This window comes from Terrapene carolina, unplaced genomic scaffold (assembly GCF_002925995.2).
Source record: "Terrapene carolina triunguis isolate 2854851 unplaced genomic scaffold, T_m_triunguis-2.0 Scaffold68, whole genome shotgun sequence".
Classification (NCBI taxonomy): Eukaryota; Metazoa; Chordata; order Testudines; family Emydidae; genus Terrapene; species Terrapene triunguis.
This window is the reverse complement of record NW_020664419.1, coordinates 11,990,434-12,092,220: the sequence shown is the minus strand read 5'-3', so window position 1 is coordinate 12,092,220 and position 101,787 is coordinate 11,990,434. Positions and strand designations below refer to the sequence as shown.

The 101,787-nt window shown below is 43.7% G+C and overlaps 1 protein-coding gene across 2 annotated transcripts; it reads left to right on the top strand.

Moving 5' to 3' along the window:
* Window positions 1–39,578: 39,578 nt before the first annotated feature.
* GRM3 (glutamate metabotropic receptor 3) lies at window positions 39,579–96,063 on the top strand. 2 transcript variants are annotated; one of them, XM_026648932.1, is made up of 5 exons: window positions 39,579–40,076; window positions 56,059–56,914; window positions 81,435–82,501; window positions 87,608–87,782; window positions 95,990–96,063. In XM_026648932.1, exons 1-5 carry the CDS (start codon window positions 39,579–39,581, stop codon window positions 96,061–96,063), a joined length of 2,670 nt encoding a protein of 889 aa, XP_026504717.1. The 2 variants fall into 2 exon arrangements, with proteins under 2 accessions (XP_026504717.1, XP_026504718.1); XM_026648933.1 differs by lacking the exon at window positions 81,435–82,501 and having other exon boundaries at window positions 39,609–40,076; window positions 95,990–95,999.
* The last annotated feature ends 5,724 nt before the right edge of the window (window positions 96,064–101,787 follow it).

The following is a 101,787-nucleotide window of genomic DNA, read 5'->3' as shown; positions in this document are numbered from 1 at the left end:
ATGCATGCATCTGACGAAGTGAGTATTCACCCACGAAAGCTTATGCTTATGCTCCAAAACGTCTGTTAGTCTATAAGGTGCCACAGGACTCTGTCATTTTAACAGTGAGGGTGATCAACCAGTGAAGCAGCTCACCTAGGGATGTGGTGGATTCTCTATTCTCACATGAAGATTGGATGTCTTACTAAAAGATATGCTCTAGCCCAGTGGTTCTCAAACCCAGTTTGCCCCTTTTTCAGGGAAAGCCCCTGGCGGGCCGGTTTGTTTACCTGCCGCGTCCGCAGGTTCAGCCGATCGCAGCTCCCACTGGCCGCGGTTCGCCGCTCCAGGCCAATGGGTGCTGCGGGAAGGGCGGCCAGCACATCCCTCGGCCCGCGCCGCTTCCCGCAGCCCCCATTGACCTGGAGCGGCAAACCGCGGCCAATGGGAGCTGCGATCAGCTGATCCTGCAGACGCGGCAGGTAAACAAACCAGCCCGCCCAGGGCTTTCCCAGAAAAAGGGGTGGACTGGCTTTGAGAACCACTGCTCTAGCCCACCCACAAGTTATTGGGCTTGATGCAGAACTCACTGGGTGAAATTCTCCAGCATGTGTTGTTGTGCAGGTCAGATTAGATGATTGCAGTCGTGCCTTCTGGGCTTAAAATCTCTTAATCTTGTTTCAAATTAGACTGTAAGTGTTTTGGGGCAGGAACTATCTCTTGCTATCTGTACAGAGTCTTGTGACATGGAACCTCAATCCTGATCAGGGCCTTTGAGCCCTACTGCAGTATAAACAATAAATAATCATTCACCTCCCCCAATTCCAGTCAATGGCACGAGGAAGTAGATCTGCACCTGCAACTTTCCGGGCGGGTGCAAATTTTGCAGACACAAATGGTGTTCACAAAAAGGGAGACAGCCCTTCTGAAAACTGACCATAAACTCCTAGCACACGAGAGCAGCTCTAAACAGTACAGAAAAAGGGCTCCAGGCCATTTTCGCATTAACTTTAAACTGAGTACTTGTCTAATAAGTGGCCCAGCTTTTTTTTGGAAACTGATAAATGAGAATAGTGCATGTAGGGAGGAAGGATATCCAGCCAATAGCATACTAGCCTGGGTTATGGGTTCAATTCCTGTTCCACCTGACTCCCTGTGTGACCCAGGGCAAATTACTTAGGTGCCTAAGTACCTTTGAGGGTCTGGGCCTAACTCCCATTGCAATCAAAATACCAACTTCAGGATTACAATCTAAGCAAAGATGGTGGGGTTTTTATTAATCTAAGGAGCTGGGATGACATAACTCTTGTTACATTTCTGATGCTCTTCGGCCATACCTTCCTTTCCCATACAGTAAGCTCTCGAATCACTGTCGCATTATTGGTGACAGATAGTTATGAAATATACATTGCCATAAATACAAAAACTGCTGGTCACTGTATAGGGTGACCAGACAACAAGTGTGAGAAATTGGGACAGGGAGTGAGGGGCAATAGGAGTCTATATAAGAAAAAGACGCAAAAATCAGGACTGTCCCTATAAAATTGGGACATCTGGTCACCCTAATCCAATAATGGCTTCTGGTGTGGTGCTCCTCCAGCCTACATCCCAAATGCAAAATACTATTGATTTTTTAAAAATAGAGCTGTTGTTATTTTCTGCGGTTGGTACATTTCATACACACATCATAGACAAGTTGTCATAGAATCAAACATTCTGTTGATGAGCAACCAAGGCAATCCAATAGAACAAGGGGCCATAAATTTATGTCTATGCTTGAAAATGACAAGAGAAGAACAAAACAGAGAAAAACTTATGTTACATTAAATCTGGTACAAATGGAAACCACGGCGATAGTTGAACTTGATAGGCCACCTTCTCTTACTTATGCCACTGTAAGTAAGGAGTGTATTGTTATCATCCACATTTTAGCAATGAAGACAATGAGGCCCAGAGAGATTAAGTGATTTGCCCACCACAGAGAAAGTCTGCAGCAGAGCTAGGGATTGGACCTAGATTTCCTGAGCTCCAGTTCATAAAAATTATCCTATGCTGAGAGCATGAGGATCTGTTAGGTCAGCTCTGACCCTAACCCTTGTTTGACTAGCCAGTGGATGTCCCTGCAATAGGGGTTTTTTGGCGGCATAGAGCCACCATAGCAGTTGCCATGCTGCACCCTTCCTGGCCATTGGTGCAAGCAGAATGGCCGAGGAAAAGAGGCCCTGGTTAGGGACTCCATGCCCCCATTTGATCCCTGTTAGCCATTGCCAGCTGGCCTAGATTTATAGCAGGCACCATCATTGGACATAGACAACCCCAAGATTGGACAGGAAGGGGCACAAAAGTGGTTTAAAGCCACTTTTGACCTGCCCCATCCCCAGGCTTGTATCAAGCTCTCCACAGCTTGACTAGAGTCCTGGAGCCTGTGAAAGGGGTTGTTACCAGAGAGATTATTATGTTATCTACCAAAATGTAGGAAATGAACTATGGAAACCATAGGGAAGTATTAAAATTAATTCACCAACCTCCTTCCAATGAAATAAAGGCCTGATCAAAAGCCCACTGAGGTCAACAGGAAAGACTCTCAGAGACTTCAAAGAGCTTTGGATTAGGCCCATAGATTTTTAGAACTCTGAGAAGTCGCACGGTAAATGCTTTTGCACGGCATTCTGAAGGAAAAAGCTGTTCCATTTGGTTTACTCAGGAGAGACTTTGCCATCTGTTGTCATAGGAGACCAAAAAACGAGATTTTTTTAAAAGAGAGAAAAAAAATCACTATTCAATTTTTTCAATTTATGTATTTTATTCGTCTTAAAATGTTCCAGCACAGAGAGCATGTTTTGATGAAGGAATATCGTCAAAGCAACAGGCCCAATTGCTCTTAAGTTTCATGCCTTTTCAGTGTAAAGTAACCGAACAATTCTCTCATCACATCCCTAAGTGTTTCTGAGTAATGACTTTTTTTAAAATTCATGGTAGCATTTACTACCTACACACAGAGAGATAGCAGAATAATGATCAGCAAATGGTTATAATTTGATCTTGTTTTATTCTGCAGCTTGTCTGCCTTCATCCGTCCTCAGTTGTGAAGAAGTAACAGGTCCCCTCGGTCTCCAATGCAAATGTATGAGTCTATTATGAATGCATTGCAATGCTTTCATTTTCTATCCAAAGTAATGTCAATGATAAAAATAAACCCACTGATGGCTGTCACGCTGTGTGGAGTGGCTCACGACTGTGAGTGCCAACCTCAGGATAGATTGTCAAGAGACCCCAAACTGTTTGTAAGTTCTATCATTAGATTTCACCAACTCAGTAACAAGTATGAACTCCTAAAGCACTATAACAGTCTTACCATAGAGTCACAGAGAGTCCTGTTGGGCATTCCAGTCTATCTTGCCACCCAGGCAAGCTAGACTCAGTGATAGATGGTTGCTATACACCAAAGATCACAAAATATCCAGGTTGCTCCTAGTCCCAAGAGACCAGTCACTTACCGCACGTCAATTTGTACCCTAGATCTCACACCAGAGACAATGCTTGTAGCCAATGCTATAGTAAACTCTAGCTAAACTATCTAAAGCAGGCAAACATATATACATAAATGAGTTATAATCTATTGTTTCAGAGCTGACAGTACTACAACTCTGTCACCTTTGAATGTCTTTCAGGGCTAACCCAGGTTGACCCTGGGGATCTCTGCTTCTGTTTCCTAGCTCTGGCCCTCTGAACATCCAAACAGCAAAAGAAATGAAAAATTTTCTGGACAGGTATTTTTATTTCCTTCTTCCAGAACTCAAGCTGATAGGATGAGCCTCTTTATGGATCTAAGGGGCCAATTAACAAAGTCTTTGCATTGTGATGTCCCACTGACAGGCCTTCTTGATGGGGAGGAGATGATCCCTCCCGACTGGGTTTACAGTTTCAGAGCAAACATTTTTAGAGTTACAAAGCAAAAACGTAAACATTACCTTATAGCATGCAGTAAAGAAATTGGAAGTGAGATTAATGCATGCAGCCACTTACAAGCATTTCATAAAAGTCTGAACACATTGTTATAAATCCAATCCCCCTCTTAACCATACTCACACACAGGTGAAACAGACTGGTTTCCAGCAATGAATTTGTCAGTGCTCAGCTGAGCCCTAAAGCTTTGGCAAGAGCTGGCACCTGGTCTGCCAGAGCCACAATGGCTAGTTCCAAAACCTTTTCGGTCCATTTGTATAGTTAGCCTTTTGCAAATGGCCTTCTCATGCCTACACAGCTACAGTCGAGATCTGAACTTTATCAGTACATAAATTTAAGGAGCATCTTTCCCCTTTACAAAATGATCGGTGCAAAAGGTGGCGGCAGGGAGAGCATCTCATGAAACATTGAAATAACGTGTTGCAATTCTGCAGCTCTTTTATTTCAGAAACTCAAAGAGAATATTGAGAACAGTAGGAAAGCCACCAAACAGGATCATGTGAATAAGGTAGTAAAACATCCCACCTACCCTCCTCACTGTTAGCTGCCTCATGCAGAAAATATGTAATCAGCCCTAAAAAAAAACCCACTCATCTCACAGTAAGGGGGTATTACCGGTGCACACTCATTTGCTCTAGGTATTTGAATTCCTCGGGGTTTAGTGAAACTGTCAAAACCTTACAAGTGTGAATTCTGTTGTGTAAGTAAAATTAATGACTGCTTTGCTGCTTCCCATATTTTAAGGCTTTAAATGAGTCTTATTGCTAGGGGTTTTATCAAAATATAAATGTAAATCTGTCCGCATTTAAATTCTCAGAACTGATTGACCTCAAGACAGTATTTCAGACTGGTATTTATCTTGGTGTTGTAAAGCAAGCAAACTACTTTATCCAGGCACGAATCCCACATCACAATCTGCTTTAACTAACTAGGGAATAAGGCTCAAATGGAAAGATCCAGTCAAGCAAGTAAACATTGGAAAACAAACAGGAGCATTTGCATGCAGATGTATTATATTTATTCATACTTTGACCTCTTTTTCTAAGGGAGGGCACAGTATTCTGGGCATTGCTGTAATACAACTATTAAATAAATAAATGTGAATTATATGAATAATTGAAATTAACGCTCGCCAGAGCAGTGTTACCAAAAAGAAGCTTGCAAGTTAGATATAGCGACAGAGTGAGGGAGCTCAATCTCTTTAGTTTAACAAAGAGAAGGTTAAGGAGTGACTTGATCACAGTTTATAAGCATCTACATGGGGAACAATCATTTGATGTTGGGCTCTTCGGTCTAGAAGACTAATGTAAAACAAGATCCAATGGCTGGAAGTTGAAGCCAGAAAAATCCAGACTAGAAATAAGGCTAATTAATTAACCACTGGAACAATTTACCAATGGGTTGTGGTGGATTCTCCATCACTAGAAATTTTCGAAACAAGATTGGATATTTTTTCTAAAAGATATGCTCTAGCTCAAACAGGAATTAATTCAGGGAAGTTCTCTTGCCTGTGTTATGCGGGAGGTCAGACTAGATGATCACAATGATCCCTTCTGGCCTTGGAATTGATGAAGTTGGGTCCTCATTCAGGAAACAATTCCTATTCAGGAAAACACTTAAGCACTGGTTTAAATTTATGCTTACAGGCCCTCCTGAATAAGGGCCTTTAACTGCAAACTTTTTGCGGCAGGAACTGTGCCTTCCTCTGTATTTGGAAGGACACCAGCGTAGTTCGAGCAATGCCTCAAGCTATGGCCCTTTGGTGCCATGCAGTGAAGAGGAGTCAGAACTCCTCAACAACACTCTGTGGCCTGAATAATGGCAAAGCAGGAATTATGGCCTGTAGCTCATGGCCAATACGACGGACATGCCCCCAACAATTCCCACCTGAGCAACTCAGCAGAAGGGGTGTGACTCCATGGGAGCGCTAGGGAGTAGGCGGAATCATGGCTCCGTCCCCTATGTCTAACAGCAAACATACAGGATAATGTCCTCTCCCCTGCCACTGTAACCTTTGGGTGGGCTAGAGTTTACTTCGTCACCCCTCTGCTAGTGCTTAAACACATCTGTAGAAAAAGCACATGGAGACACAGAATCCGGTCACTGAGGATTTTCAGCAAGGATTGCACAGGGTCAATCTCCCCACAATCAAGTCAACAACAACAAAAAGGGATGAACTTAATTCTTAAGTACCAACTTTATAAAATCATATAATGATAAAGAAACATAAAGTCTCCAATTGGGACCCAGGCAGATTCTTTCTCCACTCCTGGGCTGTGGAATCACTCCATTAGCTAGTCAGCTAACTAACCAACAACCAGTGTTAAGTATATAAATGAAAAACCCTGTTATAAGAAAAATACAAATCCGAGAATAGCAAGCTATCCAAGACTTTCCCCATCATCACATTTAACTAAGAGCCAGTGAACCAGACTGGTTAAGACAACGTAACTACACTGGTTTGGCTAAAATCAAACAACATTCAAAGTATATGTAGCGAGGAGGCATGCTCTCCCTCCCTGATGGATGGGGAGAGAATCACGACTGCCCCCTGCTGGGCAGAACTGGGACACCCGTGACCAGAAGCAGAGGGGCGGGACAGGAATCGGAAATATAAAGGCAGGCCCTCCACCTCAGTTGAGGGTGTGCTGCCAGAGGAGCAGGATGTCCCCCCTAACCCCCCGGGAGCGGAGCATGCACCCAATGGAGGCCGCTACAGTGCCAGAGACCCGGAGGGACTGCCGGAGCTGCCAGACACCGGGGCCACCGAGGAGTTGTTGGGGCTGCCACTAACCCTTTACCGCAGCGAGACAAATGACAACCCCGAAACCCAGGCATCCCCTGACTGGGAATGTAGGAAGGAGCCCAGGGAAGCCGAATAGAGTTGAGCTGTGTTACTAACTGCAAGCTGGCCAGCATCTTGCGGCCAGATTTCCCCACTGACTCAGTGGCGGACCACTCTGCCACTGTTAGGGCCCTAGACTGGGATGCAGTGGAGCAGGTGGGCCTGTGTCCCCCTACCACTGCAACCCCACCCCTGGGGGTAGCAGCCTCCCCACCTTTAGGCCAGGAGGCTTGCATTGGTCTGATGCCCACCTGAGCATCATCAATGGCTATTAGCCAGGATGGGCAGGAATGGTGTCCCTAGCCTCTGTTTGCCAGAAGCTGGGAATGAGCGACGGGATGAATCACTTGATGATTACCTGTTCTGTTCATTCCCTCTGGGGCACCTAGCACTGGCCACTGTCAGAAGACAGGATACTGTTCTAGATGGACCTTTGGTCTGACCCAGTAGGGCCATTCTTATGTTCTTATGAGCGAGGATGCCAGATGGTTTTGCTGGCTCTCCCCCAGAGAGCTAATCTCCCCATGACTGCTGTGTTGCTCTGCCTGACGGCCGGCCAGAGCCCTTACCTGATTGCTGCCTTGCCCTGATTGAGGGCCCCAGGGCAGATAGACTGCCTACTGCTCTGCCTGACTGCAAGCCAAAGCCATTAACTGATTAGGATCCCGCCCTGATTGAAGGCACTGAGCCTATAGACTTACTGCTACCCTGCCCGACTGCAGGCCAGAAGCATTAACTGTATACTGCCCCCTCTGGCTGAGGGCTGGGGCTCACAGACCCTATTACTGCCCGGCCTGGACGGCAGGCTTGGGCCTATTGACTGTCAGCTAATTCCCCCCTGAACGGAGTTGCCCTTGGAGCATTGCAGCGAGAGGGCGTGGTCTCCCTCCCTGACGGACGGGGAGAGAACCGCAACCACCTTACAGGATACAATTAAAATGAAAGAAATTAGTTATAGGAAGGGGAAATCAGGAGGGAAAACTAACATTGCCAGGGCTTTCCTCTGTCGGAAGGTTAACAACAACATTAATCTGCTGCACAATGCTTCAGAGTTGGTGTGAAACCAGCCTGCTTTGTGCTCCTGTGAGTGAGCTTCTCCCAACCCATACAGGTCAGACCTCATTTTGCAAAGCAGCTGCCATGACTACTTGCCCTCAGTGGAGTCTCTGAGTCCAACTACAGAGAGCCTATTGAGCCTGGCCAGAACTACCACACCCAATTCCCCGAACTTCTGGGTGTGGAAAGCTAATGTGCAGATGCAGAGCAACAATGACCCAGACACAACTCATTCCTTCCCCATCCCCGTCCTCCAGTCTCTTAAAGAGGTACCTCCTTGTTAGACATGTGAGTTACTACACCAGTGCAACCAGAAAGCCTTTGAGTCATTATGCCGGTCTGAAGCACAATGCCACCTGCTGCTCTCCCTGGGGTGATGCCCAACACACTGCCCCTTATCTGATATCCATGCTAAGAGCACAACTTCTCCATAAATAACCAAACAACAATTATAAGAAAATACCGTCCCTGGGAAAAAATCTTACAGCCCATTCCTTGCAGGGCATAGCAAATGATTTTCGCTGTTAAGCATGAGGCTAATGGCAGCTTGAGTGAAATCCCATCACAGAACACTGGAGGGGGTAGGGGTTATATTTTGCACTCTGTGGGCCAAATCGCTGCTCTCAGCTGGAGTGATGCCACTGACATCAAGAAAATTACTCAGATTAACAACAGTTCAGGGGTGAACAAAATGTGCCCACAGTGAACAGAGGCAGATTAAGATTTATTGGAGCCCTGGGCACAAAGAACTTTGGGGCCTCCCACACCCCCTTTGCCATGGGGCCCTGCTCCTCCTCTTCCCCTGGAGGCCCCGCCCCCTGGCCAGGCCAGAAGCCAGAGCTGGTTCATGGTAAGAACCATGGGGAGCTTGGGCCACTGTGGGGAGCCCTGGACTCTCCACCTGCCCTGCGTAGCACACCCCAGGGAGTGGGGACACAGGCTGGTGGCTGCTCTTGCCCCCCCCTCCGTTCAGGGCACCCCACAGTGGCCCAGGCTCCCTAGGAGGCTCTTATCATGGCCCAGCTCTGTCTTCTGGCCTGGCCAGGGGGCGGGGCCTCAGGGGAAGAGAAGGAGAAAGAGGCAAGGCCACAGTTCTGGAGCCGATGCCCCCCCTGCCCCCCCCCACACACACACTTCTACCCAGATTCTGGCGCTCCTGCAGGGGCCTGCAAATTATCCGGGGGCCCTGGGCATGGGCCTCATGGGCCCATGTGTTAATCCACCACTGATGGAGAACAGTAATGTTCATAAGATGAGCTCAAAGCTCTTCACAAGACTTAGTTTCCATTGCTGGCTCTGCCACTGATTTGCTAACCTCAGACAGATCATTTAAACACTCCATGCGTCAGTTTATTACCTGTAAAATGGGAGTAATGGTACTTATCCACGTTGGTAAAGCTAAGAGATGTCTTTGGAGGAAAAGTACCATTGGCAGCAAATGCAACAGGGGGCTCTGAGTGAGGGTGCAACTCGACACAGCTCCTGCAGGAATTCTTACAGGAGGGAGGGGTACAACATTTTAGAGTAACTAGGGGAAAAGAAGGGTTATAGGTTTACCTCCCGGTTGTGTCTTGCCAATCCAGTGTGGGAAAAAATAGTTTTAGGAAGAAGATTGTTCCATTATGTAATGCTTGTTGTATGCAGTGAAGTACCGCTAATGCTCTATAGTAATGGCTTGTTTGACGCTGAATGTAACCAGCCAGCCCAGACACACCCATTGCCAGTTTTAAGCTGATGGCAACCTTATGCTACTTCACCCGCTCAGGAATCTTACTCCTCCAGCCAAGGATCAGCACATTAATCCAAGCAGCAGAACTAGGAGCTGAAGCTGGGTTCTCTGAAACAGCAGGTTTAACAGATGAAAGCAGCAAAGCTCCAAGCCTCCATGCTGGCCAGCTGCTGTGTTTTTAATTTCTTCTCTGTGGCTCCTGAAGGGCCTTATATAAAATGAAGCAAATTCTGAGATGTCCCACTGTCCCCGAAAAATCAATGGAGAAAGTCAACACCTTCCACCAAGACAAAAAAATCAAGGGCCAGATCATCATCTGGTATAAATCGGTGTTGTTCTACTACAGTCAAAGAAGCTACATCAGTTTATGCAAGCTGAGGATCTAGCACCAAATATTTACAATAAAGCGCTACCAACACTTTGGATTCCACCCTGTCCCTCCGGTGCACTTACATGTATCTTGTAAAGTTAGCTTGTGCACTTGTACACACGACTGGGGTTAATTTGGATATCTAGAGTATTATGGGATGGTGCCATGCACCACCCCTCACTTACTTCTTCGGTTGTGATTCAGTTGTAGAAAGTAACAAGTTCACAGCCTCAGTCCTGTGAGTAAAGTGTTATTTTTGCAGTCCCTTTAGAAAAACCTGTCTGTAAGCTCATTGTCCAGGACACTGAATGCAGTGATGGTGTGTCCACATATCTGGGGGCAGGAACCAATCCACTTTTACCTAGTCCCGGCACATTTGAATATATCCAATTTCACTATTCACTGGACTAGATCCATTGAAGGGACAATGGGCAGATTTTAATATTGTCACTTTACAAATTTTGGATTTGTGTGTGTCCTTCCCATCCCTTTCTAAACTACCATTCCATTTCCCTTAAGATCCTCAGATGAAAGATGCTAATTTACGTGCAAGGTATTGTTAGGCTTGCACGAGATAAACAGTATAACATAGCCAGAAGAAGAGACCAAAAAGTATCTGAATATGGACAAAGGGCCAAATTCATCAGCAGTGTAACTCTACTGATACCAATGAAATCCCTTTCACCAGTATTGAATTTGGCCCATGCATTGCACAAAGTCTGTATTTCTCATAGTCAGAATCCTAGTTAAATAGGGTCCATTCATACAAGCTCTTGTGGACTTCAGTGTGAGTTTTGTACAGTTAATGTCTGCAGGATCAAGCCCATAATGGGTCTAGTTCAATGCACCACTGAAGTCAATTGATGGCCTCCCATTAACTTCAATGGGCATTGGATAAACAATGAGCACAAATTCTTGACTTAGATTTTATATGCATAAGAGTTGCCTCCTGCAAATCTGATAGGCGGGGCTGACAGCACCACCTATTATTAAAGTTGCTCGATATTTCCCGTTACAGGATTCTTTATCAGTTGTTTGTAACTTTATCAAATTTTAACAGTTTGGGCTGAAATTTTTCATGCCAGGCGTCTGCCTGAGGCTGAATGTGTTTGAAAAGCTTCTGTCAAAATAGTGCAGCCATTTCAGAGAATGAGGTTTGGGGAAAATCATTGTTTTGCCATTAAAAAAAAATGATAGCAACCTTATCTTTGAACAGTGATGTTTTGGACCAGGGATCTGAAATTTGGCAGGGGAGTGACTTTTGTGTCAGGGATGGGCCTTTTGCCATCCCTATGCAAATCCATCCAGATCTGGCCAAGTTATATGCCTTTGAAAAATTGCAATGTGCACATGCCCGGTAGAGACTTCTGTGGTCTCTGAAGATTCTGTCCACACTGAGTATTCTCCACACCGTCACCGCTCCTGTGTGTTACCAGACTGTGCATGCAGCATCCCCACAGCCCAGGGCTGCAGAGGCAAATCCAAACTTTCTCTGTAATGGCTGCGCCTAGCTGCTCCAGGCCAGGGTGGTTTGGGCATTGGAACTGAGAGCAGGGAACCTGTCTCTCCTGTGCTCTCAATGACCCTCTTGCTGGTGCCCAAGCAATATGTAAGAAACCACCTGGCCTGAATGCAGGGGGGACAAGAACTGGATGGGTGGGAGGGGAGGAGAAGTAGACTGGGACAGAGTCTGATGACATTGGGATGGGGGTAAGTCTGGGACATATTGGTCAAGGTGACTGGGATTGGGAGCCTGGGGAGGAGAGGAGGAGGAGAGACTGGGAGTTGATGAGGGAAATTGGGTGGAAGAGGGGACTGGGAGCCACTTAGAGGTGGAGAACAGAGTCAGGGGGAGTCAGATTTGAGAAGGAGCTGGGGAAGAACTTGGACTGGATGGGCAAAGTGACTGGGTCAAGGAGCCAGGGAGGTGGAAGACTGTGTTAAGGATCCAGGAGTGATTTGGGGACGTTTGAGATTGGACAAAGGGGCTGGGGAGTCAGAGTAAGACTAAGAGGCAGTGAGAGGAGGGGAAACTGGGGTGGAAGCCAGCAGGGAGGGGAGAGACAGATCAAATGAGGAGCCAGGAACGGTGAACTGGGACTTGCTGGCAACAAGACTGAGAACAAGGATTCAGGGTGGGAAAAACTGGGATTGGCTGGGCAAGGAGACTGGAACTGGAAGTAGGTGGGAAGACTTGGAGAGAGGTGACTGGGATTCTGAGTGGGAGCCCAGATAGGGAGAGTAGGAGTGGCTACGCCAAGAGACTGGGACAAGACTGAGGAGTGGAGACTGTGACAAGGAGCCAGAGATGGAAAAGAGGACCGGGACAGAAACAGGTTGGATGGGATGGAGCAGGAAGCATCAAGCTTGGTGCAAATAGACAGAAGAGTCTGTGACCACTAGAACCACACTCCCCTCCAGAACCTGAAATGAAACCCAAAATTCTGGAGGGCTTGTCTAGCTGAACAATTAGTGTGCAGCAAACTGGAGTGTAAATCTATAGTGCCTTAGAGTGCCACGCACTAACTGTCCGTGTGGACCCTGATGCCACGCACTAAAGCTCCGAAGTGCACTTCTATCTATTCCACTCTGAAGTGCCTCATTTGTTCCATAATTGGAAGGTGCGTACCTATTGTAGAAACAGTGGGGGATGGCAGGCATGGGCCCACCCATCGTAAAAGGCCCTTCCCCATCATCTGAACGGGAGGGACCTGCAGACCCAGGCCAAAAATGAATTCTGGGGACGACAAATGAAAAAAACAGGGACGGGAATGAAGGCCATAGGGCAAAAATCAGATAAACAGAAGGGGACACCAAGCAGAGAGCCCCCAACAGTGCCCACTGCTCCTCAAAAGGCATCTAGAGAGTCAGTGAACACTCCCCAGAGGAACTCTGCTTGGAGGTGTGACTGTACCAGGGCACAGAAATAGGCCCAGTAGTCACAGAACAACCCCCCCCCACACACACCCTGGCTCAGCTTCCTATATTCTTGGGCTTGAATATATAAATTCCTATATAATGCTAAGAACTTTCAAAAAAAAGTCAGGTCCTATATTACTCAAATTGGACACCCAAAATGAGTGGACACTTTCATCTTAATCTCTCTGCCCCAATTCCCCATCTATAAAATAGGGATAATACCACCCCTTCACAGGGATGTTGTGAAGATAAATGTCTGTGAAGCACGTAGGTGCTATACTGATGAGCACCGTAGAAAAGCCCAGGAGGAAATTAATAGTTCTGTCTTCAGAGCAGGGTTTGAATAATGTGCAGTAAATAAGGGGACACACATTGAACAGGGACAAGTGAACAAATTATTGAATGATGGAGCACTAGCCATTCTCTGCACTGAACAGGGCAGGGGTCCTGTGGAAAAAAATTGTATGTGATCACGTAATTATAGGCTGTATCACAATACATATGCACAAGGGGGTGCAGTTCAGGTTTCACAGACAACCTGAATTCTAGCATTTCCTAACTTTTGAACCCTTGACATAGCAACATTAATGCTTCAACATTCTCTTAATGTAGATTTTTTGGTGTTATTTTATATATACACCTCTACCCCGATATAACGCTGTCCTCGGGAGCCAAAAAATCTTACCGCATTATAGGTGAAACCGCATTATATCGAACTTGCTTTGATCTGCCGGAGCATGCAGCCCCGCCCCCCTGGAGCGCTGCTTTACTGCGTTATATTCGAATTCGTGTTATATTGGGTCACGTTATATCGGGGTAGAGGTGTATATAAAATCGACAATAGGTATATATATATAGTGTCACTTTTGCAGCATACAGATTGCAGAAATAAACATCTAGCATATGAAATATACACACACACACGCACATACACACATATAAAACCAAACATCCTTAAATTTGAGCATCTAAACTGCTGAGAAATACTAACCCACTTGGTTCCCGTTGGACTAAGTGGAGCGTGCAGAAAACATAATGAAAGCATTTATCTTTCATGAATGCAAGCTTACGGACTGATAGATCAGTTGATATCTATGACTCCATTATGGACTTGTCATTGGACCCACCCAGAAGGCATTAAAGACCATATTTATGGCATTATAATTTTAACAAACCTTGCATGTTCCCGCTGAGCTCACTGGAACCCAGATTGTCTATAAGAGATGCTGTCATTTAGCAAATTTATGGGAACCAATTTGTCCAAAGAACCTGGTCACAAAGTGCATTTTCCTGTTAGTATCTATTGAGTAAGGTTTTAAGAGGAATAAGTCATCATGGTATGTGTGGCCATTAGCCATAAAAGAGAAGGAAATGTACTGTGGAGAAGAAGCACAACCTTAGGGCACATCTGTTTCAGGTTTGATAGAGAAAACAGCCCCAAACCAACAAATCAATGGCTCCAGAGTGAAGCCGAGCAAAGTATCCATCACAAGAATATAGTTGCAGGGTGCAAGTTCTCACTAAGTGGTATGGTATTGCTTCTGCTCCTGGACTGGATGGCTGTTATATTAATGACACAAATAGAAGCTGCTGTAATTGTAAGAATAATGTAACAAGGGGCCAGATCCGCAAATGCTGCAAAATCAGCATATCTCCATGTGTCCACGAGCAATTTACAAGGTACAGCCCCTATAAAAAATGTGCTACAGGATTCATCAGCAATGGACCAAACCACTACCGTTTTAGACAGTGATACCGCAGTGTCTGGGGTGGTAACTGTAGGACACTCATCTTTTCTGATTAGGGAATCTTCTTGTGCCATGTGCTGTAGGGGCAGGACTGCAGACACCACATCTCTCCTTTATGAGTAATGTCCCAACATTACCCTAGACTGTATCCAAAGGGCCATTCCAGGCCAAATGGGATTTGGGGAAATCTAGTGCAGGGGTTCTCAACCTTTCTCTTTCTGAGCCCCCCCTCCACCCGCCACGACATGCTATAAAAACTCCATAGCCCACCTGTGCCACAACAGCTGTTTTTCTGCATATAAAAGCCAGGGCCAGGGTTGAGCGGTAGCAAGCAGGGCAATTCCCCTGGGCCTCATGCCACAGGGGGCCACGCAAAGTTAAGTTGCTTAGAATTCAGCTTCAGCCCCAGGTGGCAAGGCTCAAGGTCCCAGGCTTCAGCCCTGCACGATAGTGCTTCATTTTTCTGCCCTGGGCCCCAGTGAGTCGAATGCCGGCCCTGCTTGGTGGACCACCTGAAACCTGCTCCTGGCCCCCCAGAGGGGCCCTAGATCCCTGGTTGAAAACTATTGATCTAGGGAAAATCCTGACCCCACTGAAGTCAATTTGTTGTTGACTTCAGTAAGGCCAAGATTTCACCTTTGAAATACCTCCTTTTTCTAAAGGCCCAGCTTGCAAGGAAGACAGACCCAGCCATTCAATAGCCCATGTTGATCAGAGAGGAACTGCTTGGATCAAGATGAAGCCCTATCCGCTGCTACTGATGTCTCAGCAGGGCACATCTCTATATTAAAGATGAAGATAGCTGCAATCTGACCCATTGTATGCAAATTAGGTGCAGCCCTTCGACTCTTAGCGCATTCCACAGCTGGGCAAAATGTGGGCATCTCTGTTTCCTCGCACTCTGCTGATGGTTTTAATGGGGGGAAGGGATAAAAAAATTGCCATTTGGATGCATTTTTCTTCAGAACCAGCTGTTCTCGCAGAACTACCTGGTGTCTTCTTGGCATATAGGTCACACAGTTCACCATTTCCTTTGTGTAACAGGAAAAGGCAGAGACTTTGGGCTGTATCGTGCTTTGCTCTGCTGAAATAAAGTGTGCAGATGCCCCTTGTACATTTGCAGTGGGGAATAAAGCCCTAAGGAAGACATTTCACCTGCCGTTACCACTCACACCATAGCCAAATTGTGCACGATAATCCTGTCAAAAAACTCACACGATCATTAAGCCTGAAGAGCTACGTGCTGCAGTTCTTGTCTCCTAAACAGCTTCCTGAGCCTTAAAGGTCTCGGATTTTGCTGCAGCTCATTTCCTGACTTAGAAGCCTAGCTAATTTCGAAGGCTCATTCCAGTTTCCTTGCAGCACTCCTCCACCCCTCCCTTTGTTATTTTCATTCCACGATTCCTTCAGGACATTCACTAACAAGTGAGGCTCATGCCGTTCGTCCCGCACCCCTCCCTTCGCCGGGACTCAGCGGTGGCTTTGCCACAAGCAAGAGGCAGTGCAGGAGCAGCCCAGGTACCAGCCTGTGGCTCTGGGAGTCACACTCTGGTCCCTGATTCCCCCATTGCTCCAAGGGAGCAGTCTGTGCCAGCCCAATATCTGGTGCAGGTACTTCACCTAGCCTGCCAGCTAACCTGTGCAGCCAGCATATTGGATGTGAGAGAACCAAGGCTCCACCCACTCCCTGCCTCTGCCTGCCCATCCCCCCCACATATTCACAGGAGGGGAGTCCAGAGAGACAAGGAAGAGGAGGAGAACCCTGCAGAGAATGCTGTCCCCCACAACATTACTATCCTCTGATACAGGCTGCAGTCAGAGGCGTATGCCACTTATTACTCTGCCTGGGAGCATAGCCAGGATCACAATCCAGCCCTCGGGCATTTTAAATTCCTAACCTACCACCGCATTTACATGCACCTTTATCTACTGACGGTTAACCCGCATGCTTAGGTCACTCTCCCATAGAAGAATCTGGGGCAGTCACTTACTAATGTTCATTGCACTCTTGGTGCAGAATGGACAGTTCTGGCGAAGTTTCTGTGAGCAATGTAAATACTGACAGACACAGACCTTCTGTCTGATCAGAGCTAGGGAGAGTTGTCAAAGACGACGCCTTGCCTTTGGTCCGGTTTTTGTTACCTGATATAACTGGCCACCCTCAGCCAACTTCTGAGTCCCCATAAAATTATTACTCGTGCATGCCAAGTTGATTGACACTTTTCACATTCAGTGTTGCAAATAAAGGTGCTTAACCTTTGAGGGGAATTAGAGCCCCAGCAACAACAAAAACACGTAGGCCACACCAAGGGAGCTGGAACAATTTGTGTAGTGGGGATGCTGAGAGCCATTGAACTAAACTGTAAACCCTGGATATGATGGAAACCACTTCAAGCCGTCCCCCTGCCCCCCAGCACCCCTAGCTCTAGCATCTATGGGCCACGCACAGAGTCCGCACTGTAAAACTCCAAACAGACAAGATGCAGCTCCAATCAGTACCTTTTGCATACATTTAACGTCACATTCTAAGGAGTAATAATGACCTACTACCTACGTAAGGTCCTTACTCGATTTTAACTCAGCCCTTATTCAGAAAAGTCTCCTGTTAGCTACAGTAATGGGGGGGGGTGGAGGGCAGAGTAAGGAGTTAGCAAGAACCTCAGGATTGGGCCCATTTGGTACAACTTTAATCCAAGCATCTGAAAACATATTACAAATTAAGGACCAGCATTTTAGCTGGTGTGGATGGGTGTTGCTCCACTGAAATCCATGGAGCAACACCCATTTACATCAGCTGCAAATCTAGAGAGTCTGAACTAATGTAGGTCCTGTGATTCCCATTTTACAGAGGGGGAAACTGAAGCACACAGAACTTAAGTGACCTATACGAGGTCATGCATCAGTCTCTGACAGAAATGGAATCCAGGCATCTGACACCAATGCCTGCTCCAACCACTAGGTCAAAGAGCATCAGAATGTTTGTACTTTGGGGAGCAGGTGGAGGGCTTCTTCCCTCCTAGGTCTACTGTCATCAACAGTGCACAGCCCAATAGTACTGATTTAAATGTGCAATTATTTCTAGCTCCCTGACCAAATTCATCTGCTCAGCGACAAAGTGATTTTTACAATTATTTGTATTGCGGGAGTGGTTCAGAGAACCTAGTCCTGGACCAGGACCCCATTGTGCTAGGAGCTGTGCAAACACACACCAAAAAGACAGTGCCTGGCCAAAAAAGCTTACACTCTAAACTTACCCCTCTTCTGTAAGGTCAGCAATTGCTTACTATTCTGGCACAGTGTTGTCCATAGGCACTGGCCTCTCCCAGCAGCTGCAGCATCCTTGTGCACCAGTTGTCTAGAAGGTTGCGTCTGGGCAGTAATTTCCCCAGTGGTTGCTTACAAGGTTTGTTCATGAGAGTCCTGTGGACAAAATGATTTCCCCTGAAATTCTTACCAAGGCTGTTACAACTTTGCTGTCCCCGAGAACTAAAGAAATGAATGGTAATAGAAATCATTTGCACCTGGCATTGTGAAGAGGAATCTGTTGGATAGGTTTGGGGAGACGTAATTTTCTCAATACCAGAGGCACTTTAGTTTATTCATGTTGGGCCTGATTCTGCTCTCACACCGGTGTAAATCTAGAGGAGTGCACTCCACTTAACACTGCTGTGCAATCCAAATTTGAACCTTTGCTTGAAGAGGTGTCTCAGACACATGCTCTGCTCCTTCTCACAGCCCTGCCTCTGCTCCCTCCATGCTGATCTTGCATATTGATACTCTTCAAGAGATGCCAGATCTGATTTAGGGCCTCTCCATCCCTTCCTGGCTTTTATTAGCAAAGAAACCTACAGCCTTTGCTGTCAGACCATGAATTATTCTGGTAGGGAGGGCATCAAGGATCAGAGTGTCAACCTGGGGAACTTAAATCTGCAAATGAGCTGCTATTGACTGTCACTACAGAGAAGAATAAAAAGAAATCTAAAGCCAGACTCGGCTGTTTCCTGGGATCTCTGAAATGAAGGAGCAGGTGGTTGAATCAATGGCTGCTCTGACACAACTAGACTCTGGTGACTAAGGCAATGGCTATTTCTAAGAAAGTGACCTTACGTACAACATTTCTGACTTTTTTTTTTTTGCTTTAATTTTTACTAAGTGGCTTGTATAAATTTCAAGTTAGAATGAGTTGTTGCCATAGTGATAGCCACTGAAAGCCAGGGAAGTTGGTGAGGGTCATAAAGGTGTGAGGTCTTGGCTTCTAGTGGTGGGAGCTCAATAGACAGCTTAATCCAGGTCTGAGGAGGGACATTCCAGGAGAACAGTGGAGGGGAAGTTAGGAGACTCAGCTGAGCACAAGGGGATTTGAAAGGGAGAGGCTTTCTGCTGAGGGCACTAGGTGTTGGCTCTGAGTCCAGCCTAGTGCTAAGAGCCAGACAAGAAGAGAAATCAAACTGGGTAGCTATTCACTTATCTGTTGTTTCATACAGATACAACATCTGCTTGTCTGACTTCATTGCTTTGTACAGGGCTTGCTTAATACTGTACATTGGAGTGTTTATTTGTGGGGAAATAACTCCTGTTCAGAAACAGGAAAAACGTATTTTTTTTTTAAGAACCAAGTCTCTAGTTGTAGAGAACAAAGCACCTTTCAGCAAACTGCTCATAGTGCCTGGTAGAGGGGCTGTAACTAATCAACACACTTCCGCCTGTAGGACTGACCTTCCAGGGTGTGGTACTGCCAAGGATAGACTTATGTAATGGGATCCCCCTTCCTCTGCCTATTGAACTTGGGACACCAGAGTGTGGGTGAATACCTGAATTATCTTCATTTCCTGCTAACCTAAAGTTTTCATATTTCTCTCATAAGGGCCCCTAGTGGCCTCTCTAAGCAGTGGCTTGAGCCAGCCACAACTAACACCCCACTGCTTTCCTCTTCTCTTGATTGCCCTTTGGCATCCAATGAGCAATGAGCATTCCCTGTTCATACAGAAGGTAACAGTGATGTGATGGTCCTGTGAGATACTGTGGTTTCCTGTCGCTTTTCCCCATAGGAACACCAGACATTTTGGCCAATGGCAGTGCGTTCCCTCGATCATATTTTGATACTGGCCTTTTTGAGGTGCTCTCTAGTTCACATCCACCAGGCTCACACTCCAAGGCTTGAACGGCTATTGCACTTTTCTTATTTTCCTCATTTGCCCGGCCATCTTGCTGCTAATTTATGTTCCTTGTTTAAAAAAAGAGACCCCAGTCATAAAGAAGTCAGAATGTAGTGTTCTTGCATCATTTGGATGCTCTTCATTACTTGCTGTCCTCTTGAACTTAAAGCCTGTCTTTCTCAAGGGACACTGGGATTTATAGAAGCACTTAGCATGGGTCTAACTCTGCTCCCATTGAGGTCAGTAGGTGCTTTGCCATTGACTTCAATAGGGGCAGAGTTAGGCCAACTCTGTGCATTTGTGAAAACCTTTTCCCTTTATGGAGTCAGTGGTCTGGACAGTAGCTCTGGCACTATTAAAACCCAGGGGAATCACCGAAATTTAAGATGGCAAAAACCTGTTCGATCGCATAGCCTACCACCATGCCAATGTAGTCATGCTCCCTTTAGTTTATCCTTTTGTGCTTTGTCGAGCCTACTTTCAAATGATTCCAGGTATGGATCTTCTGCCACCTCTTGGAAGTGGAAGGCATATTTACCCTCTACTGCTATTATTTTTACCTCTAGGCCTCAGCATTCTACCAAATATTTAGTAGTGTATACTACTATCTAAGGCGCTGAAATGGCCCTGATCACCCTAGGACCTAAACACCTCACAGTCTTTAATAATGTGTCCACACAACACATCTGTGACATAGGGAATTGCTAAGATCCCCATTCTGCAGATGGGGAACAGAGGCACGGAGTGACTTGCCCACCATTACTCAGACATCAGAGAATTGAAGCTAGGTCCTTCCACCCTAACCCCTGGGCCATCATTCTGCTAGTAGGCATTACTGCACTAATTATTTACAAATCACCAGCTATCCCTCAGCAACCACCACTGCTACATCATCTTCATGTAAACCAGGTCACCTCTCAAACAGCAGAACAAGCACAATGTTCTGTAATGACAGCACCTGGATAATCATGGTAGTAAGGCAGACTCAGAGCACCTCACTCATTCCCTAGAGTTTGTCTCCCTGTCCTTTAGGGTTACCTCAGGAACTACAGCTGCTTCACAGTATAGCTAGTGTGACGTTATACTCTATATTCTTCATAGAAATAGTGTTATGATATGAATATGGCATAACTAAGATATGTTTTATGTAAGGTCATGTGAGATATCATTGGAAAGGTTATGATTTACTGAATATGTTTATCTAATTTGTATGCATGTATCATTTCTGTATCTAAAATTAGGAATATTGACTTTGTAACAATTACAACTGTGTGTGTACTTGGGAAACAGCCACCAGACAGCAGGCCATCAGCCTTTGATGGGCCATTAGGAAGAAACAATAAAACTTTGAAGATACTAATCTTTCTCCTTCCTGAGAAGCTGGGATGTTGCTTTGACACTACAAGGTCAAGTGGTCCTGTCACCTGATACTAAACACCATCTTGGACTTCTAGTGATTTTCTACTAAAAGGAGGAGGAAGGTCAAGACTGGAAAACAAAAGGTTCCCGCCTTATGTAAATTCTATTTAAGGCTGGGGAGTAAGTTGATCTAGGTTCACTGTTCATTGAATCCCCACCCAGGATGATAGCTGGAAAGATCTGAGAAACAAAGAGACAGGGGGCGGAGGGTGGGAAGAGTTGAGCCCAGGCTGCAAAAGGGATCTGGTCTTTGAATATGGTGTCTGAAGATTTAAGCTGCAAGCATGGAAGCTAACCTTCAAGAATTTCTGCATCCTGCCCAAAAGCAACCTTTAGGGTGAGAAATTATTTCTTGAAACCAGTCTCTTTAAGATCTTAAGCTTAGTATGCGTGTTTTGTTTTATTTGCTAGGTAATCTGCTTTGTTCTGTTTGCTATCCCTTATAATCACTTAAAATATGCCTTTTGGAGTTAATAAACTTGTTTTTGCTTATTATAAAACCCAGTTTGTGCAATTTATAACTGGGGGGGGGGCAAGAAGTTGTGCATAGCTTCCTCCACATTGAGGAAGGATGCGAATTTATGATCTTATGTTTCTCTACAGCGGAAGACAATATTATTTTGGGTGTACTTTCCAGAGGGGATCTGCACTTGAGTACCTGGCAATTTCCTAGCTGATTCTTCCCATAGAAAGCTGCTTGCAGACTCTGTGTGATTCTACAGCTGGTGCGTCCCTGCCTGTGTGTGTGTGTTGCCAGAGGCCGGAGAGCCTGATTCAGTAAAACAGGGAGAGGGAGACCAGGCTAGTGGAGCAGGCAGGCTCAGTGAAACCCCAGTACAACAGGTGGCTTCCCGGACGGGGTGTCCAACCCGTCACAGCTAGCTCAAAACAGACAGCAGCATTTAGGAACACAGAATAGAATTCTCTATGAACTGCAGGTGGGGTTTTTTAAATACAGTACTTGCTTCATAGGACAACAGATTCTTTTTACCAGTGTGTGCATTGTTAAGAAATCAGTGCAGTGTGTGGAAATGTTATTACATAATTTTATGCCCTCTTTCAGCATATCTCTACACTATCACTAGTATTTTCTGGTTAGAGGATGAGATAGTCAGGACTCCGGGGATCTGTTTCTAGCTTGACCACTGACTCACTGTGTGATCTTAGGCAAGTCACTTAGGCCCAAATTTTCAAACGTGGATGCCTAAAATTAGATACTTAAAATTCATGCTGACACATCCAAGTTTGACAATTTTAGCTTAATCTTTCTGTGCCTCAGTTTATCTTATCAGTAAACCAGGCAAAATAATATTAAAATATGTCACAGGGCTGTTGCAAGGTTTTAATGAGTTAAGGTTTGTAAAGTGCTTTGACATGTAACTGTTCTTACTTTCTAGGCCAGTCCTGTAGCGTTGCTTGTTTCGCAGTCGATACTGTATTAGTGCTATCGCCTGCTTCTCAGAACAAGTTAAAAAAAATGTCAAGACAGGTATAGAAAATAGAGGATCTTGTTTTTAATCAACCTTCCAGGGTCCTTTTTTTTTTTTTTCAGTCAAAAAGATAATTCACACCTTCCTCAGATGAATGGGGAGGATAAAAACAAAGGGCCAGATCCCCAGCTAGTGTAAATCAGTATAACTCCATTCGTTTCAATAGCGCGAAAGCGATTTACACCAGCCGAGGATCTGGCCCAGTAATATGCTCTGTCATCTGCACAGTAACAACTAGTCCCAGTTTATAGGTGAGGGTAGCTTCTGTTTCCAGGAAAATTCTGTGCCATTAATGATTATAACATAAAAGCAGTAAGCACAATTCACAATTAATTATGTTTTATTAATGTTTTTCTAATACACGCCATAGCCCAGCAATCATGAGGCTGTTCAAGAGAGCTGTTCTAAAATCAGCTAATAGCAGAATGTAATTTGCAGCAGCTTCTGCTCACTTACAAAACACTTGCTCTGTTAATTGTGATTTCACACTCCACTGAAGGCTGGAGCCTTGAGGTAACATTCATGTGATGGAACAGTTACCAGTCTGTGGTTTGGTGTGGGAGCATTTATTATTATTTATTATTTTAGGAAAGGCTACAGTAGTTAATTTCATTTTTTTTTTAAATATTAAAAATAAACATAGCAGAGATAGGCCCCATAATCCGTTGTCGAACACTTTAATTCCTTCCTTTCCCCATGAACCTGAACAGGAAAAGTATGTCTCCTGGCTCTGGTCTCTTTCACTCACTCACCATTGTTACCAAGAACAATTATTAATATTAGCATATGCATTACAACAGAGTCATGGTCAGGGCCCTACTGTGCTAGGTCTGTGCAAGCAGAGAAACCATCCCTGCTCTGAATCTACACAGCTAAAGGGAGCAATGCTATGCCCATTTTACAGATGGGGAACTGAGATACAGAGGAAATTAAGACTAGGATTTTCAAATGTCTTCCAATGAGCATAAGAGATCAACCTTCCCTAGCCACTTTGGAAAATCCCAGCCTATGGATCTTGCCCAAGATCACACAGGGAGTCAAGGCCAAATTTAGAGCCAGGTGACTGCCTGAGGTTCTGTGCATGGGGGGCGCTGGGCTCAGGGTGCTGTAAGGTATTCAAAAGTTTGCCAAATGGGGGGCAGGGGAGACGCTCCTTGCCTGGGGTGACATTTGGTCTAGGGCTGGCGCTGCAGGGAGTCTGTGGCAGAGTCAGGAACTGAATCCAGGTCTCCTGCATGCCAAAGACACTGAGGAAAATTGCTCTCTGTTCATCTTCACCTACAATCTCATTTGGTAGCCCAGCCTTTCAATATATTGCTGCCAATCCCCATTTTCTGCATTAAACGCCTCAATTTCCCCATAAATGGCCATTCTTATTCTGACACTGTCATAACTATGAAGGGAAGGGTAACAGCTCTCTGTGTACAGAGACTCCAAATCCTTTTACCTGTAAAGGGTTAAGAGGCTCGGGTAACCTGGCTGACGCCTGACCCGAAGGACCAATAAGGAGACAAGATACTTTCAAATCTTGGGGGGGGAAAGGTTTGTGTGTGTGCTCTTTGTTTTAGGGGTGGTTCGCTCTGGGGACTGAGAGGGACCAGACATCAATCCAGGTTCTCCCCATCTTTCTAAACAAGTCTCTCCTATTTCAAACTAGTAAGTAAAAAGACAGCAAGGCGTCTTAGATTTACTTTGTTTTCTCAACTTGTAAATGTACCTTTTTACCAGAGTGTGTATCTTTGTTTGCTGTACTTTGAACCTAAGACAGAGGGGGGTCCTCTGAGCTCTTTAAGTTTGATTACCCTGTAAAGTATTCTCCATACTGATTTTACAGAGATGATTTTTACCTTTTTCTTTAATTAAAAGCCTTCTTTTTTAAGAACCAGATTGATTTCTCCTTGTTTTAAGATCCAAGGGGGTTTGGATCTGTATTCACCAGGAGTTGGTGAAAGGAGGGTGGAAGGAAGAAGGGGGGATGGTTAACTTCTCCTTGTTTTAAGATCCAAGGGGGTTTGGATCTGTGTTCACCAGGGAATTGGTGAAAGGTTTCTCAAGGCTTCCCAGGGAGGGAATTCTTGTGATGGTGGCAGCGGACCAAAGCTAAGCTGGTAGATAAGCTTAGAAGTTTTTATGCAGGCCCCTACATTTGAACCCTAAAGTTCAAAGTGGGGATCCAGCCTTGACAGACACTTTTCAGGGTTACCCAAACATTGCCACCTGCTTACAACATGAGCGCCTGGTCTGTGCCCAGCAGGGGAAACCGTCCCCAGCTACTGGCTGTTAGCCATATAGGGACTCCACTCCGGGCTCCACAAGCCCCGCTCTTTCTCCATGCAGGCTAGAAATTTACACCCCCCACTTTGTTACGGTCGACTGCCCAGTCTCTTATCTTCTGGACACCCACAATGCCTCTGTGGAAGCCGTGCACCCCAGTTCACCACTCTGCTTAGCACAAGGCACTTACACGCGTCTCTAGTAAAACCACGCTAAAGTTTATTTAACAGAGCTTGAGACAGAGCGTCACAAAAAAAGCAGATATAAGGGTTTGGAAACACAAGTAAAAGAAAATCCTAAAATGCATTCTGTAGCTTATACTTATTAACAACTTACTTTCCTGTCTAATAAGGTATTTCTTAACCAGGGTAAATCTTTATAGCACTTGTCCAGTTCAGAAAGCTGGGATCCAGCTTTCAGGAGCTAGAGCCTCTCCTCTGTAACAGATACAATCTGGTGCTCTCTCCTCTTCTCTTAGACAGTTACAGACTCTTGTTACTATCCCAGAAACTTTTCTTGGGGTTCTTTTGTCTTTGTAACTCCTCAAAGCTGCCGCTGATCCAGGCAGTAAACACAGGGCTGGCTGTACAGATGCCTATTGTTCTCAAAGTTAGCCCTGAGGCCCGCCTTGCCTCAGGTGACAAGTTGCACTTCAACAGTTTAGAAACCCAATATCCTACCTGTTACAGAACTAATATTATTTCCGGTACAAACATTACGCCGTAAGCCAGGAGCTGGGAGAGGAAGACAAGGGTGGATCACTCCAACTGCCCTGTTCTGTACACTCTCCCTGAAGCTCTGGTACCGGCCACTGTTGTAGACAGGATACTGGGCTAGATGGACAATTGGTCAGGCCCAGTATGGCCGTTCTGATGTTCTTAATAACCATGACAATCAGCTAGTTCTTACCTTTCATCAGGGACCACACACGACCCCTTTTGAAGACATATTGAGAAGACACAACACAAAGGCACTAGACCTACCTGGGTATGCCTGTGTCACACTTACATTTTTCCTCATCACCATTTTGTAAAGGAACTGCTCAGCCGACAAGAAACACATGCTACTTACAGGACTGAACAAATGGCTATAAACCGCCCATCAACAAGTCTAGGCTTGAAATGTAATGAAGGTTTCTAACCACCAGAGGAGCGAAGTTCTGGAACAGACTTCCAAGGGGAGAAGTGGGGCCAAAAAACCTAACTGGCTTCAATACTGAGCTTGATACATTTAGGGAGGGGATGGTATGATGAGCCTGCCTAAAATGGCATGTGGCCAATCTGTGACTGCTAGTAAGCAAACGTTCCCAATGCACAGAGGTGGGACACTAGATGGGGAGGGATCTGAGTTACTACACTGAATTCTTTCCCAAGTGTCTGGCTGGTGGGTCTTGCCCACATGCTCAGGTCCAACTGATCTCTGTATTTGGGGTCGGGGAAGGAATTTTCCCCTTCTGCAGCCTGGGACATGGGTCACTTGAGGGTTTAAATTAGTGTATATGGTGAATTCTCTGTAACTTGAAGCCTGTAAATCACGATTTGAGGACTTCAGTAGCTCAGCCAGAGGCTAGGGGTCTATTACAGGAGTCGGTGGGTGAGGTTCTGCAATGTGAAGGAGGACAGATTAGATGATCATGATGGTCCCTTCTGTCCTTAAAGTCCACAAGACTGAAGGCTCGGAACATGCTGCTTTATTCAACCACAGAACAGAGTGGGGGATGTGGAGGAGGGGTGGGAGAAAATTCCCACTGGCTAAACAGGAAGTAAGGGAGGAATGGAGATGGCTCCATCCCATAATACTCTGAGTAACCCAGTTAACCCCCCAATGACCACTTTACTTTAACCACAAGTCCATCCTCAGACAGAGCGGAGACATTGGATACCGCACTGCCATGGGTAGTTCCTCATCATCTACACGCAGGGCCTCTCATCTAATACTCTGGGCTCAAGACTCATCGCTCCTGAGCTGTATTGGGGTGAGAACAAGTAGTGGTGAGAGGCAGTCATTGGGGGCCTCCTTGCCTGTCAGGACAGAATCCTGCTACTCCAGGAGAGCGGCTGTAGTATCTGCTGCCCTAGCTGGTGTGTAGGGGACCGGCCTAGGCTCATGCACTGTCTTTTCTGGGGTAGTAAGCACTGCTGGAAACATCAGACAGCCCTCCCCGCTGCATTAGAGAACATGTAAAGGCAAATGTAATTACAGCTGCTGACTGCACAGGAGCAGTCTAGGAAAGGGACTTCCTGTATCCCTCCTATATGCACAGAGACAGCGATAATGTGGGCCTCTTGCTGTCACACCAGGGAGCTGTCTTGGCAGAGTAGTGGTGAAAGTGAAATGGGCAGATTCAAATGTCGCTATCTGGCAGAAGCCAAGGCTCTGCCCGCAGAGCAGCTGGGCTGTAGGGTGAACAGAAGTTCACAGCAAGCACGGGGCTCAAGAAGACCTCTGCAGATGCTCCAAAGAGCTGCCAAGTGATCACGAGCAAAGGAGTGGGATGGGGTTTACTAGGAAAAGACAGGAAGACACTTCAGAAAAGTTAAAAGGAAAATGCTAAACACTTGTCCAATGAATCAAGTCTTTGGTCCTGCAGGCAGAGAGAAAAGTGAAGGGGGTCATCTGGTATCTGTATCTGGTGACTGTCCCTTACACCTCTTCTCTCTTCTTTGCCAGAGATTTCATCTCAGACCGGAGCACAGAGACATCCCCATCAGCACTGAGGGACAAATCGTTTTCTAGTGTTGGGCAGGATACACACCCCTATATTTATACAGGGAGCGCTCACTGGCCTTTGGCCCCATTGACCATGCAGTGCTGATGACATACATACAACAGCTACCAGGAATAAATGTGGTAGCACTGTGTGGTATCCACAGGTTAAAGAAGGTTATGACGGGCACCTGCTTCTCCTCATCTAATGAAGCCCCAGAGGTCCTCAGTATTCTCCTCCTTTTGCCTCACTGCTTTTATGAGAGTATTTAAAGTGCTACCAAAATGCAGGCAGCACTTGTCTGTACATTGTTTTCTCCACTGGTGCAGTCTCAGCTGGCACCAATGTCTGGAAGAAATAAGCAGATGGATGAAGAGCGTCAGGCCCCAGCTCAATCCAGGAAGGACAGAAGGGATGATGGTGGGAAGGCAGTAACTCTTTGAGGGACTTGCAAAGACTCTAACTTCACTTTACATCAAGGTCATCACATCACAAGATATCCAGATGGTGCAAAGCCTCAGACTCATGCTGGGTTCCCATTACCCAAAACACTCAGATTGCTACAGTACTGAAGAACGCTATCTTCCATCTTCAGCTGGTCAGAAGACTGCACATCCTCCTTGCATTGGAGCAGATGGCCATTGGTGGTCCACATGCTATTGCAGCTCACTCTGCTGGGGCCGAACGTAACCACTACACCCAAGGCTCAGCTGGTGCTGAATGCAGCACCCTGCTTCACAGAGCAACACAGGCCAATGCTTCCACATTGCACCAATGTTGTATAAACTCCACTGGCTCCCCTTTATTGATCGGAGTCCTAACATACAGGGTCCCATCATGTCTGGGAGCTGGCTAACTCCAACAGTGTCCTATCAAGGGCTTCTATGTCTCCCTCTCTTTATGCAAAACCACTTAGGCTCTTTTTATATACATATCAACAAGATCATCATAGGGTATAGTCTCTGAGGCAAGGACTGAATTTTCATTATATGTCTGCAACATACCTAACACAGAAGGACCCCTATCCCTTATCTGGGCCTCGGCATTACCCCAGTGCTAATACTAATAGACTTTATTCTGAAATAACTATTTGTTCTCTCTAAAAATATACGGTAACATTTATAAATGCAATAACATATTTCAAGATGGGCATCTGTACAGGGATAACTCACTCTTGAGTCTACCTTCTTTGGCATAATACCTCCTGTCTTGTGTGTTATTCCGTATTTTGAAGCCTTTCACAAACTTTCTGGGAGTTTTGACTGTAACATCTGCTCTTCTATGATATGCCAACCATGTGATGAACTTGTGTAATTTTACTTGAGGCTTCAAATTTCAAAGCTTGCAAAACCACTAATAATTAGATCCTAGGAGAAAAGTGATGTTGCAAATGGGCAGAAATTGCTTCAGATCGACACTGAAATCCATTTCTACATACTTGGAAGGCTACCACTCAACAAAGAAAAAAAAAACGAGGAGTCCTTGTGGCACCTTAGAGACTAACAAATTTATTTGGGCATAAGCTTGAAGTGGGTTCTAGCCCACGAAAGCTTATGCCCAAATAAATTTGTTAGTCTCTAAGGTGCCACAAGGACGCCTCGTTTTTTTGTTTGGTTTTTTTTGCTGATACAGACTAACACGGCTACCACTGAAACCACTCAACAAAGAGTTTACATAAAGCTTTTAATTTATGGTGGGAAAAAAAGCACATTTTAGGTATTCCACATTTTAATCATGTCCTTTTTGCAATATATCAGATGTCAATCAAGTACAAGAAAGCACTGATTCAGTGTTAAATTTCCACAGATTTTTTTTCCATTTAGAGTATATTATCAATAATAATAGCAATACCAACCTCTATTCATCGGTAGATGTCAATATGCTTTATTAAGGAGGTAAAGTATCATTTCCCTGTTTTACAGATGGGTAAACTGAGAGGCACGGAGAGGCAAAGTGACTTACCCAAGGGTATCTAGCAGATCAGTGGCAGAGCCAGGACTAGAAAACCTCATCTCCTGAGTCCCAGACTAATGCTCAGTCTACAAGGCCATAGTGCAGGGGTCGGCAACGTTTGGCATGCGGCTCGCCAGGGTGCCAAACATTGCTGACCCCTGCCATAGTGCGTCCCCAAACTAACCAACTTTCTCCTGCAGAACTAAATACCAGAGAGGAAAACTCCTAGTGTACCAGAGCCTCAGCTGGTGTAAATTGGTGTAGCTCCTTGGAAGTCAAAATTATGCTTCCCTAATAAATCATTGCCATGGCACAAAGAAAATAAAGCATGTTGAGCTGCATCCTCAGCTGTGTAAATGACAATGGCTTGATTCTATAAAAAGGGATCTATAAAATCTATGAATCTATAAAATCTTGTATCTATAAAAAGGGAAATAAGGACAACCCAGGGAATTACAGACCAGTCAGCTTAACTTCTGTTCCCAGAAAGATAATGGAGCAAATAATTAAGCAATCAGTTTGCAAACATCTAGAAGATAATAAGGTGACAAGTAACAGTCAGCATGGATTTGTAAAGAACAAATCATGTCAAACCAACCTGATAGCTTTCTTTGACAGGGTAACAAGCCTTGTGGATGGGGGGTAGCGATAGAATGATATATCTTGATTTAGTAAAACTTTTGATACTGTCGCACATGACCTTCTCATAAACAAACTAGAAAATGCAATCTAGATGGAGCTACTATAAGGTGGGTGCAAAACTGGTTGGAAAACTGTTCCCAGAGAGTAGTTATCAGTAGTTCACAGTCAAGCTGGAAGGGCATATCGAGTGGGGTCCCGCAGGGATCAGTTCTGGGTCCAGTTCTGTTCAATATCTTCATCAATGGTTTAGATAATGGCATAGAGAGAACACTTATAAAGTTTGCGGACGATACCAAGCCGAAAGGGGTTGCAAGTGCTTTGGAGGATACAATTAAAATTCAAAATGACCTGGACAAACTAGAGAAATGGTCTGAAGTAAATAGGATGAAATTCAATAAGGACAAATGCAAAGTACTCCACTTAGGAAGGAACAATCAGTTGCACACATACAAAATGGGAAAGGACTTCCTAGGAAGGAAGCAAACATTGTTCTGGGATGTATCAGCGTAAGCAAGACACGAGAAGTAATTCTTCTGCGCTACTCCGCGCTGATTAGACCTCAACTGGAGTATTGTGTCCAGTTCTGGGCGCCACATTTCAGGAAGGATGTGGACAAATTGGAGAGAGTCCAAAGAAGCGCAACAAAAATGATTAAAGGTCTAGAAAACATGACCTATGAGGGAAGATTGAAAAAATTGGGTTTGTTTAGTCTGGAAAAGAGAAGTCTGAGAGGGGACATGATGACAGCTTTCAAGTATGTAAAATGTTGTTACAAGGAGGAGGAAGAAAAATTGTTTTTCTTAACCTCTGAGGATAGGACAAGAAGCAATTGGCTTAAATTGCAGCAAGGGAGGTTTAGGTTGGACATTAGGAAAAACTTCCTAGCTGTCAGGGTGGTTAAGCACTGGAATAACTTGCCTAGGGAGGCTGTGGAATCTCCATAATTGGAGATTTTTAAGAGTAGGTTGGACAAACGCCTGTCAGGGATGGTCTAAATAATACTTAGTCCTGCCATGAGTGCAGGACTAGATCATAGAATCATAGAATCATAGAATATCAGGGTTGGAAGGGACCTCAGGAGGTCATCTAGTCCAACCCCCTGCTCAAAGCAGGACCAATTCCCAACTAAATCATCCCAGCCAGGGCTTTGTCAAGCCTGACCTTAAAAATCTCTAAGGAAGGAGATTCCACCACCTCCCTAGGTAACCCATTCCAGTGCTTCACCACCCTCCTAGTGAAAAAGTTTTTCCTAATATCCAACCTAAACCTCCCCAACTGCAACTTGAGACCATTACTCCTTGTTCTGTCTCAAGGTCTTTTCCAGTTCTATTATTCTATGATTCTATGTTCTGCCTCCCTAAACTGCCCTTAAAGTTGTAACTCGATATAGTAGCCCTTCAGTGCTTAATTTGTGACAGGGCTTGCCAAGGCTGAGACCCGGCACCTCTAGGCTTGCCGTGTCCGTTATGAAAGTAAAAAAATTGCTTGAGCCCTGGTACCTAATTGCTTGAGTCCCAGCACCTCTTTCACTACAAATGAAGCATAGTAATCCTTACTTCCTAATGAACGATGTGTAGTGCTGCTGCTGCTCCTCCTCATCTGCTGCCACCTTGTGAAAGGTGGCTGAATTCTGGAGACGTTGCAGAGCGCCAAAAGAAAAGAAAAATGAAAAAGTGAAAGAAATCAACTAAACCGTGGACATCACGATTCCGTTGCATTTGCTGGATAAACAAGAGAAAAAGGGAGAGGAGGAAATGGGGAAAAATGAAATTTCAAAATGTTTTAAAAATAATGTTTAGCAAAAAAAAAAAAGAAAAAATCTCTTTCCAAATGAAAAGAACTTCAAAATATGGAAAGTTTTCATGGAAATGTCTTTTCCTTTTTTTCCAGCCAGCTCTAGTTTCTAATACACACAAATTGGTACCAATCCAATAAACCACTCAGGGTGATTTAGGATCAGATTTTCAAAAGAGCCCAGGCCCAGATTTCCAAGTGCTCAACAGCCGTAACTGGAATCAGATTTTCAACAGAGGCCAGCAAGCCTTTGAAAATCTGTCCCCAATTGTGAGTGCAGTACTCTTTTGGAAATCTGGTACTAAAAGAATGGAACTTGTGCTCCTAAATTACTAAGGGCTTGTCTACATGGGACACTCAGGAAAGTTAATTCAAATTAATTTTTGAAGTGGATTAGGGCTTGTCTACACTTGAAATGCTACAGCAGTGCAGCACTGTACCACTTCAGTGTAGACATGCCATCTCCTGAGAGGCAGTAGCTCTGTCAACCTAACATTGTCTACACCAGGGGTTAGGTCATCTTAGCTATGTCACTTAGGGATGTGGACTATTCACACCCCTGAGTGATGTAGCTTTAGTTCAACTGTGTTAAACCTCTGTGTGGATGTGTTTATTCAGAATTAAAGTGGATGTGATTCGATTTAGCTTAATTCACTTCCAAAGTGAATTAAGCTAAATTAAGTCCATTTAAATTCTGAATAAAACTGTCCAATGGGTTTAATGCAGTTTACCTAATCCACTATAAATTCACTCCTTTAGTTAATTCAGAATAACTTTCCTGAATATCCCTGTGTAAACATGCCCATAGATGCTTATGAAAATTGCACACTTAAGAACATGCTTAACTTTAAGCATGAGTAGTTGCATTAAAATCAATGGGACTATTCACATGTTTATGTGCTTTGCTGGATTTTGGCAATAGACTTATTTTAATAACTGTATAATTTATCCCTCATGAGTCCCCAAGGACATCAAAGGCACCAGTCCTCAATGAAGCAAACAGAACTGAAACACAATTTTTAGCTCGACTGACTTTGAGATACTGAATAACTGCCCAAATAAGTTAGCAAAATTTTCTACAAGTGAAAACCCCTTATATTTTGACTCCCCATATCTCACATATGCTTTATACAATTTACTTCTGTCTTTCCAGAAAAATTCGAAGGCATATGCTCCAGTATGTGAAATTTCTGGCAGTTTGGTTTAGTTTCAGCTAAGTTATGTGTCAAACTCTAGTGTTTCATGGAAAGTTAGCTTCAGCCATAACTACGGAGAAAATGCAATTTTGTTTCCTTTACCTTGTCATCTATCGGCAATTTTCCCTTTTCTATTCCATCCAGGTCTGAGCTATCAGAGTTCAGGCAGCCACTATCAGTATGTGAGTAATTTGTGTACCTGGCATATATCTGTCACTCTAATGCTTGTGTTTCTGTGAAAAGACTTTTACAAAAGGTGACTGGATCTCTAATTATAACCAGTCAGGAGACTCAGGCTTGTCCATCACTCACTTCCAGTGAAGTGAGGTACCTTATCCTACAGCATAGTTCTCATCAAGCATTAAGGTCAAGTTCTGGCAGAGCCAATATAAATGAGCCAGGTGTGTTGGATTAGCAGTGCTAGCGTGTTGGTAGTCCATCATTTTCAAGAAGGGTATAGTGTAGCATTTAACCATGTCAGCACTTGTGAGTCGGTCTTTAGACACATCAAATTTCAAGGAAAAATAGAATTGTGTTTAGAAATGTACTTCAGGAGAAAAAGGCACCTATCTTATGGTTTGTCTACACGGCAACTTAGTGCATGGCCAGCCAGGGTGAGAATTAAGAAATACGCCAGACTGCACTTGGATTTCACTGCACTGTAGCAGCAGCAAGCTGGTGCACTATAGATGCACACCCTGGCTTGCTGCACAGTAACTTGCCGAGCAGACCATCCCTTAGTTACCTTTGCCAGTAATTAATAATACCATCAAAGTCAGCAGCTGCTCTTCACCCCTGTGCCAAAAAGTAACCAAGCACAGTCAAATCAAACCCAAGCGCTAACCTTCTCCACTGCAGACATCAGCTTTTGTTATTCCAAAAGTGTAGGTAAAAAGATAAGCCGTGCAGAATGCCATGAAGATCAACAAATTCAGGCTACTTCTGATCTGGGGAGGTTCCAAAGTGGAGGTACCCTCATAGAGAACAACTTACCTCATGATTAATGGTATTGGAGAGAGTTGATAGAGTTAACAGCCTCAGCATGGGCACTTGACCTTCATCCATTGCCAGGAGGAGATCACCTGCTAATGCCGCTAGTGCGGTTACAGTCCAGTACCCAGGTGTGTAGCCAGATCGACAAGGCTCAAGGAGATCCGAGGCATCTAGGTGCTCAGAGAGTTCTCACTAGAACCTTCGCTATAATCTTAACCAAAAACAGAAGATTTGAAACTACGTGATTGTTAGACAGATTGTCATTGCCAAGTGGTGGTATTGTTATGCTGGAGAGTGATGAAGGCAATCACAGACCGCACTGAAACTAATGGCTATGCTAGGTACCATTCATTCAGGCTAAACGGAATAAGCAATTAAGCTCCTTTGTTGAGTGTATATATATATATAGCTGAAATAACTGAAACCACCGCCCAAGGTGCTGAGCCACATGGAAAGACCTGAGCAAGAACTAACTCAAGAAGAATAAGAATTCCCTAGGATTGATTGAAAACACCGGGGCTAGGCATTGATTGGGAGCCTATATCTATTTTGTCTGGTTTCTCATTTCGGTATTTGGATTGATTCTGTTCTAACAGAGGGGCCAAGTTAATTTTCACCATGAATCTATCTTTCTAAAAAAGGCCTTACTGCTAGAGATGCACCAAAAATGCCCCAGAAAAACTAGAAGCTGATGAGTAATCTCGTATTGGAGACAGCACCTAGTTAGTAGCTGGGACACTAGACTGGGAGTTGGGCGATCAGGATTCTCTTCCTGGCTCTGACATTGACTTGCTTTGTGGCCTTGGACAAATCCCTTCTTTTCTCTTTGCCTCTGTTTCCTCTCACTTTGTCTATTTTGACTGTAATCTCTTTGGGATAGGGATTGTTTCTAATTACATGTTTGCATGCCTGTCACAATGGGCCCTGACCTCAGTTGGGTAGTTAAATGCTATCACAGTATAAATGTTTGATGGATAGCCACTCCCAATTGAAACGATATTCAAATGCACCATCGCAGAAAAGTGTTTTAATGTCAGCCAGCATGGATTTGGGCAGAATGGTGATATCACTTCCGGAAGCATGTGGCACAATTCAGCTCCGAGTTAGTGGGTGCTATTCCAACTGCAGGGAAGGGAAAGAATATGGCCCACGTTCTTTTACATGTAACACTGCCAGGAGTGACTTATGTATATTGCAGAGCTAATACACTCCAAACCAAGCCAGCATGTCAGAGGTGTCTGTTGATGGAGATGTGCAGGAGGAAAATTAAAATCCTAGCTCATCTTCGCTAATGGCTTCAAACCAACTTTTCTTCTTCACAGCCAGCACTCTGGGCAGGACTCCCTACCTGAACATCTAGCCACCTGAATCTGCATTGCTGCTTAAGGCTTGTTCTTTTACTAATCACATAGCCAACGGGAAAACATTTGCTCCTTTGACAGTCCTAGAGGGAACAATTTTTGACAAACTGCCCCTCCCCTTCCCAGACTGATATGCCTGACGCACCTGTTCTTGTGGGCAGCGCAGTGACACAAAAAGAAGCCGAAGTCACACGGGGCTCCAGTAGCAATGAGGAGGCAGAGGTTTGGAAGCGAGGTTGGCTGGTTTGCAGGATGAGAGAAGAGCTGTGCCTGCAAAAGGAAGTAGATTTTTTTTTTTTTACTGAAGATTATGTTCCTGGTTAATATTTAAAAGCTAAGAGACTGAACAACTGAAAGACAGTGATCATGTTTTCCTGGGAACCAGGAATCTGCTCCCATGTTCCTGTCCATTTTACAAAATACAGAATTTTGCCCTGGTTTTGGACTCCACTGCAGCTTGGAGACCTGAGTGAGCCACTGGCCTGCGGAGTGGGGCTAGCTAGCCCATGTGCATCAGGAACCTTAGTGTGTCACATGTTGTCAACCTTCTGTCCCCTCACAGACCTCCCTGGGAGCACCCCCATCCGTCTCTCGACAGAAGTCCTTTGGACCAGGGCTGCTCAACATGTAGAGTGCCAGAGAAGTGAGGTGGCTTGACAGAGTAGCATGAGGAGTGGGCCTACCCCCATCTCTCTCCCTTTCACACCCACTCCCCGATGCCCATTGAAATTGCCAACTCTTGCCCCTGCTATGTTTCTCACTTGAAAAAAATGGTAGCCAAAGAAATGAACATGAATGATGAAAGGCTGGAATAAAGCTGACTCACTTTGCAGGATTGCTCATTCCAGATGAAATTTATCCCAAGACAGAAGGCCTGCCCATGTCCCTATATACCACCTAAGAAGGCATTGATGCATAGGGTCTTGTGTAGGTTGTCTATGGGATTTAGAACACAGGGTTGTCTCTAACTAGACATTTCTGAGCAGAAGTTACTTGTTCCTGACAGCCTTGGAGTGCTGTTGTGACAAACTGCTTTTGATATCACCCCATAAAAACCTCAAGCAAAAGAAGAAGGCAGGTATGGGAAGGAAGGGTGGCTGGCTGGCTGGCTATGGGACTGGCAGAGAGCTCAAAAGATCTGGGTTGGATTCTGAGCTGACCTACAATAATCTTGGGTGAGTCATTCATTATTATCGGTATTACTGTATATTGCACTGGGCTCTGTACAAACACAGGACAAAAGACAGTCCCCACCCCAAAGAACTTGAAAGCGAAATATAAGACAAGAAACAACAAATGGATACAAACAGATGCAGGAGTACAAGGAAAAAATTCACCAGCATGATAAGCAGTAGTCTCAGCAGCCTAGCTCAGCTCCCATTTAGTTACCTAAATAAATAGCCAGATTTTCAGAAGTGTTCAGTTTGTTGGGTATGGAGCTCTTTTGAAAACTTGCCCATAAGTGTTACTGTGGGAGTTGCAGAGTGCAGAGTTCTTTTGAAAATCAGCTTTTTATGGAGGTGCAAAAATGGGAGCTAAGCGCTTTTCGAATTTGGTCCCCAGCAGGGGTCGTGAGCCATTGAAAACCTGGCCCTTAAGCTCTGTGCCTCAATTTCCCCACCTATAAAATGGGGATAACAATCTTCATGGGGCTGTTGTGGAGATAAATACATTAAATGTTTGTTGAGGCCCTAAGATACCAGGATGATATAGGCCATACAAATGCACAGAATAGATAATGCATAGGAAATCTCAAAGCACGTTATAGTCCAGAGGACAGATTACTACCATGAACTATGGAAGCAGATCTGATAAATTATTGGCATCTTATAATTCAATCTGACAACTTTGTCCAATAAATTATTTGCAAACAAATATTTTTCATTATTTGAAGCACTCTGAAGATGGTTGAATAATATCTGGCAAATATTGTTTGACTGAATTTGATGTTGAATTATTTGTGAATATATTTATTTCATTATTCCTACCAGCTTTCCCCAGAGTGGATGTTAACCTGGGAGGTTCTGTTCCTGCATTGGTTAAAAAACCATATGGCTGATTGCCTATGGTGAAGGGTGAAACTGTTTGTTTGCAGCTCACATATCACTTATCTGCGCATGGAGGACTTTGCTGAAATGGGCTGCGGTTCAGGCTATATACACATCAATATGGCTATAAAGAAGTATGTTTAACTGTGTAGCTGGCTTGCTACTGACATGATATAACGATGCTGGAGTAAATATAAATAAAATTCTGTCCTTTGCCAGAATCTGATAGAGCAATATAGAAACTCCCCCAGGATAAACAGCTGCATCGGAATAAGCTTGTTCATCCATCTTTCAGTGTTAAATTTTAATTGTCTCTTCTTTAAATTTCTTAGCACTCTGTTTTAAATAATGCTAAGTGTTTCTAAATTATACATAGCCCTGCAAGCCTAATCATAATAAATTTTGCTTTAAGGAAAAGGTAAGTACAATAATGAAATATTAAAGTGCTCTACTTAAATATTACCATATTTGATTTTTTTAAGGACTTGGAGTTCAAGGTGGCCACATTAATTCATGCTGTAAAGAGACACTATCAAGGAGTTTACAGGCAAATACATATAGTCATGAGACTGTTGTAGCATAACATGGTCATATCTAAAGGTTTGATCCTGCTCCTCTTGCAATCAATAGCAAAACGCCCATTGACTTCAATGGGAGTAGAATCAGCCCAAATATATGCATGCTTGAATGTCTGTTTTCCCCCTGACCCATGCACTGAACTATGATTAACATTAAAGTGAGTAAGTTCAGCCCTAGGCATTTTTCTGCCTTGGGCAAACTTCAATATGCATATCCTTTCTGTTCTAGCTCATCTTCGTTGCTTTTACCTTTTCCTCGAGTTATTTGCTTGCAAGGTTTTTAACTTTAAAGACAAATGATCAGGTGCTTAAGGCACTAGACCATGATTCACGAGATCTGGGGTCAGTTTCCAGCTCCGCCACGGACTCACTGCATGTCCTTGGGCAGGTTATTTAATCTCCCTGAGCCTCAGTTCCCCCATCTTTAAAATTGGGTTGATAATATTTCCTTTCTCCCACCCTTTGTTTATCTTGCCCAGCCCAGGAAGGGTATCCAGAGCTTCCCTCCCACAATGTCTCCCTCCCTCAAGCCAGGCAGAAGGTGGTAGGGGTGTACCTCCCCTATCTCATGGAAGCTGGGACCACTGGAGTTCAGCCTGGCACTTTGGAAGAAAAGGTCCTGTGCTGAGCAGAGCAACAACTAACTACCCAGCACCTGCAGGCCCAGGTGGCAGCAATGGGAGAATCCTGAAGCTGTGGGAGGGGCAAGTGGGATCCAGTGGGTGGAGATAGCTTTAACTAGGAAGGGAAGATAAAACCTAGGGGAGGTTGACAAGTGCAGTGAGACACAGAGGGAGCTGCAGCCTGGATGGAGGGTGGAAGGAAACATAACGGCAGTACGACTCTCAGAATAGGGGAGACAGCAGAAGAGCATTTGGACATGAGTGTAAGAGAGAGCTAGATATGGGGAGAATCTGCTTTATTTATTCTTCATCTCCTGTCCTAACCTGTTGCTTAACAGCATTCAGCAACATTACACATTTGACTCGTTTCACCCCAGAGTTGGTTGTGTTTCCGTGGAATTTTGTGCGTAGCTGCTGTGTAAAATTTGTTCAGCTTGTGAAGCAATTATGGATCCTTTGGGATGAAAGACACTATGCGCATGTAAGCCGATCTTATTTCTCATTGCCAGAGCTTTCTATTTTCCCAAACCACGTCCTTTTAACACCACTCTGAATGTTTTATTGATGAAAAGAACATAATAACTGATGTCTCCTTTTGCCTTTTCTAATTCCTTTTGTCTATTTAGGGACTTGATGGAAAGTCTTGTTGGCTTGTACTTCCCTTGCTTGTGGGACAGCGCTTCACATTTGGCAATGGGTCAAGAGGACTAAGGGGCATGTCTACTTCTGCTCATGCTTCTTAAAGCTGCCAAAACAGGACCAATGAAGATGTTCACCAGGCTGCAGGTGCTTGCCCTTGCTTTGCTCTGCAAAGGAGTTTTCCTTTCCCTAAGTGACCATAACTTTTTAAGAAAGGAAATTAAGATAGAAGGAGACTTAGTCTTAGGTGGTTTATTCCCAATTAATGAAAAAGGCACCGGGACAGAAGAATGTGGGAGAATCAATGAAGACCGAGGCATCCAGCGCTTGGAGGCTATGTTGTTTGCCATTGATGAAATCAACAGAGACAATTACTTGCTCCCAGGAATTAAGCTTGGAGTTCATATTTTGGACACATGTTCAAGGGATACATACGCGTTAGAACAGTCTCTGGAGTTTGTCAGGGCATCTTTGACTAAAGTGGACGAAGCGGAGTATATGTGCCCCGATGGATCTTACGCCATTCAAGAAAACATTCCGTTACTCATTGCAGGTGTCATAGGTGGTTCTTATAGCAGTGTCTCCATACAGGTAAGACATTTCAAAACTTACACCCTCCAGAGAGAACTATGCATCTTGAGCTTCCCTGAAAGAAAAACCTACTAAATATGGTACAGATCATGGGTCACATTTGTTCCTAGAACCAATGAATTTACACCAAGGATGAATCTAAACCAAACTGATTTTTTTTTAAATCTGCTATAATTTAAATATGGGTAGGCTGGGCATTTCCTTTAGTGATGGTAGAACCTGTGGGAATTTGTGATTTTGAAAAATTAGATAATATATTGTAAGATTTGACTTTACCAGAACTTTTTTGAATATCATGATTTTTTTAAAATTTCAATTCACACCACTTAAGCCAACAGAAGTTTTTCCACTGTCTTCAATGCTCATTGGATGAGATCTTATATCTAGAAGCCACAATTTTAATGGGTTCTAAATTTGCAGTCCTTTCCTTATTAATGTGTGTTGTTCATGACAAGAATGTGTTCAAATCTCTGCTCTATGAATGGGGAAAGTGTCTGAAGAGGTGCCTATAAGGCTAAACGCTATAAGAAGTCTGAGTACAGCTGATTAGATTTTAGCTGAATTAGAGAAGAAACCCTGACTTTTTGTTTTGTACATCAAGTGAATGCAAAGAACAAATATTTTCCTCCATTTTTTACAGAGATTCTGTCTGCTCCTCTACCTATCTAGCATGTCTACAGCACCAATTGCCATAGGATCAGGGTGCTGAGACTTCCCAGCATCTTCTAAAATGTTCATCTCTTGCCTTGGAATGCAATACCCATCACTATAAAATCCTCTTGCATCTTTGGCAGAGGCTGATCTGATCAGTTCTTTTCTGCTGAACCAAAATATACCCTCCTTATTCACAAATGAGCACTGTCTTACTCCTCGAACAGTCCCATCTAAACAGATGGGACAACTTGCCAGTAAGGTGCTACACACTGTATTCTATCAGTATCAAACAGGACAAAATCCTGCCCCGTGCTACTAGCGGAGAAAGAAGTCATAGGGAGCTTCATCTGTCCCTTGCAGAAACAGGGCAGGATTTCAGCTAGTGCTAACTTCAACCAGCACTAAGCTAAGGGACTGATGGTCACCCTAGCCAGCACCCCAAGGCTCCACTGGCTTGGGAGGACAGCCAGGTCCCTATGCTAACATCCTAGAGTTTAGAATGGCCGCTAAGTGAGAATACAGCCTCCTCTTTATGGCGCAGACTGTGGCCTGTTTGGCATGCACATGCAGGGGAGTTATGGGGTGAGGAGCAGCCTCTAGAAAGCTGCTACCCTCTCCCACATAAAGTGTGGGTTCGGCTTTGACTCTGCCCCACAATGTACCAGACAGCCACGCCAGGGGATGTATTCTGTGCCAGATATAGGGTTGGTGCAGGGCATGTTCCTTCCCACCAGAGCAGGGGAGAAATCAGGAAGCAGATTGTGACTCCTGAGTCCTGGGCTGCACCGTTGGTGGCTCTGCCCAATACACAGGCCTCGATAGTTTAGCCCTAAAGGAACAGTAAGCACATCCTTATGTGCATCTCCTGAGACATCCTGCTGTGTGCTATCTGGATGGCCCTAGGACCTACTGCACTGCCAGCATCATTCCACCTCTTTGCCCCCAGCCTCTGGCACCTGCAAGGGCAGGATTAGGTCCGGTGCCTTCTGAGGCACATAGGAAAGAGTGTGCGTCGCAATGATTATGCTAACAGCTGTGTCAGCCTCCCTAAGCTTTGGTTGTGGATGATGAAACAGCAGTAAGCTTAGTAATAATTGATACTCTATCGCTTCCGTTCACCCAGCAGCGCCTCTTGATTCTTGGGACGCTCCCATTGACATCAGTAGGAATGGACAAGCCAAGAGTTCAGACGTCAAGAAATCCAAACATAGGGGCCTAAAGTTAAATACCTGAATCCATATTTGGGCATCTCACTAAGGAGGCCTGACCTTTAGAGGTGCTGCTCCCATTGGCGTCTGTGGGAGTTTTGGGCACTCAGCGCCTTTGAAAATCAGGCCACGTTCGTGACTGGATGGGCCTGCACGTCAGAGGAACTGAGAACGCAGAGGTCCCATGACGTCAGTTAGAAACGGAGGCGTTCAGATTTCGAAAATCAAGCCCACCACATTTCTAAATATGGATTTAAGTGTCTGACTTTAAGCACCCACGTTTGACCTCAAAGAATTAAGCAGCTACAGATCCACACCACAGTTTCTCTGGGAAAGCCACAACATAATCTGTGCAGAGCCCTTTCAGACAGGAAAACATTTCTGTCTTTTGTGTCTTGAGAATTTGCTGTTGTATTTCTGAACCTCCCCTCCTCCCCCCCTAGATTTCTGTCTGGACAGCTGTCTGCCCAATCACTTCACCATGCTCCCACTGTCAAATTTCTGCTTCTTTCATTATCCTTCCACTCAGGAAAGAGAATTCTTTGGTAAGTCAGCAATAAGCATATGTCCCCCAGAGCCAGTGTACACAACAGGCACTTTTTGCAGATAGCAGAAACTACAAGAGAATGTGAAATGCTTAATTTCTTGGTCAGACTTAATTATCATTAATGAAAACTGGGATAATTAGTCTTCAGATGCTGTATATAAATTAGCAATGAGCCCAATCCACACACAGCCTGATCCTGGAAAGCCCTTACCCAGGAGGTTAATATTTCATTACTCATGTGAGCAATCCCATTGCAGTCTATGGAACTACTTGCATAAATTTGCATGATTTAGGGTTTGGGATTGGGCCCAGAGTTTCATTCAGATTTGGAGATGGATTCTCCAAAGTTCAGGGATGTTCACGTCAGGGCTTGGTTGGTTCCTAGCTCTAGTTTAAATGAGACAGACATCCTGGTCTCAGCTAATCTACGGCAGGATTTTTTGACACTTTTAATGTAGTGATCATTAGAGAGTCTATGTTAAGTTCCGTTTTAAGTGAGGGGGGAAAGGGGAGCCCAATCTCCATATGTGGGCACTTTAATACTATGTCCAAATGCCACATTTAGACACTCAGGTCAGCACTTACAGGAATTTACACGTGTAAGTGGTGATTCACGTGTCCAGATACTGGATTTGTATGTCCAGATTCACATCCACTTTTGAAAACTGGACCGACCTGCTGTCTTTAATGTAGGAATGAGATCCATTCACCCTACCACCAAGGTTTCTTTCTTAGGAGTATAAAGACATCGATTTAAGTGGACTATATGCTGTGCATTTCCATATCGGACAGTAGGTATTTCCACAACAATATAGAGCTCGATCCTGCCAGAAAATGCCTCCACGCTGCAGATCCATAACATTTCCTGGGATACAACCATGAAAGTTATTTCTGAATTAAGCCCTTCCTTAGTGGCAGAACAATGTCAGAGCAGCCTCTCTATGCTGCCTTCATCTCAGGGCGCAGAACTTTTTGCTAGGCCCAGTACAACTGCGACATGTAGCAACCAGGCTTTGGGGAATGATTAGGGGCATATCACTGAGCCTGTTAAGAGCCCCCAAATCTATACCTAGGAATGGGGGTCTTCCTTTACTGACTAAATGACTGTTATAATTCTGGGAGGGAAATTCAGAGAGAGACTGTGGTGATAAGGCGGTGTTCTCTCCTTGACTGACAGATCTCTTCAACCATGCAGGTCTGCCAGCAAAAGTGGGAAAAGGGGACGTATGGCCTGAAAACTTATCCCCTTCACAAACAAACAAAAAAATCTACAGCCATCCAATCAGAGACCATAAAGAATATGTGACCTGTGTAACCAATCAAAATAGCATGAATTACAGATTCTCAGTACTTACAAAGAAGGGTCAGTGACTAAAAAATTGCTTCTTCTATTTCTCCTTCGCTAGGAAACTCGATTGGTTCCTCCGAGGTCTGAACCCAGAAACCAGAGCTTTCATCACCTCCTGGCTGGGTCACTAGCTCATTTTAAAGGTGGCAGTATTGCAGAGACTGCAGCTCAATCAAATCAGTATCTTAGACGTCTGTATACTAATGCGAGAAGTATGGGGAATAAGCAGGAAGAACTCAAAATGCTTGTAAATAAACATAACTATAACATAGTTGGCATCACGGAGACTTGGTGGGATAATACACATGACTGGAATATTGGTGTATCTTGCTCAGGAAGGACACGCAGGGGAAAAAGGGAGGAGGTGTTGCCTTATATATTAAAAATGTACACACTTGGACTGAGGTTGAGATAGAAATATGAGACAGACTTGTTGAAATTCTCTGGGTAAGGATAAAAGGAGTAAAAAGCAAGGGTGAAGTCATGGTAGGGGTCTATTACAGACCACCAAACCAGGAAGAAGAGGTGGATGAGGCTTTTTTTAAACAACTAACAAAATCATCCAAAGCGCAGGACTTGGTGGTGATCATGGACTTCCACTACCCAGACATCTGTTGGGAAAATAACACAGCAGGGCACAGATTATCCAACAAGTTCTTGGAATGTATTAGAGACAATTTTTTTATATCAGAAGGAGGAGAAAGATAGTAAGGGGGGAGGCTGTTCTAGATTTGATTTTGACAAATAAGGAGGAACTGGTTGAGAATTTGAAAGTGGAAGGCAACTTGGGTGAAAGTGATCATGAAATGGTAGAGTTCATGATTCTAAGAAATGATAGGAAAGAGAACAGCACAATAAAGACAATGGATTTCAAGAAGGCAGACTTTAGCGAACTCAAGGAGTTGTTAGGTAAAATCCCATGGAAAGCAAGTCTAAGGGGAAAAACAACTGAAGACAGTTGGCAGTTTTTCAAAGAGACATTATTAAGGGCACAAGAGCAAACTATCCCACTGCGTAATAAAGATAGGAAGTCTGGCAAGAAACCACCCTGGCTTAACAAGGAGATCTTCAATGATCTAAAACTCAAAAAAGAGTCCTACAAAAAGTGGAAAGTTGGTCAAATAACAAAGGATGAATATAAACAAATGACACAAGTATGTAGGGACAAAATTAGAAAAGCCAAGGCACCAAACAAGATCAAACTGGCTAGGGACATAAAAGGAAACAAGAAAACATTCTACAAATACATTAGAAGCAAGAGAAGACCAAGGACAGAGTAGGCCCGTTACTCAATGAGGGGGGAAAGACAATAACGGAAAATGTGGAAATGGCAGAGGTGCTTAAAGACTTCTTTGTTTCGGTTTTCACCAAGAAGGTTGGTGGCGATTGGACGTCTAACATAGTGAATGGCAGTGAAAATGTGGTAGGATCAGAGTCTAAAATAGGGAAAGAACAAGTCAAAAATTACTTAGACAAGTTAGATGTCTTCAGATCACCAGGGCTTGATGAAATGCATCCTAGAATACTCAAGAAGCTGACTGTGGAGATATCTGAGACATTAGCAATTATCTTTGAAAAGACGGGAGACATTCCAGAAGACTGGAAAAGGGCAAATATAGTGCCCTCTATAAAAAGGGAAATAAGGACAACCCAGGGAATTACAGACAAGTCAGCTTAACTTCTATTCCCGGAAAGATAATGGAGCAAATAATTAAGCAATCAATTTGCAAACACCTAGAAGATAATAAGGTGATAAATAACAGTCAGCATGGATTTGTCAAGAACAAATCATGTCAAACTAACCTGATAGCTTTCTTTGACAGGGTAACAAGCCTTGTAGATGGGGAGAAGCGGTAGATGTGATATATCTTGACTTTAGTAAGACTTTTGATACTATCTCGCATGACCGTCTCATAAACAAACTAGGGAAATACAACCTAGATGGAGCTACTATAAGGTGGGTGCACAACTGGTTGGAAAATCGTTCCCAGAGAGTAGTTATCAGTGGTTCACAGTCATGCTAGAAAGGCAAAACGAGTGGGGTCCCGCAGGGATCGGTTCTGGGTCCAGTTCTGTTCAATATTTTCATCAATGATTTAGATAATGGCATAGAGAGTACACTTATAAAGTTTGCGGACGATACCAAGCTGGGAGGTGTTACAAGTGCTTTGGAGGATAGGATTAAAATTCAAGATGATCTGGACAAACTGGAGAAACGGTCTGAAGTAAATAGAATGAAATTTAATAAGGACAAATGCAAAGTACTCCACTTAGGAAGGAACAATCAGTTGCACACATACAAAATGGGAAATGACTGCCTAGGAAGGAGTACTGCAGAAAGGGATCTGGGGGTCATAGTGGATCACAAGCTAAACGTGAGTCAACAGTGTAACACTGTTGCAAAAAAAGTGAACATCATTCTGGGATGTATTTGTAGGAGTATTGTAAGCAAGACACGAGAAGTAATTCTGCTCTAATTAGGCCTCAACTGGTGTATTGTGTCCAGTTCTGCAAGCCACATCTCAGGAAAGATGTTGACAAATTGGAGAAAGTCCAGAGAAGAGCAACAAAAATGATTAAAGGTCTAGAAAACATGACCTATGAGGGAAGATTTAAAAAATTGGGTTTGTTTAGTCTGGAAAAGAAAAGACTGAGAGGGGACATGATAACAGTTTTCAAGTACATAAAAGGTCATTACAAGGAGGAGGGAGAAAAGTTGTTCTTCTTAACCTCTGAGGACAGAACAAGAAGAAATGGGCTTAAATTGCAGCAAGGGTGGTTTAGGTTGGACATTAGGAAAAACTTCCTAACTGTCAGAGTGGTTTATCACTGGAATAAATTGCCTAGGGAGGTTGTGGAATCTCCATCATTGGGGATTTTTAAGAGCAAGTTGGACAAACACCTGTCAGGGACGGTCTAGATAATATTTAGTCCTGCCTTGAGTGCAGGGGACTGGACTAGATGACCTCTCGAGGTCCCTTCCAGTCCTATGATTCTATAATTCATGCAGACTGTGGCAGCCCACATCAGCAATGGGTATGGCTGCTGTGAGCAGTTGGGGCTGGCAGGAAATAAAGATTATTGTTATCCACTGGAAAATAGGCAGGATGTAATTAGAATAGATACATAGATGATAAGTATTACAAAACTATAATTTAGCCATGAAAATGAAATTAACAACATACAAAAAAGCACCGCGGAGCTTTAATGACCACATGTGATCTCAGTTCTGTGGATCATCCAACAATCAGTACCTTCAACCGTGTGGTATTAGGGACTGTAGCTTTAAGGGCTGAGCTTCCCAGACAGAGAGTCTAGGCAGGACGCTATGAAGCTATTGTTACACACACAGAAAAAAGCAGTGAGTAATCCCTGAATACCACAAACAGCACAGTACCCATAACACCAAGCTACTGCTTTCATATGTAGCTATCATGATTATGGGAGTATTAAATATGCATGGATCAGTTTCCCAAACTGTGGTCTACAGACAGCAGACTAGACACGTGGTGCTGGCTCCTCCTCCTTGTTTCTAAATCATATTTTTTTAAAGCTAAAAAGGATCGGATTTCAAAGGTGCCTAAGGGAGTTGGACTCCAGCTCCCAGTAGATTTGCCTAACTCCCTTTGGCTCCTTTGCAAATTACAGCCTAAATTATTTCCTAGCAGTGCTTTTCCAGTTAAGCATTTGCTGCAGTTGTCATAGGGGAATTATATGATTGTGAATGGGAATGGAGATGGTGCATGCAGTCATGAATGGGAGGCAAGGTGATCTGCAGTGCCATGAATGAGGAGAGGTAACCAAGAGACAATCAGTCTATTAAGATTTGACCTGCGCTTTGAATGGGCTTGGAAGGATTCGATTTTTATTGGTAAATGTCAATCCAGGTCAATTTCACCATACAAACACAAACTGAAGGAAAAAATATCTCCATCAATAGTAATCGAAATGTACAGATACACACAGTAAGAAAAATACTGCATGAGAAATTATTAGAGTTTGATTTAAGGCTCTTTACTTTGCATATTGCGACAGATGATGTTGACAGTTTGTGTCTTCATGGTGATCAACCCGTAACTTTTTGAATCTCAGTGTGTACTGTCATGGAATAACTAATGTCTGGTCTGCCCCAGTTTCTGACCCTCCTCCATAATTTCCCACAACAGGGAAAATTTAAATCAATTCAAAAAAATTAAAATGCTTAAAATAAGCATTGATATTATCTGTTGAAATGATAAAAGAATAAAAATCAAATTCTGCCAAACCTGATGTGAACAAGGTAGGGCTACCCTGGCATAACTCACACATACTCCGTGTGGCCCACTGGTCCCCTGCAATGGTGCCTGAGCCACAGACAGAGGTTGATGAGCCTGATACACCCCTGACTAATAGAAGCGATTCTTTTAGCTCATGCAGGACAGCCTCATGCTTTAAGATCCAGAAGTCCCAGAATCAGTCCCTGCTGCTGACAACTACAGAGGGGCATCATGTTCCAGACATGGTGCGCACTAGGCACAGGCAGACTGCTGACTCCCAGCGAAGGATCTCCCCGACTAATTGCTCACACAAACATCTCGGTTTTCCTTGAAGGTCTCTTATTGATGTGCTGACAGCTTACACGAGCTGACACCCTCACTGGCTGAGGTTAAATGGCTGCAGGCTGCATCTGCAAAGACTCACTGTGTTATCACAGGGACAAAAAATTCTGGTTAGAGACAGTTCTGCTCCTCCATTAAATATTTTCTCTCCTTGCATCTTCCTCCTTTTTATTAATTACTGGGGATATTTGTATACAAATAAGTTAGCTGGGCCTGATACATCTCTCAGGTAAACCTCTATCTCCATTGAAGACAATTGTGTAAACCTGGGACAAATGAGATCAAAATCAGGCTGTTTGTTCTGAAGGGACCCTTGATTCCTGGTGTACATTTCCTAGGTGATGTCATGATGCTGTTTAAGACATTGCCTATCTAGAGGGCTATAATGGCCGCTAGTGAATATGTAGCTAGATGTTTACAGCTTAATTTCTAAGACTTCTGGCAGAAGAAAACGCTAAATAAAGGCATTTTTCTTTGTTTGTGGGGTTGCTTTTTCTTAATTATTCCCTTTTGGCAGGAATGTTGTTAGATGGCATACATTAATGGACAACAATAAGCAACTTAACCAACGTTATAGAGATTTAGTTACAGCTGATTGCTCCTTCATTCCTCTGCGTAATTCATATGCTGTACATGGGGCTGGGTGGGCTGGGACTCCTAAGTAACTTAACAGCATCTGGCTCTGTGTGTTTGATACTGAATGTATAGTTCAATGGTTAAATTGGAACAGCAACACTTGTGCATTGTAGTTATGCTCTCAGGACGAGATCCTCTAGTCCAGGTGAGCTGTGCACAGAGCAGAACCCAAACGTATGAGAGAAGATAACCCTAAGCCACCTTTCTATCTTAGGTACTTGTAGAGCCCCCATTACTGTGGATCTGAGTGTCTCACAGTCTTTAGTGTACACATCTGTGAAGTACTATTTTCCCTATGTTACTGATGGGGAACTGAGGCACAGGCTCAGACTGCACTGCAGATATGCCTGCATTTTCCAGCGTGAGCAGACATTCCCACACTAACGCTGATCGACCTTGAACTGTAGGTACAGCAGCCTTGAATAAGATCCCATCGGAAATGCTGGCTCCATACTCAGGTGGCTAGCTTCTCTCACTACTTGTGCCACTGTGGCTACACTTCTACCTTTAGCACACTGGTTTGATCAGACCTGGCACGGGTATGTCTACACACATGGAAATTAAATTACCCCTTCCAGTGGTGGCCTAGTGTTATGCTGCCTGGTATGGGACACAGCAAAGAGCGCCAAGCTCAGGCCAGACTGCCAAAATATAGGGCACGTACCCTAAACTGGTGGTACATGCTCTCCTAAGATTTCATCAAGCCAGTAACAAAAGTGAGCTCTTGTATCACTGCACTACTTCACAGAGAGCACACAACAGACCCCTAGGCACTCCAACCCCTGGTTACCACCCAGACAGCTGGACTTAGTGATGAAAGGTTATTAAAATCAAAATTCACCACACGTTAGGTTCTTCCAATCCCAAAGTCAACACGTACTTTGAGAATCTCACCAAATACCACAATGCAGTCAATCTTAAGTAAACCAACTAAACATTTATTTAAAAAAAAAGAAAAGGAAAGCCTTATTAAATGATTAAAGGAATCATATACATTACAATTGATTTCAGAGTCTGTAGCTCAGGATAATAGCAGTGATGGTCATTCTGCTTGCTTGCAATAAGTCTCTCTGGATCACCCAAAAAGATTGAGGGTCATCAGTCCTTTGTTGAAAGCTTCCCTCTTGTTGGAAAATCATAATCCAGAGAAATGGAGCAGGATTGAAGGCAAAGAATGATGTCACAGTCTGCAATTTATACCCCTTAGTCCAGGTGCATGGAAAGTTACTGGCACAAACATGGAGTCCTGGGTCACATGTGTCTTGCTGAGTCATGAGGCATTCATTGCCTACCTGCTGCCTGAAGCAACCCCAGGAGGGGGTCCCTGGAAGAGCTGATTGCCCTTAAAGTGCCATCAACGCATGGCTGGCCAGTCTAGATGTAAATCTGCCTTGTGGGTGTTACCCAGAAACACAACAGGTTTGAGATACAAACACATAGCAAATATTTATAACTTCAGCGACAATGCTGATATGTGGATTTAAACAGGATAATAATACTTAGCAGACTATAACTTTTCTATTGATACCTTACAAGACATAGTCTGTACAAGATTTATCACAATTGTGCAACAGTTGTGATACATTAGTGTAACCATGGTCACCTTTCTTTTATACAGTGTCACCCCCAGCCAGAGCCTACGTAACTTTGAACAAGATCACATGGAAAGTGGAGGGGGGGTGTAGGGAAGTGAACCCAAGTCTCCTAAATCAGCGCCCTAACTTCTGAACCATCCTTCTTTTTTTCCCCTTTACTACTCCCTCGTTTGTAGAGCTGGTTTGGCCCTTGGTGACCTTAGAACAGCTTGAAGGTTATCAGCTGAAGGTTGTTTGATGGCCTGTGTGAAAGGAGTTGGTGTTCTCAGTCCAGATCACAAGTAGTGCGCAAGAAAGAATAGTTCAGAACTACGATATAGGAACAGAGCCTACACCAGTTTTTTACTCATGATGAGACTTGACACAAACCCAGGTCATTGAGTCCCTCACTCTCACGAGCACTACATTTACTCACAAGTGTTTTGAAGGAAAAGCAGCCTTGTTGTAGGGAACATCTGCTTCAACTCTCTCATGCACATCTCTCCTTTGCAAATCAATTTTCCCTATTATCTACCTACCTAAAATGACCTCTTACACACTTTTAAAAATATGTATATATTTGGATTAAGAAAAATAGCATGAAAAGGCCAAACATGAAAAGTAATTGAAGGCATTATCATTGCATACAGGGATAAATGTGTTTGCTGGCCACAGTCTGACCTAGATTTGCCCCTGAAAACACTGCAAACAAAACAGTTTAAAAGCTACTTGGAAGGTATATTGGCAGCTGTGCCTGTTTCTTAGAAAACCTGGGTCCTTGGCTCTGCCACTGGCTCACCGTGAGATCATGGATGAGTTACTTACCCTGCCTGTGTAAAATGTAATTTCTAGTACCTACCTTTCGTTCCAGGAGTGCTGTGAGGCTAAATTCATTAAGGTTTGTAAAGCGCTATGAGATTCTCAGTGGAAGGAGAACAAAGTAGTGTTATCTAAGAAGATGTCTCATATGTTAATTGAATGTGACCTGACACATGGTAAAGCAGTTATATATAATAACACTATTGTAGCATTTTTCGTACCAAAGTATCCCACAATGCTTTCCAATTATATATATGTATTTACATATAACCGAGCACTGCACAGTATGTTGGTGATAAGGAAAAGGGGAATTTTTGACCAAAGATATTAGAGCAAACCCCATCTCTAGCCAAAAGTGCCATGGTATATTCGATGCCCGCACAGGGTAGATGTAACCCACACACCTTCTGGGTGTGGTGTTCTGTCCCAGCTAGTGGCACCAAGACCACTTAAAGAGAAAGAGAAAATGAGTCTGCTCTACAGCCTTAGCTAACAGCCAGTCAGCTTTTAGCTCATGCTATAGAGGCTCATGCACTAAGCTCCAGAGGTTCCCGGTTCGATTCTGTCCACCGGTGACTGGGGTCTGTCCACGTTACAAGTGGGGGCTCGTCCAGGATTTCAGCTGGGAAGACTCTCAAGCTCAGGATGCGCTGCCTCAGCTAGGGGAAGTATGTAACCCACACATCTCCTGGGTGTGGTGTTCTGTCCCATCTAGTGGCACCAAGACCACTTAAAGAGAGAGAGAAAATGAGTCCACTCTACAGCCTTAGTTAACAGCCAGTTGGCTTTTGGCTCATGCACTAAGCTCCAGAGGTCCCCGGTCTGTCAGCGTTACATAGACAAAATATTATATGTTCAGATTTCATTGGTGCTCAGGAAATCTAGCTCAACGTGTAAAAGGAAGACTTGAACCTGTGGTTTCTGAAAAGCTTAGGTGTTGCAAACCTGAAACCTAGACTTTCCACCATTTAGATGAATGAAGGACAAGGAAATTGGGTGGGAAAACAAAATTATATGTTGAATAGCGGTGCCTAAGTCACTGCTCCTGGCGGTACCATTTTTTAAATGATTATTTTTCTTGTTTTTTACTTGCTTGAGAATTACAGACAAGGAGCCCCTACCGGCACCTTCACTGCACTGTGGTGTGTAACACAGACTGTTTCAGAGTGAAAGAGTAGGAATGATGACTTTAAAACAGGCAATTTTTGCCAAGCATGTGCAGTTCAATGCAAGGCACTTATGGAAATGGCTCAAAGACTCTGAAAGGAACTGAGGTCTCGGTTGTCATTAGACTGACGAATGACAGACTTCCATTTGCACATAACAAGCAGAGTATACATATCGAAAGGGCATACAGCTAGGCCAGCTTTTTCAACCCTCAAGTTAGATTCCTGTGACATGCTTTTGGGGTTACCTGAGGAGTCAGGTGAATTACTACCCCCAGCATACAGCGGGAGGGTGCCCTGTCTGTGTTCCACTAGGGAAAACTCTTCCCAGCCGCTGGCTACTGGCAACACAAGCTCCCAGCTCCACAAGCCCCACTCTTTTCCTATGTAAGCTAGCAATTGACACAACCCACTTTTTTACACTCAAGTGCCCAATCCCCTGTCTTCTGGACACCCACAATGTACACTGATCCTCTGCCTCTGAGGAACCAGTGCACCCCACCTGCTGGTTTATTTAACAGAGCTTGAGATAAAGATTCAAATAAAAGGTTTTGAAAACATAAGATTACAGGTAAATGAAAAACATAAAACACAATCTATAGCCTGTACTTATTAACAAGGTACTTTCCTGTCTAATAAGGGATTTCTCACCCAACGATTAGTTCTTCCAGTGCTTGTCCCGCCCATAAAGCTGGGATCCACTGTTCATGAGCCGAGCGCACGCACGCACACACACACACACACACTCTGACACAGAGCCTCCTCTTGTAATGGATAACCACTTGGGCCAATCTTCTGCTCTTATGCAATCCTAGGCTATTGTCTCTTAGCGCCCCACCACCACCACCTTTGAAAACTCTCTTGGGCTTCCTTTGTCTTTGTGAATCACCACCCTGCATCTACTCCAGACAGTAAACACAGGCCGTCTCTGTGGTAGCACATGAATTAAACCTCAGTCTACAAAGTCCCAGAGGACAACCTTAACCACAAGACTAGCCATCCCTCTTTTACAAATATCCTTACTCTAAATTTCTCAAAAGTCCACTGCACCTGAAATCTCTCAGCCATGTTCTCTGGTCAGAAGACAACTTGGGGTCAAAATCTGAAGTGACTTGGTTATGCCATTTTTTATTTAGATTTAATAGATATGATTTGCTTTAGGAAAATTCTTCTAACATTTTTATTGGGCCATATTCCAAGACTGGCTATACTAGAAACTTTACATTTGTTTTATTCAAGATTACTAGCACACAGTGGAAACAGATCTACCCCCTTTCAGTCACATGAGACCCACTGCAACTGACCAGCAAGACTTAGCTGTGATGGGTTCGGTCACAGAGACCCCCTTGGGACTGTCACCTGACATGCTGAAATTACCTCTGAGCCCATTTTCCCTGCCAGCTTGGGACTCCAGAACCCTGCCTTGTTGAGCCAGACACTCTAGCCTGCTGCAACACAGACCCAGGTCTGGTCCACATCCCCAAAGCTGCAGGCTTTAACCAAAAACTGCTCAGCAGATCACCTATCTCCAGCACCCAGACACCCAGCTCCCAATGGGATCCAAACCCCAAATAAATCCGTTTTATTCTGTATAAAGCTTATACAGGGGAAACTCATAAATTGTCCACCCTCTATAACACGGATAGAGGTATGCACAGCTGTTTGCTCCCCCAGGTATTAATCACTTACTCTGGGGTTCATTAATAAACAAAAGTGATTTTATTAAGTATAAAAAGTAGGATTTAACTGGTTTCAAGTAATAACATACAGAACAAAGTAAGTCACCAAGAAAAATAAAACAAAAACACGCAAGTCTAAGCCTACTACATTAAGAAACTGATTACAGGTAAAATCTCACCCTCAGAGATGTTCCAATAAGCTTCTTTCACAGACTAGACTCCTTCCTAGTCTGGGCCCAATCCTTTCCCCTGGTACAGTCCTTGTTAGTTCCATCAATCATCTTAGGTGGAAACTAGGGGTTTTCTCATGACTGGAAGCCTCCTTTGTTCTGTTCCACCCCCTTTTATAGCTTTGGCACAAGGCCGGAATCTTTTGTCTTTCTGGGTCCCCACCCCTCCTTCTAAATGGAAAAGTACCAGATTTAAGATGGATTTCAGTATCATGTGACATGGTCACATGTCCTGTGAGATCCCAGCCTCCATTCTTCCTGGGCTGCCCTACACGTACACAGGAAGGCTTGCAGGTAAATAAACCATTACAACCAATTGTCCTAGTCAATGGGAGCCGTCAAGATTCTAAGCCACCATTAATGGCCCACACTTTGCATAATTACAATACGACCTCAGAGTTATACTTCATATCTCTAGCTTCAGATACAAGAATGATATATGTATACAAATAGGATGAACACACTCCGTAGATTATAAGCGTTGTAATGATACCTTATAAGAGACCTTTTGCATAAAGCATATTCCAGTTACATTATATTCACATTCAAAGCATATTTTCATAAAGCATATGGAGTGTAACATCACAATGGAAACAAAGAAGACCATATCTTTCCTCTTCTCCTTCCAGATACAGCACAAGAACAACACTGTCTCATAGCTACCCATATGATCTGGATAGATTGATAGAAACACATTTACGTGTAATAACTGCCACTAGCAAGGGAAATGGCAGTGTGTAAAAAAGCGGTACATTGCACAACATAAATCTCCTAGCAAGTGCAATTAGGGATTATTATCATTATTTACTATTTATATAGCACTGTAGGAGAACATGGCACTGTATAGTTGGAGAGCCATGCCAAACAAATAACAGGTCACCACCCTGGGGGGAGCACTGACTAGAACAGTACAGAACAAAGAGCACAATACAGTAAAGAAAGGGAGGGGGTGGGAGGGTGTCACAGCAACTGGAACGTGTCACCGAACAGGAGGGGCTTGAGGTGTTTCTTTGGAGTAGGAGGCTTTGTATAAATTCATTTGAAGGCTGCTCCGAGCATAATGGGATATTCAGTCACATGCCTAATTAGGCCCTTGAAAAACCGAATCACACCTTGCCGGGACAGGACACTCCAGTCTCACCAGTATAAATGCCAAGATTGGATATGCTCCAACCAAACAGTGGTCCTAGTGGCACTGGGTCGAATTCTCTGCTGGTGTATATGGGCACAGCTATACTGAAGCCAATGGAGCCAGCCCTTTTGCAGCAGCAGTGAATACAATCCATTATGCCTCCAGAAGGACTTGGGGCGAATGAATAGGGCAGCAGGACTTCAGGATCCCTCCAGTGCATTGATGCCACCAGAGATAGGAACAGGAGTGGACCTGTAGCCTCTGCTAGATACCCCATTTCCTCCAGGGCAACTCACACTAGAACAGCCATTGTTTGGTGCTTCATAGGTATGTTTGGTTCAAATTCGTAATTACCACCCATTAAAATGTGTCTTTTCCCTATTCCCTCCAGGTTGCAAATTTGCTGAGGCTATTCCAGATCCCCCAGATCAGCTATGCTTCCACCAGTGCCAAGCTGAGTGACAAGTCCCGCTATGATTATTTCGCAAGGACGGTCCCCCCCGACTTCTATCAAGCAAAAGCAATGGCTGAGATCTTACGGTTCTTCAACTGGACCTACGTGTCAACGGTTGCCTCAGAAGGAGACTATGGAGAGACAGGGATCGAAGCCTTTGAACAGGAGGCTCGCCTCCGGAACATCTGCATTGCCACCTCAGAGAAGGTTGGCAGGTCCAACATCAGGAAGTCCTATGACAGCGTGATCAGAGAGCTGCTCCAGAAACCCAACGCAAGGGTGGTCGTGCTCTTCATGCGAAGCGATGACTCTCGGGAGCTCATTGCTGCCGCTAACCGATTCAACGTTTCCTTTACGTGGGTCGCCAGTGATGGGTGGGGGGCCCAGGAGAGCGTTGTCAAGGGCAACGAGCACGTAGCTTATGGAGCAATAACCCTGGAACTTGCTTCCCACCCAGTTAAAGAGTTTGACAGATACTTCCAAAGCCTCAATCCTTATAATAATCATCGCAATCCCTGGTTCAGGGACTTTTGGGAGCAAAAATTCCAGTGCAGTCTCCAGAACAGAAAGCCGCACAGAAAAGCTTGTGACAAACACTTAAATATCAACAGTTCCAATTACGAGCAGGAATCCAAGATCATGTTTGTGGTGAATGCTGTGTACGCGATGGCCCACGCCTTGCACAAAATGCAACGGACACTGTGCCCCAACACCACCAAACTGTGTGATGCCATGAAACTTCTGGATGGCAAGAAGCTGTATAAAGATTACCTACTGAAAGTTAACTTCACAGGTAAAAGAAAGCTTTTGTTTGTGGCATGCAGTGTGTGATGTTTGCTAATGTGATTGGAAAAGTTAAATACCTTTATTATTATTTATCACTTATATGATAGGGATCAGGGCCCCTTTGTGCTAGATGCTAGAGTAAAGAGACACTCTTTACATTAGTCCCCGATGCAGAAAGATACTTACATACAGACATAACACTGAGCATGTGAGAAGTCCTATTGACTATGCATGTTATTAAGGACCTCACTGAAGCCGGGCTCTACAGATCTTGCCATTTAAATTGCTTACAAAACGCAAAAAGGTGGGTGAGACTAACATATGGAGGTGGCAGAAGGTGGATAATGTGATAATGATGTTTTCATGGGGACAAGCTGTGCTCACAATGTAGCTCACTACCTGCCTCACCATTGTCACTGGCACTGTTTAGTCTTTTATTAACGTATCACCATAACAAGACAAAGTAGTTCCATAGGGCAAACAAATAGAAAGTACAATATTATAATTCCTTGGTTTTATATGTCTATCACCCTCCCTAGGCACATATATCACATTCACATTTGTATGAATTATTGAAGTGAGTTGCTTGGATGACCTGTCTGATGCAAAGGGAACACCCTGCTGTAATTTGCCTGAGAGAAACCGAGTTTTTCAAAAGAGTACGGCAGAAGCCAGCATTTCTCATTGAGAATGAGAAGTGTTCTCAATGGGGGTAGCTGGGAGATGAGCACTTTCAAAAATCTGTTCCTAGAAATGGTCATAGAATGGATTGGGCCATCCACTAGATAGTTGCATGTGTTAGTTCATCCCCTCCTGAACACATCAGTACATACCATGCACACAAGCACATAGATAATATATGCACAGAATCCCGATGCATTGTGATTACATTTTATTTATTTATTATTTTATGTGTAGCAGGAAATAACATGGTGGTTATATCTTTTTAGGTTTTAAATCTAATGGAAAGGGAGAAATACAAATCTTCCCCCTTTTAACGTGAGCAGAATGTTTTCTATTTATTTTGTTAATTAAGCCAGATTTTGAATCCCTTACTCCCAATAATGTTCAGTTACTCATCTAACTAGTTCCACTATCCAGTCAGATGACTCAGATAAGTAACAGCTCACCAGTGAGAATGCATAATTCATAATCTTTAGTTTATTAGCAAGCATTTATGTTAAACTCTAGTTACTTTTATGAAATTAAATTCACATACTACTAATAGAGTCTAACATCACAGACTAATAAACTGCTACCCAATCAAATTCAAGATCACAAATTAAAGTGAGATGGGAAACAGTTTTCCCATCCTGCAAACATTTTTGAGATTTTGAAAAAATTTTACATCCTGAATTGGGACAAAAAGTTGAAATCTTAGACATTTTCGCTAACTGAAAATAAAAAAAATTGGTTCAGGCTAATAAAAAAAAAATTATGTTATTATTTTGATTTTTTTATACTATAAATTAAATTTTTAAACAAAACATTTCATTTTGAAAATGTAAAAACGGGATGTTTTGACAATGTTGCAACTTTTTTTTTAAAAAATTGCTCACAACAGGAAATTCATTGAAATCAAGCCTTTCCCATTAAGTTTCAGTTTCAGTGAACTGGCATTTTCAGATGAAAAAAACATTTTGTCAAAAGATTTCCTACCAGCTCTATTGCAGAGGTGTCTCATTGGTATTATCAAAACCAATGAGCTACACCTGCTGTATGATCTGATTAATTCTTATTATTTTGGAGTCAGTTCTCAGTTATAAACTGGGATGGGTGAAATGCTAACCCATTGAAGCCAAGGGGAGTTTTGCTATTGATTTCAATGGGGCCAGGATTTCACCCATGATCTTTACTAGTTGCTGTTAGGCTCTGGGTGTGACATTAATACAGTCTGTACCAGATACTAGAAATCTTTCAGAATACAATTACCTGGCATTTTTTGACTACCCACTTGCAAATGTCATTAACACTGCTGCCCTTTAGACCTATCAGAGGCTTGTTGCTTCATCTTGTCACCGGCTATGTAAATTCTACCTGCATCCATTCCATGTATAGACCACACATTGTATTCTGGGAATTTCAAGGGCAGATCAATTGCAGCAGCATTTGGGATTACATTGTTTGCAACACAAAATCACACCAAAGGACACATCCAAAAATGCATCCCAATGGGGATGGAGGATGGTGTGGAACTTACTTACCCGGCACTTATACCAGTGCCAAGTCAGAGTCTGAATGCTGAAGTTTCCTTAGCCTTGTTAATAGTTCATGACTCTCCAAAAGAATCAGGAAAGAAATGTAATAAGGACGATAATCATATTCAGAAATACACACACAAATAGTTATTGAATACTTTAGAGTTGTTAGGGAGAACACTGCCCCACCATCTGTGCTGAAAGCCTGTAGTACAGATGGACAAGCCTTGCAGGCATAGAAGTAGGTGGCCGGTATTCATGGTTTGTCACCCTGTAAAGACCCAAATATTGATCCTTATTACACACTTCCAGTTTTTACAGATTTGTAAGTTGCATCTTCATATATGCCAGCTAACACCAGTTTGACTATATGTAACTTATACCACCAGTATATGTAGATGCAATTCAAACCCCGTGACAATAGCAGAACAATAAAGGCATCACAGGAATATGTAAGATAAAACACAGCATGGGGGAATTAGTATATGGTATAATGGTTAGAACAGAGGACTGGACATCAGAATTCCTACTTTCTAGTCCTAACTCTGTCACTGACTTGTATATCATTTCTGAGGCTCTGCTTACCCATAACACATTTGCCTGCGTCAGAGGGTTTTTGTGTGACTTTAAGTCTGTTACTGAGTGACCAGAGAGGTTGAAGTGTTCTCCTACTGGTTTTTGAATGTTATGATTCCATGTACATTGGTACATTGGCCAGTCTCTACGCAAAAGAATAAATGGACACAAATCTGACATCAGGAATCATAACATTCAAAAACCAGTAGCACACTTCAACCTCTCTGGTCACTCAGTAACAGACTTAAAGGTGGCAATTTTGCAACAGAAAAGCTTCAAAAACAAGACTCCAACAAGAAACTGCTGAACTTGAATTAATATGCAAACTAGATACCATTAACTTAAGCTTGAATAGAGACTGGGAATGGTTGAGTCATTACAGAGTGAATCTATTTCCCCATATCCTCACACCTCTTGTCAACTCTCTGAAATGGGCCATCTTGATTATCACTACAAAAGTTTTTTTTCTTCTGCTGATAATAGCTCATCTTAATTAATTAGCCTCTTAGAGTTGGTATGGCTACTTCTACCTTTTCATGTTCTGTATGTATATATATCTCCTTACTATATGTTCCATTCTATGCATCTGATGAAGTGGGCTGTAGCCCATGGAAGCTTAAGGTCAAATAAATTTGTTAGTCTCTAAGGTGCCACAAGGACTCCTGTTCTTTTTGCGGATACAGACTAACATGGCTGCTACTCTGAAAGAAATCTGGTAATAGCTCTTCAGTCTAGCAGACAAAGGTATAAGACTATCCAATGGCTGGATGCTGAAGCTAGTCAAATGCAGACTAAGAGCAAATTTTTAACAGTGAGAGTAATTAAATACTGGACAGTTTAACAAGGGTTGTGGTGGATTCTCCCTCCCTGGCAATTTTTAAAACAAAATGGGCTGTTTTTCTGATCTGCTGTAGTTCAAGCGCAGTTGTTGGCCATGAAGCAGGAATTAATACAGGGAAGATGTATGGCCTGTGTTATGCAGAAGGTCAGACTAGATGATCCCTTTGGGCCTTAAATATCACTGCACATTAACCTTTTTCAGCAGCATGAGCAGAGGGAGGAGATAACTCAATTTCTCATGTCACGCTTCCATCGGTGTGAATGGAGGGAAGAGTAATTTATATCCAGATGCTCACCGCGAGTAACTGGATGGGAGAACTCAAAGCCCAGTTCATATATATAGATACACACACCCTTACCCACTCCTTAGTTGTTGGCTGAAGTCCCATAAAGGCAAAGACTGACTCCACTTCTGATCTTTAAAATCCCCATAATCCCCCCTGAAAACAGAAGTATAATACTTAGTGTTCAGATGTCCCTGCGTCACAGTCCCCTGTAGCACAGTCAGTTGAGTCATGGGATGTTGGTGTTGGAGGATCCGGCTACAGTGCTTGCTGTTGCCTAAAGCTCTGAATGGCCATGGTGTGCAACCAAGTGACAGCCCCAGAGTCCTACATGCCATTTGTATTATGCACTGTAGCACTGAGACTGGATGATTTAGTGGATTGCACATGCCATGCATACCCTTTCATCTCTAGGTCCCATCACATGTAGGTTAGTGGTAACCAAACATTCATATGATGGGATAGCAGTTTAATGGCCTACGTACATTGAATTGGTGGTATCTGTCCACTAGTCCAGTCCCATCATAAAAAACTGCCATTACAATTGGCACTAATGGGTAGCTTCCTTGACAATCTGAGCAAAAGGCACAAGGATTGAATGGAACTGGAGATTGAACTACCCTCTTACCCTTTCAGGTAGTCTTTGCTAGTCAAGGCTGAGGTACAGTGGGTCCAGCAATGTTCATTGGGAGGGATAGATCAGTGATTTGAGCATTGGCCTGCTAAACCCAGGGTTTTGTGAGTTCAATCCTTGAGGGGGCCAAAAAAAAAAAAAAGTTGGGGATTGGTCCTGCTTTGAGCAGGGGGTTGGACTAGATGACCTCCTGAAGTCCCTTCCAATCCTGACATTTTATGATTCATATGCCCTATCTGCTTTATGAACAAACACTCAGATTTCAGTGGGAGTTAGGTGCCTAAATACTCTTGAGGATTTGGGCCAAAGTACGTCTGTCTCCAGATGCCACCAACCTGCTGCCTGGCATGAACACTAAACTCCCCTATTCAACAAAGAAGGGAAAATGCAGCATTACACAGACACTGAGCAGCAAAGATGCTTCACAATTCTCAAAGGACTCTGGGAAGTATGTTGCAGTTGGCCAGCACCCAGCATGCCTCCATTCCTAAAAAGTCTGCAGAAACCAAAAACACAGCAACAAAACCAAAATGGTAATAGCAACATAGTTAGATGACTGAACTTTGAAGTCTCTGATACAGCAAACAGCTCTTGATCTCAGTTTCCTTCACTTGAATATTTATATTTCCCACAACTTGTTTCAGCTGAGCGGATCAAAAATACATACTGAATATAAATATAAATATACTCTGCCTGGTTCGTGACTTCTCGTCAGTTTCCTTGGCCATATTGATAAAATAACCTTTCGATGTTATAAACTCGAGGGCATACTCTGCCCTTTCAGGAGTGTAACTGAGGGCAGAATTTGGCACTCTGTTTATTGAGCATTGCACATATGTCTGAAAAACTGAACAATGTTCTCAGCTTTCAGATCACATATCTGAGAGCCAGAAGGCTCAGTAACCTAATTTCCCTAAATCACAGGCTTGCTATGTTTTGCCTACTGCATGTTTTATAATTATTATTATTATTATTTCATCTTTTGTTTCACTGGCAAATATCATCCTGAATTCTAAATATCAAAAGACTCCACAAAAGAAGAGATTCAAACTAGCAACTACACTCATCTGGCACTTTTCATCTTCAAATCACTAAATTCACTTCTGCAACTTCATTGGCTTCCAGAGCAGGAGGAGAGAGAAGCATTTCAATGGGATTATATTATTTGTTATCTCTGTGGCACCATACATGTGCACAACATTCACACATAGATGAAAAGGGAGTAGGTCTGATTCCACACAAAGTAACACCACTGAGTTTAAATGGAATAAACACAGTGTGTGAGAAGAGCCAGACTCTGTGTCCTACTCCGTAGAGTTTACAATCTAATTTGGGGTCATGAACCCAGTAAAAAAGGCCAGATGCTGCCACACTTGCTCTGTACTTCATTCTACATGTAGTCACAGTGAAGTCAATGGGGTTATGTGTATAGTAAGGCACTATTTGATAGGAGTTAGGGTGGCAGAATCTGGCCTCCAAATAAGACAGTGATGGATATGATTAAATAAGGATGATTCATAGATTCCAAGACCAGAAGGGACCATTGTGATCATCTAGTCTGACCTCAAGTATAACACAGGCCCTAGAACTTCCCCAAAATAATTCCTAGAGCAGATCTTTAGGGGGAAAAAACATCCAATCTTGATTTAAAAATGGTCAGTGCTGGACAATCCACCATGACCCTTGGTAAGTTGTTCCAATAGTTAATGAGAGGAATGATATCAGCATACACAGGGATTGGGAAGAGTACACCTCTTATGGAGGGCAGTTATTCCATAAGAGCCTGATGCAAATCCAAAAGACTTCTATTGACTTTGAAGGGACTTTGGATCAGGTCCACAGAAAATAAGTCGTTCGAGTTGATGATGATTTATTTGTATCTGTTAGTGCCCATATACAGCTAGCACACCATCCCCGCACACAGAGCCATGCTGCTCATTTGGAAGAACATTGGTCATTCACAAATTTAATGTCTCCTCACTTTTATAGGTGGGTATTATTTACATCAGAAATGCAGCATCATGAAACTGAGATTATGGAAAGGGACCTTTACACCTAAAGGATAACACTAGCAGCATTTTAAGTTTCCTGCCTGAATCATTTTTTATGTCCCTTATTTTGGGTCTGCATCTCAGATTGCATTCCGCATGTGAGCCTTGGCAGGTTGAAAGGTAGTCTTGCATATATTTTTTTTGCATGTTTTTGTTGGATATTTAGATTTTTAAATATATAATTTTCTTACTTTATAAAATAGTTTAATATTTATATTCATTATTTTAACGTCTTCAATTCTGATCTCAAAAGTATTGGTGTAAATCAGGAATAACCCTACAGACATTTGTTATTTGTAAATTTTCAGAACATTTTATGTGAATCTATTTCAGACTATCTGTCGTTCCTTTCAACTATGTCTTTAGTTATTATTTATTCCTTATTCCTAGTGTGTGATTGGTCAGTGAAGTCACATGACATTGTTTCTGTTCCCTGGCTGGAAAACAGGAACTTTAAAAAATAGGAGATGGGAAATCAAGGCAATTCTGAGGTGGCCATGCAAACACTTCCAACACAAATCTTAGCACAACTACACATTTGTGCAAATATTCACAAGATTTTCATTTTTTTGCAACATTCTTATGAATAAAAAAGTCACTTGTATAGAAGTTTGAGGAGAATGAACAAAAAGGTTTGGGAGTCCTATTATAACAAATTCACCTTTATTATTCATGTGAATGTTTATGAATGCTTCCATTGAACTATTCACTCGAGTTAGCCTGGAAATGGTTTTCCCATCCTACTAATATTTTCAAGAGTTCACATTTTTTCCTAAATTAGGATAAAAATCTCAAACTCTCACTAGTGTTTTTAAACCCAAAAATGAAAAATGTTTTCATTTGAGGTCAATTGAGACCTTTTAATAGTTTCAAAACAGTTTATTTCACTTCCAGTATTTTGCTTACATTTAATTTAAAATTTCTAAACAAAATGTTGTTTCAAACAAGAAAGCCAGAATTTTTTGTTCCAAAAATGTCAAAACAAAACATTTTAATAATTTTGAAACCTTTTTTCTCAACATTTTTTCAAGTCAGGAAATTCATCAAACCTGACCCTGATTTGTGAAGTTTTAGTTTCAACAAATCAGCATTTATTTAAATTAAAAAAAATTGAAAAATTCTTGATCATCTGTAGTATACACTCAGAACCAGCCATTAGACAACCTGTATCTATTGAAAGCAAATTCAATAAGCAACAAGCTCTACACAGTGGCTAGGCAGGAATATTTTATGTGGGATCATTGTTCTGAAATTGACCTCCCACACAATTCCCACTATAGTCAGTAGAAATTGGATCTGGACAATGTGTCTTTCTTTTTCTGTTTGTTTGATACACATTTTAAACATGTATAAAGCATTTCAAACAGAGTCTAGTTTAGCATCAGTGCATTTTTATTAGCAGAAATTGGTAATAATGGAATATAATATTTCATAGCTTTTATCCTGAGAGTCATTTCCTTGTTTTCCTTTCTTCCTGCCATGAAATCATATTTTATACAAGGACTTGACTAGCTAACATACTATACGTCTCCAAGGAAAGGCTGTGCTCAGGGATCAGAAGCAGAGAGCTTGCAAAAGAAACATCTACAGGCTGGTTCCTTCAGTTGCAATTTCTCACATTATGGTGGAGACATGGGAATGTTTCTTTGACCTGACCTCTCCCACACTTTGCACTAACAACGGAACAGAGATCAGGAACATGCTGAGCCCTGAAAGGGGATGGACTGTCTTAGATCAAGTCAATAGCAAACCATCTGGTCAATTGATATGCAGCATTGATGGGCCACAAAGGGAAACGTGTCCATTGCTAACTAGCCAGAAAGATGGTGTCTGCAATATTGGGCCTTCAAGGGTGAGGGGCATAAAGCAGAGGAAACTTGTAAGCTCATTAGTATGCCATCTAAGGCCTAAACAACCAATTCCTTAATACACAGGAATAATGGCACAGGGCCAAATGCAGAAGTCATACAAATGATGGTGGAAGTTACACATTGATTAGTGGGTGTAAATTGATGTAACTTACATACTGAGGGCTGTACCCCACCTTATCTTGCAACTCCTTATCCCTGCCTGTGGGTTGTTTTTCTGGCTTCAAGCCCACTCTTCCACTTGCCAACATGTAATCTAACCCACCATTTATGTCACCTCTAAATTTAGCCCAGTGGCTATATTTATATAGTGCATTTTATCCAGAAAGATCCCACTTTACAATCGTTGTTCTCAGATGCATGTGCACGACTCTCTTTTAAGACAATGGGAGTTTCATACTCTATTGGCCCACACGGATGTTGGTCCCTCCATTCACCACAAATGCTGGCACTTGCCACTGTTGGAAACCAGTTACTGGACTAACTGGACAATGGAAATGATCCAGTGTGGCAATTCCTAGGTTCCTAGGAAATGTAAGTACTTCTCTAGGCCACAACCCAACAAGAAGTGAAGTGTAGGATACCCAATAGAACTGGGAGCAATTTCAGGTGGGCACAATGGGTGAAATTTCCCCTGGTGCAGAAGGCTGGCACAGGGCATATGCACCCACTTAAGTCCTACCTAACCCCTATTTCTGAGGGCTGGGTTGAGACATAAGTGGCACTTATGCCCCGCACTGGCCTTCTGCACAGGGGTGAATTTCCCCCATATTGATTCCCAAGTGGAATTTGCCCAGGGCTTCACATGTATACATCTACTCTAAAATGTTACACCTCCAACAGCTTAGTGTCTTATACATGTACCCATACTAGGGACATCGATTCAGTGCTGAGGAAAGAATGCCACCTTCCAGCTGATCAGCACTGAATGATGACAAAAGAGATTCTTGTTAATGGTAAATAGAAATTTTTATTAGGGAAGTTTGTTAAGCTTCTTCTTTTGGTTTGCAAGGGCCACTACAGTTTGAACAAAGAGAGAGTGACTGTCTCCACATGGAATTCCAGTATCCTGAAGAACAAAAATCCTCTTCTGAGACTCTTTATGAAAGAAATATGTCGTGTCACAGTAGGTTTGGAAGCTATGTTGTTAGTACCCTTCTAAGTTCTCTACAACAGTTTTTCAACCTCTGCCTCTTGCTGGTCTATGCTTCCACCTTTATGCAGGGAAATACATCAATATTCCCTTTTTGTCTTTCCCCCTGAGTCCAGTGATTGCTCTTGCTGTTGCTGAACATTCAGTGGAGCAAAAAATTGGGTGGAGGGGGGAAATCTGTGCATCGTGGTTTCTCCTCTATCTTTGGGAGTGGAGGAATGTGGAAATATTAACAGGATAAGCAACGTTGTTGGAAAAGAGACTCCAATGAACTCTGATGGCATTGGAAGGTGACTTGTCAGCTTTGCATCTGGGAGGATGTGATACGCATGAATAACTTAAAAGCCAGTAGTGGGCATCTTTTATTTCACCATCCCTCTATTGTTATTCATTGGTGTGCATAGTGTAACTTCATATCTGAACTGGCTGACTAGGCATTTTGGACATTAGTAAGATGTTTCCTTGCATGGTGGTTTAACCCCTCATGATATTAGATGTAGTTTCCTACATCTTATGTCTAAGGCAGGAAAGATCCCACATAAAAGGGGACTAACCCAAGACCCAACTTAGCAAGGCACTAAATCAGTGGTTCCCAAACTTTAACAACCTGTGAACCCCTTTCACTAAAATGTCAAGACTCGCGAACTCCGCTCCTAAAAATGAATATTTCCAGGGATTTTCTCCTTTACCTGAGTATAAATGATAAAAGCAGTGATCTTGGAAATATAAAATTTGTTTTTATGACATGCTTATTACACACCATTTATTATTAATTATTATTTACCATTACAGTATTGTTATTACATTATGAAAACGGCAACACTCTTCCAAGATCTGACTTTTGTAGCTTGTATCACTTTGAATAAGCCTGTTATAAGACAAGGCTCCTATGTTTCAGATGTGAAACAGCATGAAGGTATTTAAGAAGCCAACTCAAAGAGTTCCTCCTACACAAGCATTCAGGTCTTGAGCAGTCTAGGCAAACAACGCACGTTACAACAAAGCTTAAACTTGTTCTTTATAATAATTTTAAAAACAATACTAGCTGCCTATTGAATTTTAAAAACAGCAAAAAATATCCACCTCCCTTTCCATTTCTTATAAAGAGTCTTGAAGTTTATATCTCCTCAGTGTAACAGGTATGCTTGCTTTGATCTGCTTAGCTCTTGGAAGTCCAGGGGCTCCAGGCTGCTGGCCCCATGCTGCCCGGCATCCCGAGGGACAGCTCTGTCCACCATTAGGGAATTTTTTCCCGAGAACCCCCTGTAACATTTAGTGAACCCCCAGGGGTTCATGAACCCCAGTTTGGGAACCACTGCACTAAATGTATGCGAAGAGCATGAGCTCTGAAAGCATGAGCTCACTTGAGTCTTCATTTGGAGTCTATATGTTCACACCTCCTCTACACTCATGTGCATGGCAAATTCACCTTAGAGTAAGCAGCTGTGTACAAAAAAAATTCTGGGAGTTGAACCCCTGCATGTTGTGTGGGGGATTATTATGGGGTGTTGAATCTGTTTACATTTCCAAGTGAAACTCAGGTCATCTTCCCTTCCACCAATATTACACCCACTGTCCCAATCACTGTAATTGATCTGTTGAGCTATACTCTTCTCCATCTTAGCATGTCCATTCCCCCCTGTATGGGCACGAGGGTTACTGTACCCAGAACAACATAGCATTGTGTCACTATTCAAACTGTACAGCATTCTCTTATCCTTTATACGAATGGCATTTTACATTTAAGCTTAATTACCTTAAAGGGATTGCTCTTCTTAGAGTGCACTATATTTTCCTATTGGAAACACAATTTACCTTTGCAAACATTCTCAGAATTATCAAATTGTATAGTAACTGCTGGAGAATTTTTGGTAGTTTTATAAAAACACAAACAAATATTATTGCATTACAAGTTATAAAATCCACATCTGTCAAATTTAGAAGCTCCTTTATATCAAGTCAATTAGACAATAACAGACAAAGGGTCTATTTCAAGGTTCATTTGGTTCCTATTTCTAAAGTCTGAAACTAGCTAATTAAAAACATTTTGAGCATTCTCTGGAAACATCTCTCTAATCCTCCAGGTCCCCCACACATGAGAAAAATGTCTTCACCATCATCATGCTTCAATATCTTAATCTCTGAGTCTATTCAAATTCCCTTCAGGTTTATCCAAAGAGACACAGATTAAGAGGGACTGAATGAATGTGATAGATATTCAGCGCCTAACCACCCATCTTCCATTATATGCAAATACAATCTGTGGGCTAGATTTTAAGGGAGCAAGGGATGGTGCATAAACTGCAGAACTGCAGGAGCAGCCCTTAGAGGCACTGTACTTCAAAGACACAGGAGTGAGAAGGGGGTGTTGGTACATTACCACTGGCTTATACCTGCAGCACATTACAGCACATCCTCCAGGCCAGCTCAGCTACACTAGCCAGTGCATTGGAGAAGCTGAGCCAAAGTTCTACCCATCCCTCTCCCCACCAAATTCCAACCCACCTGCTCCAGGGAAGGAGTAAATGGACATGCCCCTGCTTAGACCTTCATGCCTGGTCCAACGATCTGAGTAGCTTGTGTAGAGTATAAAGGGGTTTCTTGCTTCCTTGCATAGGGCACATAGTCCAAGTCAGAATCTAGGCCTGTGTAAGCAACGTTATAATCCTCAGCATTTGTACAAGCAAGGTCATCAGCTTGCAGATTGAGTAAAAGAATCACAAAGGATTTTTAAAGACCTACTTAGAATATAGCAAAAAGAACAGGAGTACTTGTGGCACCTTAGACACTAACAAATTTATTTGAGCATAAGCTTTCGTGGGCTACATCCCACTTCTTCGGATGCATAGAATGGAACATATATTGAGGTATTGAGGTTCCATTCTATGCATCCGAAGAAGTGGGATGTAGCCTACGAAAGCTTATGCTCAAATAAATTTGTCAGTCTCTAAGGTGCCACAAGTACTCCTGTTCTTTTTGCGGATACAGACTAACACGGCTGCTACTCTGAAACCTTAGAATATAGCTTTCCCCCTCCTAAAGTTTCACACCGTCACCCTAAAAAGGTCCATAATTCTTCATAATGGGATTGGGTTCCCCTTGCTCATGTTTACAAAACAACTAGTTGGCCTGAGGGAGGAGTTAGACTGTTTAAAGTCACGCTTTAATTTCCTTTGTAATTACAAGTTGATTGCTAGTATAAATTACCTTGCATGCTTGCTGCCTTTTGTGCCAGCCATTTCTGACAGTGAATAATCTTAACTTAAAAGCCTGATATCAATCCACAGGCATCAATGCTGAAATCCCACAGTACATTCCCATGTCTTGTCAATTATCAGCTAAACAGAATTCTTTAACAAAATTAGACTTGGTATTGCTTGATTTTTAAAAATTATATTAATGCCATTTTAATTTTAAGGATTCATGAGATTTTTCTTACATTTTTAAAAAAATGTAATCTTTTTTGCTAATGTTTCATATTTTCCATGTATCAAACTGAATATTCTTTGATAAATCAGCTCCACCAGCAACTTTCAAAATGTCCTGAGTAAGAATGATGTGATGAGAATAAGATCACCTTGGTTATGGGTTGCCACCTTGCAACCAGCCAATGGTTCCTCAACAGCAGAGGCCTCAAGGATCATGTAAGTAGGTGGACAAGACAGAACGGAAAACATATAGCATTGTTTTCATGCAACCAGCTCATAGCAGAGACGGCTAGTGAGTTTGCCCTACCTAAGGCCAGGTCTAATTTACAAAGTTTTGTCTGCATAGGTATATCTGTCCAAGAGTGTGGTCAGCTGGCAGAGCTGGGCAACAGGGCCTGCTTTCAGGAAAGACACTGCTTCTTGCACGTATCTCTGACAGCTCATACAGCTATCACTCGGTATGTCTACACTGCACTTAGATACGCGTGGCTGGCCCAGGCCAGCTGTCTCGGGCTCATGGGGCTAGGGGGCTGTTTAATTGCAGTGCAGACATTGCGGCTCAGGCTGCAACCTGAGCTCTGGCACCCTCCCACCTTGCAGGGTCCTGGAGCCGGGACTCCAGCCCAAGCCTGGACGGCTACACTGCAATTGAACAACTCCTTAGCCCGAGCCGAGTGATCCCAAGTCAGCTGGCCTGGGCCAGCTACAGGTTTTTGTTTGCAGTGTAAACATACCCATTTTGGCCTGCCGCTATTGAGGCCTTGACCCCTATTGAGACTAGGCTAGGCACGACTTTCCTATTTGACTCTCTGGGCTTGTCTACACTTCAGCGTAGACACTGCTCACATGGACAGGAGGAATTCTCCCAACAGTGTAGGTAATCCACCTCCCCAAGAGGTGGTAGCTAGGTCAACAAAAGAATTCTTCCCTCCACCTAGCACTATCTACACGGGAACTTAGTTCAATTTAACTACGCTGCTCCGGGGTGTTGATTTTTCACACCCCTCGCAGACCAAGTTAAACTGACCTAATTTTCTAATGTAGACCAGGCCTCCATTAATAATTGTGTGAGGATTGACAGTTGCATGTTCTGGCTCCCAACAGCAAGTCAGTTAAGATGCTTAGCTGAAATGTGAGCCACGGAGCTGAATATAAAATCTGATCTGTCGCAGTTGATAGTAAGATTACATTGATAAAGGGTTAACAAATGTTATATGATAGACATGAGCAGTATGTGTTACAGATAGGTATAAGCACATCAGGAGAAAGTGTTATAGGTGGTTATAAGATGTTTACAAGCAACCTCCTGGACACTATAACACTTAAGTTGTTCTTTTACATCTATTAATTATTTACTAACCCTTTATAAACTATTTGTAAACGGATCTTAATATAAAGTGAGACCATATAAGCAGTAGTGCAGAGAATATTCTGGGTGTGAGTCTTCTCTGAGTGACCCTAGTGTAAATCAGGAGTAGCCCTGCTGAACTCGGTGGAGTTACACTGGTGTAGAAGCAAGTGCCAGTGAGCTCTGAGTCAACGCTCTATGTAATCACACGAGAAATAAATCACTTCAACTTCACCAGATTGTATGTAGCTAAATCAAAGAGAATGAAAAGCTAAATTAACTCTTTGAGTCCCTCAGGATACTTTGTAAGGTCAGGTACCAGAGGAGCCCGGGAGCCCCAGGCACCATGCATCTTGTTGTATTATCAAGGATCTTCCTTATAAGGCATTGCCAAGACAATTAATAGGCCCCTGAAACAGGGGGAAAGGGGTTAATAGAAAGTACAGTTTTCATATTATCTACTTGCATAAATGTCTTCTTTTCCACACTTACATCAGCTATTGGTAGTTTTTCTAGCGCCATCTAGTGCGACTAAAGGGGTTTTACATAACTTTCCAGGAAACTTCAGCGTTCCACAGATCTAATCGGTTCTTTACCTTTTCATTTCCTGATTAGCTTCATGAGGTGCCACTTACCACAGGGCTGTGGGGCCAGCAGGCTACTGAGGAAGGTAGCTCTAGTGTGCACAATATGCATTCCTACATTTGTTTCTGAACCACATCAAATCAAGGCTTAGGAAACGGCAGGGCTGAGAATATGCAACGCTTTTGTCAAGGCATGTTATTAATGAGCTGTCTCTGTGCCACTGAGCTCTGTCTCTAATCTGCACCTTGTTTTGGAAGATTACATACTGCAAGCTCAGAACAGCTGTTTATTTTATTTAAGACACTGTATCTTCTCCGATTTAGGCATAGCTGCTGTTATTTCCACGCAGGCTCAGCTGCTACAAGTGTTATTTTCTCTAAAGTGACGTTTATACGTTAAGTACTGTGCCAAACACATGCTAGGTAGTCTGTAGAGTCCATCCCTGACCAAAGAGGTAACTGCCTACACATAAAACCATATCTAGCAGCCTGCTTCCAGGGAACAAGAAGACTTTTTATCAATACATTAGAAGCAAGAGGAAGACCAAAGACAGGGTAGGCCCACTGCTTAGTGAAGAGGGAGAAACAGTAACAGGAAACTTGGAAATGGCAGAGATGCTTAATGACTTCTTTGTTTCGGTCTTCACCGAGAAGTCTGAAGGAATGCCTATCCTAGTGAATGCTAATGGGAAGGGGGTAGGTTTAGCAGATAAAATAAAAAAAGAACAAGTTAAAAATCACTTAGAAAAGTTAGATGCCTGCAAGTCACCAGGGCCTGATGAAATGCATCCTAGAATACTCAAGGAGCTAATAGAGGAGGTATCTGAGCCTCTAGCTATTATCTTTGGAAAATCATGGGAGACGGGAGAGATTCCAGAAGACTGGAAAAGGGCAAATATAGTGCCCATCTATAAAAAGGGAAATAAAAACAACCCAGGAAACTACAGACCAGTTAGTTTAACTTCTGTGCCAGGGAAGATAATGGAGCAAGTAATTAAGGAAATCATCTGCAAACACTTGGAAGGTGGTAAGGTGATAGGGAACAGCCAGCATGGATTTGTAAAGAACAAATCATGTCAAACCAATCTGATAGCTTTCTTCGATAGGATAACGAGTCTTGTGGATAAGGGAGAAGCTGTGGATGTGGTATACCTAGACTTTAGTAAGGCATTTGATACGGTCTCGCATGATATTCTTATCGACAAACTAGGCAAATACAATTTAGATGGGGCTACTATAAGGTGGGTGCATAACTGGCTGGATAACCGTACTCAGAGAGTTGTTATTAATGGTTCCCAATCCTGCTGGAAAGGCATAACGAGTGGGGTTCCGCAGGGGTCTGTTTTGGGACCGGCTCTGTTCAATATCTTCATTAACGACTTAGATATTGGTACAGAAAGTACGATTATTAAGTTTGCGGATGATACCAAACTGGGAGGGATTGCAACTGCTTTGGAGGACAGGGTCATAATTCAAAATGATCTGGACAAATTGGAGAAATGGTCTGAGTTAAACAGGATGAAGTTTAACAAAGACAAATGCAAAGTGCTCCACTTAGGAAGAAAAAATCAGTCTCACACATACAGAATGGGAAGAGACTGTCTAGGAAGGAGTACGGCAGAAAGGGATCTAGGGGTTATAGTGGACCACAAGCTAAATATGAGTCAACAGTGTGATGCTGTTGCAAAAAAAGCAAACATGATTCTGGGATGTATTAACAGGTGTGTTGTGAGCAAGACACGAGAAGTCATTCTTCCGCTCTACTCTGCTCTGGTTAGGCCTCAGCTGGAGTATTGTGTCCAGTTCTGGGCACCGCATTTCAAGAAAGATGTGGAGAAATTGGAAAGGGTCCAGAGAAGAGCAACAAGAATGATTAAAGGTCTTGAGAACATGACCTATGAAGCAAGGCTGAAAGAATTGGGTTTGTTTAGTTTGGAAAAGAGAAGACTGAGAGGGGACATGATAGCAGTTTTCAGGTATCTAAAAGGGTGTCATAAGGAGGAGGGAGAAAACTTGTTCACCTTAGCCTCTGAGGATAGAACAAGAAGCAATGGGCTTAAACTGCAGCAAGGGAGGTCTAGGTTGGACATTAGGAAAAAGTTCCTAACTGTCAGGGTGGTTAAACACTGGAATAAATTGCCTAGGGCGGTTGTGGAATCTCCATCTCTGGAGATATTTAAGAGTAGGTTAGATAAATGTCTATCAGGGATGGTCTAGACAGTATTTGGTCCTGCCATGCGGGCAGGGGACTGGACTCGATGACCTCTCGAGGTCCCTTCCAGTCCTAGAATCTATGAATCTATGAAGCTCATCTCTTTTCTATAGGTTCACCTTTCTCATAAGAGTTGCCCAGTCCTAATATATTGAAGCCTCTTCTCTTTCACTCTCCTCTCACATATGCGGTGAGATCCTGCAGTTTCTCCATCTAGCTGGCCCCATGTGTGGACCTGGAGGCATTTCAGAGAGAACTAGGGTGACGAGACAGCAAGTGTGAAAAATCGGGACAGGGTGTGGGGGGGGTAATAGGAGCCTATATAAGAAAAAAATTGGGACTATCCCTATAAAATCAGGACATCTGGTTACCCTAGAGAGAATTACCACACCAACCTTTAACTTAACCTTTTCCCCTAATAATGTACATTCCACTACTAGGACTTCTCTTCCACATCTCCCTGCATCATGGGTACCTACTATGTCCCATCAGTACTATGACTGCAGGCTCCTCCACAACACTCACTAGACATTTGTTTAAACTTCTCGTGAGATCTGGCACTTTAACACCCAGAAAACATGTCACCAAATTATTCTCACCAGCACCACATACTCAGCTATCAATATTTCTGCTGTTCGGATTCCTATCACCACAGCCTCTCTGTGTCTCCCAGCTGTAACCCCCATCTCCTGGAGCAGCCTCCTTGGTGTCTGATTTGACTCCTATGTGGGCATGTTAGTTCCATCTGAAGGAATTTGTCTGTCATTCCACATTAGCCCCTCCCATCCTGAGCCAGGCTTTCTCAACTGGTTGATCAATGCAGCCTGTTCTAAGGAGGGTCTATTCTGTACCTATGGGCAGTCTCTGTAAATCCATTTCTCTCAGCTCCACCAATTCAACAATACTGGACCCGTGGTAGGCTCCCAGGCCATGAGCTGTTTGCACCAAGCACATAAATGCATCACTTGGCCACAAGGCTAGGAGACGTACCTTCTACAACCCGTGCAATAAACTGGGCAGCTTTTTTTTTCTGAAATATGTTACTGGCATCCTACCTCTATTTTTAGTCTGGTGGGGTTTGCTCTGTAACTGGGCACTAGGCAGAACTAGGTAATACCTTTAAGTGCCTTTAAATTATATATTGTTTTGTTGGTTTAGTTGGTTTACAGATTTTACTTTAATTAACCCTCTTTGCATAGGTGTAATTGGGCACTGTGACGAGGTAGACTGGGTTCTTTGAGGCCCCCTGCTGGAGGCCTTGTGGTCTTACCACACCTCGCCTCCCAGAAAGGAGCAATGAAAGTGGGTCCTCCAGACCTGCCTAGAAAGGCTGCAGGGAAGCAGCCAATCAGAGCCCAGCTGGCTCAGTTAAAAGGAGCTGCAGGGGCTGAGCAGATCATTTGTTGGCTGGGACCAAACAGGTGGGGAAGGCTGTGAAACTCTCCAGGCGAGGAGGCCTGGGAGAGACCCGGTGCGGGTTGGGAACAGACAGAGAACCCTGAGAAAGGGTGAAGAGGAAGGGGCAATGTGGGAACTGGCCCAGGGAATAGCAGTTGTAGTTATTAAAGGAAGCAGCATGTGGCTGCTATTTGTCGGGTCCCTGGATTGGGGCCCAGAGTAGTGGGTGGGCCAGGTCCCCCCATGGATCACTCGGGAAGTGGCCTAAGTCCCAAGAAGGGGATAAGACTCACTACTAAAAGCCCCCAAAAGAGGCTAGAATTTAAACAGGACACTAGAGAACCGCTGAGGACAAAGAGTCTCCAGGGAGAAAACCCTGGGTTCACTGCTCTATACCAGGACAGGCACAGACTTAGAGCTAACCCAGAAGGGGCTGAAAACTGAGCCCAGAAACAAGGCTAAAGACATCAACAAGGGCTCAGGGACAAGCCCTGTTGGACCTTATACCCTGGAAAGGGTTCCTTCATGCGTTTAGACTCTGTGTGACTTAGCCGGAGAACTGAGTCGCTAAACACCCACCTGATGAGGTTAACAGCCAACAGGAGGCAACAGGAGCAGACAGAGTGAGTGTGCAGGTTCACACCCAACCGACAGGAGGTGCTCACAAGAGGTGAGTGTCTCCTGTCACAGGCACACAAAATGCAAGATAAGGATGAATTCAAGAATACTGCTGCAAAGATCATCTTTTTTTATTACCTTCCAAGAGACAGGAGAGATTAGTTAACTGAGCTAATACCTTTATAAATAGCTGTTTTAAAGATTGTGACTTAAATCCCCAAATTAACTGCCCAAATTAATTTTAAAATTGAAACTGGGAAAATAAAGAAGAATAAAATCCTCGCTGAGTGACTCATTAGTTGGCCTGGGATTTCCTTTCTGGGAAACTCACTGCTGTCATATAAAAATTACTCCTTTTATTCTATAGGCTAAACTTCTGGTTTATTATCATTATCCATTCTTGTCTTTGGTGTGGTGGGGTTTTTTTAGTAATATGAAGTCAGCTTCTCTGGTACACCTTGAGTTGTACATTGCTACATCAGCTACATTATGTTGATAAATACTAAGTGAAAAATGCTTCAGTAATTTTGTATCTAATCAACAGCTACATTAATTACTACAATCAAAGGATTTCATTTGTATTCTTTGGTTCCCCATATTCTAGTTTAATCACCGTTTGGTCAAATGACTTCAGCCTCTTTATCCAAAGGATTTAAAGTCTCTCAACCCTCCCACAAAGCATTGTAGTTTATTTTTATCTATCAACTGCCACCAAAAATGCAAGCATCTGTCTGTATGTACATGTGCTGAAAGACAACTGTAATTCATAGATTCCAAGTCCAGAAGGGATCAGTGTGCTCATCTAGTCTGACCGCTTGCATAACGCACACCAGAATAATTCCCAGAGCAGATCTTGTAGAAAAACATCCAATCTTGATTTAAAAATGTCAGGAATGGAGAATCCACCATGACCCTTGCTAAATTGTTCCAATGATTAATTACACTCACTATTAAAAAATTATGCCTTATGTCCAGTCTGAATTTGTTTGGCTTCAACTTCCAGCTATTGGATAGTGTTCTACCTTTCTCAGCTAGACTGAGGAGCCCATTATTACATATTTGTTCCCCATGTAGGTACCTATAGCCTATAATCAAGTCACCCGTTAATCTTCTCTTTCTTAATCTAAATAGATGAGTTTAGCGTGACCAGACAGCAAGTGTGAAAAATCAGGACAGAGGATGGGGAGTAATAGGCACCTACATGAGAAAAAGCCCTGAATATCGGGACTGTCCTTATAAAATCAGGACATCTGGTCACCCTAGATGAGTTCCTTGAGTCAATCACTTTCATTGTAAGACTTAGGCTTGGTCTACACTTACTCCCCAAGTCGAAGTAAGGTACGCAAATTCAGCTACGTGAATAACGTAGCTGAATTCGACATACCTTACTTAGAACTTACCGTGGTTCAGACGCGGTCCACACGCGGCAGGCAGGCTCCCCGTCGACTCCGCGGTACTCCTCTCGTTGAGCTGGAGTACCGCAGTCGACGGCGATCACTTCCTGGTTCGATTTATCGCGTCCAGACCAGATGCGATAAATCGAACCAGGAAGTTCGATTTCCAGCCGCCGAACTAGCGGCTAAGTATAGACCAGCCCTAATTGTCTTTACAAACTTGGACTCCTATCCTGCAAACATTTTTGCACATGCTTCATTGCAGTCAACCACTTGAATGCTTAAAGTGAAGCATATGTGTAACTGTTTATAGAATAGGGGGTCTTACTTTCTGTAGCTCTCTGCAACCAGTGTGCAAGGCTGTCTAAGGCCATGCCTGAGTGCCAATATTTATACACATATGTAAAAGGTACTCTTTTTAATATTGATAATCCCCTTTGTTAACCATGTTGCAGTGCTGGGGCTTACTACTGCAGGATGCCAAGAACTCTGGCCCTCAATCAGCCAAGCACTTAAGCAGCTACCTAACTGTCAGCACATGAGCAGCCCCATGAAGCCACATGCTTCCAGTTGAGCACACCGCTAAGTGCTTGGCCTGTTCCAGCCCCTGATTCTGAAACTAGTTGCGCATCTCTAGTTCCAGTGGCTCAGCACCTCACAGGATTTGACCCACTGCTGCCCATTGAATAAACTGTCAAAATTCAGCGGGTGCTAACAGCTTCCACGATCTACATACGTACTATGAATAATGAAATGAGACAGTGGCAATGACAGCACGTTGCTGAAGCGCTGTTAAGTGCTGCATTATGATTTTATATTAATGGTGCTTCTGGCTGAGGGAGCGGGGAGAGGAACTGGTTTAACCTTCCCTCTCGTTGTCCTGTATTGGGAGTTTGCTACTTGTTTCGTGGAGATGATGTCATTTCAGGGAAGCCTGGCTGTTCTGGGGAAGCGTCTGCTGCCTTTACTCATGCAGGGTAGTGCTTTGCTCTCTGGGGAGTCTCACTGGGCTAGATTGTGGCCCCCCCCCATGTTGGGGGAATAAGTACTCTCCTTACACCACTGCTACACAGACTACCAGGCCTGGAGAGTAGCCTCACAAGCGAAAGCTGAAGCAGATGGGCAGGAAGTGGGCTGGGACGAGACAGCAACGGGTGCAGCTTTGGCTCCAACCCCCGGCACAGCTGACTAATTTGCAGCTGGCGTAACTCAGCAGTAAATTACTATCTCCCTACCCCTCCTCGGTGCAAGTAAGGGAAGAGGGTACCTGTGTTTCAGCACCTTCCAGGACTGCTCCTAGGCAGGTGCAGTTTATGCACCACTACTTTGCTCAGGGCTTTGCCTAATGTCACCGTCTGTCTTAGTGAAAACAATGGGAGGAGCTGCGTACTTAGATATTAGATAGATCTGTGTATTTGAAAGTTCCCCCCTGCCCCTCAGTGCCACCCCACAGCCACAAAGCTTTAGCTCATGCTTTAAGCTCTGGAGGTGTCTCTTCAGTGCCCATGGTGTCAGCCCAGAGGCAGCCGTCACATAAGGGAGACAGAATTTGGCCGTGAATGCTTTTAAAAAATACAATCCATCCACCCCAAGAAATCCAAAGGAAATGGATTGTAAGCTGGAGGGGGAAATTACATCCTTAACTAAAGAGCTTTGCCTATGTAAATAAGAGTTTGACAGAATTAAAGCTATTAACCAAAGGCAATGTGAGATATGGGGGGGGAAGGAAGGGAAGGGGAGATTTATTCTAACAAGGGTAGTGGAACCACTTCCATAACCAGACACACCAGCAGAAAAATCTTTTATTGCCCACCAGCAGTAAATACACTTTCACTTCCTGTCAATGATGCTGTCCACCTTTTGTGCTGCAGTGAGAGAGGTACAATAAATCACATGGTAATTGCCATTTCCTCTTACATTTTTAATAATTCTTCATTCCCTTTGTGAACCACAGCTTGTGGGAAAAGCCAAAACGCTCCAGAGCTTTCACAGTCTGAAGTGCTACAATATTGATTCCCCACAGAAGGTCACAGTTCCAGTTCATGAGTTTTTATCCATTCCCCAAGCGCGGCATAGGACCACAGCAGCGCATGCCGGGCAGCTTAACAAAGAGCTGTAACAAAATCAATATAGTCAAGCAAAGTATGATGGATTCCTAACTGTTTAGGATGCAATAATAATAAGATACAAAGGCATGGCAGGAAATTGTTATGGAATTTATAATTACTTCAATATCATCCTCTCAATCAGATCGTTCCAAATAAATCCTCTCTTTGGCTTCATTTTACACTGTCAAGATCCAAACTGCTTCTTCCCGAGAGGATCCTTTAAAATGCCTTCTATCCTGCAGGGTGAATTCCATTGAATATCACTGAGCTCTTGCCAAAAATGATCCCCTTTCCTGAACGACAAGAGACAATGCGAAGGTTTTGATACAATGGGGATATCAGAGGAGTTTGAATGGGTTGGAGAATGTTCCCTTCCCCTTCTTCCCCCTCTCTCCTGACATTATAACCTTTCCAGGCATATGCAAGATTTAAAATAACGTGCATTAGTCTAGCAACTTCCTTTCCAGGTGCTACAGAGCTGCTAAATTTCTCATGCTATTTGATGGTCTTCTTATAGTCACAGGCTACAAGGGAACTCTCCTCTTGCATCTCCATGCAACGAACGTGGGACAATACCCTGGTGGTGGGAGGGAAAGGATCAGCATGCAATTGAATAGGGGATAAAGGTGGAGGCTATTATGCTTTATCGCTAAGGTTACTAGAAACCCACCTTGGGAAAAACCAGCTATGAGCATGACTTACCTCTGAGACATTTGCACCAATAACAACGGAGGATGTAGAATGTGTGATATCCAAGCAGTTGCTGTCCACGTTCAATGTATTTTTTAATTCAACTGGGTCCAAGAGGAAAAATTCAGAAAATATGTAGATCAGTGAAATGCATATTTTTAAACAGGGAAGTAGCAGGATACAATCTCTAGTCTGTCCATCCAAAGAATGGCATGTTCAGTGAAAAGAAGTTAAATATGAGCGTTGTCAAATGAGTTCATACTTGTAAGTTAATAGGAGCCTAGCAAACTTCAAAAAGGTATTGAACCAGATCGTCAGCCAGTGTAAACTGTCCTAGCTCCACTGGCTTCAACAGAGCTATGCCAGTTTTATACCAGCTGAGGATTTGAGCCATTGTACATTTGGATAGAGCCTTTATAGAGCTCATTCATATCTAGCTCTTAGGTCAAAAAGGCTTTGTAAATCTGGGGGAAGGGGCCTTTCAAATGATAAATGCTACATTTTCCCATTCTTAACAGTGTAGGGAGGGTTCCAGGTTGACTCTGTATATATTTAGAATGTGCATTTGAAAGAGTGGTCAGAGGTGAACTGCTTCTAGTCCAGTGATTCTTGGTCCACATGCTACCAATGGTCTGCAAAGATGTTCTTGACAGTCTGTAGAATGAAATATTTTGAAACCAAACCAGTGGGAAATGGAGATGTTAGTAAAGGAGGAGACCCTTGAAAGGATTTCTCTCGTACGAAGTGCTCTGCAGTGCATTCCATATACTGTGGGACATGTATCATTTTGAAATGTGGCCCATGTGCATAGCTTTAGCATGGGATGCCACTTTGGAATAGAGAAATCTTTTCATAGGTGACCTCCACAGCAAGACCAAATTGGAAAAGCAATGCTTCCTTTAGATTTGCAGGAAAGTCTCAGACCTAACCTTGATCTTTTGGTCATTCATAACACAGCTGCTCCTTGAACAGGTGCTTCTACCAATAAGAAAATTTCATAATTGATGTTTGGGATCAAAATACCTCACTCGCTCTAGATGGTCTAAAAAACTGACAGTGTCTTGCTAGATAGATATGCCTGCCAAAGGAAAGAAAAATGCTTAGAGTTGCACTGTTCATTTCCTCTCTTTCTGTTTTTGACAGCTCCATTTAACCCTCCCAATGCTGCGGACAGCGTGGTCAAATTTGACACCTATGGAGATGGGCTAGGCCGATACAACGTGTTCAATTTCCAGTACGCCGGAGGCAGATATTCCTACCTGAAGGTCGGTCACTGGGCAGAAATCTTGTCACTGGACGTAGACTCAATTCACTGGTCCAGAAGCTCTGTCCCCACTTCCCAGTGTAGCGACCCCTGTGCTCCTAATGAAATGAAGAACATGCAACCAGGAGATGTCTGCTGTTGGATCTGCATTGCCTGTGAGCCCTTTGAATACTTGGCTGATGAATTTACCTGTGCAGACTGCGGGTCTGGGCAGTGGCCCACTGCTGACCTAACTGGCTGCTATGACCTACCAGAAGACTATGTCAAGTGGGAAGATGCCTGGGCAATAGGCCCTGTTACCATTGCATGTCTGGGTTTTATTTGTACCTTCATGGTCGTGGCAGTCTTTATCAAGCACAACAACACTCCCCTGGTCAAAGCTTCTGGCCGTGAACTGTGTTACATATTACTCTTCGGGGTCTTCCTGTCTTACAGCATGACATTCTTCTTCATAGCCAAGCCTTCTCCGGCCATCTGCACCTTACGCCGTTTGGGGCTGGGAAGTTCTTTTTCAGTTTGCTATGCTGCCCTCCTGACAAAGACAAACTGCATAGCCAGAATATTTAACGGTGTGAAGAATGGTGCTCAACGGCCTAAATTCATCAGCCCCAGCTCTCAGGTCTTCATCTGCCTGAGCCTCATCTTGGTACAGATTGTGGTGGTGTCTGTGTGGCTCATAGTAGAGTCCCCGGGCACCAGACGGTATACTCTTCCTGAGAAAAGGGAGACTGTCATATTGAAATGCAATGTCAAAGATTCCAGTATGTTAATCTCCTTAACATACGATGTAATCCTTGTCGTTTTATGCACTGTATATGCCTTCAAAACAAGGAAGTGCCCAGAGAACTTCAACGAAGCCAAGTTTATCGGTTTCACAATGTACACAACGTGCATCATTTGGCTGGCCTTCCTCCCCATATTTTATGTGACATCTAGTGACTACAGAGTAAGTCTTTGGACATTTGTTCCTATAACTTGTGTGCATCACCTTAGCAGGAACCTGGCATTTCCTAAAAGCGTCTTTCACTTTTGTGCTATCCAGTGCCCCTAGCAAACATTCCCTTTTCATTGTTAATGCCCTGCTAAGCATGAGACACATCAGCTATTGCTTTATATGAAAATGTTACTTTACTTCTAAGCAGATGATGGACTTGCTTTGAACTATGGTTGTTGAGAGAATGTTTTTACACTAAACAGTAGGTCTGGCTGATGGAGGCAGAAGCACATGGGTAAAATATTCATGCATTGGTATATTACTATTCATAGTCAGTTACAATAGCTCAGACCAAGGGTTCAGAAAACAGTTATCTAATAGAGGTGAACTTTAACTAAAAGCTGAACCAAATTGTACAGGAAACCTCAGGATTACTAAAATGAGGGAGTATCAGAGGGGTAGCTGTGTTAGTCCGTATCCACAAAAGCAACGAGGAGTCTGGTGGCACCTTAAAGACTAACAAATGTATTTGGGCATAAGCTTTCTTGGGTAAAAATTCCACTTCTTCAGATGAGGGAGGTAGCTGTGATAGATGGTCCTCACACCAAGTTTCACTGTATTCATTCACCTTTCTGTCAATTTTATAAGATTAACTTTGCCAGAGGATATTGTGAAGGTCAAGACTATAACAGGGTTCAAAAAAGAACTAGATACATTCATGAAGGATAGGTCCATCAATGGCTATTAGCCAGGATAGGCAGGGATGGTGTCCCTAGTCTCTGTTTGCCAGATGCTGGAAATGGGCAACAGGGGATGGATCACTTGATGATTACCTGTTCTGTTCATTCTCTCTGAAGCACCTGGCATTGGCCGCTGTCAGAAGACAGGATACTGGGCTAGAAGAACCTTTGGTCTGACCCAATATGGCCGTTCTTATGTTCTTAACTAAAAGACAAGACTGTCATTAGCAGTAGAGTTGAACAAATGTTCATTTATTTTTTTTATTCGGTGGCTGATCCGAAAAATCCAGAAAAAGAATTTCAGGTTAAACAAAACATTTTGTTGGACTCTAAATGATTTTTTTTCAGTTTTGTTATATTTTCAGGTGTTTGTTATCCTTTAAGTGTTTTTTTTTAAAACAAATCTGGCAACAGTTCTAAACAAAATGTCACTGGAAATGAAAAGTCAAAACATTTTGTTTCAAAAACAGTTGAAATGGTTAATTTGAACTTTTTCACATTTATTCAGCCAAAACTATTTGCCAGATTCGACGTGCATTCACTCATAATTTTGGTTGCCCTGAAACTGCATTTTTTGGCAAACAAGCTATTTGACTGAAAATTTTTGTCCAGATCTAACTGGCTGTATATGTCAGGGAGATAACATTGTCTGGGAAATAACAGAGGAGTTAATAGCATCACTCGACATTAGGGCTGGCCAGGGAACAATTGTTTCATTTCAAAACTTGGTTTCATTCCAACGTGGAATGAAATGAGACCTTTTGAATTTTTTCCTGAGAGAGAGCGAGAGACAGACCAACCCCAGAAAAGCCAATAGCTTGGTGGTTCGAGCAATCATCAGGAATGTGGATGACCCCAGTTCAAGTCCCTATTCCAAATCAGAGGCTTAAATCTGGGTCTCCCATAATCCTATGCGAGTACCCTAGCCACTGGGATATTAGCTATTCTGGGGTTGGGTCTTTTATCTATCTCCAGAGATTCCCTCCTGGACCTGTATAACCTTGCCGTCAAAATCAACATGTTTCCGCAAAACATTTTGTTTTTGACAAAACAGCATTTTTCAACAGGAAGTGTAGTCAAAAAATGTTCACCTGGCTGCACTCAACTCAGCCTTGGTGGGGCCAGACCAAGAATATTATGTGTAGTTCCCGTCTCCTTAGCCTAGGAAAGATATAGAAAGACTAGAGACAATACAAAGATGGATAACAAAAGTCACACAGAGTGAAACTAAGAGAGCTAAATGTGTCTAGTTTAGACAAGAGAAGACCCAGGGAGACATGATTACAGTCTATAAATAACTTCAAGGTAACAAGAAAGGGATTATTTAGTCTCACTAGAAGTTACGGCAAGGAGAAATGGCATGCAGCTAATGAAGGGAAAGATAGGCATTGGGGAAACGTTCTTAACACTAAAAGCAATTGGGTAGTGAGGTGGACACAAAGTGTTCAATGGGTGGGGACAGATAAAATGAGACATTAGTGGGTATGCTAGAGAGAGTAGTCCTACAACGTGCTTGTAGGACGAGATGACTCAAGTGATATTTTCCAACTCTATTATCTATTGCTGGGATGTGAAAGGAACTCTGGGGATTTGGGTGCAAAAGCTCCATTGAATTTAACTCGGTTTTGGCAGTGGGATTTCCAAAAGCACCTAAAGTTAGTCAGGAGCACAAGTCTCATTGACTTAAATTCAGAAAGGGACTTAAGTGAATGGAACTCTAATGTAGGTGCTTTGGCAGCTCCCACTCTGGGTATTTTAACACTGTTAATCTCACTTAAATTCCAGTCACTGATCCTTCTAAATGGACTAAAATTTTATACATAATAAGTGATGCTTTTGTGATCTATAATCAAACGGTAATCTACTCATCTCATTCTCCTGTAAAACAATGCTGGTGGGGTCATTCTCAGGAGCTATTATTTGGGAAGTTAGTACAAAAAACAACCAAGGAGACATAATAACAACAATGAATAAGTAAATGGTGACTGGATTGAGCTTTTAATATTATATTTGAAACTGGTTTAGGATGCATGAATAAGGGTGAAAAATGGGAGGCTACTGGGAAATGTATGCAGAGATTTGGGCACATTTTAAAAACTGAAAAAGAAATAAAATGAAATGTAGAATTCACCCAGTTAATTAATACAAATACCATGGGAAGAAACAAACTGTCCTTTCCGATGTTAGAGGGGAAAGGGCTATTTCACACCATTGATTTTTACACAAAGTTCCACTTTGATTTCAGGGAGGTAGTCCCACTTCAGAATTGATGGCACAGTATGACCTGATGTTATTAAATAATCACTCACAAATTTGCACGAGTTAGAGCAGTTAATGTATTTCATTTTTTTTCAGCTGAAGATTCATCTTAGCCTAGCCTTAGTGGATGCAACTGCAAGAGATGTGCCGGAAGGGAAAAGTCTGGGGGTTAGATAAGTTCTAACACAGTCAGATGTTAAATTGTCCTACCACTCAGCTTACTGTGCTCTCATGACAGGAGGTGTGTGGTAGTTTCTTGCTTAAGGTCTGATCCAAACTGCATTAAAATCAATGGGAGTCTTGCCACTGACTTTAGTGGGCTTTGGCTCAGTAGAAAGCAAAGAAAGAGGAATGAATGGAAATGTGGCGGGGTGTTCATGTTTTTTCTGTGTCCATTCGGGTTCCTAAGTGGTTCCCCCGCCATGTGGCATCTGAGCACTATGCACTGAGCAAAGCTTGAAGTAAGCTCCTTTTGTAAAGGGTTATTATGTTATTACATTAATTATACTGCCCGTTGACTATCTGCTTGGTGCTCTGTGAATACATATAATGACGAAGATGATGATAAGTAAAGAAAGAAAGATCGATCCTCCGCATGGATACAAATGGCTGTTGGTCAGGATCCCTTAGCAGGATTGAGATAAAGCAGCCAAAGAAAGGACCTGAAGAAGAGCTCTGTGTAAACTCCTAAACTTGTTTCTTTCACCAACAGAAATTGGTTCAATAAAAGATATCACCTCCCCCACCTTTTCTCTCTAATGTCCTGGGACCAACATGGCAAAAACAACACTGCGTATAATGACAAAGACCATCCCCTGCTCTAGTTTTTCCCTTACAAAGTTTATTTTGAGAGTTGAGCCCCATAGCAGTGTTAATCTGTAGGTTTGGCATGGATGTAACTGAAGGCAGAACTGTCCCTACTTGTGTAATAATCCAGATTAAGTAATGGAATTTGAGAAAGTGTAATTCTACCTTTCAATTGAGGAATCTGCTCTGAAGGAAAGAGACTAAACTGAACCTGAGGCAGCGAACTGGCACCCAGTTATCACAATGATGAGTGTTGTTACATAGATAAGATTAGATAATGGCTCCCTGAAGCTGTAAGGACAAACATTGGCCCGCTGGCTGCTGCCCCCAGAATCTTCGGACCCCTCACAAAGGGATTTCACAGCACAGAGAAATTGTGTCTACATTAATGTAGCTTTAAGACCCAGTCTCACAAACGGACCTGTTTGAGCAGGCCCTTATGCTTGCCCAAAATCTCACTGAAGTCAGTGGCCCTCTTCATGAATGCAAGGGGTTGCTTGTCGCTTAGCAGGATTGAGGCTTTAGGCTGAATTAACTTTCAAGTGGATTCGCTGCATAGCACAGCCATCTTTTAGGACCTAATCTGGTCCCGCACAGCCTGCCTCTTGCCACACATAGATCCCAAGCTTTACGGAAAGTGCTCTACTTTGTCCAGGAATGCAGCAGGAATGCAGTGTTGCAGAGCATCTGACTAACCTTCTTGTGCCCAGGCTAGCTGTCATACACTGAAGCAGGCAGCCCCTTATGTGCAGATCAGCAGGGTACCATCTAGGCCGTAGGTAAATCACTGGGAATCACAGGGTTGTGGGAGTTAGAGGTGGAACAAGTCAATGGATCGTCCAGGCTAGACCCCTGCTGATGCAAGACTGAGATATGTTTCCTCCTACTGCTGTATTATGTCTGTTCTGGAATTTTGCATTTCTGCCTCTCAGTGTTATTCGGCTCAGAGTTTAGCATGCTGAAATACATAAACAATTTGCATTACAGTATGCAGTAACAAACTGTGCCATGAATGCTGGGGTGTGCTGTCTGATACCCTAAACTGCAGAAGGCATTGATACAGAGCTGGGGGTTTTAGAGGGGTTTCAGAGTCATATCATTAGTACTTTCTGAAGCCACACTCATTTCTAGACCTTCTGAAGAGACAGCTGTGAATTTGGTACCAAGGAATCTATAGAAATTAAAAACAAATCGCCAGCAGTAAGTAGCTCCCATGGTGACTACCATGGTCGCAGTCTGGCTTGTGGTACATGCTGCCTCGCTGCCCGGCATTTAACAGCTAAGCACTGACTTTTCAATAACTCTCTCCTAGGTGCAGACCACGACCATGTGCATCTCTGTCAGTCTGAGTGGCTTTGTTGTGCTCGGCTGTTTGTTCGCGCCCAAAGTGCACATCATCCTCTTCCAGCCACAGAAGAACGTGGTCACTCACAGACTCCATCTCAACAGGTTCAGCGTCAGTGGGACCGGAACCACTTATTCCCAGTGTAAGTAAAGAATCTGTCACCTATGTATGGCATGCCTTGTGCAGGAAGTGTGTTAAAGGAGAGCTAGGGAGTTTTCATTTGTAGTGGAATCCGCAATCATTAAGAACTGCAGGACATTTTTGCATTCACCTGGTTCATTGGCTATGAACCACCACGAATACATCACTCAGGTCCAGTGAGAACAAAACAACCGTTGTTCACTGCACATGTGTTCTGCTCGCAGCTGGCCTGATCCAAAGCCCATTGGAGTCAATGAAAAAAACACTTCCACTGAATACAGTGGGCTTTGGATCATGCCCCTAATTGCACAGTGCCTGCAGAACCACGGTTCCTGTCCCTCTCATAACAGGCAGAGCAGATTGCCCTGGAGTCTTCCTGTCAGAACAACATTATGGCAGGACTTGGTCCCCCATGCAGCACATTCTCAATGGCTGTTATTACCTGGGTTTCAAGAAAATCCTTTGAGTCAAACCACTTCAGCTAATTCCCCTACAATGCACATAAGGGACAGCAAAAACTGCTTCTGTATATCCAGTGTGTGTTGTACCCCACACAAGTGTCACAACCTGGGATATCAATCGATGCATCAGTGCAAAATGCAGTACATCTGCTTTTCCCATCTCAGTCTCTTATTCCCAGTCAGATTCACATATTTGGGATTTTATCAGTTGCTGCTGTTTTTGGCTAGGAAAAAAGAGGTCAGCTTTATTTTTGTTTTTCCCTTGTCAAGCTTAACTAGTCAAGGATGCAAGCAAACGGCACCTCATTCACAGAGTAAAGCAGACATAATGTCTAACCTGGAAAACCGATTGAAGGAGCACAACATCCCAGAGCGGGAGGGGGGATTGCGGAGGAAAAAGAGAAGGTTTGTAAGGCTATTAACTATGAACCATTCACTGGGCTTTACAATATGCTCTAAATTTTCAAAAGTGATTAGTGGTTGTTAGTTGCCTCAATTTTGGGATGGCCAACTTGAGACAACTCAAAATAGCTGAGCATCCTGCCATGAGGGCAGGGGACTGGACTCGATGACCTCTTGAGGTCCCTTCCAGTCCTAGAGTCTATGAATCTATGAATCCACTCTGAAAACCAGGCCCTTTAAGGTGTCTCCAATTGTCCCACCCCCAAAAAACGGAGGTACCCAAAAATCACTAATTACTTTGGAAAACTTTGATGAACTAGATAGGTCAGGCTGGCAAACATTTCAGAAGTGCTCAGCACTCTCAGCTAGGGGCAGATTTTCAAGAGCTTCTGGCCCCGGAGCTCCGCACATTTGGAAATCTGACCACTTATCAAGATGCCTAAATGGGAGCTGTTGTGTGCTGATGGTGTTTGAAAATTGGTCTTTGCATTTTTACATCATATTTTGTATCTGAGATGGTTAAGAGGCTGTTTCTATTTAAGGAAACATTTCTGCAATTATTTCACCCTGGAGTATGCTCTGTTTCTTTGTAATGGATACAGAATAAAAGAAAGCCAGTATTTGGGACTGGTGTTTTCATGAGGGGCGTCTGACACTCTTCTCCTTATTACACCTTTGTATAACACAAAGATGCTACCGTATTCAACTGAAACAGGTTATCCTGCATTTTTTGTCCCGTCTATAACCGCATGAAGAACACTCATTCTAAAAATCTTTTAAGTCTCAAAGGTAAAGTGCAACATCAGAGCAAAAACTTCATCCTTGCCCTTTCTGATATGAAAAGATGGCCTCAAAACTGGAATATGAAGGACCTTGGCAAACCTTGGGAGGACCTGGAAAGTGCTGTCACCTGAGCCAGGATCCAAAACTTGTTCAATTCAATGGGGAAAGCCCCAGTCACAGCAGTGGGCATGGCATCAGGCCCATAATGCTCTAAGCCACCAGTACAACTCCTCCACCCCAGATAATTTGCTTTTTGGTTAAGGCACTGCATAAGTCCATCCAAATGGATATTTTCCTGCCAGCTTCTCAGTTGGTCCAACCAATCATTTGGCCTTCCTTCTCTCAGTAGATGTGGTTTGCTGTGTTTGCCCTAAAAAGGGGAGCTCATGTGAGCGGTTCTCAGGTTGATGCCCTTAATAGGACTGGATTGGACTCTTCATTATTCAGGACAGGAAGAACGGGGGCAACCTGCCACTGCAGGCCTCCTCTGAAAGGGAAGGGGACAGTGAGGGATGAAGCACTGTGTTTGGGAGAGCATAGAGGTTGGCTTTCATGAGGATGTGGTAGAAGCTATGCAGCAGGGAATAGCAGCTGCCTAACAGGAGCAGTGCTCCATTGCAGTCTGGAATATGTATGTAATGCAAACACCTCTCCCTGTGTCCCCCAAAACTGAGTCAACCCTTTATTTTACTTCTCATGCTGCTGCATCCAAGGTTCTACTCTTGTAGAGCTCTGTCATGCAGAAAGTACACCCCATCCCCCTTTGCCGAGGCAAGAGCATCATGGCCCCACGGTCAAGTCCGCCTGTCTGCCCTTAGCCTCGGCAATACGGCCCAATGGCCAGAGTCAATATGGTCACTTTTGTCATCGGGGCAGTACAGCCTAATGGCTGAAGTCAATATAATCACCTGCTCACTCGGGCTGTATGGCCTAGCGGCCACAGTCAACATGGCTGACCTCTTCAATCCGGTTGTGTGGTCTAGTGGCCAGAGCCAATGCAATCACCCTCTCACTCGGGCTGCATGGCCTAGTGGCCAGAGGAAATAAGGTTTCCCTCCTTAGCGGGGTTATGTTGCCTAATGGTCAGAGTCAGGGAAGTGGGCCACCCATGGGTGGAAAGAGAGGAGCTGGGGTACAGGAACCTGGGCCCTCCCTCTCCACCGGGTCCCAGCTCAGGGCCCTGGTAGTGGTAAGTGTGCATGCCACTGTGTCGGCAGGGATCCGGCTGAAAAACGCTGACTCAAAACCCGGTTTGCTAACCGGGCCACTGCCTAGTTTCCCTGGGCTTCTTCCTACCGTACCCCCTGATGCTGTGACCTGGACATCTTCAGGGTATCCGGTTTCCTCAGGTTGCACTACCCTCAAGTGACTCCGGCCTCCACAGGTATCTGGGCATCTGCCTGGGTCTCAGTATCACCAGCTCCCACCGTCTGCTGCTTCAGCTGCTCCCAGACTGGAGCAAGCAGCATGCGTCCTTCCTCTCCGGCAATCAGCCTAGAATGAGCTGGGCTGCTCCCTTTTATACTGAGCCAGCACTTGGAGCATGTCCAGTAGGAGTGAGGGGGCATGGCTTCCTCTGCCCAGGGTGTGGGGTTAACCCCTTCTTGTCCAGTGAGGGGCAAGTACACCCCATCACAAGCTCCTAAGCACCTGTTTATCCCCCTGGAAGGATATTCCTCTGCTCCAATGGTGTGTCCTTCCAAGAAAAAAATAACAGTTGAGAAAACATATCCACTATTTTTAAAATGGTATTTGCAACATGAAATATTGCAAATCACTCCTGAGGTCCTCATGATGATTTTGCAAACCTTGGAAGATCTCAGCAGAGAACCGGTAGCCTTTAAGCACTTAGCCAACATTTCATCAGAATAATCAAGGGCCTTTCTAAAGTCATTTCTCCCGAGAGAGGTGTCAAAGTTAAGGAGGCATATACATACATACACACACACGTAGGAAGCAAACACAGGAAGTCAGCAGAAATTGACTTAGCTGCTGACAACCAGTTCTTGGATTGTTTTCCAAAGAAAAAGTATATCAGTTCAGCAAAAATAAAGGAGTTTGTAAATTATATATATCACTTACATCGCACTACATCTTTTCTCTTCCTAACACCTCAGCAAAGCAGGTACACAAGTACTCCTGTAAGAACATAAGAATGGCCATACTGTGTCAGACCAAAGGTCCATCCAGCCCAGTATCCTGTCTGTTGACAGTGGCCAATGCCAGGTGCCCCAGAGGGAGTGAACCTAACAGGTAATGATCAAGTGATCTCTCTCCTGCCCATCCATCTCCACCCTCTGACAAACAGAGGCTAGGGACACCATTCCTTACCAGTCCTGGCTAATAGCCATTAATGGACTTAACCTCCATGAATTTGTCTAGTTCTCTTTTAAACCCTGTTATAGTCCTAGCCTTCACAACCTCCTCAGGCAAGGAGTTCCACAGGTTGATTGTGCACTGTGTGAAGAAGAACTTCCTTTTATTTATTTTAAACCTGCTGCCCATTCATTTCATTTGGTGGCCCCTAGTTCTTTATTATGGGAACAAGTAAATAACTTTTCCTTATTCACTTTCTGCACACCACTCATAAGTTTATATACCTCTATCATATCCCCCCTTAGTCTCCTCTTTTCCAAGCTGAAAAGTCCTAGCCTCTTTAATCTCTCCTCATATGGGACCCGTTCCAAACCCCTAATCATTTTAATTTTCCTTCTCTGAACCTTTTCTAATGCCAATATAGCTTTTTCGAGATGAGGAGACCACATCTTTACGCAGTATTCAAGATGTGGGTGTACCATGGATTTATATAAGGGCAATAAGATATTCTCCATCTTATTCTCGATCCCTTTTTTAATGATTCCTAACATCCTGTTTGCTTTTTTGACTGCCGCTGCACACTGCGCGGACATCTTCAGAGAACTATCCACGATGACTCCAAGATCCTCGTTTTACACAAGAGAAAAGCGAGAGACGGGTTGAGAGACTCACCCAAGGCTTGAAGAAGGGAGTGTGTGTCCAAGAGATTATTACAGGTCAGGTGTTCAAAAGGTCTCAGCTCTTATTTGGGACCTAAATACATTGACTAGATTTTTCACTAGCCAGCTGCTCTCATTGGTTTAGGTGCCAAATGGGAGCTGAGCTCTGACTTCTTAACTCTGGTTCTTGGATGCCAATTCTATGCTACTTTTTTCTCTTTATGTGTATGGAGCGCTAACTGGGCGTCCTGCTAGGGGCTTTCCCCTCACCCCTCCCCTGGTTCTTGTCACGCAGACAGAAAGCAGAAGACCAGAAATCTGAAGTGCAGGCAATGCGATGTTTATTGGGGGGGAGTTTAGTTTCAAGCAAGCATATCCAGAGCTCTGATGCCACAGAGCCTTTTCCCTATGTCCCTATTCCCACCTCCTCCTTAGCAGGCCCAAATATACCTGCAATGCACACCCCTGGTCCCATCCCTTACAATTTATGGTCATGTTCCATTTTGGAGGGTTGTGAGTCTGGAGGCTTGGTACCACCCCTTTTGTATCCCATGGGAGTGGTAAGGCCAAGGCCAGACCTTTGGCTTTTAGAGTTTCTAATACCTTCCCCCCCCATTCCCCTTGCCCCTCCCAACTTGTTGCTTGACCTTGACTTGAGAGAGGAGCCAGGCAGCCTTCCAGCATATACTCGTATATTACTCTCCCACCATACCCGGTAACACTTTAGCTCTATCCTTGATCTTTTCTCATTATACGAACAAACCCATCTGGTTGTGGGAAATGCAACACACAGTCTCTGTGTTCACACATATTAGTAAGGATAAAAGAGTATATTAAAAAAAAAAATCGAACCCAAAATTCTATCTCAGGCTAACAAGCAGGCTTACATATTAACACATCCTTCAGTAATTCATTTCACAACACTCATTTCTATGTCTGCTGGATGCTTTTAGATCCACAACCGGGCGTCAAAAGACTTACACAAATTAGCTTCTCCTAGCTGACCCCACGTCTCACTGTACATAAGCAGCAGTCAGGTGTGTCTATTGTGCTGTTGTAAAGGAGATAAAGGAGAAAGCAGATGAAAGCAGCAAGCAAAGAAACAATGCAGTGACATTTGATGTGCCATGATGTCACAGGGTGCTGCCCTCCAGCTCACCCCCTGGTGGCCCCTCTTGGCCTTGCACTCAGCAGTCCTCAGGTTCTCTCAGTCAGTTACCCAGACTTAGCTTGTTTCAAAACACATACCCCCTGTGTGGGGCCTGACTTAAGTCGTTCTACAGAATGTAACTCGCTTCGTTAGTCACTCGAGGTCACTCCTCTCTGGGTCCATATGAGAGTCCTGGCCAACTCTCATCCCTGTTCAGAAGACCCCCCAGCTCCCTTCCTGGAGCTGGGACCATGCTTCAGATGGTCACTACCTCAAAACAGGAGTCCCCAGCTCTCCCCCGTGGTTGTAATTTAGCCAGCTGTAGGGCCTTAGCCTGCTTCTCCTTCAGCTGGCCTTTTTCCATGATTAGCCCACAGCAGATCAGTAGGCCAGCCTTCTCCTGCCGATGTGTGCCAGCATTTATGTTGGCCCCTTCTCCCAGCTCATCCCCCGTTGGCTGGGTGAGAGGCAAGTCTTGCCCGGCCCCTCTATGCCTTCCTGGTCCCAGGCCCTTAAAGACACAGCGACAGGATTTCCTCCTAAGCACCCCTTATTCCTAACACTTCTTTCTCTCTATCAATATTTCCTCAGTCTCTGTACATATATCAGAACTTCCAAAAATCTTAAAGGAACACACCATGAGACGGGGATGGGCTGACCACTAGGCACTGCTGGCCTTAAGGGGGCAGACTATCCTATCACACAAGGCAGTAACTACAAATAACGTCAAAGCAAATAGATGAGGAGGAGAGAGGATGGGAAAACATGCACCACAGACAAATCAGGCTGTCAGGTCACTTTAAAATGTCTTGCGTAATACAGGTACATTTCCATGGTGATGTAGGAAACCAGTTGGTTGCTGCTATAAAAACTAATGTGATATTACGAAGACCAGCAGAGCAGATATTTTGCCTTTAACAGAACTTAGGAACAGCTATTAATTTTGCTCTCGCTCCTAAAGGAGAGGTGCGTATTATTCTAAATGCACAACAGATGGTGCTAGAGGCAAAGTATCTTGTTTCTTGCCATACGCCACATCTTTCTATCTTAGGTACTTATATGGCCCGCAATTATTGTAGTATCTGAGCACCTCATAATCTTTCAAGCATTTCTTGTCACAACACCTCTGTGGAGTAAGGCAGTGCTATTAGCTCGCATTTTACAGATGGGGAACTGAGGCAGAGAGAGACTAAATGACTTGCTCAAGGTAACACCGGAGTTCTGTGGCAGAACAGGGAATTAAATCCAGGTATCCCAAGCCCCAGGCTAGCACCCTAACCATTGGACCATCCTTCCCTTCATTTGTTAGAGCATATAATTTGATTTCATAACAATTTAGTAAAGCGCTGTCTTCTGTAGCTGCATACAAAGTTCATCTGTATTAAAAATAAGGCTCTGTCTTTACTGATTTGGTCTGAAACCCAGTATCCATCATCCATACATTGCCTTTTACACCGGGTGATCAAGTTTAAAATCAATGCTTGATGCGTGCTTTTCTTTTAAATCCTTTGATGAAGGCATCAGGTTTCTCTGGGTCACTGTTATTGTTAACCTAATGTATCTTGGCAAACACGGCTTTGTCTTGTTGTGAACTGGCAGATCAACGAAATTGTGTGCTAACACATTCTTGATGCCGAATGGACAATTCTAACTGGGATGGACAAAACTGTTTGCTTTAAAATTAAAATCCCTGGGCTTTTACAAGATAACACTATATCCCACTGCCAAGATGCAGAAGCATCAAGGGCCAGATTCTGACACCCATATTCACATTGAGTAACACCGTACTCCAAGAGTAACTCCACTGAAGCCAATAGAACTACTTGTCAAGAAAAAGTACTGTTCAATGTGAGTTAAGGTATCATAATCTGGCCCTTACGTCTGGACACATTTTACATCCTGAGGTCCTGATCTTGCATTCATGGAAGTCAATGGGATCCAGGCCAGAACATTATCAAAGGGGGAGTAAATGTGTTGGCAAACTCATACAATTGTTAAAATAAAAGCTTTTCCCTTCTCCATTCAACATATAAAATAACCCATTTCCCTTACATTCAGATGTAGGCTGACACGCATTACCTAATGCAAAGATGGACTGGATGAAGGAAATGCAAGCTAATGAACTATTCCTGTAAGGTGCTGAGTGCTCTTCTCTCCCATTGACATTAGTGAGGCTGGACAGCATTCAGCACCTCACAGAATCAGGCCCTAATATAAGATACAAGAAAAATCTAAGGATGTGATTTTTATTTACACTGAGGCTACTTTACGCTTCACTTCCAGAGAGGTGTAAAGTGACCTGTATGTAAATTAGAATCAGGCCCCCAATGTTTTTTCCTAGGTGGCTAATGATGGTTGTTGTTGGTTTTTTTTTTTTTTTTTTTTTTTTTTGATTTTGTTTTTGTTTTTTTTTTTTTTTTTCTTCTTTCTCTTCCAGCATCTGCTAGTACGTACGTTCCGACAGTCTGCAATGGACGGGAAGTCCTAGATTCTACCACCTCATCTCTGTGATTGTGACTTCCAGTTCAGTTCTCGAGTTTTTAGACTGTTAGACAAAATTTGCACATGTTGTGCACTCCAGAAAAAAACAAAAAACAAAACTAGTACCTTTTTTAGAAACCGTATAATAAATTATTTTTGAGGACTGTACAGTATATAGTGACGTTCTAGAACTTTTTAGACTGATTTTAGCGCCTCTGTTATTAACAGTTCTAAGGGACATGTAAATAACCATGGTTTACAGCGCACATATTTCTGCAGTGTTGACTCAGAAGTGGGAGAGTGATTTGCTGCAAGCACAGTTGCAATGTTAGGTGACTTTCTTTCCTATGAAATTTTTTGTAGCTTCTTGTTGTAATTAACTTAGACTGCATTTCTATGTTATATATAACAGTTACATTATGTGTAACAGATTGTTTTCTCAGCACAAAACAGCAGTATTAATGTAAAGATGCCAATAATAAAACTGTAAACATTTGTCACCGTGGTTGTCTTCCCTTCATGGTAATTATGATTCAAAGACAATGGGCTAGATCCTCAGCTGACATGAACTCGCACTGTTCCACCTTCTGGCTCCGTGACTTTAATTAGAGAGTAAAGACATCTCATTGAAAAATTTCAAATAAGCTTGTTGTTGAAAAATGGCCTGTTTTTCAAAAGCAAAACAAAAAAAATTGAAAAAATTCTTGATGTTTGTGAAAGTTTTCATGTTTTAAATGAACTTCTTAATCAAATTATACTGAAACCGTTATCGACAATTTTATTTGGTAGATCATTCCTTAGATTGATGTACTGTTGTAAGGCACTCAAGATACCTTGATGCAGTATAAAAATCTAGACAGATTAGATAAAAAACAGACAAAACAAGACTACATATATACTAGGGCTGATTTGTATTGATCTGGTGACATGAAGGTGCTATACAGCCCGTTAAGTCTGCCAGTTAAACTGGGTGTACAGCTGCTTTGCATCACTGGAGCAGTGCAAAGCAGCTGGAGCATACCAGAGAATGTGGCCTGTAAAGTATATTCACAAGAAGGATAATCCAGAAAGAAATTGCTGGCATCTCTATGGCAATATTTGCATTCAAACTATGTGTATTCAAAATAGAAATCTACAGCTCTTGAAGCCGGGGCGGCTCTATGTATTTTGCCGCCCCAAGCACGGCAGTGAGGCAGCCTTTGGCGGCGCGCCTGCGGGAGGTCCGCTGGTCCCACGCCTTCGGCGTACCCGCCACCCAATTGCCGCCGAAGCTGCGGGACCGGCGACCTCCCGCAAGCATGCCGCCGAAGGCAGCCTGACTGCCGCCCTCAAGGCGACCGGCAGGCTTGGTGCGCTGGTGCCTGGAGCCACCCGTCTTGAAGCCAACTACAAACTACCTTCAACAAAACAAATAACGTAACCTTTAGAACCTTGTTCCAAAGTCCCTCCCCTTCTATTGAAACACTCATATCTTGCATGCTACTAACTCCAATAAATCATTCAGGAAAGTAAACATACTTCTCAGGAAAGTAAACATATGTTAGCTAAGGACTTGCTCCCACTGAAGTCATTGGCAAAGTTTCCATTGACTTCAGCGTAAGCACCAATGGGGTTTGAAACATTGGGGTTAAAGACAGGTACAATTCAAGGTATGCTGAATGTATAAACTCTCCAGGGCCAGAGTCTCATTTACACACATGGCTCTGGCATTGTACAGGTCCTGGAAGTAAACAAGAATCAGGCCTCAGATCTCCATTCCCCTATGGGACATAGATGAAGCCATCTCTCTCCTTGTCTCTCATGCCACAATTTCTTAACGCCTCCCTTTAAAACACATTTCCTAGGACAGGTATTAAGCCTTGCCTCAAAGAATTTTTAGCTATGCAGATGTTTGAAAATATTTACTAGAAAACAAACCAGGAAATTGTGGAACGAAGGAGGCATGTGCTAAACATCCCCATTCAATCACACGTGGGGCTTTGCATTGCTTCCCAGCTCCCTTCTTGTATTTGGACATTGTGGTTGAAACATTCAAATCCATCTAAGGGAGCGGTTCTCAATCGTATTTGATCAGCCCCCGCCCCCCCTTCTTTGTGTTTGTAGTCTTTTGTGGCTCTTCCTCCTCCATAAGCACATATACGGCCATCCAGCTCTGAAGGCAGAGCAGAGGCTGTGGCTGCTGGCTGGGTGCCCAGCTCTGAAGGCAGCACCGTGCCAGCAGCAGCACAGAAGTAAGGGATGCAATGTGAAAAGTCAATATCACTTTTCACAGCAGACTTAGCGCCCCATTGCCACCCTTACTTCTGCGCTGCGGCTGCTGCCAACCTGGGGGCTGATAGCCAAAACTCCACCACTTCCTGGTGAGGGAATGGGGCGGGGAGGAGAGCCCTGGCTGCCTCTTGGTGAGGAATTGGTGTGGGGGGGATGGCAGGGCTCCAGCTGTCCCCTTTATCTCTGCCTCCTAGGTGTGCATGGCCCTTCTGCCTGAGCCCCAGCCACCTGGGGCTGACAGCCAGAGTTTTTTGGACACATTCCCTTGCCTCCCTTGGGAGGTCCACCCCATAGTTTGAGAACTGCAGGGATTTGGACATCCATCACATTAAAATGAATGGGAACTGGGCATCATAATCCTTTAGGTAGCATTGAAAATCTCCATTTATGGGTAAATTCTTCTTCTGAGGCAGATTCTGACTGATACTGAGGCCCCTTTCACATTGACCGCGTGGTTAGGAATGAGTCTTAGCGTCACTGAGAATCAGGCCCCTTTTCTTCATAACCCTTTAAATTGTCTAGCACATTTGTAGGTGCCATGCGCGTTTGATAATAAAAAATAATAACTCAAAAAACCTGGTGCCTGGCTCCTTAGCTGTAATTATTTCTCTTTCCCCTCCAGTGAAATGAAATGGAATTAAACAAGCAGGATTCAATTTAGTAATGGAATCAATAGTACTTGCTAAAGCAGAGTGAAGAGAAGAAGTCCTGACAGACAATGCACAGAGCTGACAGTAGTGCTACCTGTGTAGTTTCTCCGAATTAGCAATCTGGCCAATATCCCGTACAAAATAAATTTGATTCGAGCCAAGGAAAATTAGCACACTCCCCTTGAGCATGGCACTTTAAAGGTAAAGAAATTACAGCACATGGACTATCAAGAATGTAAGAAGATTTTTCCAAACAGTAAAATCTATCTTGAGTCTTCTGCAACAGGACAATATCAAAAGGTATTGATTGAACCTGAGTAGCAGGCTAGAGTCAAAAGCCCATTTTGAAGTCTGGTTTGAATCAGGCTCAACAGATTCTCATGCTGCGTTACTGCAGTGCCTGCAAAGGTACAAGCAAACTTTGATATTTTCCTTTCTTCTTTTGCCACTGGCTTATTTCAAACATCAGCAAGTATCACATGATCTGCATTCCCTGGAAATCCAAATGAGAGTAACATAAAGCACTCAAGACAAACACAGGAAAATACATTAAACACCAGGACCAACAGGTTTCAGAGAGCAGCACAATTTGAATATCAGCCAGGACACTTTTACGTATGACTGAGCCAGCTGCAAACACCAATGGCTTCCAAACTTTTTGCCTACTCAGAACAAATGTTCAGAAGACACACTTGGGGCCATTTCCTTAATGGGTGTAATTGAAGCCAATGGAGACAGCTGGTGTGATCTGACATACCTTCATTGCCTTCAATGAAACCAGCTGAGGCTCTAGATCTCTCTGCTTTTATACAGAAAGGGCAGGGGATGTGGAGGAGGGGAGGCAGAAGAATCCATTTCTCTGTGGAACTGTGAATCTTTGCAGTGACCCATAAGCACTTGTACATGGACAGGTTTAAATGTTTAGGGTCAGGTTCTGATGTACTATTCAATCTAGTCCAGCGATTTTGGGCACTTAACTTGAGCTACCTCAAAGGGACCTGATTTTCAGAGGGTGTTAAGTACCAGCACTTTCAAAATTAGTCTCTTTAAGATCTCTCAAGTTGTGCGCCCAAAATCACTAGACACTTTAGAAAATGTAGGGCTCCACTACCAGATGGAAGACACCTGATCCATTCATGTGTTTATAACAGGAGTGGCCAAACTTACTGACCCTCCGAGCCACATATGACAATCTTCAGAAGTTCGAGAGCCGGGGCTGAAGCCCCGAGACCCCCCCTCTCCCCACTGCCAGAGGCGATGCATGGGGGAAGGCACCTGGATCACATGCCCCCCATTTTTGCCAGGGTTTGCTGTCTCGGTCACATGGTGCCGCCAGGCCCCATCCCTGCATGGTAGCTGCTGGAGCCAGCGAGCTGGGAACTGCAGTTGTGGGGAGAGGCAGCAGCAAACAGCTGGGAACTGTAAGGAGAGCCGCTGCCTCTTGCCAGGGAACTAACGCAGCAGCCCCTCCCTGCAGCTCCCAGCTGTTTGCCGCTGCCTCTCCAGGCAGAGCTAACACCTGGAGCTGCAGGGAAGGGCTGCTGAGAGAAAGAGAGGGAGTGTGCCTGGGGGGGGGGGGTATGACTCAAGCTGTTCGTGGTGCTGAACCTTTAAATTGTGCCCCCCACTCACAGCAAGCACCAGTCTTCTCTGGCAGAAGCACCTAGCTCCACGATCTCACCGGAGGGCAGAAGCCGCGAGCTCTCCCCAGTCTGGTAGGCAGAGGGCATGGGGGGCAGTGCCTAGAGCCGCACTTTATCTATAAAAGAGCTGCATGTGACTCATGAGCCACAGTTTGGCCACCCCTGGTTTATAAGCTCCCTGTAGGAGGGTGCAGGACTTCCTAGTGCCCCCCTAGGACTTATTGTCCCACAGTATTCTTGCCGGCAAGTTAAAGAAGTATGGGCTGGATGAATGGACTATAAGGTGGATAGAAAGCTGGCTAGATCATCGGGCTCAATGGGTAGTGATCAATGGCTCCATGTCTAGTTGGCAGCCGGTATCAAGCAGAGTGCCCCAAGGGTCGGTCCTGGGGCTGGTTTTTTTCAATATCTTCATTAATGATCTGGAGGATGGCATGGACTGCACCCTCAGCAAGTTTGCAGATGACACTAAACTGGGAGGAGTGATAGATACACTGGAGGGTAGGGATAGGATACAGAGGGACCTAGACAAATTAGAGAATTGGGCCAAAAGAAACTTGATGAGATTCAACAAGGACAAGTGCAGAGTCCTGCACTTAGGACGGAAGAATCCCATGCACTGCTACAAACTAGGGACCGAATGACTAGGCAGCAGTTCTGCAGAAAAGGATCTAGGGGTTACAGTGGATGAGAAGCTGGATATGAGTCAACAGTGTGCCCTTGTTGCCAAAAAGGCTAATGGCATTTTGGGCTGTATAAGTAGGGTAGGGTGATCAGACGTCCCGATTTTATCGGGACAGTCCCGATTTTAGGGGACTTGTCCCGCGTCTCGACCTTACATTGGTTGGGACGCACTTTGTCCCGATATCGGGGGACCGTCTGGTGGAGGACGCATGCCGGCACTGCCGGCGCCGCTCACCTCTTCTTCCTGGCCCCTGAGGCAGCTCAGCTGAACTCCCAGCGCCTGCCTGCCCGCCGGCCGGCAGGAGGCTGCAGAGTGCTGCAGCCCCACTCCCCAGGCACGCACAGAGACGGCGAGGAGGTCTCCACTGTGTGCTGCAGGGGCAGGGGGGGCTTGTAGGCAGGGCCGGCTCTAACTTTTTTGCTGCCCCAAGCAGCAAAAAAAAGCGCCGCCCCCCGAGTCCCCCCCAGCCGAGCGCCGCACCGCCCCCCCACCGAGCGCCGCCGGA

Excerpts from the sequence above, each read along its gene's own strand:
- GRM3 (XM_026648932.1), top strand. The coding sequence starts at position 39,579 with ATGCTTCTTAAAGCTGCCAAAACAGGACCAATGAAGATGTTCACCAGG. Across the intron at positions 56,915-81,434 it reads ACTGAAAGTTAACTTCACAG|CTCCATTTAACCCTCCCAAT; the intron begins GTAAAAGAAAGC and ends TGTTTTTGACAG. Across the intron at positions 87,783-95,989 it reads CGGAACCACTTATTCCCAGT|CATCTGCTAGTACGTACGTT; the intron begins GTAAGTAAAGAA and ends TTTCTCTTCCAG.